Source organism: Ochotona curzoniae, unplaced genomic scaffold (assembly GCF_017591425.1).
Source record: "Ochotona curzoniae isolate NIBS_2020 unplaced genomic scaffold, NIBS_Ocur_1.0 scaffold_4701, whole genome shotgun sequence".
NCBI lineage: Eukaryota > Metazoa > Chordata > Mammalia > Lagomorpha > Ochotonidae > Ochotona > Ochotona curzoniae.
In genome coordinates this window covers 30,708,347-30,827,549 of record NW_024467122.1, presented here as the reverse complement: position 1 = coordinate 30,827,549, position 119,203 = coordinate 30,708,347, and the positions used below count along the sequence as shown (strand labels likewise).

The 119,203-nt window shown below is 41.8% G+C and overlaps 2 protein-coding genes and 1 pseudogene across 4 annotated transcripts; 1 reads left to right on the top strand and 2 right to left on the bottom strand.

Moving 5' to 3' along the window:
• Nucleotides 1-11,162: 11,162 nt before the first annotated feature.
• LOC121148878 lies at nucleotides 11,163-11,944 on the bottom strand (annotated as a pseudogene).
• A 22,762-nt stretch (nucleotides 11,945-34,706) lies between these two features.
• LOC121148876 lies at nucleotides 34,707-71,256 on the bottom strand. The gene is made up of 8 exons (XM_040969225.1): nucleotides 70,842-71,256; nucleotides 56,730-56,851; nucleotides 54,166-54,304; nucleotides 52,582-52,703; nucleotides 49,565-49,675; nucleotides 41,641-41,747; nucleotides 37,309-37,399; nucleotides 34,707-35,033 (listed from the first exon to the last, which is right to left on the bottom strand). Exons 1-8 carry the CDS (start codon nucleotides 70,936-70,938, stop codon nucleotides 34,917-34,919), a joined length of 906 nt encoding a protein of 301 aa, XP_040825159.1. The 5' UTR covers nucleotides 70,939-71,256; the 3' UTR covers nucleotides 34,707-34,916.
• Nucleotides 71,257-71,325: 69 nt separating this feature from the next.
• Nucleotides 71,326-116,049, top strand: SRP54 (signal recognition particle 54). Of its 3 annotated transcripts, XM_040969221.1 has the most exons (17): nucleotides 71,326-71,578; nucleotides 79,982-79,987; nucleotides 81,205-81,308; nucleotides 84,318-84,409; nucleotides 85,272-85,356; nucleotides 96,963-97,067; nucleotides 98,582-98,648; nucleotides 98,730-98,787; nucleotides 101,469-101,619; nucleotides 103,231-103,379; nucleotides 103,614-103,714; nucleotides 104,186-104,272; nucleotides 107,593-107,666; nucleotides 108,238-108,346; nucleotides 111,472-111,642; nucleotides 114,530-114,625; nucleotides 115,543-116,049. In XM_040969221.1, exons 3-17 carry the CDS (start codon nucleotides 81,231-81,233, stop codon nucleotides 115,632-115,634), a joined length of 1,515 nt encoding a protein of 504 aa, XP_040825155.1. In that variant the 5' UTR covers nucleotides 71,326-71,578; nucleotides 79,982-79,987; nucleotides 81,205-81,230; the 3' UTR covers nucleotides 115,635-116,049. The 3 variants fall into 3 exon arrangements, with proteins under 3 accessions (XP_040825155.1, XP_040825156.1, XP_040825157.1); XM_040969222.1 differs by lacking the exon at nucleotides 79,982-79,987 and having other exon boundaries at nucleotides 71,342-71,578; nucleotides 81,203-81,308; XM_040969223.1 differs by lacking the exon at nucleotides 84,318-84,409 and having other exon boundaries at nucleotides 71,343-71,578.
• Nucleotides 116,050-119,203: the final 3,154 nt, after the last annotated feature.

Genomic DNA, 119,203 nt, shown 5'->3' with positions numbered 1-119,203 from the left:
GATGTTAACCTGGTGCGGCACCTGGCGCCTGGCTAGGAAAAAGTTCTCAATAGATGGTGCATATCAATCACTAACACATTCCTACCACAATTACTCTACAGCTTGGTCTTGAGACAGTCAAGGAAGGAAGGGACCTAAAAGATCAAAGAAAGAGGGAAAGAATAGATTCCCACTACACCTGAAGACAGAACACCCTTGATTAGCATAGGATCAAAAGGGGAGTTAGCACCCTTGATTAGCATATTGCCACAGGATGCAGCCACAACAGCAATAACAGCTTTTTGGCTAAAAAACGGCAACAGCAACATCAGCTTCTAAGCTCCCATTGATATTAAACAGTAACTCTGCAGAGGCAGACAATGCCTAAATAGATTACAGAAATCTCAATGGGGTTGTCCGGTGTCCATGCAAAGGGAGGCAGAGCTGCATTCAGGTGTTGTAGAGACATCCACCGGGCCTTGCCACACAGCGGGACATTCCTTGCTGCCTTGCCTGCAAAGGAACGATACTCTTCACACCTTCCTGTCTTCCACATCCATCACACGGACCCCAGCACCCACTGATTCACTCTCCAAATGGTCGCAAGGCCAGAGCTGCAATGATCCAGAGCCAGGAACCTAGAGCCTCTCCCGGGTTTGCCATGCAAGTGCAGGGTCCTGAGGCTTTGGGCCGTACTTTTCCAAGCCACAAGCAGGGAGCTGGATGGGAAGCAGGACTGTCGAGATTAGAACTGGTGCCCATATGGGATGCTGGTACATAGAAGACGAGGACTTTAATCACTAGGCTACTGTGCAAGGCCCAGAAAATCAGATTTACAGAGAGAAGAAAAAACAGAAAGATCTTCTGTCTGCTGATTCACTGCCCAAGTGGCCATAACAGCCAGAGCTGAGCTGATCTGAAGCCAAGAGCCAGGACTCCCTTACAGGTGCAGGATCTCAAGGCTTTGGGCCGTCCTCCACTGTTTTCCCAGGCCACAAGCAGGGAGTTAGATGAGAAGTGGGGCAGCCAGTACATGAACTGACACCCATATGAGATCTCAGCATATTAAAGGCAAGGATTTAGTCACTGAATCATTGTACCGGGCCCTATAAATATGTTTGACTCAAGCCTACCTTTAACACTGTATCGTGACATACATTGTGCTCATTTTCCAGTTACAAATTCTGCTTAGGAATTTATGGGAAGAATAATTCCAAAAAGAAATAGACCTACTCTATGATGGAAATAGTAAAATTCTAATAGACAAAAAAAAAAAAAGTGATTTGGGCTATTTGACTACTATATATTTTCCATATTTTAATCAAAAAGTAAGAAAAAACAAAAATATTAATAACATCCCCAAGACAAAATATAACATTGTTCTGTCACTGCAACAGTTTAATTTTTTAAAATTCATTTTTATTTGAAGGCAGACTTATAGAGCTCAGGAAAGACAGAGAAAGATCTTCCATCCACTGGTTCATTCCCATATGGCCGCAATGGCAAGAGCTGAGCCAATCTGAAACCAGGAGTCAGGAGCCTCTTCTGGGTTTCCCACATGAGTACAGGAGCCCAAGGACTTGGGTTATACTCATCATACTTCCCAAGTGATAAGCAGGGAGCTGGACGGGAAGCGGAACAGTCGGATACCAGTGCTTGCAGGTGGTTTAGCATATAAGCCACTGTGATATTATATTTTGCATGAAGCTTGCCTTATCTCAGAGAGATCAGGGGCTTATTTCACTTTTTGGGATTGGCTTATTTCACTAAGCATGATGCTCTCCAGTTGGGACCATTTGGTTGCAAATGGTAGAATTTCATTCTTTTTTCCTGGCTGAGTAGTATTCCTTGATTACTTTCTTTTAAGATTTATTTATTTATTTATTTATTTATTTTGCAAAGTCAGATTTACAGAGTGAAGGAGAGACAGAGAGAAAGATCTTCCATCCACTGGTTCAGTTCTCAAGTACTCACAACAGCTGTAGGTCGGGTGATCTAAAGCCAAGAGCCAGGAGCTTCTTCTGGATCTCCCACACAGGTGCAAGGTCCGAAGTTCTTGGTCTGGTCTCTACTGCTTTCCCAGGCCACAAGCAAGGATCTGGATGGGAAGTGGGGCAGCTGTCAGAAGAAATGGCACCATTATGGGATCCTGGCTCATGCAAGGAAAGGACTTTCGCCACTAGGCTAGTGCACCAGGTCCATGTCAGTTTTTTTTTCTTCATTCCTCTTTTGATGGACATCTATGTTGTTTCCATATCTTTGCTATTGTAGAATCTGCTGCTGTAAATATAGGCATACAGATCCCTTTCTCATATGCAAACTTCATTTCCTTTGGATGTATTCCCAGAAGTGGGATGGCTGGATCATATGGCAGGATCAATCCTGTCATTTTAGTACTCTCCATACTGACTTCTACAGTGGTTGTACTAGCCTAAACTCCCAGCAGTAGATAAGGAGGGTACCTTTCTTCCCATATTCACACCAGCAGTGTTATTAGTGGAGTTCTGAGTATAGTCCAATTTCACTGGAATTAGGTGGAACTTCAATATGGTTTTCATTTGTGTTTCCCTGATAGCTAAGGAGCCTTAGCATTTTTTTTCATATGTTTGTTAGCCATTTGAATTTGTTCTTTTGAAAAATGTCTGTTCATTTTCTTCTCCCATTTCTTCACAGGGTTGCTTATTTTGCAGTTGATGCTTTGTATGTCCTGGATATTAGTCCTCTATTGGTTGTGTAGTTTTCAAAGATTTTCTCCCATTCTGTTGATTGCTTTTTCACTTCATTGATTGTTTCATTTGCTGGGCAAAAGCTTTTTAGTTTGATGTAGTCCCATTTGTTTATTTTGGGCTTGGTTGCCTGTGCTTTTGGTGACTTTTCTAAGAACTTTTTTCTATGTTTTCCTCTAGTGGTGTGATGGTTTCTGGGTGCAGATTTAGGTCCTTGATCCATTTAGACCTGAGGAATCCTCATTTTTACTCCTTTGATTTGGGGCCTTTAGCCCTACCTAATCCAACTCTACAACCTCCAAAAACCTAGAATTTGGAAGATGCAGTTTCAGTTTCTCATTGGTTTAGTGAACTCTGGGTTGAGCACATATGTCAGTTACTTGAGTGAGACTACGCCAAAATATTCTATTAAGTATTAAATTAATATTCAAATGAGAAGAACCATTCTATTACTCTAAGAGAACAGAATAATCAAAGCTGTTGCTGTGGTATAGCAATTTAACCCTTTGCCTGCAATATCAACATCCCATTAAGGCAGTGGTTCAATTCCTGGCTTCTCTGCTTCCCATCCAGGATCCTGCTAATGGTTGGGAAAGCAGCATAGCATGGCCCAGGCCATGGGCTCCTGTACCCATGTGGGAGACTCTCAAGAAGCCTTGAGTTCCTGGATTCAGACCAGTACAGCTGTGGCCATTGTGGATATTTGGGGAGTGAACCAGCAGATGGAAGAGTGCTGTCTCTCTTCTCTGTAACTCTGCCTTTCAAATAAAAATAAACTAATAAATCTAAAAAAAAAAATAGAATAATACAAATGGTGTAGTGAATTAAGCCGCCACCTCCTGCGACAACAGCATTTAATGTGGCACCTGTTCAAGTGTTAGCTGTGCTACTTTCAATCCAGCTCCTGACTCCTGGTTTCAATCTAGCCTAGTCCTGGCTGTTAAGGACATTTTGGGAAGAGAGCCAGTGGATGGAGAATCTTTGTTTCTCCCTCTCTAATTCTGCCTTTCAAATAGTAATCAAAAAGCCTTCAAATATATATATGTAAATGTGTGTGTGTGTGTGTGTGTGTGTGTGTGTGGAATATCCAAGAAAGAAAAACATGACTATGATTCATAAATAACTAGTATTTGGCAACTTTATCAAACAATATTAATGATGATGTAGTTTAATTTCATGACAAGGACACTAAGTGTAGTAAGTCTTTACAACCTGTTTTATTGTTATGAAACAAATTTCTCTTCACCAAGTGCAAAGACACTTTTGTGTTGAATCAGGGTACTATCCTACAAATAAGCTCTAGTGTATGTCAATACACACCAGGAACAAATTATTCTTTTTTATACAAAGTCTTAAAAACATTTCAAGCCAACCCTGAAGGAGTTCACAACAGTAGTTATCTATGAATAATCCGCCACAGGGACATCACTCTGTCACCTTTGTCTTTCAGCTACTCTCTAGGTTAGAAGGGGAAGGAAGTTATTTGTAGCATCACTAGCAATTTCTTTTATACCTTCATCTATAATATTCAAGGCTCAGTATATTCAAGAAAAGAAGAAAACATCCTGACTCATCTAGGAAATCTGTCAGAGAAGATTCACTTCCAATGAAGACAAAATAACCATGGTTACACACCCACTTCCTCGTCTAACCTCACATCTGTACCTGCTGTGCCCAGGCCAAAGTGGCATACTTCTCCATCCTGACGTAGGAAGGAAGAAGTCACAAAGGCTTTCAAGAATAAAGTTAAGGTCTGCTATTTCATATGTTTTTGAAATCTTTTTTTTTTTTTAATTGTGGCAAAACATAGATGATGTTAAACTTGACCATTTGGGGGGCATGGCGTTGGCCTCTCAGTTATGACTCTGATGAGGACACCTATATCCCTCACCGGAGTGCCCAGGTACCCTGCCAGGCACAGCTTCTGCTTCCAGACTTCTGCTAATGCAGCAGCCCCTCGGGGGCATTGGTGGTGGCTTCAGTAGCTGGGTCCCTGTCACTCATGTGCGAGAGCTGAGTTGAGTCCTTGTCTTTGGGCTTCCAGCTTTGGCTCTGGCCACTGCAGACATTTGGGGAGTGCACTAACAAGATGCTCTCTGCTCCCAAATAAAAACATTTTAACTGAATCATTGCAACCTTTTGAAAGTTAGAAAGAAGTTTATTTAGGCCACAGGTTGGGGGATGGGTAATGGTTGGGTGGTCTGGAAGTCCAAGGGCTTTAAGGCAGCCCCTGACAAGGGCGTTTGTGCTGCACCATGATCATGGTGGAAGGTAAAAAAAGGGCAAGTAACCAAATGGAAACAAATCCATTTTAATTTACACTTCAGTAAGTGTCATCACTCCTGTGCATTCCTGATTTTTTCATCATCCCAGATGGAATTCTAAATTACACTTTTAAAAAAAGATTTATTTATTTTTATTACAAAGTCAGATTTACAGAGAGGAGGAGAGTAGGACACAAAGATCGTCCATCCAGTGGTTCACTCCCCAAGTGGCCACAACAACCAGAATTCAGCAGATTTGAAGTCAGGAGCCAGGAGCTTCTTCCAGGTTTCCCATGCCAGTGCAGGGTCCCAAGGCTTTTGGCCGTCCTCGATTGCTTTCCCAGGCCACAAGCAGGGAACTAGATGGGAAATGAAACAGCTGGGACCTAAACCAGTGCCCGTATGGGAACCTGGAGCAGTAAGATGAAGACTTTAGCCTCCAGGCTACTGCACTGGGCCCCCCTAGATGGAATTCTGTACCCTTTAAACAACTCTTCTCCCTTGCCCATGCTTCCCCAGTCCTTGGTGACCTCTATTCTTATTTTTGTTGTTGTTTGCTTTGCCCCTATGAAGTTGTTTATTTTAGGTACCACATGCAAGTAGAAGCATACACTATTTATCCTTTTAGGTCTGCCTTTTTTCATTTAGCATGCTGTTTTCTAAGTTCCTCCATGTTGTAACATGTATCAGAACTTCACTCCCTTTGAAGTCTGAGTAATCTTTCCATGGCATAGATCTATCACATTTTTAAAAATCTGTGGGTGGACATGACGTACAATACGTTGGAGTTCCTGTTTTCTACTCTTTAGGGCCCATATATCCAGGAGAGGAATTGCTAGATCAAACAGGAATGCCAAGCGTAATGTTTTGAGGAACTAGCATACTGCTTGCTGCAACGGCTGCATCATTTTCTGTTTCCACCAGCCAGGCACGAGGCTTCTCGTTTGTGCATGTGCTCACCAGTGCTGGCGATTTTCCTGTTGTTGTTTTTATAATAGCCATCCAAACGTGTGTGAGGTTGCCTCCCATGCCGGTTTGGGTTTGCATTTTCCTAGTAAGGAGAGATGATAACCATCTTTTCATGGGCATATTGATCGTTGGCCATTATAATCGAGAGTGTAGGATTTAGGCAAGAGGGAACAGAGAATCGAATTCTCCCAAGCTACTTTTTTCTTTCCTTTTCTTTCTTTTTTTTTTTTCCAGAAATGTTCCAGAAGAGCTTATCTTGCAACACTGTCCTGGGGAGACCCAGACCACCACAAACAAGAAACAGTTAAAGTTGCAGGAAACCACTTTGAGTCAGTCCTTTGTGACCTTAGCTGAACTTTCCTCATTATACTAGCAAATTATTTGGGCTGGGCAAGGAGACTGCTGTAATTTTCTGAACATACATTGTATGAAGAAGCATGCAGAATTGTGGCTTACATGATATTAGAAGGAGAGTCCTTGGCTCTCTTTTTTTTAAATTATTATATCACATACACCCCCATTAACTCCTGTTCTGAGAGCCCTGGCTAAGTACTTCTTGAAGAAGCAATTTCTTCTGTGAATTGCACCATCCTACTGTTTCCTTGACCTGTTACAAGTAAACAAAACTTTCCTCTGAGCAGCTCCTATTGGAAGAAGACTAATCTGGTGATACCAGAAGTGAATGAACATCATTAGTACAGCTTTTCATTTGAATGGTTTTAGTTTGGTTGTTTGTAGAATTCTTTACCTATTTTGTCTATTAATTCCTCATCAGACACATGAGTTGCAATATATTTTCTGGTATGTTTTTGGGGATGTATTTAACTTAATTTAAAAGACAGATCTACAGAGAGAAGGAAAAACAGAAAGAGATCTTCAATCCGTTGGCTCACTCCTCAAATGGTCACAACAGCCGGAGCTGAGTGGATCTGAAGCCAGGAGCCAGGAGCCAGGAGCCAGGAGCCAGGAGCCTGGAACTTCTTCTGGAACTCCCTCACAGGTGCAGGGTCCCAAGGCTTTGGGCCGTCCTGACTACTTTTCCAGGCCATAAGCAAGGAGCTGGATGGGAAGCGGGGCCACCAGAACTAGAACTGGTGTCCATATGGGATGCCCATGCTTGCAGGCAGAGGATTAGCCTGTTGACCACTGTGCTGTCCCAATGATTTGCAATTTTCTTCATTCTGTGAGCTGTTACTTTGATGGATCTTGATGTACAACACAAATTTAAGTTTTATGAAGTTCAATTATATATAAAAATTTTTCTTTAGTTGTCTGTACTTCTAGTGTCATAGTCAAGAAATTCTCACCTAATCCAGTCATAAACATTTTTGGGTTCTTTAAAGATTTATCATTATTGTTATTATCAAAATGCAGATCTATAGAGCAAAGGAAAGACAGAGAAAAAAAATCCTCCATTTGAATCACTCCCTAAATGGCTACAATGGCCGCAGCTCAACTGATCCAGAGCTGAGTTGATCTGAAGCTAGGAGCCAGGAGCTTCTTCCGGGTCTCCTATGCAGGTGCAGGGTCCCAAGACTTTGGGCCATCCTCTACTGCTTTCCCAGGTCACAGGCAGGAGCTGGATGGGAAGTGGAGCAGTTGGGACACAAACTGGCTCGCTGCAGCATCCCAGCACTTGAAGGGGGAAAGATTAGCCAATCGAACCACTACACCAAGCCCCTCTTGTTATAGTTTTATGCTTTAGTCCACACATTTATATCTTTAATTCATTTTGAATTAGCTTTTGTATATGGTATAAGTTAAGGTTCCAGCATCATTCCTTTGTGTATGACTTTGCATATGCTGTTTAATTATTTTTCTTTGTTTTTTTTTGTTCCATTATTTTTTCTTATTTATTAGTTTAGGATTATAATAGTTCTATCCTGTATTATCCCAAAACTTCTGTAATATTGTTAATAAAATGAATGAATCATGAGAAATAAAGCAACTTTTAAGTCAACAAGACATGTTTTGTTAATTACATTGCAAATGTTGACTATCACCACACCATAGTGTCTTAGGAACTTACAAAAGCATCTTATGTGAAAGAGAATGGGACCTGACACAGCTTTTAAAAGACAGAAAAAGAAAATGACAGCAAAAGTCCAGGAAAAGTAGACACTGAATCTCCGAGGATCCACTTGCTTCTATGAAATAAAGGCATTTCTGGGGAGTTTACACATCAGTTTTGTCTTCTGCTCTAAGAGTTTGAGGAGCAGCCTGAGGAAGCCTGCACAGCTGCTCTTGCCTGTGATAGGTGGCCTCGTGCAAGGCCCAGGCTTCCTGGCCTCTCCTGTGCCAGCCTTGCAGTCCTTCTGGCCTGGTACCGAGTCCCACCCTCCTCTTAAACTCAAGCATCCCCAGGATACCAAGTGGGTCTCAAGGTACTCCCCAAACTCCCATGTGCTGCCTAGGGTGGCCTGAAGGATCTGGCCTCTGCGAGGCTGTCTCCTACTCATAAAGAGGAAACGCAGAGCACAGACCATGGAAGTCAACATGTGCACATCACAAACCTAACTGAGAAGTAGTGAATAGTCACTGAAAATGCAGGGGCCAGTGCAGTAGCCCAGCATAGTCAGCTAAACCACTAAGCGCAGGGCTGGCAGCCCATATGAGCACCAGTTAGTTTCCTAGTTGTTTCTCTTCTGATCCAGCTCTCTGTTAATGGCATGGAAAAGCAGCAGAGGATATCCCAAAGCCTTGAGACCCTGTGCCCATGTGGGAGACCCAGAAGGAGCTCCTGGGTCCTGGCTCCAGAATGGCTCATCCCTGGCTATTGCAGCTGTTTGGGGATTGAACCATCATATGCAAGATCTCTGGCTGTTGTGGCTATCTGGGAAATGAATCAACAGATGGAAAATCTCTCCTTCTCTCCCTCCTATTTTCTGTCTCTTTCTCTCTTAGTAACTCTGATATTTAAATAAATTGATCAATCTTAAAAAAATTTTCCCTACAAATTATGTACATGTTATACAAAGTTTACCCCTTCTGTGGCTACTTATGATAATTTATTTCTTTTTGCCTCTTTATTTACTTATTGTTTACAAAAGATGCATTTATTTTATTTGAAAGGCAGAGTTACAGAGACAGAGAGGGAGATCTTCCATTTGCTGGTTCACTCCGCAAATGGATGCCAATAGAGCTCAACCAATCTGAGGCCAGGAGCAAGGACTTTCTTTTGGGTTTCCCACATACCAACAGGGGCCCAAGGGATCAAGCTATCCTGTATTGCTTTCCCAGGACATAAGCAGGGAGCTGGATCAGAAGTTGAGCAGCTGGGACATGAACTGGAGTCCATGCAGGATTCTGGCACTTGAAGGTGGATGATTAGCCTGCTGAGTCATGGTGCCAGACCTTCCTTACTGTTTTGCTTTTACAATCAACCGTAGCATTCCCTGCGAACCATGGAGTCTCACAATCCTGTTGAGCTTGGGCACTCTCAGCTATTTTTCTTCATTCTACTTCATTGTTTTGCCCCCAGGCAATAATTTGAAACGGTATGTTGTTCAGGGTGGTCTTAGGAAATTTATTATTTTTTTGTGAGCCAATATATTTACAATTCAGATAGCAGTCACTGAATGAATGGTGGTTTCTGGTTTATTGGTTCTGTGGAACTTCTGTTAGTTTATTCTCTGATTTTGGGTAACAATTAAGATGTATCTGTAACCTAGTATTTTTTCCCTTTTTTTTTTTTTTTAATAATACTAGTACGGCCTTAGTTGGCATATGTTGGGCAGCATGTTCAGTAAGAGTTAAAGAGGCACAAACTCTTACATTTAAAGCTCCTCACTCAATTTCAACTCTTTTTCATAACTCCTTAGAACGAGTGAATAGCTGCAGGCAAGAGAGAACTACCGGGGTTTGCATCCCCGAAAGGCCTGAAGAACAGGCAGGTCCAGTTGGCAACGTAGAACATGCAGGGCAGGAACAAGAGGGAAGTTAGGAGGTGCTGATAGTCCTGGGATGTCAGGGAGAATGCTGACATCCAGTCAGGATCTAAATGAGTCAGAAATTAGGAAATCAAAAAGATGGCTTAACCGGTCAGAAAATAGGGCCTTAAGTGAGTCAGGTTGCCATTGTATCCTGGGGTTAAATCTTGAATGCAAACAAAAGCCTTCTGTAAACTTAACCTTTGGGTCAGGAGCTTTTGACAGTCACATTCATATTTCTTTATTATATTTACTGATATTTATTGAGCACTTGCTACGTGGCATCACCATTCTAAGTACCTTCTTTACCTTTTTTTTTTTTTGAGAGATTGTTCAGAGATTATTTTTATTCCTAATTAAAGTAGTATACTCTCAGGTTTTCTACAGATCAGAAACAAGATAGTTTGGGGTTAAAAATATTAACACTGAGGCAGGATAAAGTTGAAAATTTTGCTCAAGTCCTTTTATAACAATAACCAAAAAATACCATTTTGATATCTTGTTTTTCAAAGTAGTATGAGATCATATTTAATGTTCCATCTTTGGAAACAGACAAGTCCCAGTCACTGCTCGCTGATCTGAATTCTACACTTGCTGCAAAAAAACAAAACAAAATAAAACAAAATAAAACAAAACAAAACTATGGTGAGAAACTCAGAAGCAGAGTTTTTGCACATGGTGTCTGAATCTATTTATTATCCCCCTCTCATCTCCTTTCCCACTGAAACGTTTACTACATAATTCGAGCTTTTTGCTCCAAGCTTGTAAACCTCGATTCCTATCAACAATCCTAAACTCTTTGCGCATCGGAAGCTTTATTTCAGTGTGCTGTCACAGCACCTGAGGTTTATATACAGCATGAACAAACAAGCATTGTTTTGTGAAGAAAGTCCACCTATTCTTGCATTCCTCTGTCCTTGGTTTACAGACTAACCACAGCGGGAGCTATACATTCAAATCTGGCTCTGGTTGGAAAAAAAAAAGACAATAAATTCTCTCCTTAGCTCTGTTTAGGATGAAATATTGGCTAACTGTGCTAAAATTCAATACTCTCCCATCAACTATGTAAAGCCTTTTCAATTATTTGGCCTCCGAACCAAAGTGTTTTTCAACATGAATCCTCTCTCCAGCTAGACACAGCTAAACACAGAGTTGAGCAGCTTCCGCAATAGGCCCCATCTCTAACCACCAGCTGTGCTCCAACAACGCCCACTGGGCTTGAAGCAGCCTCCATGCTTGGGGATTTAAGAAAATCATGCAGTTCCTGTGCTACTACATTTCCTCTGTGACAATACTTATACATTGGTTTTAAATTTCTGTGCTGTGGGTACTGGGTTTCTGGCTTGCATTTCCAGCACTTCCCTGTAATGATGCTTCCTCTGAGTCTGCTACTAAAGACCGTCAAGTTCTTGGTCATTGTGTTTGCTTCGGAGGAGTGTTCACCTTGGTCTGAAATTGTGATCCTTTGTAACTTGTCAAGAAACAGACTATCAAGGCTACTGGAAGCATCTTCCGCTTGACTTGAAGCGCTCCGCGGGAAGAAACGCTCTCCGGCTTCAGAGGAGGACAGCACCCTGGCCCTGGGGCTGGCAGCTGGGCACCTGTTCACGGGAGGGGGGGGGGCGGTGGGGAGGGACGGCTCAGCCTTTCGACTCTCTTCATCACCTGCGTGAGGAGGTACAAGTCCGTGCTTGGGTGAGGTGGTCAGAGAGGAGTTGATGTTATCTACAGAAGAAGAGCCAGGAGCCAGGGACGAAGGATCAAGTATTTCGTCAGGACCCTGGGTCTTGTCTGCGTCCACACCAACACCTGCATTTGATTAGTGTACAGTCTAAACTAACAGCGTGAAAGAGTTCAGTTACTCCTCTAACCTCCTCACGTCCTGCAATGGCAACTTTCAGTTTGGCAACACCGTCTAACACTTTTTTTTTTTTACCTTTGTCCGGCAATCTGCAAACGAATTTTTCATTGCATAAAAGTCTCTCCTGGCGCTTCAACATCTCCTGCAGCTCCACCAAACTTCACTGCCCCAGTCCTCGGGAATTTGAGGCTCGAAGCTGCGGGGCAGCAAGGACATTCTACAGGCTGGGGAGGCGGTGGGAACTGGGCTTCCTCGGCAGACTCTGCCACTGGTGCAGGATCCCAAGCCGGTCCCCGGAAGAACAGCCTTCTTTACCTTTTAATTTTTTCAACAACCTACATTTTCTACATGAAGGAACTTAGGCAAAGAAACGTAAGCTGCATGTCCACACTTACTTATTCAGTAAATGCTAGCTAGACTTGTGACTCCTGTCCTGTTTCCACAGCTTGCACTCTGAACCACTTATCTCCATAGATCCCTGCAGTAATGTCAGTAATGTATATCCTTGCAGTAACAAATATATATGTATAAAATAATATATAAAAAAATATATATATTTTTCTTATTTATTTGAAAGGCAGGGAGACAGAGAGAAGGCCGAGAGATCTTTTTCCATCCAGAGTCATACCCTAAATGCCTGCAACAGCCGGGGGTGGGCCCAAAGTGAAACCAGAAAACTAGAACTTAACCTGGGTTTTCCTCATGTGCAGCAGGGACCTGTGGCCTCGCAGGGAGCGCATTAGGAGGAAGTGGGATTGGAAGCAGGGCCAGGACTCAAACTTAGATATTTCAATATGAGGTATGGATGTTCCAAGTGGTGTTTTAATTGCTGTGCCAAATATCCACCTTTCCCCCATTTTAATTCATGATTATCATTTCATTGGGCTCAAGCTAATCTTGACAGAGATGGAAGGAGACACGTGCAGGTATTAATTAGACATGACTGGAGCAGGCACCATGGTAGAGTAGGCTAAGTATCAGCCTGTAGTGCCGGCATCCCACATGGGTACTGGTTCATGTCCCAGCTGCTCCAGTTCTCATCTAGCTCCCTGCTTATGATCTGGGAAAGAAGCAGAGGATGGCTAAAGCCCTTGGGTCTCTACACTCAAGGGGAGAGCTGGGGAAGCACCTGGCTCCTGGCTTCAGATCAGTTCAGCTCTGGCAGTTGTGGCCATTTGGGAAGTAAGCTAGCTGACAGAAGACCTCTCTCTCTCTGTAGCTCTGTAACTTTGCCTTCTAGACAAAAAAAAAATAAATAAATTTTTTAAAAATACATGACTAATATGAACATGGGGACATGTTTAGATATGATGCTCAGATACAGGTTAATCTAATTTTTCTTCTAAAGGATACTATCTAAGAAAGATTTGAAATATAATTTAAGAGAACAAAAACTTTCATTTTATCGTTTTTATATTTAAAAGAGCTCCATGTAGTGAGTTGAACAAATGCACTTACAGTTTTGTCATCAGAATTCTTCATGGTTGATGTTGCTTTGTTTCATTGATTTATAGAAATGCAACTTTATCTCGTTGCCTTTAAACTCCTAACACGTGCATCTTTCTTCCATGGAGGTATACTGGATGCCAAAGGATTGCAGGATGTCCAAATCAGGACGTTATCTTGGATCTGTGGAATTAGAATTCCAGACAGATTAGGCAACGAGGCATGATTTTGAATGCTTTCCTAGAAGCTAGACTTAAAGCTATGAGAAATACGTTAATGTTTCAGAAAAAATGTTCAATAAAACGGAAAAAGAATGCAGACAGAGAAGACATCATGGATCATTCACATACATCTCAACCTTCTCAAACAAAAGCAAGCAATTTTTACTTCTCCAGTGATGGTAAGAGAAGCTCTGCCCTCAGGAATGGATTCATGCCATTATCAAGACTGGGTTCTTTTTTTTTAAAAAAAAAAAGATTTATTTATTTTTATTGGAAAGGCAGATTTACAGAGAGAAAAGACAGAGAGGAAGATCTTCCATCTGCTGGTTCACTCCCCATGTGGCTGCAACAGACAGGGCTGAGTTGATCCGAAGCCAGGAGCTGGAAACCTCTTCCAGGTCTTCCAAGCAGATGCACAGTCCCAAGGCTTGGGCCGTCCTTCAATGCTTTTCCAGGCCACAGGCAGGGAGCTGGATGGAAGTGGAGCATCTGGGACATGAAACGGCACCCATACGGGATCCCAACACGATCAAGGAAGGGCTTTACCCAGTAGGCTATCATGTGGGGCCCCCAGGAGTGGGTTCTTATAGAAGAATATGTTTGTTCCCCTCCTGTCTCCCCCTCCCTTTTTTTTTTTTTAATTTTTTAAATTTATTTTTTATTTTTCCCCCTCCCTTTCTTCTCTGTCCCTCTTGCCTTCCCTCTATACTTCCACCTCTGCCATGGGATGACAGCAAGAAGGTCTTCTCCAGATGACCCTTGATCCAGCACTTCTTAGTCTCCAGAAGCTTGAGTAATAGATTCTGGTCATTTCTAAAATTACCCAGTCTGTGTATTTTGTTACAGTAGCACAAAACAAAGATAGGATCTTTATTTCTGTCTTGGACTAGTTTCCAGTGTCCATCTTTTTAGGGACCCTTGTGATGACATTAGGCCCATCTGAATAAATCAAGATAACCTACTTCAGGATGCCTAAATTAGTCCTATCTACAAAGTGTCTTTTGATTAAGATAAACATCTTTGAGGGGATATTAGCCTAGCACATCCCTCAAAAAAGTCTACAATCCTATGGCTTAAGAGTTCTTCCTGGGGCAGGTCCAGTGGCATAAGAGGTTAAGCTTCCGACTGCGGCGCTGGCATCCCGTATGAACACCCATTCGAGTTCTGCCTGCCCCACCTCCGATGCAACTCCTTGCGTATGGCCTGGGAAAGCAGTCCGGATTTGGGAGATCTGAAAGAAGTTCCAGGCTCCTGGTTTGGGGTCGGTCCAGTTCTGACTGTTGTGATTTGGGGAGTGAATCAGAGGAGAGAAGATTTGCTCTTTCCCTGTAAAACTGCTTGTCAAATAAAAACTTTTTTTTTTTTTTCTTAAAAGACTCTTCCTGAGTGACTGGCACTGTGGCATGGTGGGTTAAGAAATAATAAGTAGGGTCTGGCCTGGTAGGCTAGTGGCTAAAGTCCTCACCTTATATTTGCTAGGATCCCCTATCAACACTGGTTCATATCCCAGCAGCCCTGCTCCCCATCCAGCTCTCTGCCTGTTGCCTGGGAAGTAGTGGAGGACAGCCCACAGTCTTGAGTCTCTGCAACTGCGTGGGAGAGCCTGAAGAGTCTCCAGGTTCCTGGCTTCGGATTGGCGCAGCTCCGGCCATTGCGGTCACTTGGGCAGTGAATCAGTGGATGGAAGATCTTCCTCTCTGTCTCTCTTCGTCTCTATATATCTGACTTTCCAATAAAAATAAAATAAATCTTAAAAAAAAAAGTGAACCAGTGAGTTATAGATCTCTTGTCTTTATGATTTTAAATACACTGGAAATAAATAATAAATAAAAGAATTTTTACTGGGTTGAACTTTATCCATACATGCTTTCTGAATATTGTTTCCAGAGGTTTTGTCCTCTGAAGAGACAAACAGTAGGTTTAATATCTGACATGTTACTCTCCTTAAGACATGTGAAAACATGACCTTATCTCCCCTAGCATTCCATTTGTGCACCAAACTTCAGCAGTAATTTCATAAGGCACAGCTCCAAATCTCCGTCAGCAAGCCTGATCACCTGTCGTTATCTTTGGCTTATCAATATTTCTTCACAAGTATAGTATGGTCCTTACCATACAAGGAGAGGCCCAATTTTTGTGTTTGGAAACCTGAGTTCTGATCAGTGGAGCCATGATTATAATCTGCTAAAATCGCTGTCTTTGCAAGAACTGCAAAAGGGCATGTTTACCGGAATACACGTGTACTTCTCTACCCAAATGCTGCATTTTATAGTTTGATTTACCAAATAATTATTTAGTGTCACTGAATACATAACTATTTAACCATCACATATGAACTAAAAATTTAATTAGATGTGAGTTTCTATCTAAATCAGGGCTCAGAAGGGCTAAGTGCAGCAGAATATGCTCTAGAGCCTGGAACTTTAACCAAAAGCATCAGTTTAATGGGACACAGATCTGCCTTCCCGGATCACAGCTATGCAAGAACAAACTTCATTACATTCTGGTCCAGAGTTCTTATCTTGTCCACAAAGAGGGCAATGTTTTAATACTCCCTGGATAGAACTCTCATTGGGAACTAACATATCAATCTTCCTGGAGAAAAAATCAAGAGAACGTGGTTTAACCTGCTCTTGGTAGTTTCTGCAAAGCTCCAAGTGATTGCATCTTGTCCTTCAGTCCCCTCAAGTCACCTGCGATGATCCTTTCTAGACTTGCTCCTGCACTAATGCCACATTTCCAGCATACAGTATACGGACTATATCTTCCTTTCTTTGGTAGAATCATGTTCATATTTTATAGTCATTTGACCCCTCTCTTTTGACAGTTCCTCCACTCTGAATCATTTTGATGACATAAGGCAGGAGACCGCCTCATCTGAAAATTCTCTTGGTCCAACGTTGGTTGCAGAGCAGGTTCAACCCCGCCAGGGATTGATGGAGTTGTTCCAAAGGAACACGAAAAGCAGGTTCAGCAGGTAGGAGGAATGGGGCAGGGATAAACATGGGAGCTCCATCAGAATTCACCTGAAAGATACAAAATAAAATCTCATTGCTTTCAATGATTGTTTATTTACTTAAGAGATCCTGACAAGCTAAAAAAAAAAAAAAATTGGAAAATGACCAAAGGAGAGAGAGGAGTGTGTTTGATCTAAAACAGAGATCTTTGATAGGGTATTTATTGGCACTAGATATATCAACATATAATATGAAATGTATCTGGGTCCAGTGCGATATAAACTAGTGACTAAAATCCTTGACTTGTATGCACCAGGATCCCCTGGGGGTGCCAGTTCATGTGCTGGCTGTTCCATTTTCCACTCAGCTCCCTGCTTGTTGCCTGGGAAAGCAGGAGAGGACAGTCCAAGGTCTTGGGACCCTGCACCCACATGGGACACCTAGAAGAGCATCCTGGCTCCTGGCTGTGGACTGGCTCCAGTTGTTGTGGTTACTTAGGGAGTGAACCAGTAGATGGAAGATCTTCCTGTCTCTCCTCCTCTCTGTAAATCTGACTTTCCAGTAAAAATAACCAACAAATGTTAAGTAGATTTTTAAAATGCTTTTTTAAAAAAATAAATTATTTGAAGGCCAGCATGGCAGCATAGCACACTATTCCTCTGCCTGTAGCGCTGGCACCCTAAATGAGTGCAGGTTGTATTTCAAGCTGCTCCACTTCAGATCCAGCTTCCTACACATGGCCTAGAAAAAAATCTGTTTGAGAGACAAAGACATAGAGAAAAATAGGAGAAGACAGAAGCAGCACTCATCTTCACTGACTGACTGACTCCTAGGATGCCCTCAGGGCCAGGAGAGCAGGCTGGGAGGCAAGAACCGAACCCCAGCCTCCCATGTGGCTCGGCGGGCACTAACTCCCAGAGGCATCGCAGCAGGGTGTTCACCCGCAGCTAGTGGGAGTTGTGGGCCGGAGCAGGGATCAAACCTGGATCCTCTGATGTGGTACACGGGACTCCGAAAGGGCATCTCAGGCTCTAGGCCAACTGCCTACAGCTTAACAAAGAAAAATGCAAAAAAAAAAAAAATCCCTGGTATGTATAACGCTATGCTTTTAACAAACACATAAAGATGATTTACCATTTTACAGCGGTGAGTGGATGCGTCTATCAGAACACAAGCCCTTTCAGCTGTTTGTCTTTGAATCCTCAGTACTTGGGGCAGGAGCTGTTCAGTCAATGTTTGTTGATGGATACGTTATCTTTGAGATCGCTGAGATGAAGAGGGCACAGGGGAAGCAGGACGAGTGGAGGTTTTCACTTCCTTCCTTTATTTATTTGCACAAACACAAATAAATAAACCCCTTTGATTGGCTCTTCAGCTTTGGTCAGACTTCATATAACCCTTGCACAATGGCTAAGCAAGCTAAGTAAGGTTACTGAGCAGTTTTGAAGGCTATGTGAAAGAATGAACATGAAGAACTGTACATTATAACAATTACACAGAAACCATGCACACTTGACAAATACAATGCTAAACGACACAAGGAGAGAAATTACTACTGTCCCTATAGTTTTCGAGTTGTATCTTTTAGTGACTCCAGAGATAGGGTCCAGACTGTGCACACATACATGCACATTTGTGTGCAAACTTTGGTTTGGCTTTTGTGTCATGACTTCTTGTTTGTCTCTAGAAGTTGCAGATAATATTACTTGACAGAACCTCTTGATGAAGCGGTTTAGCCTAACCGCTCAGGCTTATGAGCTTTTAAATTTAGACTTTGAAAACAGAGCATATGTAACAGAAACCATTTCTCATTAATATTAAGTATTGTTTATTTCAATCTTCCATAAAGGATTCAGAAGCCAGAATTGATCTAACATGTTCACTTTTCTGGTTTAATTTTCTAGTTTAAAAAATTCATCCTATATATATATATTTGTTAAAGAATATTTTATTTTTATTAGAAATTCAGATACACAGAGAGGAAGATCTTCCATCCACTGATTCACTCCCCAAGTAGCTGCAATGGCCGGAGCTTGCACCAGGAGCCAGGAGCCTCTTCCAGCTCTCCCACGCAGGTGCAAGATCCCAAGGTTCGGCTGCTTTCCCAAGCCACAAGCAGGGAACTGGAAACAAGGAAGGGCTGCCAGGATTAGAACCAGTGCCCATATAGGATCTTGGAGTGTGCAAGGCAAGGATTTTTAGCCACTAGGCTACTGTGCCGGGACCCCAAAATTTCATCCTTTATTTTATGGAAATAGCTGCATTCATTATCTTGGTTATAATGTTTAAATGCACTGAAACAATGTATTACATGTCATATACTTCAATAAAACTAAGAAAAAAATTTAAACTTATGGAAGAATGAGTAAATTATAATGATACAGAACAACAAAGATTAATCATACAAATGTAATGTTAAACAAAGCAAGGCAGATACAAAAAGAGATCTGAGCGTGTGATTCACGCTTAAGGGAGGGTAGGAAGTGAAGAACAGCTGAAGACAGTCCTCTGGAGTAGCCCCGGTTTCCCGCTTCTTGCCCTGGGTTAGGGCACCTGAGCACATCCCCTCACAGACACTCACTGACCCGTGTGCTTAGGATTTGAGCATTTTTTGGTGTGTCTGTTATTTCTCAGTAAAACACTTAGGAAAAATAATGAGGAATGTGCATTTTAACAGGTAGAGAATGTGAAGTTCATCTTAAAAATTAGGAAAATTTTGTATCTCACTCATCATGTAACAAACTTGTCAGTATAAAAGTAATGTCTTGAATTGCTATTGAAATAGATAATTGCAAAGAAAAAAAAGACATAAGTATACCTTTTACCAAGAGAGCATACAGATGGCAAATAAGCATATGAAAAGACTTTCAGCATAACTATTAGGGAAATGCAAATTAAAATCACAATGAGGGTGCTGGCATGTGGCACAGCCAGTTAAGGCATTACCTGTGATGCTGCCATCCTATGAGCCACTCCACTTTGGACCCAGCTCCCAGCTCCCTGCTAACATGTCTGGGAAAGCAGCACAAGTTAGCCCAAGTGTTTCCTTCTAATGTGTCCCACCAAGTGTTGTGGCCATTTAGAAGATGAAAAATCTCTGTCTCTCTCCCTCTCTTTTGGTGTAACCCTGTCTTTCAACTAAATAAATGAATACTTTAAAAATCCCAATGCATTACAGTATCAGAACATTTAAAATGAATTATAGGGCATGTGTAATGACATAGCAGGTTCAGCTGCCAGTTGTATTGTCTGCATCCCATTTCAGAGCACCTGAGATCAAGTCCCAGCTACTGCTTCCGGCCTAGCTTCTTGCTCAAGTACCTGGGAGTCAATGGAAGATGATCTAAGCATGATCTGCCCAGGTGGAAGAGCCAGATGGAGTCTGGGCTCCTGGGCTTTGGTTTGGCCAAGACTTCGGCGTTTCTGTCTGCCTTTCAAACAAGTAAATCTTTTTTTTCTTTTTTCAATAAAAATCTTTTTTTCTTTTTTTTTGAAAGGCAGAGTGACACAGAGGAAAAGACTCAGAAGATCTTCCTTCCTCTGGTTCACTTCCCAGACGGCCACAACAGGAAGGCCTGGAATTGTAAACTTCACATGAATCTCCTACATGGGTGTCAAGGGCCCAAGTATACTTTGCTCGTTTTCCACCACCTCTGTGGGTACATTAGTAGGAAGCTAGACTAAGCAGAACAGACACGACTCAGGTCAACAGCCTGACATGGAATGCTGGCATCATGGGGGCAGCTTAACTCACTGTGCCACAACACCAGCTCTTGAGAGTTTTAAAAGCTGAGCATGGGAGCTGACATCATGGAGTCGCAGGTTAAGTTGTTGCCTGTGATACCAGCATTCCCCTGCTGCTCCGTTATCCAGCTCTCTGCTAATGCACCTGGGAAAGCAGCTGAGAATGGAGCAGGTGCTCAGTCCGCTGCATCCACTTTGGAAACTCCAAGAAGCTTCTGGCTTTCTCCTGGCAGAGCTCTGGCTGTTGAGGTCATTTGAGGAATGACCCAGCAAATAAAAGACCAACCTCTCCTCCAACCCGTGTTAACTGACTTAAAAATTAATAAAATAAAAATCTAAAAAACAAAAAAGCCCAACATGAGCATACTCTTATTATATACAACTTAACAATGACTCTCCTTGGTACTTATCTCAAAGAAATGAACAATTATATTCACACAGAAATATTTACATAAAAGTTTACAGAAGCTCTGTTTGTAATAGCCCCAAATTGGAAATAATCCAGATGTATTTCACAAGGCGAACACTTAAACAAATATATATAGCTATAGATACAGCCATACCAAGGGTGTTAGTCTACAATTAGGAGGTCTAAACTGATTCATACAACAACAAAAAGGTCGGTTTCAAAAGGTTACATATGGTATTAGCCCATTTATATAATTTTCTTGGAATGACAAATAAATGAAGGTGCTTCAAGAAATTCATGGGAAAAAAGTGGTTTTAAAAGTTTGTTGCAGGGCCCGGCGCGGTGGCGCAAGTGGTTAAAGGTCCTCACCTTGCACGCCCGGGATCCCATATGGGCGCCTGTTCTAATCCCGGCAGCCCCGCTTCCCTTCCAGCTCCCTACCTGCAGCCTGGGAAAGCAGTCGAGGACGGCCCAAAGCTTTGGGAACCTGCACCCGCGTGGGAGACCCGGAAGAGGATCCTGGCTTCGGATCGGCATAGTATCGGCCTGTTGCGCTCACTTGGGGAGTGAATCATCGGACGGAAGATCTTCCTCTCTGTCTCTCCTCTCTGTATATCCGCCTTTCCAATGAAAAAAATAATAAAAATAAATCTTTAAAAAAAAAAAAGTTTGTTGCAAACTGCTTATTTACTTATTGATTGGTTTTGAAGACACTATCATATGCCTGATTTTCCAATTTTTTTAAAATGGAAACAAAATATCTTGCAATTCCCCCCTTTCATGAGCTTTTTTAAAGTGCCCTAGAATGGAGCACAAGTTCCTGAGTGCCAGGTGATTAGGATGAAAGATGGGAAATGGATGTGAAGATGAAGGAGCGCCCTGAGGGGTCCTTGTGCTGATGGAACCATTCTGTACCCTGATCATGGTGGTGGTTGCAGAAATCTGTACCTGTGCTAAAACTGCACAGAACTTTATGCACAAATTAATGCATGTGGGATGGGCAAAATTCAGATAACATCTGTGAATTGTACCAATATCAAGCTTGTAGTTGATGTTGTACTACAAACACGAGACATCATCATTTGGGGAAACCTGATAAAGACTCCATGGAACTTTTCTGTACTGTCAACTTCCTGTACATCTATAGTTATAAAAAAAAAATCCCCACACTATTCAGCAACAGCAATTTTAGTGTGTGAACATCTACTGGATTTCCTACTTACACCCTCTTTCCAGAAATTTCTCTACTTCCCCATCCCAGGATTTTAATGAAAGCTGTCATGTTCAATCTATGTCATTCCAAATCTTGATAACAGTTAATGAGTTCAAGAGTGGGCATCTGCCCTGAATGGGCCAGCTGGAGTCTTTTCCTGGGGAACAAGGCACTTGCTTTAGAGAAGTCCGTCTCTGAGTGTGTCTGGACTTTAATTTGTAAATTTACAAGCTGCCAGAGTATCCTGCCTGCCACCATGTGGTTAGGGGTAGCAGAAGAACCTGTTCAGCAGAAAAAGGTGGAAAGCAGATACTCAAAGGAGGAAACGACCAGAGAGGAAGAGCCCTTAAGACATTCACCTTCTTAGCTTCTTTACGTCTAGTCTAATTTCTTCCTTAGGTCCATTGGAGCTTTATAATAAATTCATTTTAATGAAGCAAGAAGCATTTGATTTCTCTTTACTTGTAGCCATAAAGAAGACTATCCAGAATAGTAGGTGTGTGGCCCAGAGGCTAACTTCTCTCGGGAAACACACACGTTCTATTGGAATGTTTGGATTTGTGACCCAGGTTTGCCTCTGATGTAGTTTAGGGACGTAACAGGTGATGACTCAGGCACTTGGGTCCCTGCTGCCTGTGCAGGAGGCCCATTTTGCGTTCTGCACGCCTGATTTGGCTGTGGCCTAGTTTTTGTTGTATTTCAAATAATTATGAGAACAAGTAAATAAATAAAAGTAAACAAGCACAAAGAATTCTAATCAACACATTTAGGAAGATCTACCATATTTACTTTGTGGCTTATCCTTAGAATGTATCTTTTTAAAAAATTTAACAAGTGCGAACTACAGAATCTGAGATAAAGGTTGGCTTTGCCTCACTATACAATCACACAGGATGTGCTAAAGATCATTTAATCTACTTCTCATTTGCAGGACATACAACTGCAGGTTAAGGCGCATAGTCAAAGCTATACAGCACTGCATCACCTCCTTCATGTCAACATTATGTGGCAAGTCCCAGAAGAAAACATCTGGTTGCTCTATTGTGAGTTTTATTTGTTTGTTTTTCGTGTACTGGCTGCATAATTAATGAATCAGAACATGGGCCAATTAGGACCTGCTTGAGACATAAAGTGAATAAAGAATGGAAAATAGAGAATTAAAAAGTTATAATTGCAGACATTTTATTTTGCAAAATTCTTGGGAGGGGCTGGGTACAGTTGGCATAGCAGGTAAAATCACTGGCTATAACCCTAGCATCCTCTATAGACACTGATTCAAGTCCTGGCTGTGCCATTGCTAATGCAGTCCCCTGCTAATGGCCTGGGAAAAGCAGTGGAAGATGGTCCAAGTGTTGGGACTCTTACTCCCCACATTTCTTACATGGGCTCCTGGCTCTGACCACTAGATGGAAGATCTCTGTCTCTTCCTCTCTCTCTGTAACTCTTTAATACAAATAAATAATTCTTTAAAATAAATGCATCTTCATAATTTTTATCATTACTAGTCATGGAGTTACTACATTTTCCACTTAGAATACATATACATAATTTATTGAAAGGAAAAAGAAATAATTTCAGGTCAGAATACTCAAATTGTTAATTCATATAATATCTAGAACTGGGAAAAAAATTAAGACTTTATTCAACAGGATGTAAATAGTAAGTTTGACGTTAACTTCCTGAGAGGTGGAGGCTTGCTTGGAAACTTCCTGCTTGGTCATAACGGAGAGTGTGGCAACTGGAACACATTAGTCTACTTCTCTCAGGTCCTACAGAGGTGATCAAAAATGCTAATCTGGGACTCTCCTTAACCAAAGGAGCCAACACACAGCCTTGTGTTGACTGCAATTTAGAAGACACTTGTAAGGTGGGAAAGTATTATCCAGCTTTTACACAGAAAGAAGCCTACTAAACAAGCGATTTATTGGAAAGCAAAACAGAGAATGCAAACAAAAATTACCTGACAACTTTCATTTTTGTGTTTCTTCAACTGATGGAGCTGCTGCTATGACTGCCAGCCCACTGGCGCCTAACATGTCTTTCTGCTCTTTGATGGAAATCACCTGCCATTGTGCCTTGTGCCCCAACTCTTTCTGCCAGGGTGGCATGTGACAACACAGCTCTGTGTTCTGAGCACATGTAATCCTGCTCTCAAGTTGGCAGGGTGTCCTACTGTTTTAGTAATGCCCTCCAAAGAAGGGCATTTTAATATTCCATTTTCCTATAGTAGGGCTCCCTACTCTACCATCACATCCAGTGAACACACATAGTCCTTGGCCTGGATTTTTTTTGGAATTGTGCTCTCTGGGAAAGTTGCCCACTGATTCACATGCTTGAGACCTCAAGATGTCCAGTTTTCCGACAAGGTGCATCCTGTGAGGTGGTAGGTGATAGTGCAAGTAGTTAGTGTCTGCTCTCCATGGGGGGGACTTGGGCTGAGCTCCTAACTCCTGGCTTCAGAGTTAGTGAATTAACAGCTGGAGTAAACTGTTTCTCAATCAATTGATTGATCAATCAATCAATAATGCTTGAAAACTTCACTGAGACAATTACTACTAACATTTTGGCATATACACTTTTCACATTTTTCTAACATTTTGATTTTAATGTATATTTACATACATATCAAGACCTTACTCTGTGTAACATTTCCTAATATCATTTGTTAGCCTAACAGTGTGTTGTGAACATTTGCTCAGATCCTCAAATATTCTGCTTCTGATTGCTATCTATGGTATATGAGGATGTTTTGTATTCGGTCCCCTGCTATGAGACATTTAGTAGCTTCCACTTTTCCACCATTATAAACCACTCTGTGAACTATTATCTATAAACAATTTTGCAAATATTATTTTCTTTTTTAAAGATGTATTTATTTTATTGGAAAGACAGAGAGGGACAGAGAGGAAAATCCTCCGTCTGCTGATGCACTCACTCCCCAAGCGGCCACAATGGCCGAAACTGAACCAATCCGAAGCCAGGAACCAGGAACCTCTTCTGGGTCTCCCATGCAGGTACAGGATCCCAAGGCTTTGGGCCATCCTCCACTACTTTCCCAGGCCCCAAGAAGGGAGCTGGATGGGAAGTGGAGCATCTGGGACACAAATCAGCACCCATAAAGGATTCTGGTTTGTGCAAGATGAGGATTTAGCCACTGAGTCATTGTGTCGAGCCCAGTAAATATTATTTTTGTAAGTTTTGGGAAATCAAAATGTCTTGTCAAGGTACTTAAACATTTTTAAGGTTTTTATGATATTCCCATCAGAGGCAGGTAATGCTTTATCTTCTGATGGGGTAGAACCTTTTTAGAGTGTCGTTATCTCTTACTTAAAGGTTTCTGTAGGTCCTGGTATGTTAGCCTAGTGGCTAGAGTCCTTGCCTTGCATGCACCAGGATCCCATATGGGTTCCTGGATGTTCTACTTCCCATCCAGCTCCCTGCTTGTGGCCAGAGAAAGTAGTCGAGGATGGCTTGGGAACCTGCATCCACATGGGAGACCCAGAGGAGGCTCCTGGCTTTGAATTTGCTTGGCTCTCGCCACTGTGGTCACTTGGGGAGTGAACCAGCAGATGGAAGATCTTTCTCTGTCTCTCCTTCTCTCTGTAAATCTGCTTTTCAAAAAAAAAAAAAAAAAAAACCAAAAAGAAAGAAAAATGAAATGTACTACACATACCAAAGTGTATATATCACAAATACACCCAAAGCTTTTAAAGAATGGTATCAGAAGTCAGCTCTGCACCTGTCAACTTAAGAATAATTTCCTATGGGCCTGGTGCGATAGCCTAGTGGTTAAAGTCCTCACCTTGCATGCCTGGGATCCCATATGGTAGCCAGTTCTAATCCCGGCAGCCCCACTTCCCATCCAGCTCCCTGCTTGTGGCCTGGGAAAGCACTTGAGTACGGCCCAAAGCCGTGGGACCCTGCACCCACATGGGAGACCCGGAAGAGCTCCTGGCTCCTGGCTTCGGATTGGCTCAGCTCCAGTCATTGCGGTCACTTGGGAAGTGAACTATCAGATGGAAGATCTTCCTCTCTGTCTCTCCTCCTCTCTGTATATCCGCCTTTAATTAAAAATAAATAAATCTTTAAAAAAAGAATAATTTCCTAAATTAACTTTTTATAAGAACCGTGAAGTTGATTTCCTGTTTTCTAATTGAGCCCCCACAAAGTGGTAGCTGCCTGATTAAAAGATAGTTATATTGAAATCTACTGTGATAGTTTGTACCAGAGCACTTGTTTCCAAAATAAACGATGGTTACTTCTGAACTGGGACTGCATTATTTTCCAGAAGATTGGAGAAATAGCTGGGTACCTGCAACTTGTAAAACTAAAACCTCAAAGCATTTAAATGGAAAAGTATGACTGGAAATTCTTTAAGATTAATTTCTAAACTCTGAAGTGAGAAGATGACACAATCATTTGGTAAATACCTAAGATTTTTTTACTGGCAACAATTACCTTGGCTGGGAAATTATTCTCACATTCATATTAACTTATTTGCCTGAGTAAAATTTGAATTAGGTGTAAGTCAACATCTGCCTAACAGAATTTGTATTAGTTTTCTATTGCTGGGTAACGAGTTCTGTTTAAGACCTAGTGGCTCGAAGCAATGAACGATGAAGACCTCCCAGTCTATGAGTCAGGAAGCTGGACTCAGCTCAGCTGGGTCTTTTGCCTCTGAATTTCTCACAAGGCTGTACTCAAGGTGCTGGCTGGTGCTGCAGTTAAGGCATAACTAGGAGCAGGCAATGGCAGAAGTTACAGTTAGTTCTTTTCAGGACAGGCTGCCCTCCCTCCCACTCTCCTATCCGTTGGAGCGTTTGCAATGTGCCGATGCGCTTCAACAGAATGAACATGAGATGGCAAGAGAGATTGAGCAGAAGATGGGAATCACAGTCTTTCGTAATAAAATCTCAGATATTCTATTTTTTTCTACTTATTTGAAATAAGTCACAGATCCAGCCCACAACAAGAAATCACACAAGAATGTGAAAATCACCTACGGATTTGTATTATAAAATTAAAAAAAAGAAAAAAGAAAAAGAAAAAAAAGTGAAAATCGGGAGGTGAGGTCCCTTGGAGTCATTTTCACATTTATTAAATTTTTAAAGATTTATTTAAAAATGAAAGAAAGGCAAAGCAAGATAGCAAAAGAGAGACAGAGAGAAAGAAACCTCTTCCACCTGCTGGTTTACTCCCCAGATTGCCACAACAGCAAAGTGTGGACTAGGATGAAGTTTGGAGCCTGGAACTCCATCCTGGTCTCCCATGTGGATGGAGAGACCTAAGTACTTAAGCCTACCAATGCCACCCCCTAGAGTCCACATTAGCAAGAAGCTGGAGTCTAGGGCCAGAGGCAGGTAATGAATCCATGTACTCTGATGTGGGGCACAACAGCCTTAACCATCATCTGCTAGACCAAATGATCCTCCCTAAACAACTGTTTCCAGAGCCCCTTTAGATGTTAAGCTAAACTGGGGTCAGTGCCAAGGCCTCGCTGGTTAATTCTCTATCCTGTGGTGCTGGGGTATCCCATAAGGGTGCTGGTTTGTGTCCCAGCTGCTCCACTTCCAATCCAACTCCCTGTATATGGCCTGGGAAAGCAGCAAAGGATGGCTCAAGTCCTCGGGACCCTGCACACATGTGGGAGAAATGAAAGAAGCTCCAGGATCCTGATTTCCCATCAGCCCAGCTCTGGCGTTGCATTTGGGGAGTGAACTAGTAGATGGAAGATCTCTCTTCTTCTCTCTGCCTTTCAAATAAAAAAAAATTTTTTTTAAATTATTTTAAAAGATAAATTATAATTACGATGATTTCTGCAATTAGTTTACATGGTCAAAATATTATTACGTTGTGTTAGGAAACCACATCCTCCCATTTACTAACCATCACTCTTATTTCCAAGAAGGAAAGGAAGATGCTTTGTTCCTAGGCAGTCAGTGGATGACAACCCCACCCCTACAGCTGGCACTCTTACATAACATTTTAGGCAGGGCAGCCTTCTGGGCTGCTTTCATGGTTCATCAGGATTGCTGGCAGGAAGCTATTAGGCAGTCAGGCACTAAGAAGCCGCCTGGAGAAGTGGTTGTATCAGCACCTCGTTTCTCTTGTTCCTTCTTTGCCCAAAGTGTTTGAAACTTTCCACAGCTTCTGGTAGTCCAAAGGTGATTACGGTTTGTTTAACCAGGGGTGGTTCTTTTTTGACATACACAGAGGAAGATGTACTTAACTTTGAAAATAACTTCATTTTGGGATGGGTGTTTCTCCCAGTTGCTTCAACACCTGTTAGGATGGCTGCATCCTACACCAGAGTACCTGCACACAACTCCTGCCCCTGGCTAGTGATTCCAATTTCCTACTGCTCAGAGGAAGGCACTGCTAATGACTTGGTTGGGTTTCTGAAACCCACATGGCAGACCTAGATTAAGTACCCAACTCCCAGCTTTGGGGAGTTGGACCCCAGCTCAGTGCCCGCTGTTGTGGGCATACGGGGAGTGAAGAAGATAGAAATTCTTTCTCTCTGAATAAGAAAAAGAAAAATCTAAGTTGTCTTCTCTGTCACACTACAATTTGAACTTGTGCTGGAAAATGGTTCATTAGTGATCACTTGATGTTAATTAATCTCCCCCATACTCATAAGGAAATTTCCCAAACTTTGATTAAGATCAAATTGCAACTGAAATGTGGGTTTTTAAAATGCTATTAACTTTGAAATGTGTCTGTGACTTAAAACTATAGAGATGTGATAAGCAATTAAAATATTTTTTACATGACTTCTAAAAATCTTTGCAGTATTACCTAAGTGCTTAATTATTAGCTAGTACTATATCTTGGCAAAGTACCATGAGTTTTATTTTTTTAACCTCAATTATTCATTTTAGACTTATTTTTTCCTGGTTTTTAAACCTTCCCCATTTTGTACAACGACTTAAAAAACATAAATGCAGAATATCTACTTATGCAACAATCAGATTATCCACTTAACCAAGAAAATATGAAATTAAAAATTGAGGAGAGGAGTTGGGACTATGTACAGTGGGTTAAACTGCCGGCATCCTAGAGGAGAGCTGGTTTTAGCCCCGGCTATCCCACTTTTACACTTGATCTTAGCCAAAAGGCCGAGAAGCGATTGGCTATCCCACTTCTAATTCTGTTCCTTGCTAATGCCCCTGGGAAGGCAGTGCAGGATGGTTTAAGTGCTTGAGCTCCCATACCATGTGGGAGACATGGATGAAGCTCCTGTTTCAACCTGGTCTTGGTTGATGTAGCTATCTGTTGGAGTGAACCAACAGGTGGAAAATCCCTCTGTGTTTCTTCTACTCTCTGTAACTCTGCCTTTCAATAAACACATAAATCTTTTTTTAAGAATTCAGGAAGGTGTTGAGGTTAAGCTATTGGTGGGATCATCTGCATCCCATATCAGATGCCAGTTTGTATTCCAACTGCTTATTAGTGTGGTGGGTAGCCAATAGAAGAAGGTCCAAGAGCTTGGGTTCCAGCTATCTGTGACATAGACCTTGGTTGAGTTCTATGTTCCTGGCTTAGGCCTGGTCTAGCCCTGGCTGTCATGGGAATTTGGGGAATGGACCAGTCAATAGAAGATCACTCTGCCACTCTTTCAAATAAGCAGAAAACTTATAAATAAAAATTATTATGTGACTTCTGCTACAGCCTGATATAACAGGAACCACAAAATATAAAAAAAACCTGCACAAAATATATCATATATCAGAAAAATGAACAAGATCGGTCTTATAATTGCTGCTGATCTTAGAATTTCCAGGCTGTAGCCCAGAGAGCAGGAATCTAAACAAAGCTTAGTGTCTTCTTTGAGGAAACAGACTCTGAATACCTGTGAGATGAATGTATTGTAATTTGCAACATAAAATGCAGAGGCCAGTGGTATGGTGTAGTACCTAAAGCCTCCTACCAGTGGTGTCAGCATCCCATCTGGGCACCAGTTGGAGTCTTGGCTGCTCCAGTTCTGATCCAGCTCCCTGCTAGTGTGTCTGAGAAAGCATCAGAAGATATCCCTGGTGTGTGGACTCCTGCATCTATATGCTGGAGACCCTGGCTTCTGACTTTGGCCCTTAGCTCTGGCAGTTTGTGGTCATTTAGGGAATGAATCAATGAACGGAATATTCTCTCTCTGTCTTTCCTCCCTCCCCCTGCAACTCTGCCTTTCAAAGGTGTAAATATATCTTTAAAAAAGTCAGAGGCAAGAGCTACATAAATGAGCTATGAAGGTTTCTTGTCTTCAGCTGAGTTACTGCAGCTGATCGGTACACATAGGTAAGAAAAACGAACATGGGTAGAGAAAGCATCACCAGAAAAGAGCAAGCTGAATAGTATTTGAGGTTCTCCAGGACCAAAGACAGCGTATGTTTCAATCAGATAGAAAAGAAACACAAACACCAAGCAGAATCTCTGGAAGGTACTGGTTCAGTGGTTGAACTGAGTGAATCCCAGACTAATGGCATTTTTGGATCTTCCTGACACAGCTAAAAATTAAACCTTGAAGTAATCAGATTGTTTCTGAGGAATCCAACTGCATCCTAGAACAATCCTCCGTCCAACACACACCCAAACATTTAAAGCGACACAAAGATCTTTGGCACAGTAACATACAATTGAAGATTGGAAGGCACTGGAAGAAGCAAAAACCGATCAATAGAAACAGTACTGGGCCCAGCGCGGTGGCGCAAGTGGTTAAGGTCCTTGCCTTGCATGCCCGGGATCCCATATGGGCGCAGGTTCTATCCCGGCAGCCCCGCTTCCCTTCCAGCTCCCTGCCTGTGGCCTGGGAAAGCAGTCAAGGACGGCCCAAAGCTTTGGGAACCTGCACCTGCGTGGGAGACCCGGAAGAGGCTCCTGGCTTCAGATCGGCATAGTATCGGCCATTGCGCTCACTTGGGGAGTGAATCATGGGATGGAAGATCTTCCTCTCTGTCTCTCCTCTCTGTATATCCGCCTTTCCAATAAAAAAATAATAATAAAAGAAGAAACAGTACCTATTCATGCTAAAACTCGCAGCAAACTAGGAAATACAAGAAAACTTCATTTACCTACTAAAGAGTAAAAAAAAAAAAAAAAAAAGTAGAAAATCTGTAGGTAACAACACATTCAAAGGGAAAAGAAAAAATGCTTTTCCACCAAGATTAGAAACAAAACAAGGTTTGTCCTTAATATATCTTTTCTGGAAATCACAGCCACTGTAGTAGGACAAGTACAAGCAGTAACATTTTTCAAATTGTCAAAGAAGATGTAATATAAACCAATACAATGTGAAATGAGCCCAGAAATGTAACACTATAGAGTCCAGAAAAATTCACACACATAGTTGGCCAACTGATTTTTAAAATATATATATTTATTTGCAAGAGTGACAGAGAGGGAGAGACACATACACGGAGAGAGAGAAACGGGGAAGGGGATCTTCCATTTGCTATTCACGGCCCCCCAAATGCCCAGGACAGCTGGAACTAGGCCAGGCGGAGTTGAGGAGCACTGAACTCCACCTACTTGTCCCACATGGGGTCAGACACCGGAACTAGTCAGCATCTGTTGCCTCCCAGGTGTGTCAGCAGGGAGCTGGTTGAGGAGACTTGATGCCAGAGTGCCCCAATGGTTCTACCTGCTGTGTGTGCAACAACGTTTTCCCTGACAAAGAGCCAACGTAAAATGAAAGAATAATCCATGTATTTACAAATTGGTGTTGGACTAATTGGATACTAATTTTGGATATACAAAATTAGATATTTATGTTATGCAAAATTAGATATTTATATATATGTGATTTTTTTTAAATTGGAAACTCAAATTATTTATACAGAGAGGAGAAACAGAGAGAAAGATCTTCTGTCCACTGGTTCACTCCCTAAGTTGGCTGCAATGGCTGGAGCTAAGCTGATTTGAAGCCAGGAGCCAGGAAGTTTTTCCAGGTCTCCCACATGGGTGCAGCGTCCCAAGACTTTGGGCCATCCTTCACTGCTTTCCCAGAAAGCCCCTTTATGTTGTAAATTTTTAGGAGCTAAAAACAAGAAACAAACAAACAAAAACCTTATAGAAAGTAGTAATATGTAAGCCATGATAGTAAAATCACCGATTTTAGAAAAAAATTGTATATGGTACAACTTTTTTAGGTTTTATTTATTTTTATTGGAAAGTCAGATTTACAGAGAGAAGGAAACTCAGAGCAAAAGATCTTCCACCTGCTGGTTCACTCCCCAAGTGACCATAATGGCTGGAACTAAGGTGATCTGAAGCCAGGAGCAAGGAGCTTCTTCTGGGTCTTCTGTGCAGGCGCGGAGTCCACTGACTGACATGTTCTCTTCATGGTTGTGGTTGTGGTTCTGAGATCATATGCTCTGAGATTCTTGCTCAGGTGGTTTTGATAGTTCACCAATTATGAATCACTGCCAGTCTCACCACTCCAAGCACGATGAGGTTGTTGCTGAAGAATCCACTGATTGACATAGGCCATCTTAAGAGTCTCCGTTTGCCCATTATTTTGCTGCCAACATATGGCTGAGGTGGTTGATTCGCTTCCCATCCAGCTCCCTGCTCGTGGTCTGGGAAAGCAGTTGAGGACGGCCCAATGCTTTGGGACCCTGCACCTGTGTGGGAGACCCTGAAGAGGCTCCTGGCTTCGGATCGGCATAGCATTGGCCGTTGAGCTCATTTAGGGAGTGAATTATTGAACGGAAGATCTTCCTGTCTCTCCTCTCTGTATATCCGGCTTTCCAATAAAAAAAAATAATAAAAATAAATCTTTAAAAAAAAAAAAAGAATGGGGGCCCGGCGCGATGGCGTAGTGGTTAAGGTCCTCACCTTGCATGCCTGGGGTCCCATATGGGCGCAGGTTCTATCCCGGCAGCCCCGCTTCCCTTCCAGCTCCCTGCCTGTGGCCTGGGAAAGCAGTTGAGGACGGCACAAAGCTTTGGGACCCTGCACCCGTGTGGGAGACCCAGAAGAGGCTCCTGGCTTCGGATCGGCATAGGATTGGCCGTTGCAGCTCACTTGGGGAGTGAATCATCGGACGGAAGATCTTCCTCTCTGTCTCTCCTCTCTGTATATCCGTCTTTCCAATAAAAAAATAATTAAAAAAAAATCTTAAAAAAAGAATGGGCAAATGCCGGCATTTACGAGCATTCCTTAAAAGGGGAGCAGAGAGAGAGGAAAAGAGGGGTTTAAGTGAGAGGGAGAGAATCTTCCCTCTGCTCGTTCATTCCCTAAATGTTTGCTATGGATAAAGCTGGCCCAGGTTAATACACAAGCTAGAAGCTTCATTTGGGTCTCCTATGTGGGTGCAGGGGCCTAAGGAGTTGAGCTGTTTTGTGCCAACATTCCATATGAGAACACCGATTTGGGTTCTAGTTGCTCTGCTTCCGGTACAGCTCCCTGTTAAAGCAGCGTAGAAAAGCCCAAGAACTCAGGCCCTGCTCCCCACGTGGGCGACCTGGACGGAGTTCCTGGCTCCCAGCTTTGAGCCATGACCACTGTAGCCATTTGGAAAGTGAAATGGAAGATCTCTTTATCTGTTTCTCTCCCTCTTTTCTTTTTCAAATAAATTATACAAATATTTAAGAAAATAGGCATAGCAGTGAGTACTGTTTATTTAATAACTATGGGTCATACTACTATTTAATTCATGTTTAGGTTTGCATCTTAGAGAATGCTCTCTATATAATCTTATATAATCTACATGTGATACTATTTGTGTTGAAAATTTAAGTGCCTAAATATAATTAGTATTAAATCCATTTCATGATTATGAGAAAGTCATAATACAAGCCACAAGCAATTTAAAATTTTTACTTCTCAACAAAGAATCTCAGAATACCTGCACAGCTTCATGTTATTGAGTCACCAGCATCAGCAGTGACCTCCTACCTCTGCTTTCCCTTTTTTCTTGGCAACTGGCATGGTGGTCTGCAAGAATGAGTAATAATGACTGTATGAATAAGAAATTATTGATTTTTGGCATTTATTCAGATAATCAGTGTTATATGAAATCCTCAATATTACTTATTAGCACTAATAATAGTAAATGGGGTTGCAAACCTTTATTTTTTGCTTCTGGTATTTTATTAGTGATCCATACTGTGTCTGTTTAGAGGTTAAAAGTGACTGCCACTACAAACTTCTCTTCATGAGCACATGATGATGGGATTGCCTGAGTCCCTCTCAAAAACCAGATACAGCAATCTCCAAATATGGGGTTAGTTTAGTATAGGAAAAAATATAGTACTAAATACAAGTATACTGAATACACTTTCAAGTTCTAAATTAAAGTATTGGCTTTTTCTGATTTCAAAAGAAATACTGTTAAACAGGTCAGCATAAAAAGAGAAAAAAACAAAAGCACTAGCAAACACTCCCCCTAGATACACCTCCTTTATACATTTCGGAGGTTAGCTTTCTAGTTTTATTTTTTCCTAAAACCTACATTTTTCCCCCAGAATAATGCTAACTTCCTCAAAGCTGAAGTAAGATATAAAAATACAATACAGTATAATGTGCCCTACCCTTCTCTCTCTCTAATTTTAAAGATTTATTTTATTGGAAAGGCGGATATACAGAGAGGAGAGACAGAGAGGAAGATCTTCTGTGCGATGGTTCACTTCCCAGGTGGCTGCAACGGATGGAGCTGAGCCAATCTGAAGCCAGGAGCCTCTTCCGGGTCTCCCGCACAGGTGCAGGGTCCCAAAGCTTTGTGCTGTCCTCAACTGCTTTCCCAGGCCACAGGCAGGGAGCTGGAAGGGAAGCGGGGCTGCCAGGATTAGAACTGGCACCCATATGGGATTCCGGGCGTGCAAGGTGAGGACCTTAACCACTACGCCACCGCACCGGGCCCACCCTTGTCTTTTGATAGACACTATTTCTAATTCATTTTTTAGATGTCAGATTTGGACTTGGCATTCCAAATTCGTAACTAAAGGAACACATTTACATTTTCATTAAAAGAGAAATGAGAAAACAAAAGAACTTCAGATGAATATTTTAATTATATAACACAAAACAGTTGCATGTGTACCTGTATATACACACATATACACAATTTTATATACACATACAACTATTTACAAATATGTAATCACACTGGAAGAGATGTATTAGAATACTGGTGTACGTTTCTTTCTCATTGTTCTGTAACATACTCAATGACACCTTATACTGAGGTAGGACTATTTTAGTGCTATAAAATCTTATATAAGTGAATTTGCTCAAGAGCTTCTCTGTCAATATCCATTTGTGGGTATACATCATAGTTCAGTGGTATCTCTTCAACCCAGGAGGATAACTGTACATTAGTCTAGGAAAAGAAAAGATAAGCAAACATAAAAATTACAGAATAATCCTACTCTTGGAAATTTCATGAAATCATGACTCAAAGTAAAACAACAGATTTTTGTCATAGCGAGTACGATTTAGTCTACACAGTGTCACATCAGTAAATTTCAGAAAAAAATTCATTTGAAAGACTGCATGACAAGAGAGAGAAATGGAGACAGAACTATATATAGGGAGATTTTTTTTCATCCACTGGATCATTCCTAAATGGCCAACAGCCAGGTCTGGGCAAGGCTGAAGCCAGGACATAATATGGGATGCTACTATTGTTAAGTAGTGATTTAATACACTGTGCCACAACACCAGTCCCTGGATATTTTTGTTTCTTTCAACTGGAAGGTCTATGTATTTAGGAATTCAATTTACTCTGATTTTAGAACTTAGGAGGATAAAGAAAACACAGAATAATTTTATCAGAACTAGTTTAATAACTATCATTAGGCTTACACAATAGTGCAACAATAGGAATACATGGAAAACAAAGAAAAACAGTTCATATATCCACAGTGACAGTGCTAAAGATTTGCGTAAGGTATTTGTAGTGGGGTGGGAAAAGGAAGGTAAATCTTCCTGCATTGTTTTCATCAAATCTCTTTCCCTTTGACTGTCACAGAATCCTAAACCACTACAACTACTGAACAGATCTCTTTAAAGAAGCTTGCTTAATGGGCAGGCAGTAGCAATTGCAGTGCCAGCATCCCATATGGGCACTAGTTTGTACCCTAGCTGCTCCACTTCCCATCAAGCTTTTGGCCTGGGAAAGCAATGGAGGATGGCCCAAGTCCTTGGGACTCTGTCACATGGGAATGAAATAGGAAACCGGAGAATTTAACAGTTTCTTAAAAAAAAAAAATCTGGGGCTGTGCATATGGGTACCAGTTTGAGTCCCAGTTTCTCCATTACCAATGCAGCTCCCTGTAGCGTGCATGGGAAAGCAGTGGAGATGATCCAAATCCTTGGGTTGCCCCCTCACAGGGAGACCTGGAATGATGGCCATAGGCCAGCACAGCTCCAGTCACTGCAGCCATTTTGGGAGTGAAGATCTCTCTCTCTCTGTATCTGCTCTTTTTCCCTGTAAATCTGCCTTTCAAATAAATAATTCTCTTAAAAAAACCCCTGTATGGGTCTGGAACAATGGCTCACCTGCAAATGCCAGGATTTCATACAGAGACCAGTTTGTGTCCTGGCTGCAACAATTCCCTTCCAGCTCCCTGCTGTGGCCTGGGAAAGCAGTCGAGGATGGCCCAAAGCCTTGGGACCCTGTATCCACTTGGGAGACCCAGAGGAAGTCCTGGCCCCTGGTTTTGGACTGGCTCAGCTCTGGCCATTGTGGCCATTTGGGGAGTGAACCAGAGGACAGATCTTTCTCTGTCTCTCCTTCTTAGTAAATCAGATCTGCTTATTCAATAAAAATTAAAATTTCTGAAAGATTTTATTTGGAAAGTCAGATTTACAGAGAAAAAAGAGACAAAGATCTTTCATCCACTGGATCACTCTCCCAAATGGCTACAACAGCTGGAACTGAGTTGCTCCAAAGCCAGAAGGAGCCTCTTCTGGGTCTCCCACATGGGTTTAGGGTCTTAATCTTTGGGCCGTCCTTGACTGCCTTCCCAGGTACAAGCAGGGAACTAGATGAGAACTGGAGCAGCCCGGACATGAACCGGTGTTCATATGGAGTACTGATGCATCCTAGGCAAGGATTTTAGCTACTAGGCTACCGCACTGGGCCCAATAAAAATAAATCTTAAGAACAAAAAAATCCCCAAAACAAAAAACAAAACGCTGTGACCAATTTTGCCTGTTTTTAGAGGCATGAAATATTTTTGATATTTAGATTAATAGTTTTTAAAAGATGAGATTGCTGATTGTTTAGTTCTTGAAGAAACAGGTTCTTAGATTATTTGTACATACCTGATTCCAGAAGCTTTGAATAATTCCTTTTCTCTTGTTACAGGGATCAAAATTTTTGAAACATTCCATGGTGTATGTTAAGCTAAAACTATACCCTCAAAAAATTGTGTAAGAAATCAAAGGAATGATTAGTAAAATAAAAACTGCAACTTCAAAGATTTTTAGGCCAATAAACCATCAGCAGGCACTTGAGCTGCAAGGTGTTGGCATTCCATCATCTGTCCGTATTTTCAGATAGAACCTTTCTAGAATATCCCAACAACTAATAGAAAACAGCTGAAAGAGAGGTTCTAACAGAAAAAACGCTAAGAGAGAGGTCAACATACCTGCAGACCTGAGAGAGACTCCTCAAGACTCGGCACCGTCACTAATAAGGATCCTCGCTTCCTTACGTTATGGCTGATGCATTCCCAGGCTCTACAACACATTGAGAACAGCTCTGTCAAACAAGAGGATGCCACCACATACCTTTTAGAATGGCCCAGATCCGGGACACTGATGACACGGAGGATATGGAAACATGTCGGCAGTCGTTCCATGTAGGTGTGAATAGAAAACCATGCAGTCACTTTGCTGGTTCCTCATAAAACTAAACTTGCTCTTACCATACAATCCAGCAATTGTGCTCCTTGGTATTTACCAACAGGGTGGAAGATATACGTCCACAAAACCCTGCATACAGATGTTTAAAGCAGCTTTCTTCATTGCTGCCAAAACTTGGAAACAACTAAGATGCTCTTCGCTAGGTGAGTGGATCTAGTGGTACATCTAGACAATGGAACAGTATTCAGCACCAAAGAGAAATGAACTTCCTAGGCAGGAAAAGGCATGGATGGACCATAAACGCACATCACTAAAGTGAAAGGAGCCAATCAGAAAAAGCCTATGTTGTCTGATTTCAACTGTGACTATATGACTATCTGGAAAATGCAAAAACAATTCATTTCCAAAGCAGAGTGAGGGACAGAAAGCAAGCTGTTCCATCTGCTGGTTTACTTCCAGATGGCCACAATAGACAAGGCAGGGTCAGGCCAAACCTGGGAACCAAGAACTCCAGTGAGGTCTCCCACACTGGGGGCTGAGCTGCACGTACTTGACTATCTTGTTATGCTTTTCGAGATGGATTGAAAATGGTTCAGCAGGAGGTGGCTAAATCTGCTATGCTATATAACTATGTCCAAATTACTATTTTAAAAAATAATTTATTATTTGTTTTGAAAGGCAGAGGGAGAGAGAAGGAGGGAGGGAGACAGTACACACTTCTACTCACTAATTTATCTCCCAAACACAAAGGCTGAATTGAGTGTAGAATAAGCTAAGAGCCGAGAAATCAATGCAGGCCTCTCACTTGGATGGTAGGAATCTGGTTACTCGAGCCATAACCACGGACTCCCATGGTCTACATTGGCAGGAAGCTGTAATCACAAGTTAGGAGCCAGAGCTGGGAATTCAACCCAGGTACTTCAACGTGGGATGTAGGCATCCAAGCTACGAGGCTAAACACTTGCTCTCCAAGCCCCGAGAAGGCTCCAGGTCAGAACTGGTTCCACATACTGGCAAAGGGCTAAACATGGTAGAAGTGAGGGCACAGAAGAAGCATGGAGGAACTAAGGGCACAGAAGCTAGCAGAAGATTAACAAGATAAACAAGAAACGTGTACTTCAAAAATCAAGTAATCAATAATATTTAATGGTTTTCTGGCACAACAAGACATTTGAGAAGTTTAGTGGGATCTGCCAGCTTGAATGCATGCTGGAATGTCATGTGTATATATCAGGGGCAGTGCTTATCTGATCCAGTGCAGACATGAGCTGTATTTTTACACTGTGCATCTGGATAGTGGACCACACAGCCAGGTGTAATGATCAAGATACTGGGGTGCGCATCTTTTGCCGGGGCCCAAGCAGATAGTAGTACCATTTACACTCACTGTAGTTAAAGCAACTGCTATTAGGTTAAGTAAGTTCTGACGCTATGAGGCAAACATGTTAGAAATGCTCTTGTTTTCAGGCTAGATAAAACACCATGTATCAATTTCATTTTAATATTGTGTTTTGGCTAGAGCTGTTTTGATGTGATTTCTAAGAATGGCATGGTTATGTTCCTGGTGACAGTCACCAAGTTAGCTGAATTTATTAAACAAAAAAGCTACAGAGCTGGGTTGTTGCCCTGTAGAAAGATCTCACCTATTCTGGAAGCTTGGCCTTTCCGGAGTACACATTTCCTGTGGGCCTTTATACTCTGTATTGCCTTGAGTTTATGACACATTATTGAATCATGTTCCTAATCTATTACATGAATATAAGAGAGGTCTTAAGACTATTATCTTGGAAAACAGGCAGATGGTTTTCTCTTGCAAACTAACTCCCACATTGTATCATGTCCTCTGCCTTTGCCTTGGGTGGTAAATGCTGTGCCATCTGTTATGATTCATGTGCTTCCAAACAGGGTTACTACAAATGGTCACCTCAGTCAGAACAATTCCAGTATCAGATGCTTTACTGTACCTTCTAAACTGCCACAGTTTAAGGTATTTTTCAGAAATTTAAAAAAAAAAAGTATTTATTTTTATTTACTATTGGAATTATAGAGAGGGCGAGACAGAGTTGCTGCTTTACTCCCCAAATGGCTATGACGGCTAAGTCAAGGCCAGGCCAAAGCCTGAAGCCAGGAGCTTCACCCTGATCTACACGGATGCAGGGGCCTAAGGATCTGGGTGACCTGCTGCTGCTTCCCCAGGCACATTAGCAAGGAGCTGGATCAGAAGTGGAGTGAACTAGCATCTATATGAGATGTTGGCACTGCAGTTGGCAGCTCAACCTGTTATATGCCACAGCATCAGCCCCATTTTTCAATATTTCATACAACAAAAATATTGTTATATCACTGTAGCTTCCTGTTATTAACTTTAAAAGACAAAAAGCTAACCATAATTTTTACATTGGAAATTAGGCTTCAAGAGGGCAATATGACCAAAAATTATCACCTAATCTTGCTGAAATTTGACTATGCAACTAGCTTTCTGTGGCGCGAGCTTCTTTGTAAATTACATAAATTATTAATTTCATAGTGACCATAACCCAGTAGAAACTGGTATGTGAATGTGTTTGTGGGTATAATAAAGTGTCAGAGATGGAGAACATATAAAAGATGAAAATACAGAGTCTTAGTCATTCAGGATTCCACCTAGTATGAACTACTTACGAATTATAAGTACATATAATTTTACTTCTCTGCAGTGGAAACCTTACTGTCGACTAATTTAAACATAATGAGCATAATTCTCTTTCATTTACATTTCAAATAAATAAACATTTGTGCTGTTATGGAAAGCAGTAAATTAGCCAGCTATAACACTGTGTACCAGACAACACATAATCTACAATAATTCTTACATCAGAAGATCCTTCACAAAGCAGCAATTATGACAGGAAGTCAAAAAAAAGATGGTATATTTTCTGGCTTTTCCATACTGGAATAACAGAATAAACTCAAGGGACCTACTATTATTACCTTAGGAAAATTTTAAAGTTTGCTCATTAATCACTGCTTTCCAGGTTAATATTCTTTTTTTTTTTTTAATTTGAAAAACTCACTCTGGTATTTATTAACATTTCCCTTCAACATTTTAATGTGAACTAGTCAGAAAAACTGAGTTAAATATTTTGAGAAGAAAAAAACAACAATGTTGCTATTAATAGATGATTCTCATTTTTTTAAAAATGAATTACATTGCACTTTGTGACACAGTTTCATAGGCTCTGGGATTCCCCCAACTCCTCCCTGTGCCCTCCCTGCATGGTGGATTCCTCCACCTTGTTGCAGTATTGCAGTTCAAATTCAGTCAAGATTCTTTCATTGCAAGCATATACCAAGCATAGAGTCCAGCATCTTATTGTCCAGATAAATTCAACGGTTTCTTGGGGAGACCATCTCTGGTCTGAAGGCAGAGCTGGCAGAATATCATCCCCATCAATTAAAAGCCACAAGTTAATATCAACAACAATTTACAACATTATGGAATTAATTGACATAGTATTGAGTAACAAATATGTTAAAAAATGCAAGTTCTTAACCACATCCTGTGACTACTTCATTGACATTTCAATTTTAGAATTTATACAACCGGATTCTACACACCTTAAAATGGCTATAGGGTACTATTCAGCTGTCTTGTGTCTATTTTCATTTTAGTATTTAGCAGTTTATAGTGTTGAAGCATAATTTTGCTGAACTTGGCAGATTTTAGGATAGTCTAAACTGACTCGTAACTCTAACAAGGCTGTTCATGTTCGTTTGTAAGCTTCAGTTACTTCTTATTATGTTACAACAGGATGAGAATATGACACAATAGTTCACTGAAAAGAAAACTAGGGTAGACAAGATAAAATTTAAAGGCCCACTGGAAGCCTATCTCTTCCTGCGTCCCTGACTGCCAAGGGAATGTGCAGGTTAACCAAACATTTTCTGTCAATAGAGTCAGATGCCATATTTCATTAGACAACTGAAGTTTGTTTACACACACAACACATACACACACACACACTCCCTTAATAACACTGATGAAACTCTTAAAAATTTTCTAGCATGAAAACATTTTTATGACATTATCTCTTAACTATGAAGTAACAGCTTTCTCCCTTGAATAAAGCACCTACCTGGCCTGTTCTGCCTCATTAAGAAAGTATTCGAAGACATTATTCATTATAATGACATCGGCATTTTGCAGAAGTGAACCCTGGGTACAGATGTCTGCGTGAAGCACCTAAATAAGAACAAGTCCACCTAAGAGATCAAGGACACCATGACATACAGCTACATAAGACCAATGCATCAGGGGACTGGCGCCGTGACACAACAGGGAAAGCCACCACTTGTGAGGCAGGCATCCCATGTGGGTGTCAGCTCATGACGCTGCAGCTTCACTTTTAACCCAGTTCCCTACTTAATGGCCTGGACAAGCAGCGGAAGGTGGTCCGAGTGCTTGGGTCCCTGAACCCACGTGGGAGACCAGGAAGAAGCTTCTGGCTCCTGGCCTAGCCCTGTCCATGGCACACATTTGTAGACAGAAACAGTGAATGATCTTTCTCTTTTCTCTCGCCCTCTTGCTGTAATTAATTTTCTTTTCTTTTTTTCTTAAGGTTTGTTTGAAAATTAATGTTACAGGGCCTAGCAGCTAAAGTCCTTGCCTTGCATGTGCTGGGATTCCATCTGGGCGCCGGTTCTAATCCCAGTGGCCTTGCTTCCCACCCAGCTCCCTGCTTATGACCTGGGAAAGCAGTTGAGGACAACCCAAAGCCTTGGGTCCCTGTACCTGTGTGGGAGACTCAGAAGAAGCTTTGGGCTCCTGGCTTCAGACTGGCTCAGCTCTGGCCATTGCAGCCACTATAGTGGAGTAAAAAAATGGATGGAAGATCTTCCTCTCTGTCTCTCCTCCTTTCTGTATATCTGACTTTTCAATTAAAAAAAAAAACTTTTTCTAAAAATAAAAAAACCAAATTATTTATTTAGTCGTAATTATACTGCTGAGTTCTAATTCAGTTCTTTCCTGCAACATCAAAGGACCTACACTCAAATCCTGACTCAATCACCAACCAAAATTTGTACTTCTAGGTAATCAGTTTCTTCATTAAGGAAATGGAACAATATCTGTATTGAATAGGAGAGGGACAATTATGCAATGATAAAAGTAGGGTTGTAAAATGGAAGGTATTAATGAAGTATGGTAACTGGCCTTATTTGACTCCTCATCTAAATTTCACTTGGGTGAATTATCTACCCTAAACAGTAAGCAAAATAATTATTTTAAACACAATCTGCCTAAAAAAAACTGCCTTAAACCACAGTTACTAAGTTTTGCAGACCACAGGCAAGAGAAAATACTTGCTTGAGCAAAACGAACACTTCTATTTTAAAAAGAATAAAGTTTGCGTCTGATGTGGTGGCTCAGTAAGCTAACCATGTCCCTGTGACACCAGCATCCCACATGGGCACTGGTTCATGTCTTGGTTGCACCACTTGTGACCCAGCTCTCTACTTGTGACCTGGGAAAGCAATGAAGATGTTATAAGACCTTGGGACCATGCACCTGTGCTGGAGACCCAGAGGAAGCTCCGGGATCATGGCTTCGGACTGGCTCACCTCCAGCTGTTGTGGCCATTTTGGGAGTGAACCCACAGATGGAAGATCTTTTTCTCTGTCTCTCAAAAGAACTTCAGAATTCCCTCTTGGACTATTGCAACTTGTGACTCTACCAACACATTTCAGAGTGCTGGTTTGGATACTGCCTGCCTGGTTTTTGATCCAGCTCCCTACTAATGGGCCTGAGAAAGCCTCAGAGTATAACCTGAGATTGTGGGACACTGCCATTCATGTAAAAACAAGGAGGGACTCTCTTGCTGTGAGCCTGACCCAGCCTTGGCTGTTTTCGGGCATTCTGGGGAGCAGGATAGAAGATCTCTCCAATGCTGTACCTTTCAAATAAGTAAATAGTGGTTTTTGTTAATATTTGTTTGAAAGACAGTATTACAGAGAGAGAAGGGGAGATATACAAGGAAAGACACAGATCTTCCACCCTGTGGTTCACACCCCAAATGGCAGAAATGGCTGCAGCTGGGCCAGGCTGAAGCCAGGAGCCAGAAGCTTTGGTTTCCGGCCCAAAGGACTTGGGCCATCTTCCATTTCTCATCCAGGATAATGAGCCAGGAACTGGATCAGCGGTGGATGAGCTGGGACTTGAACTGGCAAGCCTGTGGAATGCAATGCTGGTATGGCAGGTGGTAATCCTCTATGCTAAATGGCAGTCCCATGAATCGATGTTTTTAAAAAAATCTCTTTCTGTTCATTTTAAGGCCCCATCATTGCCAGTCTGTAGCTTCAATGAAGGAAACCTGATTTCCAGCAGACATAAGATGGTACCAAAAACCAAATCAAAACAAAACAAACAAACAATAACTTAAAAAATTACTTTCTACCATAGAATCAGTTACTACAGCTATAAAAAGTATATTGTTTTCTTTTGAAAAGATACGCTTCTCTTTTTTACACTGCATTTAAAAACTAAGATTCTTAAAATGTTCTAATTTCGGGGCCGGTGCAGCAAGTTAAGCCAGCATCTCAAATGAGAGTATTGCTTTGAGTCCTGACATTTTCACTTCAGAACCAATTTCCTGCTAATGTGCCCGGGAAAGCAGAAGATGGTCAAAATACTTGGGTCCCTGCCAGCGATGTGGGAGATGAATGGAGTTCCAGGCTTTCCGCTTCAGCCTGGTCTAGCCTCATCTGTGCAGTGACCCACAGGTGCCAAGTTCTCTCTGTCTCTCTGCCTCTCCTTTCCTTTGTCACTGCCTTTCAAATAAATGAAATAGGGTGTCTCTTTTCAAGAGGCACCTCATCTCCCATCTGTTTCCTGGGAGATGCTGTCCCCTGAGTTTACCTTTTTACTGCACAAATAAAACTTCTCTGAAAACCAACCAACAGCAAACAAAATAAAATAAATCTTCAAAAAAAAAAAAAAAGGTCCCAATTTCTAAATCTCAACTTTTCAAGTAAATTAATATTCCCGGTATGTATATCTAAAAAGTAAGAGCACTGTATTACTGTTCAGTGTATACAAGATAGTGAGAAGAGTCCATGAATTTCTACTGGACAACGAATTAATGATCATTTGCTCCTTTTTAAAAGATGAGTGAAAGATACATAATTTCCTTCTGTAAAAAAAGACTAAGGTCCGGTGCAATAGCCTAGTGGCTAAGTCCTTGCCTTGCACGCACCAGCATCCCATATGGGCACCAGATCTAATCCTGGCAGTCCTGTTTCCCGTCCAGCTCCCTGCTTGTGGCCTGGGAAAGCAGTAGAGGCCAGCCCAAAGCCTTGGGACCCTGGACCTGTGTGGGAGACCCGGAGGAGACCCTGGGCTCCTGGCTTCAGAATGGCACAGCTTTGGCCATTGCGGCAGCTTGGAGAGTGAATCAGCGGACAGAATATCCTCCTTTCGGTGCACCTGACTTGCCAATTAAAATAAATAAATGTTTAAGGAAAAAAAAAAGATGACAACTAGGTCTTTAATTCTACTGGGACAAATTATTCAATATTAGACTGTTTTTAACATCAGAGAAGCTCATCATCTACGTAATGCCATGAGAAGTATAATTATTGGGAATGGCACTGTGGCTCAACAGGCAAATCCTGCACCTATGGCACTGGCAATCCATATGGATTCTGGGTCTAGTCCTGGTTGCTCTGTTTCTGATCCAGCTCTGAAGGATGGAAGCTCCTTGGGCCCCAGTACCCATATGGAAGATCCAGAAAAAGTTTGTGACTCTTTGCTCCACTCTGGATGGGCTTAGCTCCAGCTGCTGTGGGCATTTGAGAAGCAAATTGGCAGATGGGAGATAATCTCTTTTCTCTGTCTTTCTGTAAATCTGCCTTTCAAATCAAAAGAAATAAATCCTGTTTTTATTTTCAAAGTATGATTATTAGTGAGATGATAAGGCTTACTATATTGTTTTTTTTTTTAATTTTTCACCTTTAATATTGGGTAAAAAAGGAAACTTCTGCTCCCGGCTGCTGGTGGGTCTCAGGACGGGGCGTCTCATGCCTGGATCCCAGACAACAGCCACCATGTGCACGTGGTGAGCTGTCCCCGGGCGGCCAGTGTGCCATTTGGTGCCAGGCTCCGCCTGCTGGCTGCCCAGCCAGGGAGCTCTAGGGTTTTTGTTTTTTGAATCGCTGCTTAGGTAGCTCCAGGTTGAACCCACTGTGCTTCTAGGACGTGAAGCAATCATAAAGATTCCCAATGACAGTAACTCTTCCTTTGAAAAACTTGTAACCATAACACGGGGTAAATTCTGTGAGGGTTGTGTGGGCCAAACCCTGTGGAAATTCTAGCCCCACTGGATAGTTCAACAGTTGGGGTGGTGATGGACTAAGCTAGGTGAAACCAAGGAGCCTGCCATCAATCACAGGTAAAGGAACCCCCAACAATCTGGACTGGTCAGTGCAGCAGCACCCAAATGTGCATCCTAAACAGGGTGTGGGGTGGGCAGGGCTGCAATGTTCACCAGCTCATACAAGGCCAAATGGAAGGCCAGACTTCGCTGGAACCTTGCCTAAACCCAAGGGCATGTATGAGAACTGGGTCTGGGAGTGGATTAAGTGGAGGAACTTGGGAAACTCTCTGGATGAGTCACAGCTCCCGCTGGTGAACATGTGGTCCAGTCCTGGGGGTTGGACAAGCTGGGTAAAGTAGCTCCGACAGCTGGCTAATGTGTCAACTGGTAATGGAACAGGGTAGATCAGGCAGGACTGAGCAAACCTTAGCCCACAAGCGAAACTAGAGACCAGGAGGGAGCACAGGTCATGCCGAGCTATGATCTTGCACCTACAGGCCTGCATGAGCCAGGAACGCCAAGCCACAGTGTCTAAGGCAGAGGTTGGGACAGGTGAGGGGCTGAGCCAAGCTGAGTCAGAGCAACCACTGGCATGTGTGTGATCTATGGCTGGGAACAGGCCTGGTTGGGGAGCTAAGGGAATAACCCTAGCTGGGTTGAAGTTCCCACCAAGGGGCACGTGGCCTGAAATGGGGGCTGTGTTCTGAACAGGAAACGGTTGTAGTCTCCCTTGGCACAAGTGTGGACTGGAAGAGGATGCACCAAGCCGGACCAGACTCCAACACTCTCTGGTGTCCTGGAGGATCGGGATAGATGTGCGATGGACTAGGCAAGGTCTCAAACCCCTACTGAGCCATGTGTGAGCTGTATGTGGGTATGGACAAACAATGGCTGGGCTAAAACATGCAACAGCAAGGACCAGTTTGAGTTGAAGGCCAGTCAGGAAAAGCCACTGTTCCTGCTATGACAGGAGGTGGACGGAGTAGGGCTGGCTCATGGAACCACTGGTAAGCGTGAAAACTGGCATTGGGAAAGGTTCCGATGGAGGAGCCTGGGCAACTCTTCTGGTAGGACACAGACCCGGCAGGTAAGCGCAAGAAACATGATAGGAAACAGCCCAGAACAGGCCATGGAAAGTTACCCACTGGGGCCCGGCGCGGTGGCGCAAGTGGTTAAGGTCCTCACCTAGCACGCCCGGGATCCCATATGGGCGCCGGTTCTAATCCCGGCAGCCCCGCTTCCCTTCCAGCTCCCTGCCTGTGGCCTGGGAAAGCAGTCGAGGATGGCCCAAAGCTTTGGGACCCTGTACCCGCGTGGGAGACCCGGAAGAGGCTCCTGGCTTCGGACCGGCATAGTATCGGCCCGTCGCGCTCACTTGGGGAGTGAATCATCGGACGGAAGATCTTCCTCTCTGTCTCTCCTCTCTGTATATCCGCCTTTCCAATACAAAAATAATAAAAATAAATCTTTAAAAAAAAAAAATAATAAAGAAAGTTACCCACTGGCATACATTTGGCATGGGTCAGGGGCAGACCAGGCTGAATCTGACCACATCATCCACTGGCAAATCCAAGAACCAAAACAGTGTGAGTCAAGCTGGGTTCAGTCGTGACAAAAACTAGTGCACAATACGGAATGCCAAGGTGAGGTTGCCTGTACTGGATGTGACCTCAGTGCCCAACCAGCATGCATGAGAACCAGAAAGGGAGGGGGCAGAGCCAGCAGGGGAATAACGGGTGGTTCCTTTGCTGGACAGCTACTCCCATTGGAGAGCGTGAGCTGGGATGGGGGCAGACCAGACTAAGCAGGGCTACAACGCCTGTACGCCTCATGTGGACTAGATCAGGGAAAAGCCAGGCTGGGCTGATTATTCCTAATGGTACAAACAAAATTAGAGTGGGTGAGGGTTGATTGGGCTTAGCCACAGCTGGCAGAAGCTGACACTGGGGCCTAGTTCTGTCAAGTCAAACCACAGAACTACCTGGAGAGTGCATAATCCGGGAGTGGGGATGGCCTGGGAGGGAAAGTGGGCTCCTCACTCTTGGGTTACCACTTCCTCAGGAGGGCACGAAAACCAGGACAGGGGCTGGGGTTGAATGGGGTGTGGGACAGACTGGACTACTGCTACTCATACTTGCAAACCAGGGTAGGGGGTGGGCCTGGTGGGGGTTATTATGGGTCACTACAACTAGGCTGCAGCTCCCACTTGTTTATGCGAGGGCTGAGTATGTGCTGGGCAGAACCAGGCTGGACTACAACACCCATTGGTACCAGTGGAAGTCGGGCTGAAAACAGAACCAATCCAACGATCGCAACCACCAGCTGATGAGGGCGATGGACTGTGCTAGTACATGAAAGAATCTGATCTGAGAACACCTCAGACAAAGTTTCTTTGGAGATCTCCCCAATCAAAATGCTGGACTCAGAACCCTAACTAAGAAAATATAGAAGACAGAACAGGTCAATCAACCTTCTCAGCTATATGTTGGCAGCGAAATACGGGGCAAACAGAGACTGTATGATGGACTATGTCAATCAGTGGATTCTTCAAAGACCTCATAGTGCTTGGAGTGGCAGGATTGGCAATGATTTATTTATAACTGGTGAACTATCAAAACCACTGGAGCAAGAACCCTGGAGCATACCCTACATCCAGGACCTGGGAAATTGGGTGGGCCTTCTCCTTTAATACCCCCCTTTAAACATGAACGAAACAATGTGGAAATAATAGTCTTACCCACTTTCCTATAAGCCCTTGAACATTTTTACCCTAATTAACTATGCAAAGATTGTAAAAAATATAATAAAAAAAAGTTATATTTTAAATATTCTGTCTACTAAAACAATGACAAACATGTGTAATGCTACATGTTAATTACTTTAAGTTGGCCATTCCATGTATCTAAAAATCGTGCTGTATGCCATTCCCACCAAGTTAAAAAAAAAGAAAAAAAGGAAACTTCTGGTGTAGCCTAACCAACCCAGAAGATCTGCTATAGAAGTATGAACTGCTATTCCTGGCATCCACAAGACCTCCAAAAAAGCTAAGAAGGCAAAGAATTGTGCAGATTAAAAAATGCTTTAACATTCTGGGCTTAGGGCCCGGTGTTATAGTGCAGTGGTTAAAAGTCCTCGCCTTGAGTGCACTGGGATCCCATATAAGCGCCGGTTCTAATCCCAGCAGCTCCACATCCCATCCAGCTCCCTGCTTGTGGCCTGGGAAAGCAGTCAAGGATGGCCCAAAGCCTTGGGACCCTGCACCTATGTGGGAGACCCGGAAGAAGTTCCTGGCTCCGGGTTTCAGACTGGCTCAGCTCCAACAGTTGTGGCTGCCTGAGGAGTGAATCATCAGATGGAAGATCTTCCTCTCTGTCTCTCCTCCCCTCTGCATATCTGCCTTTCCAATTAAAATAAAAAAAAAGGTCTTAAAAATTCTGGGTTTAAATAAATGTATTTGTAATCAATATCTAGAGATCCAAAAATGTAGGTACCAAGACAATACCTAACATTAAAAAAATAAAATTAGAAAGAGAAATACGTGAAAGGGTCATACTTACAATTCATCTCTACCGTACTAACTACTGAAGTCATTCATTTCTATGCAATGGCAACCAAGTTTCGATAGGCAATAAGGCAGAAGACATAAGTTTAAGCAAAAAATGGATGAAAGAAAATACAATTTAAAAGATACCTTTATTCTGTCACTGAACTGGTATTTCTGTATGACCATTTCCTGCAACTGGCAAAAATCTCCATTCAGTTCCACTCCACAGAGTTGTGCTGCTGAACTGTACAGATAACCCTAAAATAAAAAGACACATAGTGGTGTAAAAGGATTCATATTTAACTATGAGTTTATTTCCACTTAAAGCTTCAAAATCCAAACTAAAAAATATTCAATAAAGTAAGATAAAAAGCATCTTGTAGTTTTTGTAAAGGAACTTCAAAAGTTAACAATGACTGACCAAGGCTTTGTACCATTTTAATTCGCATTATGTGATTATATTTTATCTTTTAAAAAATGTCTCCTTAACCTCTTTAAAAGGCAATGACACACACACTGAGCAAGAGTGAGAGCAAGATAGAGACAGCTTCCACATGCTCCCTCAATCCACAAATGTTCCTAACAGCCAGAGCTGGCCAGATACAGCCAGGAGCCAGAAGTTCACCTGGGTCCCCCACGTTGGTGGGAGGGGCCCATTTTAACCCTAACTTACTGGCCCCCCAGGACACATTAGAGAAAACCAAACTGGAAGCAGAGCAGCTGAGAATTTAACTGGCACCAGGATGTGGGATGCAAGCGGCATTTTGAAAACTGATTTATTATTATTATTATTTTTGTAACAATTAGGTATTCAATAAAGCTGGAAATTTGAAAGTGATTACATATAGATTCTCTAATACACAACTTCTGCAATTTCTTGGAAATTTACAGTAAGAGAAAGCAACAAAGGAGTTAAATTGTGGGAAATATAATGAAAAATTACATGCTGTCTGTTGCTAAGCAAGGCTTGAGGTGTACACCATCTGGCATGGGGAAGTAGTCTATTGCCTGGCAACTGGCCAAAGATAAGCAAAGAAATAGCTGATAAAGAATTAACTATATGCTTATTTTTAGTAGCAAGAAAAAAATAATTTGTTGGTTAAGATTTATTTTTATTTGAAAGGAAGATTTACACAGAAAGGAGGAGAGGGAGAGAGAGATCTTTCATCCACTGGTTCACTCCCCAAAAGGCTGCAATGGCTACAATGGTTGTAGCTAGGCTGGTCTGAAGCCAGGAGCCAGGAGCCAGGAGGTGCTTCATGGTCTCCTAAGTGGGTGAAAGGGTCCAAACACTTGGGCCATCTTCTGTTGCTTTCCCAGGCCTTTTGCATGGAGCCAGAATGGAAGCAGAGTTGCTGGGACTTGAACTGAATGTTGGCACTACAGGCAAGGGCTTAACTTGCTAAGCTACAATGCTAGCTCTGAAACAATGACTTATAATTGAAGGTCAAATCATTTTCTGAAGATAATTTTGTATCAATTTATGTGAAAATCAAACTGTATCTATAGGACCTGGCACAATAGCCTTGTGGCTAAAGTCCTTGCCTTGCATCCACCAGGATCCCATGTGGGCACTGGTTTTTATCCTGGCTGCTCCAATTCCCTTCCAGCTCCCTGCTTGTGGCCTGGGAAAGCAGTAGAGGCCAGCCCAAAGCATTGGGACCCTGCACCCACATGGGAGACCCAGAGGAAGCTCCTGGCTCCTGGCTTCAGATCAGCTCAGGTCTGGTCGTTAAGGACACTTGAGGAGTGAACCAGCAGATGGAAGATATCTCTCTGTAAATATGCCTTTCCAATAAAAATTAATAAATCTTAAAAAACAAAAAAAAAAAAAAGGAAGAAAAAAACCTTCAAATTGCATCAATAGGGATTAGCATTGTTATGCAGTGGGTAAAGTCACCATCCTCTACAGTGTTCCTGCTATTCCTTCTCATCTACCTGTTTGCTAATGGCATGGGAAAAACAGTGGAAGATGGCCCAAGTACTTTGGCTTCTGCTACCCAAGTGGGAGACCTGGAAGAAACTCTTGGTTTTGGTCTGACCCAACCCTGGCCATTGCAGCCATTTGGGGAGTGATCCAATAGATGAAAGATCTTGCTATAATTCTGACTTTATTAAAAAATATAATAAATTAATAGCCTATCATGGATCTACAGAATATATCTACCAATGCATATATAGTTATTTAAAAAATCTAGTGATCCAGTCACTGACATGATAGGGCAAACGAAGAGGTTATTTGGGTTTATCAACACTGACACTATATGTGTATATCCAGTTTAGCTAATTCAATCTTATACTTTTTGAAAAAGTCAGAAAATTGACAGCAAATAGTTATTTTCCAAACAAAAGCTATCTGACAAATTATATTTTCTTTTATGGCTATTTTTTTTCTAATTACAAAATAAAAGTTTTAATAGTGAAAATGAAGCATCAAAGAGTTAACAGTTTCTGTCTAAAGCAGGAAAGATGCTGGGAAATGATAGTGCCTATTTCTGGCATGAACTTCTCTCTCGGCTGTTCGCCACATGTTCGAATGAGTCTACTAATGACAACCAGAGTCCACATTCCAGCTTTTGATAAAACTGTCTGAAAACATTAGAAATCCTCATGATTTAAATAAAAAGAAAAAAAAAAACATCAAAAGGCTACACTGAGGTGAGATGGCTCTGAAACAAGCATCTGTAAGTCTTCAACAGTAGAAAAATCAAAGCAGGAGCCCCTGGAGACAGAATTTGCAGACCAGAGGTGTTAAAAGACCTGCTGATGGCCACATCGCTACTTCTGTGGTCAAGTAAATGTGTCAGTTTTCTAAAGCTTAGCATACTATTTTAGGTCAGTACAAAGAAAAAGAGGAGTGGTTGACAAAATAGTGAAGTGCTATGAAAGTGACATGCTTCTGTTTGGTTTGCTTCTATTCGTTCATTTGTATTGCCAGAGACAGATTAGTAAAAGAAATCAGGCACTCCTTCTCAAACTGCAAATTCAATTACCATCAAATTGAATGTATATGCCCATCTATGTTGTATTATTTCAACCTTGTTATTTTATTATGTTCATACATAAAGCCATGCTGTCACCTTGCATGGTGGCAGGCAAAGCTACTGCTAGCAGAGTAGAAAGTAGTTTCCATGTGTTGAATATGTCTGCATGCTGCACTTTACCCCATAAAGAACTGTGCCAAGCCTGGAGCCGACATCCACCAAAATCTTTCCGGACAGATCAGGGAGTACATGATGATAAATGAACTTCAATTCCATGAGGGAGAAGGAGTGAGAAATAAATCCTGGAGAATCAGAATAAGAATGAACATCAAACTGTGCTGGAATACTAACCCAAGTCAGCTTTCTTTAAGAAAAATCCACGAGTGCCCAGCCCAGTACAGTAGCCCACTGGCTAAAATCTTTGCCTTGCATGCGCTGGGATCCCACATGGACACTGGTTCATATCTTGGTTCCTCTACTTCCCTTCCAGCTCCCTGCTTGTGACCTGGGAAGGCTGCAGAGGATGGTCCAAAGCCTTGGGACCCTGCACCCGTGGAGGCTCAGAAGAAAACCCTGGCTTCTGGTTTTGGATTGGCTCAGCTCTGGCCGTTGTAGCCACTTTGGGAGTAATCAGTGGATGAAATATCTTCCTCTTTGTAAATGATTTTCCAAGAAAAAAGAAATAAGTCCCCCCACCCCCAAAGCCATGAAATATACTTTATAAATATAGGTGGAAGAATGTACTGTTATAATTTTTACTCCCTTCTGTCTTGTTCTGGCCAAGCTTTTTTTCATTGTATGAATTTCAACTACCTCAACAGAAATTGTAAGTTTTATTTGAACACAGATTCCTAGACCAAGCAAGTTTAATCCCAATCTGTAACACAGGCACGGTATATTTGTGTTAACATATTCCAAATTTAGAAGCAGTTAACCTTGGAGAACTATATTAATGAAGATCAGTAATGTAAGCAAGAGAGTACGACTCAGCTGGAAGACCAGCCCACTCTAAATATCAACTCTATATCTAAACAAGCAGGGAAATTAATGTTAAAGCAACAGCTTGCACAATCATGTCCAAATTGAACAATGACTATTTTAACAGGAGAACTAACGCGTTCACAGCATGGAGTCACTAGTGTTGTCCCTGCAGTGATGCTGTTAGGTATCACCGACGCTTCACTGATCAAAACGTGGTCTGAATAAACTCTTTTTCAAGATTTTCTGTCTCTGTCCTCTTAGGTTAGCCAGGCCTGCCTAACATTATCTGATCACTCTATAACTTTTATTTTTTTATTTTAGATTTAATCTATTTTTTTTTAAATAAGTCAGATATACAGAGAGAGGAGAAAAAGAAAGATCTTCCACCTGCTGGTTCACTCCACAAGGTAGAACAGTTGGCCTCCTTGGAAGTTATATTCTCACTATTTACTGAATCAACATATGTGGAATATGATTAAATCTCCTATATTTAATGAGTCCTAATTAGTTTCTGAACCTGAAGCGTCACCTCTGATTGAATCGTTTCTAGATAGGAAAAACTGTTCAGAGCTGTGTCCTCTGTGTCCCAGGGCACAGTAAGTGGCTTAGCTTCCCTGGATTATTTATTTCATCTTCCTAACTGCAATACTTAGTAACGGTCATGCTGCAGGCTGGCCTTCTGCTTTCTAAAACCAACGAATGGCTTGCTCAAAAATTCACACTGTCATGACATTTAAGAAAAGTACACACAAAGCCGTTGGGTTTGCACACCTGAGAGCCTACCTAAAGGTGCTGTCTGGTGTGAGCCACATACTGTACAGTAGTTTCTGCTCATTTTTCCTTTTTCACATAATGAATCAATAAAATCTTCATCATAAAGAAATGCATCAACGTGAACTGTAGGTTCTGGCTGCTCCTGCAACTGGTGGAGAGAGAGGAAAAAAAAAACATCAAAAGAAATGAAGTACAAAGAGATCTCTCTCTACTGCTAAAAAAGGCAGAACATCAGGGTTCATATGCCAGAATTCTGGGGGCAAGAACAAGGCATGAAGTTTGAACTATTTTAAGCTGACAATTCTGCTCTTGTATTTCAGTTGAGATACTACCAACCTTTTGTATGACTTGGCATGATAACAAAACAGTAGGAAAAAATGTAAAAAAGTGGCAGTTACAAGGAACATTAGAGAACACCTTGTTCATCTTAAGTAGTATACAAAGAAATGGACACACAGAATTCTAACATTACTAGGAAGGGCTGCTAAAGTCGAAACTAAGGCTAGGTCTTTTGAGTTCCATGTGTTAGTCTTACCATCAAAGCATCTAGAAGTAGGGCCCAGCACAGTAGCCTAGCAGCTAAGGTCCTCGCCTTGCACATGCAGGGATTCCATACAGGTATCAGTTTTAATCCTAGTGGTCCCGCTTCCCATTCCCTGCTTGTGGCCTTGTAAGCCAGTCAAGAATGGCGCAAAGTCTTGGGACCCTGTACCAGTGTGGGAGATCTGGAGGAACCTCCAGGCTCCTGGCTTTGGATTCGCTCAGCACCGACCCTTGTAGCTGCTTGGGCAGTAAATCAACTGATGGAAGATTTTCCTTTCTGTCTCTCCTCCTCTCTATATATCTGCCTTTCCAATAAAAATAAATAAATCTTTAAAAAAAAAACAGTACCATGCACATTATAAACACTTAACAAATCTTAGTAAACACCCTCACATTCACAGCGATTTTTCAAAGGAGGAAAATAATGGGAGAATAAAAAAAAGAAATATTAATAATGTGCTTAACGCTCTCAGTAAAATAGTTTTATGAACGTCATATCCCAATATGTAAAATAAAAGAAAAGGTACTAATGATATGTTAATGATTCGTCCACAATCTCTTTTCATCCTAAGTTAAACTTTTTTTTAATCTTCCTTGATTTCTTTATTATTCTCGTGTATGTTCACACCTTATTTTTGGTGAATTTTTATGTGTAAACAAGAATTTTTAGGTATTTGAGCAGGATTTTGTATTACGGTTAGTAAAATAAATCAGACCGTTTTTTCTTTGTAGCCTCTTACTATTACATTGAAACCTCAAATATTAGCAGAGAGTTCTAATAACAATTTTGCTGTTGGGAAACAGCAGAAAGAAAACCAGGACAGCGATATAAGCAGAGCCAGACTGTTGGCATTTGTCAGATCAAGATTATTTCTAAGACTTAAAAACAAAAATAAAAACAACAATGAAAAATCTGAGACAGAGAGAGAAAACAGAAAGGATGTATTCCTACCCACTGATTCAATCACCAAATGTAACAGATGGGACCTGATCAGGAACTAGGAGCCAGGAACTTAATTCAGGTCTCCTGGGTGGGGGGTAGGAATCTAATTACTTAAGCCACCACCTGCCACTATCCAGGGTCCATGATAGCAGGAAATCGGAATAGGGAGCAGGAGCTAGGTCCCAGCTGCAGACACTCTGATACAACACATGGGCATACTGAAAAGGTAGACTTTACAGAGAGTAGGAGAAACAGAGAGAGATCTTTCATCTGCTGGTTCACTCCCCAAATGGCTGCAAGGCCAGAGCTGAGATGATTATAAGCCAGGAGCTTCTTCTGGGTCTCCCATGTGGATGCAAAGACCCAAGGCTTTGGCCCATTCTCTAATGCTTTCTCAGGCCACAAGCCGGGAGCTGGGTCAGAAGTGGAACAGCTTGGGCCTGGCGGCATGGTCTAGCAGTTAAAGTCCTCGTCTTGAACGCACCAGGATCCCATATGAGCACCGGTTCTAATCCCGGCAGCTCCACTTCCCATCCAGCTCCCTGCTTGTGGCCTGGGAAAGCAGCCAAGGACGGCCCAAAGCTTTGGGACCCTGCACCCGTGTGGGATACCCAGAAGAGGTTCCTGGTTCCCAGCTTCATCGGCGAAGCGCTGGCTGTTGCGGATACATGGGGAGTGAATCATTGGACAGAAGATCTTCCTCTCTGTATATCTGACTTTGTAATAAAAATAAATAAATCTTAAAAAAAAAAAAAAAAGTGGAGCAGCAGAACATATATCAGTGCCCATATGGGATACTGATGCTTGCAGATAGAGCACTGAGCCATCATGCCAGCCTTTAATTAGTGTATATGGGCATTTTAGCTCGTGTCTTAATCACTTGGTCTAATGTCCACTTTTAATTTTGGAGTAACAAATAGGATCTTTAATTAAAAAAAAATGCTAAACGACTAATACTGAGGGACCAAAGGGATTGAGGACTCCAAAGATTCAGGCTCAGGGCTGAACCACTAAAGGAGCTGAAGTTGGAATTTGACAGGAGATGCAGAACAGGTGTATGAAGAATGATGTAACTGAATGCATTTACTTTTCGAATGGCCAGATGTTCTGAGGAGAGCATGGTTTCTAGAGGCAAGCAGCTACGAAGGTCTTCTGCGATGCTTTTCAATATGACATCATTATTCTCTTCAGTGAGCTCATCAAAATCTCCTGAAAAGGAACAGGAAGAAGTGACTCTTAGCATGGATGTATAAGTTGTCCTTATAATGGATGTATTTTTCATCAGGTAGCATCTATTTATAACAATAAACTAATGACAAACTCAAATCTTGACACACAAGTTTTATCTTAAAATATTGTTTTTTTTCTTTTTCCAAATTGTTAGTTATAGAAATGTAAAAGCTCTTTTAAAAAATTACAGCATCCATGGACCCGGTGCTATAGCGTAGTGGTTAGTCACCGCCTTGCACGCCCAGGATCCCATGTGGTCGCTGGTTCCAATCCCGGTGGCCCTGCTTCCCATCCAGCTCCCTGCTTCTGGCCTGGGAAGGCAGTTGAGGATGGCCCAATGCCTTGGGACCCTGCACCCGTGTGGGAGAACCGGAAGAGCTCTTGGCTCCTGAATTCGGATTGGCTAAGCTTCAGCCACTGTGGTCACTTGGGGAGTGAACCATCAGACAGAGGATCTTCCTCTCTGTCTCTCCTCCTCTCTGTATATCTGCTTTTCCAATAAAAATAAAACAAAAATTTTAAAAAAATATATAGCATCATAGGTATTTAAAAATTTTTAGGGACATCTAAGCATGGTAGGCTAAGCTACTGCCTGTGACACTGGCATCCCATATGGGTCTCGGTTTGTGTCTCAGCTGCATCATCTCTGATCCAGCTCTCTGCTAATGTGTCTGGGAAGTTAGCAGAAGATGGCTGAAGTACCTGCTACCTGCATGGAACTCCTGGCTTCTCCCTGGCCCAGTCTAAGCTGTAGTGACCCTCTAGGGAGCAAACCAGTGAATGGAAGATTTCCTTTTCTAACTGTAACTTTCAAAATAAATAATTAAAAACAACACTGTCAGTTTTTTTTTAAAGAAGTATTTATTTGTTTGAAAGGCAGAGTATTGTGAATAGGGGTGAGGAGACAGAGCGAGTGAGTTCTGCCATACGCTGCTTCACTCTCTAAATGGCTGCAACAGTTAGGGCTGAGCCAGATCAGAGCCAGGAGCCAGGAACTCCATCTGGGTCTTGCAGGAGGGTGGCAGGAGCCCATTCCCTTGGGTCAACATCTGCTGCCTTCCCTGGCGCATTAGCAGGGAGCAGACTGGAACTGGAATAACAGATTCAAACACACTGTGATATGGGATACTGGCATCACAAGTGGGGCCTTAACCTACCGTACCACACCTGTAACGGGATGGTGGTCCATATCCCACTGCTCCAATTATGATGTACCTCCTTACTAATGCACCTGGGAAAGCATCAAACGAATGCCTAAATCCTCAGGTCCCTTCACCAACATGGGAGACCTGGATGGAGCTCCTGTCTCCTGGCTTCATCCTGGCCCAATCCAGGTTGCTATGGTCATTTGGAGAGTCAACCAGCAGATGGAAGACACCTCTTTTTCTTTCTTCTATTGTACCTTTGAAATAAACAAAAGAATTTTAAATAAGGCAACCTTAATCTGAGTATTCTTAACTTTAATAAAATGTACCCGTGACTTCAAATGAGAAACACCAACATCCTAACAATCAGGTTGCTTTGCTGTACTAAAGCACATAAGGTAATAATTAAAATAGCATGTTTCGAGGGTTGACACCATGATTTGGTAAGAAGGCTCAGCTTTGGGCCCAGCGCGGTGGCGCAGTGGTTAAGGTCCTCGCCTTGCACGCCCAGGATCCCATATGGTCGCCGGTTCTAATCCCGGCAGCCCTGCTTCCCATCCAGCTCCCTGCCTGTAGCCCGGGAAAGCAGTCAAGGACGGCCCAAAGCTTTGGGACCCTGCACCTGCATGGGAGACCCAGAAGAGGCTCCTGGCTTCGGATCGGCATAGTATTGGCCATTGCGCTCACTTGGGGAGTGAATCTTCGGACGGAAGATCTTCCTCTCTGTATATCCGCCTTTCCAATTAAAAAAAAAAAAAAAAAAAAAAAAAAAAAGAAGGCTCAGCTTCCTCCTGTGGTGCTGGCATCTATAAGGGTGCTGGTTGGAGTCCCAGCTACTCCATTTCCAATTCAGTTCCTGCTTATGGCCTGGGAAAGCCTCATGCCCTTTTTAACCCTGCACCCATGTGGGAGATCGGAAAAGGTCCTGGCCCCTGGCTTTAGATCAGCTCAGCTCTGGCTGTTGTGGCTACTTTGACAGTAAACCAGCATTGAAAGCTCTGTTTCCTGTATCTATAACTGCCTTTCAAATAGAAAGTAAATAAAATAAATCGTAAAAATTATCATTTTAAGTAGTTTATGCACAACTTAAAATCTGACTCAGTTAACAAAATATCTTGAAGTCAGTTGCTGTCCAGGATGCCAAATGCAGTCTAGAGGGTTCTGAACAGTTGGACCTGGTCAGGAGCTAGGAACAAGGGCATGTTTCAGACATGGGTGGCAGGAACCTAACCAGTTAAGCTACCGTCTGCTGCTTCCCAAGGGTATTGGCAGACCACTGGAGTGAGGAGCCAGTGCTGGATGTTAAACCCAGGCGCTGTAATATGAGACGCTCCAAGCGGCATGGTTGTCACTACGCCAAATATCCATCCCGCCCTTGAAAGACTGTACCTTTCAGATGAAAATAATAAAAACTTAAAGTGAGAGAAAGTGCAAGAGCAAGAGAGATCTACTATCTGTTGGTTCACTTCTTTTCTCTTTTTTTAAAGATTTATTTATTTATTGGAAAGTCAGATATACAGAGAGGAGGAGAGACAGAGAGGAAGATCTTCCATCCCATGATTCACTCCCTAAGTGAGTGCAACGGTTGATGCTATGCTGATCTGAAGTCAGGAGCCAGGAACTTCCTCCAGGTCTGCCACGTGAGTGCAGGGTCCCAAGGCTTTGGGGCTGTCCTCAACTGCTTTCCCAGGCCCCAAGCAGGGAGCTGGATGGGAAGTGGAGCTGCTGGGATTAGAATTGGCACCCACACGGGATCCGGGTGCGTTCAAGGCGAGGACTTTAGCCGCTAGGCCATGCCGCCAGGCCCTGTTGGTTCACATCTTAAGTGTCAGCTAAAACCAGGCTAGAGCCAGGAGCCCGGGCCTGTATCTGGATCTCCTGTGAGTGAACAGAGACTGAAGCTCTGTTTTTTTTTTTTTTTTTTTAAGATTTATTTTATTCTTATCGGAAAGTCAGATATAAAAAGAGTAGGAAAGACAGAGAGGTAGATCTTCTGTCTGTTGATTCACTTCCCAAGCGGCCACAACTGAGCTGATCCAAAACCAGGAGCCAGGAGCCTTCTCTAGGTCTCCCACATGGGTCCCAAGGCTTTGGGCCCAAGGCTTTGGGCCATCCTCGACTGCTTTCCCAGGCCATGAGCAGGGAGCTGGATGGGAAGTGGGGCTGCCAGGATTAGAACTAGTGCCCATACTAGATCCCGGCACATGCAAGGTGAGGATTTTAGCCACTAGGTTATTGCGCCAGGCCCAAGATTGAAGCCTTTAACCAACATATGCAGCTTCCCAGGGTACACATTAACAGGAAGCAGAGTGGCTGGGACTCAAACCAGACACAGGATGCCGGTGCTACAAGAGCCAGCCAAGCCACCACGCCAGTCCCAAAACACATTTTTCCATTGACTTCTTACTAGGGCAAGAGAATCCCAGAGGAATTGTGTCTTTCTGCTTGTTTAAAAATAGCTATAAAAGGAAAGCCAGCACATCCTGATGGAAATGACATCCACTCCACATACCCTCAATTCTTAAGAAAGTTCTTGGTACTTCTTAAGCATACAATGATTTTTTGTTGTTGTTCATAAAGATGCCTTCATGTTACTAGTAACATCTGAAATTTTAACAATGCTTTACAGAAAAGAAATCATTTGAATACAACCACATGCTTGTGAGGAAGACAAAGCAGGATACGTTTACAGATTAGGAAACTGAGGCTTCTGAGGTTAAAGGAATTTCACAAGTTGCCAAGCAGGCTGCACAAGGACCTAATGATTGCCAGGAACACATACTCCCCTTTTTCACTGTACCAGCAGACCCACACTCGGAGATGACTTCTCTGCCTATCTGCTCCTGGAGCCAGAGCCGTTAAGACCAAGCTGTATTACTTGGCTCTCTTGGAACTCTGAACTGGGAAGTCCTGGCAACTGTTTTTTTTTTCTTTCTTCACACATTTAGTCTAATATTCTAAGCTAATGCGTCAGATAATTTTTTAAAAGGTTTATTTATTTTTAATAAATAAAAAGATCAGATCTATGGAGAGAAGGAGAGACAAAGAGAAAAATCTTCCATCTTCTGGTTCACTCCCCAGATGACTCCAGGCCCAAGCTGGAGCTGGGCCAATCTGAGGCCAGGAGCTAGGGTTTCTACATGGGTGCAGGGTCCTAAGATGTAGGGCCATCCTCCTCTGCTTTTGCAGGCCATAAGCAAGTAACTGGAAGGGATGTGGAGCAGCCAGGAAACAAACTGGTGCCCACATGGGATCCTGGCACTTTTGAGGTGAGGATTTAGACACTGAGCCACTGCATAGAGTCCAGCTTTAGATAATTTCTAGAACAAAATACAAATCAAAAAAAAGTAAAACTATCATTCATACACATTCTAAATTGTTTTAGGTGGAACTGAAATATCATCTTCAAGATGTTTCCCCACATCAACTGGGCTTTTCATCATACTTCTAAAATCTAATTAAAATTTCCCAAGGTGCTAATTCAAATCTAATGCCTGCTTAATTTCCTTCCACAGACAGGCTATATGGGAATTTCTATGCCTCAAATTCAATGCTAAAACACTATTCATACTAGTGGTTTTTGGCAAGTTCTCTCAATTTGTCAAGTGGTATAAAGGAGTCAATATGAATCTCATTAAAGCAAGCGCAAATATTTTAGGGTCTAACTCCTTTGGATTTAATCCTGTAACATAAACAGCCATGTCAAAACAAAAACAATATAATAATAATTTAAAAAACCACAAAAGCACAGCTTCCACATGGGCTTGAGTTATAAAATGAAAGACTTGAGTGGAAAAAGAACATGAGCTCAAATTGAATGGCAGAATACTGAATCTGAATCTGTTTCTAGGGTGTTAAGGCTTTAACACGCTTAGGACACACAGCATCCCTTCATCAGAGCCAGAAGCCACTCTCTACAACATTAACTTACCATTTTTTCCCCAATTTCAGCCCGAGAGGTATCACCAGCTTTAATGTTACACATTTCCTGAATGATCACTAAAGTATGCTCAACTTTGTGTAGCACTTTTCAAACTCAGAAATAAAAACAGTACCATCTTCCCCACCGTCCCTATAACTAAAGGAGAGTCTGAAGGACAGCTTGTCTGCCCAGGTCACTCTGGCCTACAGAATGGTAGTTGTGATTTGAATGCAGGTTTGATTGGTGAACTCTACCAGACAGCCTCTCAGAAGTCAGCTCCCACTGTCACTACTGGAGTCTTCTCCAGAGTTCTCATCCTGGTTCTTCATATAGTGTAATCATCTGATCGCAGCGACCTTCAGACTTCCTCAACAGTCCTCATAAATGTGGCCTTGAAACTAGACATGGGTGAGCAATTCTACTTATCCAATCTGTGTTACTTCAGCTTATTATTCTCTTCTGCTATCATTGTGTAGCTTTCCTCTGACTCTGACTGCTACAGCTACAGGGTTATTGATAAATATGGGAGGGATGGCAGTGGTACTGGAAGTCCAAATATCTTAATTATATGAAAAAATCTGGAGAGCCACAGCAATGCAGGATGGCAAGCCCATATGGGATCCTGGCATGTTCAAGTAAGTCACTTCTTAAGACAGCAAGACTGCTTATGTTCTAACAAAGGTTAAAAAAATGATCAGGTGGATGTGATACAATAAAACACTAATGGAGCATCTAAAATTAAAATTCACTTTAGTATTGACAGCAAAGCATTTATTCTATCAATAAAAATAACCCTGCTGAAACATTTTTACAGGATATATGATAATAACTCATCTAATATAATTCCTATTTAACAATTCACTCTGGCCTGCTGCCACAGTGTAGTACTAAGGCCTCTGCCTTTGGTGCCAGCATCCCACAAAGGTACTGGCTCTAGTCCCAGCTGCTCCATTCCTGATCTAGCTCCCTGCCAATGTGTCTGGAAAAGAAGCAAAAGATGGTCCAAATCCCTGAGCCCCTTCATCCATGTGGGAGATCCAGAAGAAGCTTCTGGCTCCTGGCTTTAGGAGTTCTGTATGCTGCAGCCATTTGGGGACTGAACTCAAAAGAAGAAAAATAAAATAAGCATCAGGTTTAACATATTTTCCCACTCATGCTTCACCTCAAAATATATATATATATATATGGGAAAAATCACCAAAGCTGACAATCCATGAATCAAATTCCATATTCTATATATCCACTCTAGCATTAAAGAGAAAGATGGAGAGGCAGATCTGCTAATTCCTAAGTGACTACAACTGCCCCTGCTGAGCTGGAGTGAAGCCACAAGTCTGGAACTCCATCCGGATTTTCTCTTACAGGTGCAGAGGCCCATAGGCTTGGGCCGTCTTCCACTACTTTTCTAGACGAACATCAGGAAGCTGAACAGAAGTGGAACAGTCAGAACTTGAATCAGTGACCATGTGGGGTGCCAGTATGGTGAGCTGCAGCTTAATCGCTGTGTCAAAACACTAATCCCACCACTTTTAGTTTTGAATCCTTCTTCTTCTGCACCTACTTGGACACTGAATCAGTTAGCACCCTACAATCAGACCATCACCATAAATTCAGTACTAGCCCCTTGACATAAATGTTAAACCACTGTTAAAAAAAAAAAAAAAAAAACCTTGGGCCCAACGTGGCGTGATGACTCAATGGCTAAACCCCCTTAGTTCCACTCACTGGGATACAGTGACTCTCAGATGGTCTGATTCTGACAGTCTATTTTATACATGTCTCAGAGAATAGAAGGGAACTGATTCTCAGCTTCAGATCCGAACCAAGGAGTTGAGGCACTGTTAGTTTAAATCCTTTTAAATTGAGGAGAGGGAATACCCCTGCCTCTCAGATCCAGTGTATTCTCACTGTGTTGCAATTCAGCTTCTGAGACCAATAGCTTAAGATGCAGCAAAATAAAATGCAGACTCTCATTTTTTCAAATTCTTCTTCAGCTTACATCAACCTGATCACGCACTTGGCTAGGGGTGACCATGTGGCTCAGCAGGCTAAACTGTGCTTGGGATGCCTGTATCCCACATGGAGGTACTGATTTTGCATGCCAGCTGCTCCACTTTCCACCCAGCTTTCTGCTAGTGTATAATGCCTTGGGTACTTGGATCCCTGCCACCCATTTAAGAGGCCCAGTTGAAGCTCATTGTTCCTGACTTTGGTCTGGCCCAGCCCTAACTGTTGGGTATCTGGGGAGTGACCCAACCAATGGAAAATCTCTGTGATTCATATGAATGAATGATCTCTAAAGTCAGAACAACAAAAACATGGGATTAGTTTCACTATATTTAGCTTCTGGATGCATAATCCCATCTTTGAAACCACTATCCTTCCAGAGATGAAGAACTTTATTTCTGGGTAGAGTGTCTGGTTAAGACACTGCCTTAATGTTGGAGTGTTTGGGCTCCAGTAACAGCTATGCTTCCAATGCCAGTTTCCTTCTGGTGCACACCCTAGGGGGCGGCACACTAATGGGGAGACACATTAACTTCCAAGCTCCTGGCTTTGGCTTGACTGTCATGGGCATCCGGGTGATTGGGGAGAGGTGGTCCAGTGGACACAAGATTTCCCTGTCACTGTCCTTCAAATAATAAAGCATGTTAAGGTGAAAAAGAATTTTATTTATTTCCATGTATTTAAAATTTCCTTGATTTCACCTGTTAGCAAAACCGTCTAGTTCTTCTTTTTCAATAATAAAAAAAAGTCGAAAGAAAGGACAGTGGGAGAGAAATAGCTGCCACCTGCTGCTTCCCAAGATGTACATTAGCAAGAAATGAGAATGGATAGTGGAGCTGGAACTCAAACCCAGGAATCCCAAAGAGCTTACTCCTCTGCCAAACACCCACCTGATCACAAACTTTCTGAGGATTCTTCATGTGCAGGGACTTTAAATATCTTAACACCTTAACAAATATACTTTAATTCCATTTTCCACCAGCTTTCTGAAGTATCCTGGTAACCAAGCATGCTAATACGCTATTTTTTCGATTTATTTAAGGAAATATATTCTTGTTTGAAACTACATGACATTCTCGCTTCTTAACAAACTTAACAAACACTCAGAAATCCAAATTCTTTTCTAAGTTAATAGGATGCTTTAGTTTCCTGACTACTGGGTTTGTTGGAGAATGACACAAAAAGTACCTTTTAAAAAGTAAAACGTATTCTGTAGTCAGTGATGTTGGGTCTTGTTCTGAAAACTATTGCCCTGAACACATTTAAAGTCTTCTCAGCTGATGTTGTTAAAATCAGAAATCTAGATCATAAACAGCTCTGCAAGACTGAAATCTTCTTGAAGGCAAGGATTTTTTACATACATGGTTTTCATTTGATAGGCAAAGTCGCATAGAGAGAAAAGTGAGAAAAAGGTCTTCCACTAGCTGGCTCATTGCCAAAATGACCTCAACAGCCAGAGCAGGGTCTGTCCAAAGCTATGAGGCATGGGCCAGGAGCTGCTAGTGGGTCTCCTATATGGGTGCAGGGGGCCTGCTGCTCTCCCAGGCCATTAGCAAAGATCTGCATTGAATGTGAAATAGTTGGACCCCAATTAGTACCCAAACGGATGCTGGCACTGCAAATGATAACTTTTATCTGCTACATCATGGCACCTGCACTAGAAAAGTATTTGAATAATTGTGCAATCATAAGAAGTAGGCAGCATTGACTTATTCGTAGGCATTCAGTATTTTTGGAATGAATGACTGTGCTGAGGGATGCAGAAGAAAAGGTAGGAGCTGGCACTGTGGCACAGCAAGTTAAACTGCCACCTGTGAACTTGTGTCCTGTATGAGCATCAATTTGAGGCTATGGGCTGCTCTACTTCTGACCCAGAACCATGCTAATGCTCCTGGGAAGGCAGCAGAGGAAGATCCAAAACCTTGGTTCCCTGTGCTCACATGGGAGTCCTTGATGAATCTCCTGGCTTCGGCCTGGCCTAGTTCCAGCCACTACGGTAGTGTATTATGATAGTGCTGATGCACTAAATGGGATGGGTAACTCTACCTTTCAAATAAAGACATTTTTTGTTGTAAAGATTATTTTATTGGGAAGGCATATTTACAGAGAGGAGGAGAGACAGAGAGGAAGATCTTTTGTCTGCTGGTTTACTCCTCAAATGGCTATAATGGCTAGAGCAGAGCTGATCTGAAGCCAGGAGCAAGGAGCTTCTTCCAGGTCTCCCACTGGGGTACAGGATCCCAAGACTATGGGCTATCCTTGATTGCTTTCCCAGGGACAAGAACGGAGCTGAACAGGAAGTAGAGCAGCTGGGATTAGAACCAGTGCCCACATGGGATCCTGACACATGCAAGATGAGGACTTTAGCTGCTAGGCTAACGTGCTGGGCACTCAAGCCCCAGCACAGTAGTCTAGTTGCTAGAGTCATTGCCTTGCACACTGTGGGATCTCATATGGGCACTGGTACTAATCCCAAGGCTTTGGCATATCCAGGCCACAAGCAAGGAGCTGGATAGGAAATGGATGGCTGGGATTAGAACCGGTGTCCAGATGGGATTCCAGCGCACGCAAAGCGAGGACTACTAGGCTACTGGGCTAGGCCCAAGACAAGCAATAGATGATATTTTAAAATCAGATACCACTTTACTGATAAATTTAGAAAAATAGAATATAAAGGAAGAAACTTATGTCCCTAAGTTTACCCACAATCCTCTAGTACCCCAGAGAGAAAGTAGAAATTGCATTCACTCTTTTCTTATGCATATTACATTTCCTCAAGAATCTAGAAGGAAAGCAAATAAGACCTCTCTGGAGTTGTGGCTCACAACTGGCAGTGAGGGAAGACAGAGCTGCTTAGCTCCAGAACTGCTTTCCTCAGTGTCTGCTTGCACCAACAGCTCCTAGCTCCTAGCACTGGGACAGGGGCAGCAAGGGTGCCTAACACAGTGCTGAAGGAGAGGGGTGTCTGGACAAGGCTTGGGAAGGCACAGGACGGGGCTAAGTTCCTGGGAGTGGAAAAGGGCAAGGTGTTCCTGTGGCCAGGAGGCCGAAGGGTGGGTGGGCAAGGGGATGAAGTGATCCCATGGTGCAGACGGCTGGGCAGGAAGATGAACAGGGATAACAGACACCGACAAGGCGAGCCACATACAGCTGCCACTGCCTTGAATGTTCCAGTTAGGGCTATAACACCTGCCCACACATGCTAGCGTGCATCCACAGCCTCACAATGCTCAATTCTCTCTGCCCAGTCGGCCCAGGGGCAGTCAGAGATGCCAAGCCCAAGCATTGCTCTCCATACAGTTCAGCTGCCTGCCAGGTCTGGTCCCCAACCAGAGTTCCACTCAGATCAGGGCCCTGCCATTGCTCCACACATGGCCCCTGTCCTGACTCCCCAGTCTTCCCATCCTGGGAAGGCCAACTGAACAGGAGGTTCCTGAGTTGACAGAGCTGAGTCATACAGGTGGAGAGAAACCTTTCTAATCCCCGCTGGCTGCCAACGGCTGTGACCTTTCCACTGTCCAGCCATGTGACATGGCCGGCACCCAGCACAGCAGAAGCCAGCAGCTGTACAGGGAAGTGACGGTCATGAGGCGAAGGCTGCCCATTCACCTTATGTGCCAACAGGACCTCAGCTGCAGGGTCCCCGGGCCTGGCCAGGGAGGGATGCTCCAGGCAATCCCAGTGGGACCTGCAATAAAGGATTGAAATGATAGGCTAGTTATTGTGCTTTGAAAATTCCTATCTTGATATTTTTATGGGGTATAAAGACAAAGCTGGGTCCTGTGCACTGGTATAGTAAACTAATCCTCTGCCTGCATTGCCAGCATCCTTTATGGGCACCTGTTGATGTTCTGGTTGCTCCACTTCTGACCCAGCTTCCTGCCCGTGGTCTGGGAAGGCAGCAGAAGATGGCTCAGATCCTTGGGCCCCTGCACTCAGGTGGGACATCTGGAATAAGCTCTAGGCTCCCAACTTTGGACCAGACCCAGCTCTGCCAGCCCTGGGTATATAATAGGGAGTAGACTAGCAGATAGAAGATCTCTCCCTCTCTAATTCTCTTTCCAGTGAAATAAATAAATCTTAAAAAAAAAAAAAAAGATGAAATTCTATCAGTATTTTTTCTATAAAAGTTCTTTCTAGGCCAAAAAAAAAAAAAAAATTCTTTTTAGGCCAAGCCTCACTATCACTTGCTGAGCCACTGAACCCGGCGTATTTTTTTTTTTTTTTTTTTAAGGATTCCCCAGGGCGTCTCTTTATTCATGCAGAGTTCCATTGTGATGCACATTTTCCAAGCAGGAATTTTATTTACTGTAGCCATATCCAGATTGTTGCCTGTCTCTTTTTTTTTTTTTTTTATTAATAAAATTAATTTTGACATTCTTCACATACTTAGTTAGAGTAAGAAGGTTCAAGGGCTACAGGAAAGTGGATAATACTAGTATGTTTTCCATATTGTTACCTTCATGTTAAAAAGGGGGGTATTAAGGGAGAAGGCCCACCCAATTTCCCACCCTCCCCAAGTCCCGGGTGTAGGGCATGCTCTGAGGTTCTTCCTCGAGTGGTTTTGATATTGCAACAGTTATGAATCGCTGTCAATCTTGCCACTCCAAGCACTATGAGGTCTTTGAAAAATCCACTGATTCACATAGTCCATCATAGCTGAGATGGTTGGTTGACCTGTTCTGTCTTCTCTCTTTTCTTCGTTAGGGTTCTGAGTCCAGCATTTAGATTAGGAAGATCTCCAAAGAAACTTCTCGTATGTGCTAACAAGTACAGGGCCAGGCACCGTCCATCGCTCCAATCAGCTGGTGGTTGTAATTGCTGGGTTGGTTCTGTTTTCACTCCCGACTTCCACTGGAACCAATGGGTGTTGCGGTCCAGCCTGGTTCTGCCCCGCACATATTTGGCCCTCACCTAAACCAGTGGGAGCTGCAGCCTAGTTGGAGCGACCCACAATAACCCCCACCAGGACCGCCCCTACCCTGGTTTGCCAGTAAGTGTAGCAGTAATCCAGTCTGTCCCACCCCCCATTCCACCCCAGCCACTGTTTAGTTTTATGTCCTCCCGTGGAAGTGGTAACCCAAGAGGGATGAGCCCACTATTACCCTCCCAGGCCTCTCCCACTCCCAGATTCCAGTTACTGCTGCCCAACTAAACCTCGCCCACTTTAATTCTGTTTGCACCAGTAGGAATAATCAGCCCAGCTCGGCTTTTCCCTGATCTAGTCCACATGAGGCACGCAGGTGTGGTAGCTCTGCCTAGTCTGGTCTGCCCCCATCCCAGCCCATGCTCTCCTGCGGAAGTAGCTATCCTGCAAAGGAACCCTCCCTTATTCCCCTGCTGGCTCTGCCTACTTCCTTTCTTGTTCTCAGGCTGGTTGGGCGCTGCGGTCCCCTCTGGTACAGGCAACCTCACCTCGGCATTCCATATTGTGCACTAGTCTTTGTTGCGACCGAACCTGGGTCAACCCACACTGGTGCCTGGATTTGCCAGTGGATGACGTGGACAGATTCAGCCTGGTCTTGCCCCCACGTCTGCCAAGTGTATGCCAGTGGGTAGCTTTCCATGGCCTTTTCTGGGCTGTTTCCTATCATGTTTCTTGCGCTGACCTGTCGGGTCTGTGTCCTGCCAGAGGAGTTGCCCAGGCTCCTCCATCAGAACCTCTCCCAATGCCAGGTTACACGCTTACCAGTGGGTCCATGAGCCAACCATACTCAGTCCACCTCCTGTCATAGCAGGAACTGTGGCTTTTCCTGACTGGCCTTCCACCCAATCTGGTTCTTGCTGTTGGATGTTCCGGCCCAGCCATGGTTTGTCCATACCTACGTATGGCTCACACATGGCTCAGTAGGGGTTTGAGACCTTGCCTAGTCTATCACACATCTGCCCTGGTCCTCCAGAACACCAGGGGGAGTCGGGGTCCAGCCCGGTTCGGTGCATCCAATCCCAGTCCACACTTGTGCCAAGGGAGACTACAACTGTATCCAGATCAGAACGCAGCCCCCCTTCCAGGCCATGCACCTCTTTGTGGGAACCTCAGCCCAGCTAGGGTTGTCCCCTTTGCTCCCCAACCGAGTCTGTTCCCAGCCATAGATCACACACATGCCAGTGGTTGCTCTGACTCAGCTTGGCACAGCTCCTCACCTGTCCCGACCTCTGCCTTAGACACTGTGGCTTCGTGTCCCTGGCTCCTGCAGACCAGTAGGTACAAGAGCCTAGGAACCCGGCGTATTTATCTACAAGGACCGCCAAATGTGAAAAAATTACAGTATTTAAACCTACTGATTGGCTCTAACATCACAAGGAGTTTCACAAAGATGCCAAGAGTGGAATCTAAGATGGGACATCATAATGAGATCTAATTACTGCACTTTCTCGATTCTGATTTGTGCTTACTCTTACTAATCCTGGTAACGGTTTATAATCACTTTTTTTTTCTCTCTTCTATGCAACTCCTGTTCGAAAGCCGTTTATTAAATGGTCCATTTCCCATGGGAAAATAAACGCACTGGCCCTCGGTGACTTTACGTGCAGGATCACCACGTCCTGCTCCACCCAGCACTCTCTTGTAAAGTGCTTTTCCAAGTGCTAACCCCTCAGTCCTCAAGTCTGTGGGAGTCACAGGAAGGAGAGCCAAACGTTCATATCTCCTTTCCTTTCCGAAAAGTAGTTAGGCACACGGGAGTCCCGTGAGGACGTCTGTCAAGAAAATCACAAACCACGCGCAGAACCAGACCCTCCAGCCTCGAATCCCCAGAGCGGTTCACTTAGCCCAGGGCAGACGCAGAACCCTGACTAGCAAGGGCTTTGGAGCTCCCACCGCCTCAGTCCCCAAGGTCAGCTCCTACCACCTACTCCCTGCCCCAACCGCCTGCCTCTGGCTGTGGTCGCTTACGGGTGGTTCGCATCCACTGGAGCAGCGCGGGCAGGTCGGCGGGAGCCACGGTCCGCAGGAGCTGGAGAACTGCATGCTGAGCCGACCGTAACTCCATGGTGCAGCCGATGCAACAGCGACGGCGGCGCGGTGCGCGTGCGCGGACCCACCCTCCGCCGGTTCCACCTGTCGCGGCGGCCGGAGCCCGAAGTCCCGCCCCGGGGCGAAGTTCTCACGTGCCGGTCTCTAGGAGCCTCCGAGCCGGCCGGGCTCTGTCACGCTAGTTCACGGGGCCGGCCTTCCTTCCCGAAATCGCCTCCCGTTTTTCTCGAACTCTGCTGACGCAAGTCACCCAACGGTGGCAAACCGAAAAGGCAAAAGCCCACTTGAAACAACAAAACGCCACCCTCCACCCCCCGCCAAGACCCTTCGGCAGAGTCCGAGAAAAAAACGCGGCTGCCGCGGTGCGCCCCGGAAGCGGAAGGGCTTCCTCGCCCTGCAAGGCAGGACTTCGCCGAGTGGTGACGTTTCCTCATTGGGCGGAAGGTTCGGTGGCATTCGTCGGTCTTCCAGCTGGTGGGAGTTGGCGTCGCGGTGCTGGGCGCTGTGGGCCCCTCGTTCGGATAGTTGGGGGAGTTAGGTTGTGGGCCGTTCTTGTCTGTCTACTCCGAGCTTTCCTGGTGTTCCTCCCACGGCAGGGGGCCGCTCGAAGGAATCCCCGGCCCCTTAGGGCCACGGCGTTATCGGTGCCTTGTGAGGTAAGTTGTCTGCTTTTTCTCGCCTCAGGCTTCGAGGGGCAGCCAGGGGCAGCCTCAACCCTGCCTGGGGGCCGGGAGGCTTGGGAGGGAGTTTTGGCTTTCCCGGCCGGGGGTTGTCATCTCCGAGGCTGCGATGCTCTGGCCCGTCTTTATCTCGTGTCTTCCATCCGAAGTTTTGGTTCAAGGATGTGCCGGGACCCTTTCAAGTTGTCTTCACATCGACGCGAGCCCAGTAAAGATGTACGCAGTTTCAGGCCCGAGTGTTTTGCTTTCCTGAATAGAAATTAACCCGGGACTACTTCCCAACAGCTTTTTGACGGGGCCCAGATGATAGTTTTCTTATGTATAATTTTCTTCGCACATCCTCCGGTGTGTAGTGGACGTTCAGTAAGTGATTCAGGAATGTTACTTCAGAACCAGGGGTGATATATGTATTGATGGTTCTTTCCCTGCCACTTGCACAACCTACTATTTGTTGCAACTTTTCTCTGTTGGCTTTCTGCATGCTGTCCTTAACCTAGTTGTTTAATACACTTAATTTAACGAAGTATTCACTTGTTCTTGGCTGTCGGGGATACAGGAATGAATGACACAAGTCCCGCCATTAAGAAGCTAAGCAGTATAGTGAGAGGCACATAAATATACATCATATTAAGATCAGTGCTAGAAGCTCTGATTAAAGCCATGGAGCTGTGGGAACACAGATGAGGGGTAGTTGTACTTCTTAAGATTGAGGGACCCGTGGGCAAGTTGCTGTTGTAGCCTAGCCTGTTTCCTTGTCCACCAGTGGGCTTATTATGAGGGTGAGAGGCGGTTAGGTAACATTTTGGTACAGTGCCTAATACATAGCAATGGTAGTGCCGAAGAGGAGGAAGGTATTTTCCTCTCACCCCTTCTCCCTCAATTTTTGATATAGACAATATTTTCTAACTGAATATGGAACATTGTGCAAAAGCATCTTCAAGCCCTTCTGAACAGATTATTCCATTTGTCTGGAAATTCTGAACCTGCCACTGGAATATAGTAAGATAACCATAAATGGTGTCTGCTTGCCTAGTAGTTGATTTTCTTTTATTTGCTTTTAGAGAAGTGGAGGGAATTAGTAAAAGCTTTTATGATTTTGGTTCTTTTCTGTCCTGGTTGCCACTTTCCTTTGAGATGGCCCTTGCTCACTGGCCTTCCATTTACCTCTGTGGCTTTCAGGTGCCATCTCTATGTGCCAGTCATTACCACGCCTTTTTCTTTAGCATCTGTCTTCATAAGAGAAGATACTGCAGTGCTGGCTGAGAACTCTTAAGTTCCAAAACCAAAATGCACCTCCTTTTTTCATTGTGAACTAACGCACGTGTCACAGCACTGATTGTCAGTCTATTTTTGAGTATTGATCCCGTGTGAATTTGGGGACACATGTAGGTTCAACTTAGAAAAGCAATACTTAGAACGTTCCAGATAACCACCAAGCCCCCTAAACATTTTTCTGTTAACTATAACTTTGAAACCAGCTTCTCTCTATGCCCATGCTCATTCATTCATTGGCCAGTGGCATCACTAGCCACTTGGTTAGTCACACCAGACATTGTAGTCATTTCATCTGGTTTCTCTTTCACTCTGTGAAACCCTTGGGCACGTATAGATTCTGCTTCCTAGGTTAAGTCTTCATTCTAGCCCGTTACATTTTTGTCTAAGTCAAGTCCACATCTTTCAGCAAGGGTTTTTTTAAGTATGGAAGAGGATTTTCATTGCTTTATTTGTTTTGAGGATTATGGCTTAATGTAGTGATTTTTAAAATATAGTCCATGATGCTTTCCAAATAATCATTCCTTATTTGCTCTCCTAATCGAGAAATCAGGGGTGGCTGCTGTCCCCAGAACCTCTTTACCTCACTGTCCTTGGATATTCTGACCAGGTATTTCATTTTTAGCTCATGACCGTTATTTAAATAGCAGTGGAATAATTGAGTGACTGAGTAAATGTCTCTCTTAAAAAAAAAAAAAGATTTATTTTATTTACTTGAAAAGCAGAGTTACAGAGAGAGGTAGGGAATGGGAAACCAATCTTATCTGCTCGTTCACTCCGCAAATGGCCACAACAGCCGGGGCTGCACCAGGAACTCCATCCATGCATCTCACATGGGTGGCAGGATCCCAAACGCTCAGTTCATCATCTGCTGCCTTCCTGGAGAATTAGCATGAACCTGGATCAAGAAGCTGAGTAGCTGCTATTCAGTCCTGCACCCTGGTGTAGGATGTGGGAGTCCCAAATGGCAACCTAGCGTGCTGTGCCACAGCCTTCCCTTGTAATGCTTAATTTACTTTCTGAAGCAGCCAGGAGTGTCTGCTTTTCTGTGTTGAACTGCCACAATTTACTGATTTGCAGTTAGAACTTTTTTTTTTTTTTTAATTCTGGGACAATTCTTGGAACACATGGTAGGTGTTTAATCAATGAATAAACAAATAGCAACTCTTTGCCTACCCCTAGCCCATTGACTAACAGCCCTTTAATTCTCATTGGAACACTTTGGAAAACAAATTTTATCCTTGAGTTAAGAATAATACTTTCTTGCTGTCTGCTGCTGTGTTGCATGCAAGAAAAAAGTGCCTATGCTTTCTGTCTGATTGTGGCAGCTAGCAAAGGTGGGGAAGTTAAGCCTTGCAAACAGTTACGAGCCTGCTATGCACCAAACAATCTGTAATTTTAGTTTATTGGAAAAGTGTTAGAAAATTATCTTAACTAGTGAATTGTACCTTTAATAATTTTACAGTTAAAAACTAATAAAAAGCCAGTGATGGTGGCTGACACCATGGTGTTGCATGTTAAGCCTCAACCTGTAGTTCTGGCATCCCATATAGGTACTAGTTTGAGTCCCAGCTGCTCCATTTCTGATCCAGCTCCCTGCTAAGGACCTGGGAAAGCAGCAAAGAGTGGCCTAGGTCCTTGGACCCCTGTACCCACAAGGGAGACTCAGAAGAAGCTTTGGCTCCTAACTCCAGACTGGTCCATCTCTAGCCATTGTGGCCATCTGGGGAGTGAATCAGCAGATGCAGTATGTTTTATCATCCCTCTGTAACTCTGCCTTTTAAATAAAAATAAATTTATTTTTAAAAGGCCAGTGCCTAGGGCCCAGTGCGATAGCGTAATGGTTAAAGTCCTTGCCTTGAACACACCGGGATCCCATATGGTCGCCGGGTCTAATCCTGGTAGCTCCACTTGCCATCCAGCTCCCTGCTTGGGGCCTGGGAAAACAATTGAGGACAGCGCAAAGCCTTGGGACCCTGCACCCGCTTGGAAAACCTGGAAAGAAGCTCCTGGCTCCTGGCTTCGGATCAGCGCAGTACCAGCCGTTGCAGTCACTTGGGGAGTGAATAATCAGATGGAAGATTTTTCTCTCTATCTCTCCTCTTCTCTGTACACCTGCCTTTCCAATAAAATAAATAAATCTTTTTTTTTTTTTTAAAGATTTATTTTTTTTATTATTTTTTCATTGGAAAGGCGGATATACAGAGAGGAGAGACAGAGAGGAAGATCCTCCGTCCGATGATTCACTCCCCAAGTGAGCGAAACGGGCCGATACTATGCCAATCCGAAGCCAGGAGCCTCTTCCGGGTCTCCCACGCGGGTGCAGGTTCCCAAAGCTTTGGGCTGTCCTCGACTGCTTTCCCAGGCCACAAGCAGGGAGCTGGAAGGGAAGCGGGGCTGCCGGGATTAGAACCGGCGCCCATATGGGATCCCGGGCATGCAAGGTGAGGACCTTTAACCACTTGCGCCACCGCGCCGGGCCCAAAATAAATAAATCTTAAAAAGTTTTTGGTTTTGTTATTTTTTAATTAGCTGTGGTACCATGTGGTGGGTAGATCTGTACAAAACTATCAGTAGGCAGTAGAAAGAAATGTACCTGACATACACTTCAACACACATCAGCCTTGGAATTACATTGGAAAGAAATCAGCCACAAAAAAAATCTTTGATTCTGTTTACACAGAATGACCAGAATAGGTTGCTCTATAGGGACAGGAAGGATTATGTACTCTCCAGGTGGTTTTAGAGTTTAACTTGACCGAACTAGTGTCCAGTGCCTGCTTCTTGCCATCTGATGCTGCGGCAAAGCCCAATCAACCCTCACCCACTCTAATTTAGCTATGGTACCATAGCTAATTAAAAAGTAACAAAACCAAAAACTTTTTTTTTGTTTCATTTAAAATACAAAAGGCAAAGAGACAAAAGTTCTGCCATCTGCTGGTTCATTCCTCAGATGCTTGCAATAGCTGAGTCTGGACAAGGCCAGAGCCAGGAGTCCAGGTCTCGGAGCAGGTCTCTGACGTGGGTGGCGGGGCCCAAGTACTTGAGCTATCTAACCTGCTCTCTTTCAGGATGTGCATTAGCAGGAAGCCAGGATAAGAAATGTACCCAAGACTTGAACCTAGGCATTCTAAGTGGAATCTTAAGCATTGTGCCAAACACCCATCTCATAATCACTTTAGAACATTTTCGTTATTCCACAAAGAAAGCTCAAACCCATTAGCAGTCAGTCCCATTTTACTTCATCTCCCGAACCCTTGGCAGTTATTAATTTCCTTCCTGTCTCTATAGATCGACCTATTCTGGTCATTCTGTGTAAATAAAATCAAAGATTTTTTTTTGTGGCTGATTTCTTTCCAGTGTAATTCCAAGGCTGATGTGTGCTGAAGCGTGTGTCAGGTACATTTCTTTCTATTGCCTACTGATATTGCTTTGTACAGATTTACCCACCACATTTTATTTACCTGTTTACTAGTTGAGATATTTAGGTTATTTGCGTTTTTGTCTATTATAAATAATGCTACTATGGCCTTTTGTTTGCCAAAGGGTTTTCTAAATAGCTATGCTGTTTCATCAGTAGAGTATAAAGGCGACAGTTTTTCCAGTTTTTCCGTAGCCTGACACTTTTTATTTTTTGTCTTTTTGATTGTAGCTATCATAGGAGTGATGTCTCATGATTTTGACTTAAACATTTCATGTCGCTGTTTGTTTTTTTAATGTTTGTTATAAGCTTGTGTTTGATAGACTGGATTTTATAGCATAGGTAGTTTTGTAGTTTGTCTTTTAATTTTTGATGTTTACATACTTGAATAGGTTGGGAAGGGTTAAGGGTTAGGAGAAAGTGGGTGGGACCATTGTTTCCACATTTTCTTTTTCTTTTTCTTGTGTCTGGGGAAGGGAGAAGCCAGACCCAGCCTCCCAACCACCTCAGTGCCCAGGTATGGGGAAACACCACCAGATGTCATACCATGGTCCCCAGTATGAAGCATGCTCTGAGGGCACTGCTTATGTGTGTGTGTGTGTTTTTTTAAAGATTTATTTTATTTTCATTACAAAATCAGATATACAGAGAGGAGGAGAGACAGAGAGGAAGATCTTCCGTCTATTTAATTATTCATTCCCCAAGTGACCGCAACAGCTGGTACTGTGCTGATCCAAAGCCAGGAACCAGGAACCTCTTCCACATTTCCTGCACTGGTGCAGAGTCCCAAAGCATTGGGCTGTCCTTGACTGTTTTCTCAGGCCACAAGCAGGGAGCTGGATGCTTCCGGGATTAGAACCGGCGACCATATGGAATCCCGGTGTGTTCAAGGCGAGGACTTTAGCTGCTAGGCCACCACGCTGGGCCCATGTGTTTTTGATAGCTCTGAAATGCTATCAGTCTTGCCACTCCAAGAGTGAGAAAATCCTTCCAAGGTCCATTGGCAGACATAATCCACCTCAGAGCCTCCATTTGCCCAGATATTTGCTGCCAATGCTTGACTGAGGTAGCTGATCAGTTTGTTCTACCCTCCCTCCTCTATTATTTTACCAGATGTCTTCTGCAGGTTCAGATGTACTACCATATCCTCCATGTGCATCTGGATATTCTGTCCACTGCTCTAAGCCACTGAGGAGTCCAAGTGGACACATGCACCCTATGGTCAGACCACCAATCCTGTAATTCTCCTCATGGTTGGAGTTCTGAGTCCAGTGGTTCAGTTGGGGAAATCCCTAAAGAAACCTCTTCTGAAGTGATCCCTGAGATGACTCTTGTGTGTGCTTGCCATTACAGGGTCCAGCTCTGTCCATTATCTGCATCAGCCAATGCACATGCTGGTAGTTGCAGTTGCTGGATCAATTCTGTTTCCACCCCAACCTTCTACACAAACCAATGGGTGTTACGGCCCAACCTGACCCTTCCCATCATACACTTGGCCCTCATGTACACCAGCAAGAGCTTCAACCTAGTCAAAATGACTCCCATTAGCCCCCACTAGGCCCGCTGCCAGACCTGGTTCCCATGCTTGCCAGTATGTGTAACAGACTGGTCTAGTCTGTCCTGCATCCAGTTCAGCTCTTGTACACATCAATGGATGTTGAAGCCTAGCTGAACCCAGTTAGTCCCACTATCCAGCTCACGCTTGTGCTGGCTGGAGTGGTACCGATCCGAAGCCAGGAACCAGCAGCTTCTTCTGGTTCACCCATGTGTATGCAGGGTTCCAAGGCTTTGAGCCATCTTTTACTGCTTTACCAGGCCCCAAGCAGAGAGCTGGATAGGAATTGGGGCTGTCAGGATTTGAACTGGTGCCCATGTGGGATCCCGGGCACTTTCGAAGGTGAGGACTTTAGCTGCTAAGCCACCACGCCGGGCCCATTTTTATTTTAAATCTTAAAGAGCCAGATGGGGCAGGCACAGTTACTTAACATGATAATCCTCTACCTGTAGTTCTGGCGTCCCATATGGGTATTTGTTTGAGTCCTGGCTACTCAACTTCTGATCCCACTCCCTACTCTTGACTTGCACAGGCAGCAGAGAATGGCTCGGCCCTGGCCATTGTGGCCATTGGGGGAGTGAACCACTGGATGGAAGATCTGTCTCTCTTCCCTCTGTAAATCTGCCTCTCAAATAAAAATAAATCTTAAAAAAAAAAAGAAACACAGAAGCAATCAGTGTGGAAAGTTAGGTTTATTTTTAAGAGCTAGCTAGTTTAACTTTTGTAAATTAAGCTTTTTAAAATATGTGTTTATAATATCTCTGAAAAAATTAATTGTGGTGTCATAAATGGGGTAATATCACTGGTGGTAATGTAATAAAGGAGATGAACTGAAACATATGAAACTTATTTCTTGTGTGAAGAGTTTCTGTGGAAGGACTAATAAGTGTAATGGGTACAGGATAAAAATTTAAAGTCCTGGATCTTCTTCATGAAGTCATCAGTGTTTTAGCTTAAGTAACCAAGTAATGGTAAAAATGTATGGTAAGCCATTTTTTTCCAATTTCCAAGTAATGGAAGTCAAATTTTTAAGCTCTAAATGACCAGATTCACTCTAGCGGAAGTGTAGTGTCTAATTTATAGCTCATTTGTATCTGTTCCTTTCTGGCCTCTAGTGTTCCCAGACCTCTGCCCTCCCTGTGGTGAATGAGTTGTCTAGTCTTCTGCTTCTCTTATTTTTCAACTCCTGTGTACTCTGCACGAGGAGCTAGTCTGGACTAGCTTGGAACAGTTTTGAACAATTAGCTTTACTGACAATATTGTGTGTTTCATATAATTTGTATTCCTAAAACTTGTTCTTTAGATCTCTGTACAATCTGATTTCCTTGTAACTATCCCTATCTTGACCAGAATATTTTGTTTAGCATTCTCCAGATAATGCTCAGTAATGTAATGTATATGCCCGGTCTAAGTGTGTCTCTGGCTTTTCCTTGTCTTCATTTCTTCTCATGTCATTTCAGTTTTCTCAAATTCCCTTTGTTCTCCAATCGTAAACCTTTGCTGCTAGCTTTGATCTATTTCTTCTCTGGTATTTAGAGTTTTCCAGAGGTGCAAATTGTGTGAGAGTGTGTGTGTGTGTGTGATGCAGAAGGTGAGAGAGAGAGACAGGGTTTAGGGGAGGAGGCATTGGACATTATGGAGGGTGACAGGTTCCAGGCTGTGCAGAGTGAGTGGGCGGAGCAGAGGCCTAACAGCTGATGGTGTAGTTGCTGTGGAGGCTGTCAGGCCTGATACCCGGAGGAACCAGGATGCAGTCTGTAGTTAGATAAGCATTTGAAAGATAGTGAAACTAGAATATTTTAGGCTGGAAAGGGTTTTGAGGTTATCTTACTTTGGATTTTAGGATTTAATAAAAGCTGTAAAATATGGAGGAGTAATAATAAACTGTGATTAAAACAATAAAATGCAATCACATAATGTATACGGAATCAGCACACTTCCAGTCACATAATTAGTAGCTCAGTGGTTGTTCCTTGTGCTAAAAATATTATTAATTCATTAAGACTTTATCTTTTATAGCAGCAAGTACCAAAATCATTTACCATGTCTTTTGCTATAGGAAATTAGGGCATATTCTTAGAGATTGTAGCTTCCCCACTCCTCTTTCCATTCAGTGATTCATATGCACAAGTGTTCTGTCTCAAACAGAATGTAGGGATCTGGGCTGTGTGTGGCCTGGAGCTCCAGCTACTTTTGAGTCTGGCTATTCTACTTCCAATCCAGGTCCCTGCTAATGTGCTTGGGAAAATAGCAGAGTTTGGCCAGAGCACTTGTTTTTTTTACTTTTTAAATAATTATTGGGCCCAGTGTGGTGGCGCAGTGGTTAAGGTCCTCGCCTTGCATGCCCGGGATCCCATATGGGCGCCTGTTCTAATCCCGGCAGCCCCGCTTCCCTTCCAGCTCCCTGCCTGTGGCCTGGGAAAGCAGTCGAGGATGGCCCAAAGCTTTGGGACCCTGCACCCGCGTGGGAGACCCGGAAGAGTCTCCTGGCTTTGGATCGGCATAGCATCGGCCGGAAGATCTTCCTCTCTGTCTCTCCTCTCTGTATATCCGCCTTTCCAATAAAAAAAAATAATGAAGATAAATCTTTTAAAAAAAATTTATTGTATTTTTATTGCAAAGTCAGATACACAGAGAGGAGGAGAGACAGAGAGGAAAATCTTCTGTCCGATGATTCACTCTCCAAGTCAGCGCAACGGCCATGGCTGAGCCGATCCCAAGCCAGGAACCAGGAGCTCTTCCAGGTCTCCCACACCGGTGCAGGGTCCCAAGGCCTTGGGCCATCCTCAACTGTTTTCCCAGGCCACAAGCAGAGAGCTGGATGGAAGTGGAGCTACCGGGATTAGAACTGGCGCCCATATGGGATCCTGGCATGGTCAAGGCGAGGACTTTAGCTAGTAGGCCACTGCGCCTGGCCCTGGCCCAAGTACTTGTGCGAGACATGGTTGAAGTTGAAATTCCTGACTTTGGCCTGTCTGAGCTGTTGTCTATTTGGAGAGTGAACAGATGAAAAATTTCTCTTTGGTTCTGTCTCCCTCCTCTCCCTGTCATTCTACCTTTCAAATACATATTTAAAAAAGAACATGCCTGAGATCATGTCATTCTTTCTTCAAAGGGTATTGATATGTTACAGTTCATGATTCATATACAAAATTCCAATTAGTTTTCAAACATAAGTGAGCAAAACCATGTGTCAATTTCACTTTTTTGGGCAGGACTATTGAAGCTGCAGATTGAGGCTGTTGAAGTTGGAATATGAGAGTACTTTAACTAGAACAAAACCAGTCTCATTTAGAAAATTTCAGTCATGGGAAATGAAATGATTGTTTTTTTTATGTTTTTCACTTTCTAGAGCAATAAGCCCACCTTAAAGCCTCAAGATGGTTCTGGCAGACCTTGGAAGAAAAATAACATCAGCATTACGCTCACTGAGCAATGCCACCATTATCAATGAAGAGGTATGTAAAATAGTATGTGAATTACATAAATTATTGTATATCTTTTCCAGTTATTGGCAAGGTGAAGTATTAGTAATCCCTGTGTGTACGTTTATTTGATGTAGACTTAATACTTTTAGATAAAACTTAATGCTAGATACAATAAGTCATATTCTTGATTGAGATAGTAACTCAGTAGCATTATTTCTTTTATGTAAGAATTTCTTTTAAAATGACCTTATCTTGCATGTAGAAAGTAATGTAACATCTGAAGCTGGTTTAAGTCTGGAATGGTGCTTAGGTTTTCTGTCTTGACATCAGCTTAGAACTTTTTTATTCTATGTCTTGGCTAGGCATATGCTTACCCGACCCTTCTGTGCTTACTTCTGTTTAACATTCTTTTTGTAAAAGGCAAGCACATATTTGAGGGCCACTTTGCTTAATCTTTTCTGAAATATACCTTTTTCCTTTGTTTTGAGATATTATGAGGTGGCTTCTTATATGAACTCTGAAATGTTTCTTGACTTTGTTATCATAACATGCTATATGCCTTTCTCCTGGTTCCCGCCACCCCCCCCCCCCGAGAATGAGTCTTAAGTTTTGTTGATTTAAAAAGAGATGATTATAGTTCACAAGGACATTTTATGTTTTTTAGTAACAATGGAAAATGTCCTGAATTTGGTTTTTTTTTTTTTTTTTTAAAGATTTATTTTTATTATTTTTTCATTGGAAAGGCGGATATACAGAGAGGAGAGACAGAGAGGAAGATCTTCCGTCCGATGATTCACTCCCCAAGTGAGCGCAACGGGTCGATACTATGCCGATCTGAAGCCAGGAGCCTCTTCCGGGTCTCCCACGCGGGTGCAGGTTCCCAAAGCCTTGGGCTGTCCTCGACTGCCTTCCCAGGCCACAGGCAGGGAGCTGGAAGGGAAGCGGGGCTGCCGGGATTAGAACCGGCGCCCATATGGGATCCCGGGCGTGCAAGGCGAGGACCTTTAACCACATGCGCCACCGCGCCGGGCCCCTGAATTTGGTTTTTGAAGACAGTCCTATTTGAGCCATTTAGTAGCTGCACAATGTAAATTCAGACAAGTCCACTTTTCTGATGTAAGTGGTAAAATAACTTGTGCCATAAAAATGACTTTAAAGATCAAATGAATTAATAAAATTAAAAATTATTTCTAAGCTTGGAGTCTTAGAAAAATTCAACTGTAGTATTTTATATCAACTTGTTCATTAAATTATGGAATGAAATAATCTGGAAGACCATCTTGGAGATCCAGGCTTTCGTGCAATAGAATATTTGTGTGTTCATTCATTGAAAGTACTGAGTTTAGAATCTTTGTCTCCTAATTCTTCATCTAGGATTTTTTAGTCATTCTTACCAAGGAATAAGCCATTTGTCTAACCTCCTAAGAGGATAAATAGCACGGCAGCTTTCTTGGTAGTTTTTTCAGTTATGTGGCCCCAATGCTTTCTGTTTAAAGAAAACTCGGAGAAGCAGACTTGGTGGAAAGTAGGCTGAGACAGGTGCTTCCTGAATTCATAGCCCTCTGTTCTTGGTACTGTTCTGCTAGTGAATTGACAAGGAGAAATGCTTCCAGTTATATCTGACCCCTGGAATAATGAGTGAGTAGAGAAGTCTGGGCCACCTCCAGGATGTGTATGAAGTGAGTTGAGGGAGAGATTTCATTCAAAAAAAGTATTGGAGGGCCTGTGTTTTTGAAGTTTTTTTTCCTGACCCAGTGATAAAACAGTGATTAAAGACTAAAATTCTTCCCCTCATGGAGATTATGTTCTAGTGTGTAAGCACATATACAAAGTTAGGCCAAAATCTAAACTTAAGACTTTATGGCATTTTAACCATAGTTCCTTGAAGCTCAGCAAACTTGTGACAGTGTGAGTTATAGTGAGAGATGCTTACTTTCTGACTGGAAAGCTAAGATTGGGTCATTGTCTCCTATCATATTTTTCTCTTTGGTATTCCAACTGAAAAAAGTAGGTGTACACTATGAATATATATACTGTGTATCAGTAACATAAAGCAGCAATGGCCGTATCCATTGTATAGTAACTTTTTAGCTTCCATATTATCTTTTGTTTTTAAAGATTTATTTAGGTTTTATTGGCAAGTCAGATATACAGAGAAGAGGAGACACAGAGAGGAAGATCTTTCTGCTGATTCACTCCCCAAGTGACTGCAGTGGCTGGAGCTGAGCCTGTTTGAAGCCAGCAACCCAGAGCTGCTTCTGGGTCTTCCATGCAGGTGCAGGGTCCCAAGGCTTTGGGCTGTCCTTGACTGCTTTCCCAGGCCACAAGCAGGGAGCTGGATGGCAAGCAGGGCTGCTGGGTTTAGAACTGACATCCATATGGAATCCTGGTGCATGTGAGGCGAGGACTTTAGCCACTAGGCTACCATGCTGGACCCGCATATTTTCTTTATTTTCATTTTCACATAAGGATAGAAGTGTAGAATAAAATTTATGTTTGAATATGTGAAACATATATTCACATATATATATTCCAAGGGGTGGAATGCATTGTGCCTCTGCAAGTTGAGCTGACACTTGGGGCACCCACATTCCATATCAGAGTGCCTGAGATCAAATCCACCTCCTCTTCCGGTTCATTTCTAATTTGTACCCTGGGAGACAGCAGGTGATGGTTCAGGTGTATGCGCTCCTGCCACCCACATGGGAGACCCAGAACAAGCTCCTAGCTTTTGCCTAGCTCACCCATGGCTATTGCAGGCATTTGAAGAACCAACAAAATGGAAAGATACATTCATTCTCTCTCTCTCTCTCCTTCTTTCTCTTTCTCTGTTATTCTTTCATATAAGAAAACCCAAAAAGCTAAATGGAATGTCTTATATTAACAAAATGGACATTATGTAAGATTTTTTTTCCTCTAAAGCTTTTCCCCCAGTATTGTGGTATTGTGTATCTTCATTAAGCTATGATATAATATGATGTGACCAATAATTGTTTTATGTAATTGAAGTGATACATTGAACACTTTATTTATTTTCAGGTGTTAAATGCTATGCTAAAGGAAGTATGTACAGCATTATTGGAAGCGGATGTTAACATTAAACTAGTGAAGCAACTAAGAGAAAATGTTAAGTAAGTTAAATAAGTCAGGTAAAAACCAAACATAGTTTAGTTTACTGGGATGAGGAACTAACTGTATCATGAAACATTTCTGCTATGTAACATTGGAACAGAATGGAACTCATACTGAAAATCTACATGTGTCGTATGTTTCTGAAATGATAGTTCAAAGAATAAACTGCATGTGGCTTTCATTTCATCCTGGAATTTTTAAAATTTTACTGCTTGTTTATTTGGATGGACTCAATCATATACTGTACAGTTTTTGATATAAAAGATTCTTCATAGAAAACTGGTGCCATTTTATCCTTTTCATGCTTAATGTGGTATTAATTAGCCTCATTCTTTACTGGAGAGTTATTTTCTCTTTTGTGCCCAGTTTGGTTTCTCTGTCCGTATCAGCAGGAAGGAGCAGTGTGTGTGGTCTCTGTTGCGTGCACCGGGAGAGGCGCTGGCTGCCTGAATGCCACCCCTTTCATACTTCCTGTAGCATCACCCTGAGCCTCACTGGCAAGGGATTATCATTTAAATAAACACTGACAACTGGAGAAAGCAGTCCTGTCTTGTGCTATTTTTAAAACATATAAGAAATCTGTAAGAAAAACTAATGAGATTAATACTTTGCAGTGTTGATGGAATAAATTTTTATGCTTTTAAATAAAAGCCTTGAAAACTTAATGAAAGTCTTACCTCTAACATTTCTTGGTAAAATTACTTATACTATGACTTGTAACTATAATGTTTGTTCCTGTTAATTAGAAGATTGTTAATATGAATAACTGAACATCCTTACTATTCTTTGGGACAAAACTTCTTTTTTAGAGTGTCTTAGTTGACTTTTCTCCTCTCTCCCCTAAATAACATCCTTGTGAAGGTCTGCTATTGATCTCGAAGAAATGGCATCTGGACTTAACAAAAGAAAAATGATTCAGCATGCTGTATTTAAAGAACTTGTGAAGGTAAGTGACTGTCAATATTGTGCAGTGATTCTGTACTCGAAGTGGACAAAAATAAACTAGCACTAGGATGTATGTTTCTACAGAATGGGTGTCTATATTAAAGTATTGGCTGAAAGACTAGTAAGTGGCATGTTTTTATTATGGATTTTAATTGGAACAGAACAAAAAAGCCAATACTTTTCCTGCCAGAAGGTAGAAATGTATTCAGCCTGATCAGCAGGCACTCTTCCCTGAGTTTTTTCTTTTAGAGTTGGGTATTGCCTACTGATGGTCCTACTTTCTACAGGAAGGTCAGGCTCAGCAAGTCATTTTTAGTGTTTATTGTATTAAAAAATGTTCTTTGAAAGGAACAAATATCCCAACTCTTGCTTGGATTTGAAGCGATTTTTGATTAGTGGAGTTTTCTTTTTCAAGTAGTAACTGTTGGTTATTTCCCTGCATCACCTTTGTACTGCCACTAATCTGCTTGTTTTGCAAATTAGCATAAACATCTTCAATCATTAAAATATATGTAGATAGATAGTCCTCTGGTGGTCTCTTATTATTTTTCTTACACTACACAAATATCTTTGTTTACTATTTTGGTGCTAATAACGCTGATAGGTGTTTTTGTTTTGTTTTTGTTTTTAGTTGGTTTTTGTTTTCGTGTTTTGAAAAGTATTAATTTATTTAAAACTGTTTCCAAGAGAGGAAGAGACATAGAAAGAAAAAGATCTTCCGTACTCTAATTCACTCCCCAAATGACTGCCATGGCTGAGGCTGAGTTGATCCAAAGCCAGAAGCCTGGAGATTCTTTAAGGTCATCTGTGTGGGTGCAGGGGCCCAAGGACCTGAGCCATCCTCCCGTGCTTTCCCAGGCCATCAGCATGTAGCTGGTTCAGAAGTGGAGAAGCCAAGACATGAACCTGTGCCAATATGAGATGCTGTTGCTACAAATGGAGTATTAGCTGGCTACACCACCACATTTACTCTTTTCAAATTAATTGTTTTAATTCCTTGTGTAGCCATAGCTATTAGCATTTGGAGAGTGAACAGTTGGATAGAAAGTCCCCCTTGTGTTTCCTTTCCTCTGTCTTTCACATTGAAAAGAGCATTTTGTTGAATCGCAGCTTTTGTGCAGCCAGTATGTTAAATGATTCTGGTAACAGATGAATTACTGGCTCTTATACTTAAGCTTATCATGTGAGACAGCAGTGTTTAAAGTAAGGTTGAAACTTTTCACAGTAATAGATTATTTGCCTTTTTTTTTTTTTTTTAAAGATTTATTTTTATTATTTTTTATTGGAAAGGCGGATATACAGAGAGGAGAGACAGAGAGGAAGATCTTCCGTCCGATGATTCACTCCCCAAGTGAGCGCAACGGGCCGATACTACGCCGATCCAAAGCCAGGAGCCTCTTCCGGGTCTCCCACGCGGGTGCAGGGTCCCAAAGCTTTGGGCCGTCCTCTGCTGCTTTCCCAGGCCACAGGCAGGGAGCTGGAAGGGAAGCGGGGCTGCCGGGATTAGAACCGGCGCCCATATGGGATCCCGGGCGTGCAAGGCGAGGACTTAACCACTTGCGCCACCGCGCCGGGCCCCTGCCTTTTTTTTTTTTAACTGCTGGCTAAACCTCTGTGTCTTGTACAAATTTAAGACAGTGATAGCAAACAATACTAATAATCTTTGTACTTTTTACTACCAAACAATTGCAGTTAAGAGGAAAAATGCATTATCATCTATTTTTGATGAAGCAGTAGAAATGATTCATTATGCCAGTCTTCACCCTCAATGTATACATCTTTTTAAGATTCTTTGTGATGAAATGGGAAGGATTCAGAAAGCCCTTCTGCTGTCTGCTGCAATCCCCTGATTGCCTTGAGGAAAGCACAGATGGGGTTATTCAGTTGCAAGCTACATGAGTTGCTTCTTAAATAGAACACCATTTTTACATGAAGGAGTTGCCGACCTATAATTTGTGATTATGCACTTTGACGTTTGGTACCTACCTTTTCTCCAAAGTAAATAAGGTGAACTTCTTACATAGTGTTAGGCCTAGTGATAGAATGCAAGGCTCCAAGTATAAACTAGAAACTTGGATCTCTACTGAGCTGGACAGTATCTCGGTACTTTTCTGATGAGGTCATTGTTGGTTTTAACATTATTTTTTGTTGTGTATATTGAAAGGGATCAAATCATGGGAAGTTTGCATAACTAAATGAGCTAGTGTTTTCTAAATGACTAATGAATATAGTTACGAAATCATGTACCAGTATAATATCTACTCGTTATACAAGATGGAATCAGGTTTTTATGCAAAAGAGGAGAAAGTCTTTTTTTTTTTTTTTTTTTTTGAGATTTTTTTTTTTTTTTTTTTTTTTTATTATTATTGTTGCTTACATTGTATTATGTAGTACAGCTCCATAGGCGCTGGGGATTCCCCCCACCCCTCCCACACCCCTCCCCCCATGGTGGATTCCTCCACCTTGTTGCATAACCATAGATCAAGTTCAGTTGAGATTCATTGCTTGCAAACACATGCCTAGCATAAAGTTCCGTGTCCTATTGTCCAGATAAGTTCAGTGGCCTCTTGGGGAGACCTTCTATGGTCTGAAGATAGGTCTAACAGAGTAAAGATCCGGTCAGTTAAAAGCCCCAACAAGGCCTCAGTATCATTATACAACATTATGGAATTAATTGACATAGTATTGGGTAAACAATATGTTAAAAATAATGCAAGTTCCATTCTTCGAGACATCTGGGTTGAGACAGTATCAATGACAGGTTCAAAAAATAACAAACAACCAAACAAAAATTACACGTTAAATCAAGGCAAACATGTGGTATCTAATCTTTTGGGATTCACTCATTTCCCTTAGCATTATAGTTTCCAGTTGTGCCCATTTAGCCACAAAGAACTGCATTTTGTTTTTTTTAATAGCTGAGTAGTATTCCATGGAGTAGATGAACCAAAGCTTTCTTATCCAATCTTCTGCTGATGGGCATTTTGGTTGCTTCCATGTTTTTGCAATTACTGATTGTGCTGCAATGAACATAGGGATGCATGTTGGTTTGTCGTAAAACAGGTGTTTTGGATATATTCCTAGGAGTGCTATTGCTGGGTCATATGGTATGCAGATTTTGAGTTGTTTGAGTGTTCTCCAGACTGATTTCCATAGAGGCTGTACCAATTTGCAGCTCCACCAGCAGTGGAGTAGGGTTCCCTTTTCCCCGCATCCTCGCCAGCAGGCGTCGTTGGTGTTCTTGTTTATGTGGGCCAATCTTGCTGGTGTTAGGTGGTACCTCATCGATGTTTTAATTTGGATTTCCCTTATTGCTAGGGAGCTGGAACATTTTTTCATATGTTTGTTTGCCATTTGGATTTGTTCCTTTGTGAAATGTTTGCCCATTTCCCGTGCCCATTTCTTGAGTGGCTTGTTCGTTTTGGTTTTTTGGTTGTTTTGAAGTTCTTTGTATATCCTGGAAATTAGCCCCCTATCGCCTATATCGTGTGCAAAGATCTTCTCCCACTCTGTGGGTTGCTTTTTTACTTTGTTGATTGTTTCCCTTGCTGTACAGAAGCTTCTTAGTTTGATGAGGTCCCATTTGTTTATTCTGTTCTCAACTGCTATTGCTTTTGGTGTCCTTCTTAGAAAGTTGGGACCTACTCCTAGGTCTTGCAGGGTATTTCCTACATTTTCTTGCAAGAGTTTGAAGGTTTCTGGATGTAGGTTTAGGTCTTTTATCCATGTAGATTGGATCTTGGTGTATGGTGATAGATGTGGGTCTATCTTTTTGTTTCTACAGGCTATCAGCCAGTTGTCCCAACAACATTTACTAAAGAGGCCTTCCCACTTGCTTGAGTTGTCATTGGTCTTTTTGTCAAAGATTAATTGGTTGTATTTGTGTGGGTTCCCTTTTGGAGCTTCTATTCTATTCCATTGATCTTCCTTTCTGTCTTTGTGCCAGTACCAGGCTGTTTTGATAACCACTGCTCTATAGTATGTCCAGAGGTCCGGGATTGTGATTCCCCCTGCTAACTTCTTATTTTTCAGGATGGTTCTAGCTATTCGTGGTTTTTTGTGTTTCCAGATGAACTTTTGAATCATTGTATCCAGTTCCGTGAAGAATGTTTTGGGCAATTTGATTGGAATTGCATTGAAAATGTATATTGCTTGTGGCAGTATAGACATTTTAATGATATTGATTTTGCCTATCCAGGAGCACGGGATGTTGTTCCATCTTTTGAGGTTTTGTTCAATTTCCTTTTTAAATAGTTTGTAGTTTTCTTCGAATAGGTCTCCTACGCTTTTGGTTAGATTTATTCCCAAATACTTCATACTTCTCTCAGCTATTTTGAATGGTATCCTGTTGGTTAGATTTTCTTCCATCTTGGTGTTATTTGCGTACACTATGGCTGTTGATTTTCGTTCGTTAATTTTGTACCCCGCCACTCTGCCAAACTCTCGTATAAGTTCTAGCAGTTTCTGTATTGAGTCTCCTGGTTTTTCTATGTATAGGATTATGTCATCTGCATATAGTGAAAGCTTGACTTCTTCGTTTCCTATACGTATGCCTTTGATTTCTTTTTCTTGTCTTATGGCCTCTGCAAGTACCTCTAGGACTATGTTGAATAGCAGTGGTGATAGCGGGCACCCTTGTCTTGTTCCAGATCGCAGTGGGAAGGGTTCTAGCTTTTCTCCATTCAGTATGATACTGGCGTTGGGTTTTTCATAAATTGCTTTGATTATGTTGTGGATTTTCCCGTCTATGCCTACTTTGGCTAGAGTTTTTAGCATGAAGAGGTGTTGGATTTTGTCGAAGGCTTTTTCTGCATCTATTGAAACTATTATGTGGTTCTTGTTTTGCAGTTTTTGGATATGGTTTATAACATTTATGGATTTCCGAATATTGAACCATCCCTGCATTCCAGGGATGAATCCTACTTGATCCGGATGAATGATCTGTCTGATGATTTTTTGAATTCTATTGGCTAGGATTTTGTTGAGAATTTTAGCATCAATGTTCATCAGAGAAATAGGTCTGTAGTTTTCCTTCTCTGATGGTTCTCTGTCCGGTTTTGGGATTAAGGTGATGTTGGCTTCATAGAATGAGTTTGGGAGGGTTGCTTCCTCCTCTATTGTTTTGAAGAGCTTGTAGAGGATTGGGGTTAGTTCTGTTCGGAATGTTTTGTAGAATTCTGTAGTGAAGCCGTCTGGGCCTGGGCTTTTTTTCGTTGGGAGATCCTTGATGACTGTTTCAATCTCTACCTCGGTTATGGGTTTATTTAATTCTGCAGTTGCCTCCGGACTGAGTTTTGGTAGGTGGTGGGAGTCCAAGAACTTTTCTATTTCTTGGTGGTCCTCAAATTTGTGGGAGTACAGTTCTTTGTAGTAATTTCTAATTATTTTCTTAATGATTGCAGTGTCTGTTGTTATGTTGCCTTTTTCATCTTTAATGCTATTGATTCTCACTTTCTCTTGTTTTTTTTTGGTCAATCGGGCCAGTGGAGTGTCTATTTTGTTTATTTTCTCAAAAAACCAACTTTTTGATTTGTTGATTTTATGTATAGTTTTTTTGATTTCTATTTGGTTTATCTCCTCCCTTGTTTTGATGATTTCTTGTTTCCTATTGTGCGTGGGACTCTTCTGCTGCTGTTTTTCCAGATCCTGGAGGTGTGAGGTTAGTTCCTGTATTTGGCGTCTTTCTTGGGCCTTGACATGCGCTCCGATTGCGATGAATCTACCTCGTAGCACTGCTTTGGCAGTGTCCCACAAGTTTTGGAATGTTGTATCAGAGTTTTCATTGGTTTCCATAAATTTTTTGATCTCATCTTTAATTTCTTCTCTGACCCATTGTTCGTTTAATAGCATATTGTTCAATTTCCAAGAGTGCCTATACTTCCTGGGGAGTTTTGAGTTGTTGATTTCCAGTTTCATCCCATGGTGGTCTGAGAGGGTACATGGTATGATACTAATGTTTTGGAAGTTGTTTAGATTCGCTTTATGTCCTATCATGTGGTCGATTCTGGAGAAGGTGCCATGCACCGCTGAGAAGAAGGTATAGTCTGTGGCCTTAGGATAAAAAGTTCTATATATGTCTACTAAGTCCAGTTGTTCTATTGTTTGTGTGAGCTCTGTTGTTTCTTTGTTGAGTTTTTGTTTCGTAGACCGGTCCATTGTTGTTAGAGGTGTGTTGAGATCGCCTACAAGAATTGTGCGGGTGTCTATGTCTTCCCTTAAGTCTGTAAGTAATTGCTTTACGTAAGTAGGTGCATTAAGATTCGGTGCATAAACATTAATGATGGTGATTGCTTCTTGATGGATCTTTCCTTTCACCAGTATAAAATGGCCTTCCCTGTCTCTTTTGATGTTAGTTAGAATGAAATCTATCTCGTCTGAAATTAGGATAGCTACCCCAGCTTTTTTTTCTCGTCTATTGGCGTGAAATATCTTTTTCCATCCCTTCACTTTCAGTTTCTTTGCATCCTTTCTGGTTAGATGCGTTTCTTGTAGGCAACAGATGGTTGGGTCTTGTTTGATGATCCATTCTATTAATCTCTGTCTTTTGATTGGTGAATTTAGACCATTTGTGTTGAGAGTTAAAATTGAGAGGTTGCAATTTTGTCCTGCCATGTGATTGTGTTGTGTGTGTGTTGTTGCCTATGTAATTGTCTTGTTCGTGTGGCCTTTAGTTTGGAGACCTTCTTATTTGCCAACTTTGTTTGTGATTTGCCTCCTTTTTGTCCGGGACTAGCGCATTTCTAAGGAGACTTTGCAGAGCTGGTTTTGTGTAGACATATTCTTCTAGTTTTTCTTTGCTATTGAAGTATCTGATTTCGTTCTCATATACAAATGAGATCTTTGCTGGGTAGATTATTTTTGGTTGACAGTTGTTTTGTTTCAGGACTTGGAAGATCTTTGTCCATTCTCTCCTTGCTTGTAGGGTCTCTTCGGAGAAGTCAGCAGTGATTCTGATGGGTTTTCCCCTGTATGTGATCTTTTCTCTACTTCGTACTTGTCTCAGGATTCCTTCTTTGTCTTCATTGGAGTAGAACTTGAGCACCGTGTGTCTGGGTGAAGATCTCTTTGGATCATATCTGTTGGGAGTTCTCTGTCCATCCTGTATGCGGGGTGGATTCGTGTTCCAAGTGTTTTGGAAGTTTTCCTGTATAATTTCATCAAGCACTGCTTGCATCCCAGATTCTCTTTCTACTCCCTCGGGGAGGCCGATGATCCGAATATTCAATTTTCTAAGGTAATCTTTCATCTCTTGCATCATTTTATTAGTTTTGCTGAGGTTTGTCTCCAGCTGTTTAATTCGCTGGGCACCTTCATTTTGTGTGTCTTCTGTGTCAGAGATCCTTTCCTCTGCCGCATTTATTCTGTTGATGAGGCTTTCAATCTTATTATCTTGGGCATCCAGTTTGGTTTTGATTTGTTGTATTTCGGTGATTATGCGGTTCTGGAAGTCTTCCAGCTTTGTGTCCACGTCTCTGAGAAATTTTAGCATTATTTTCATCAATTCCTTTGCTGGTAACACGTCCATGTCTTCATCTCGTATCGTCGATATTGATAATGGCTTTTGGCCCTTGTTTGGTGGGGTGCTGGCTCTTTCATCTGGAGCACAACTCTTTCTGGTGGTTTTTCCCATTGCGTTGGTGTATTCTGGTGGGGCAAATGGACCCGTGTGTTGAGGGGCCGTCAGGTGCTTTCCTGTAGAGATTGGAGCCTGCAGGCGTGGTGTTGCCAGGCGTGGTAGTTTTCAAGGCACCGTTGGTGCGTTCTCAGGGCCCGGGGCTGTAGAGCACCACCTTGGGGGCCCAGTGGATTCCAGGCACACTCTGGGCACCTCTTCTACAGGTGTGACACCCCAGGGCGTGGAGGGATGGAGGCGCTCTCTGGGTGTGCCCCCTGCACGGGAATCCACAGGGCTTAGAAGGTTTTATGTGCTTTCTCCCTGCGTTCTCCGTGTCAGGGACTGCAGGGTCTTTCAGAGCCCACCTGGTGCGTCTCCCACACACGGGACTGTGGGTGAGGCACTTTCCAGGCGTGGCTCTTGTGCAGTGAATCCACCACTCGTGGTGTGTGGGTGTTCAGAGCCCCTGCTCCCGTGTGGCTCCCCCACACAGGCCCTTAGCGGAGGAGTGGCCCAGGCGCCCTGTTATAATGACTTCACGGCAGGTTCGCACCGTGTGAGTATGGTGCTGGAGTTTTCAGAGCTCTCCTGGTGGGTCGCCCACACTCAGAACTGCGGGATGGTAGGCGAGGAGTGAGCAGTTCACTCTATGGGAGTGGTACCTGCGTGTCAGGGACACACAGCGCTACACTTCCCAAATCTCAGAGGTCTCCTGACACCTGACACCTGCGCTGCGGAGGCGGCTGCTGCAGGCGGGGCCGCCCAGTCCGCTCGGTGCAGCGTTCAGAGTCCTCCCGGTCCTCCACCAGGCGGGGTGTGGGGGACTCCAGACCCTTGCCAGCTGTCTCTGCGCACCGAGCCGCACTGGCCCCCTCAGCGCAAGAACAACCGAGGCGCCTTCCCAGGGCCCCTTCAGCCACCAACACCACTGAGCGTAGTTCCCAAGGCCAAGACCCGACAGTTTCAGGCTGCCTGCCCCGCGATCTCAGAGGCTGTAACCTCAGCAGGGGTCGAGGAATGCGAAGGCTGCCACGTCAACCCCCCCCCCCTCACCAAACGTCCGGCCGCTGCAGTCTGCCTCCGCCGCTGTTGAGGGCCTCCCGCCGGGGACGATCCCCCTGATCTCCCCGCCTCCGAGCTGGCCGCGTCTCCCGTCAGGCCGTTTTCAAAAGTGACTCAGCAGGTCTGGCGTGGGATGTCGGTTTCTCTGCCTTTGCCCTGCTCCGTTCTCGTTGTTCTTCCGAGTTGTGTGGATCTTTTTGGCTCCACACTGTCCCAGGGAGCTTCACGGACCTCTCCCTGCGGTTCCCTGCTGTTCCTCTTTGCTGCTTCTGTAGCGTTCTATCCCTCTCTCACTAGACGCTCACTCACAGCCTTCCTCCTACGTCGGCCATCTTCCTTCAGAAAGTCTTTATCATTTCAAATTTCACATTTCAGCTATCTTTCATAAACTACTATGATCACAGAGCAGCCCTCAGACCAAAAAAGTTGAGGACCCTTGGTCAAGGGGATAGGAAGAAGAAAAGATTTATAAAATAATTATATCGGGCCCGGCGCGGTGGCGCAAGTGGTTAAGGTCCTCGCCTTGCACGCCCGGGATCCCATATGGGCACCGGTTCTAATCCCGGCAGCCCCGCTTCCCTTCCAGCTCCCTGCCTGTGGCCTGGGAAAGCAGTCGAGGACGGCCCAAAGCTTTGGGACCCTGCACCTGCGTGGGAGACCCGGAAGAGTCTCCTGGCTTCGAATCGCCATAGGATCGGCCGTTGCGCTCACTTGGGGAGTGAATCATGGGACGGAAGATCTTCCTCTCTGTCTCTCCTCTCTGTATATCCGCCTTTCCAATAAAAAATAATAAAAATAAATCTAAAAAAAATAATTATATCATGGGTTCTAAATAAGAGGTGTGTGGAGAGTTGGGTGATTCTGCCATAAGATGTAGAAGATGGAGTTGGATTAGTATACTGAAAGTATCTAGGAAGAAGAGAGGTAAACTTTGGTTAAGAGCAGTTTTGCCGAGGTTAGTGCTGTGACATAGAGGGATGTTCTTGGTTCACTCCCAGGAGGCCAAAGCTAGGAGCATGGAGATTCTTTCAGGTCTCTATTTGGGTAGCAGGGGCCCAACCACTGGAGCCATCTTCTGCTGTTTTACTCACACTATTAGCAAGGAGCAGGATCAAAAGTGGAGTACTATGAAACTGTGTCACACAATACAGTGTAATTAATAGTAATAAAAAAAAAAGTGGGGGAGGGGGAGTAGTCTGGACATGACCGAGCATCTATTTGGAATGCTGGAGGCAACTTTGCCCTCTCTTTACCCTCTAAGCCACAATGTTGGCCCCTTAAGTGATCATTTCAAATGCATCAGACTTGTTCATTTGGGAACTGATTCTATAGTAAACTTAATTTTCTATTGACATGATAAAATTGGTGATTATCAGCATTGGAGAATTTAACATTTGACAAGTTTTCAACATATCATTTATACTTTGGCTTATACGTAAATGATGCTTGTCAAATTGAACATAAACAAAAGCACTGATTATGGTAGTTACACATGTATATTGAGTACTTATAATATAACTGGTCCATAAGAAGATGTACTTTACATATGAAACACAGAACACATTTTTTTTTTTAAGATTTATTTTTATTATTTTTTTATTGGAAAGGCAGATATACAGAGAGGAGAGACAGAGAGGAAGATCTTCCGTCCCATGATTCACTCCCCAAGTGAGCGCAACGGCTGATCCTATGGCGATTCGAAGCCAGGAGACTCTTCCGGGTCTCCCACGGGGGGGGGGGGGTGCAGGGTCCCAAAGCTTTGGGCTGTCCTCAATTGCTTTCCCAGGCCACAGGCAGGGAGCTAGAAGGGAAGCGGGGCTGCCGGGATAGAACCGGCACCCATATGGGATCCCGGGCGTGCAAGGCGAGAACCTTAACCACTTGCGCCACCGCGCTGGGTCCCACTTTTTTTTTTTTTAAAAGATTTATTCTATTTTTATTGGAAAGGCGGATATACAGAGAGGAAGATCTTCTGTCCGATGATTCACTCCCCAAGTGAGTGCAACGGCCGATGCTATGCGAATCTGAAGCCAGGAGCCTCTTCCGGGTCTCCCACGTGGGTGCAGGGTCCCAAAGCTTTGGGCCATCCTTGACTGCTTTCCTGGGCCACAGGCAGGGAGCTGGATGGGAAGCAGGTCCGCTGGAATTAGAACCAGCACCCACATGGGATCCCGGCCATGCAAGGCTAGGACCTTAACCACTGCACCACCGTGCTGGGTCCAACACAGACCACTTTTGAAGACATAGTATAGGACAGGAATATAAAATACCTCTTTAAAAGTTTTTATATAGGGCCTGATGTGGGAGACCAGGAAGAAGCTCCTGGGTCCTGGCTTCAGATTGGCTCAAACTCCAGCTGTTGCAGCCAGAGGATGTTGGGGATAAACCAGTAGATGGAAAATCATTCTGTCTGTCTGTCTGTAAATCTACCTTTTTGGTAAAAATAAATAAATATTATATAAAAAAGTTTTTATATAGGTTAAATGTCAAGGTAATGTTTTTTGATATATTGGGTTAAATAAAATATTAAAATTGACTTTGTTTTTTATGTGTTACTAGAAGTTTTTAAATTCACATGTGACCTACCACATACATTTTTGTATTTATATGGTGATATAGATTGTTCCTTTAGGTCAAACTTCATCTCACATTTTATTTCACACTTTGGCCCTATTGTAAAGAAAATGGTTTGAGAGCCTTACCTCCTAATTGTTTGATAATATATACTTGATTATGATTTCACAATGTATCATTTTGTATTCTTCAAAAAATCTACATGCACAAAGGACAGTAGAGTGGAATTGGAATGGCAGAGGTCTAAGGGCTTTCAGATAAAAATGTCTTTAAAGTGGTAAGGGAAGGGTTTTGTATGTAGGTGTACTTTAACCTGGCTTTGTTTTTATTTATTTATTTACTTTTTTTATATATAGCTTGTAGACCCTGGAGTTAAAGCATGGACACCTACCAAAGGAAAACAGAATGTGATCATGTTTGTTGGATTGCAAGGGAGTGGTAAAACTACAACATGTTCAAAGGTAAGTTAGCTTTATAAAAAAAAAAATATGTGTGAGGAAGAGTGTTGGTACAGTGGGTTAAGCTGTGGACATGCAATGCTGGAGCCCAAGTTTGAGTCCAGCTGCTCTGTTTCTAATCCTAATGTGCCTGGGAAAGCAGCAGAAGGTGGCCCAGATACTTGGGCCCCTGCCATCCATGTGGGAGAACCCAGGTGGAGTTCCAGGCTCCTGGTTCTTTGGCCTAGGCGCATTCTGGTTGTTAATGTCACTTGGGGAGTGAACCAGCAGATGAAAGATTCATTCTCCCTTTCTGTTGTTTTGTCTTTAAAGGAAATAAATTTAAAATCTTAAAAAGTCATAAAGAAAATATATTCGTATAGATTGTTTTATGTTAAAGGAAGATTTGCTTTGTGATTTTTTGTATTGCTTGTTGTATCTTCTGTGCTTTGTAATAGTTTTTGTATATACGAAAAGAGTATCCTGTATTCTCTTACAATTGCTTTTTTGTAAGAACTGTAGGCTTATATTTAAACATGATATTTCTTATACAAAAAGATATTTTTCCTTTAAGGATGTGAGAATTTAGAAGGTTAACCTTATCTCACATGGCTTAAAACTGACTTTTCAGTGTCCCACCCAGCAAAATACAGATTTTTATTTTGTATTTATGTTAGTTTAACCTATTATACCATCCCTTCCTCTCTAGAAGCCTCAACCATGTTAGTTTGAGGAAAAAGAAAGAAATATTTTGGGAAAGGGTTTTTGTTAGTAGCATTATTAGTACTATTAATATGTTTTACCTAATATGATTAGTAGTAGACAATGATCATTTGCTGCTTGATCACTGTCTTTTGAATGTGATTAAATGGCAATTTAGGATTTAAAGTATTTAGGAAATTTGCTACATTCAAAAATCTGTATTACTTTTAGGAGAATTATGTGCAGTTTTACTATATTCCTTAGATCAATGGTAGGGAATATTTTTTTTCTCCACGGGCCATTTGAATCTTTATAAAATCATTCGCAGGCCATACAAAATGATAATGGCACTCTACACAATGACTCATTGGCTAAATCCTCACCTTGAAAGTGCCGGGATCTCATATGGGTGCTGGTTCATGTCCCTCCTATTCTACTTCCCATCTCCTCTGATTTTGACTTGGGAAAGCAGTAGAGGAGGCCCAAAGCCTTGGGAAGAAGGTCCTGACTCATGGTTTCAGATCAGCTCATTTCCTGCTGTGTGGCCATTTGGGGAGTAGACTAGCAGATGGAAGATCTCTTTGTCTGTAAATGTGATCTGCCTTTCTAATAAAAATTATAATCTTTTAAAAGTTATCAACTTAAAAAATTAAACTGCTGTAGCATTTGAAGTCTTGCTTGTGGGTTGCCTTGGCTGAGTCAGACCAAATTGGTTTCATGGGCCTTAAACAGCTCATGGACCAGATGTTCCTCACCCTGCCTTATGTGAATAATAAGGATGAACTGTAGGGGTTTTATGAATAATAATATGTTTTTAAATAATCTTTCTTTCCTAGTTAGCATATTATTACCAGAGGAAAGGTTGGAAGACCTGTTTGATATGTGCGGATACATTCAGAGCAGGTACTGTGCTGAAATTTCCAAATTGTTTTTTGTAATTTTTATTTTCAAATTTGAGGATTGATTAACTCTTTATCTCCTTAGGGGCTTTTGACCAACTAAAACAGAATGCTACCAAAGCAAGAATTCCATTCTATGGAAGGTAAGTTGCTAGGTTTTCTTTTGATATTCACATGATCCATGTTATCTGAATTTTTTTTTTCATGTTATCTGAACGTACTTCATGTAGTCTGCTTATTTTTCGTTATATACTTTCTGAATATAATTCTTTCTGGAAAAAGTTGAAGTGTAATCGATAATTTAGGTTTTGTTATTAGGTTCTTTCGCTGCAGCCTGGTAGCTTAATGAGGGCATTGCTTAGTTTGTGGCTTTTGCCCATGCTTACCACTCTGCTGTGACATTCTGTCCTGCATGCTTCTACTTCTGTTGCTGCTGCTTGATTTCAGACTTCTTTGGAAGCATCTCTGTTAAATACACACTAGTGGGATTTGGCAGCATGGCCTAGCGGCTAAAGTCCTTGCCTTGAGCTTGCTGGGATCCCATATGGACACTGGTTCTAATCCCGGCAGCTCTGCTCCACTTCCCATCCACCTCCCTGCTTGTGGCCTGGAAAAGCAGTTGAGGACGGCCCAAAGCTTTGGGACCCTGCACCCGCGTGGGAGACCCAGAAGAAGTTCCTGATTCCCAGCTTTGGATTGGCGCAGCACTGGCTGTTGCGCTCACTTGGGGAGTGAAGCATCAGACGGAAGACCTTCCTCTCCTCTCTGTATATCTGACTTTGTAATAAAAATAAAATAAATCTTAAAAAAAAATACACATTAGTGAGCAAATGGTGCCAAAATTTTCTCAGAAAGTAGTTGTGATTATTGTTACTCCACGTTTGATACATTATTTTTCATCTCAATAGTGTAGCTTGTTAGAATTTATTTAAAAAAAATTTTTTTTTTGAGAAGAAGCAGACATAGTAGTATCTTTCATTTGCTGGTTCACTCTTCCAAATGGCACAACCAACAGCCTGAGCTGGCCAATCTGAAGCCAGGAGTTACCACCAGGTCTCCCATGTCAGTGGCAGAGGCCCAAGCACTTGTGGTCATCTTCCTCTGCTTTCTTAGGTACATTAGCAGGGAGCTGGATTGGAATTGGAGAAGCCAGGCCTCGAATTGGTGCTCCTATGATGTTACAGGCAGCAGCTTTACTCAGTGTAGCACAATGCTGACCCTATGTGTGTTAAAATCTGTATAATTCAATTTAGATTGGATGTAGCAGGATTTATTTGAGGGATTTCCTATTTAGGACTTTGACTTTTTTTCCTTAAAGGTTTATGTTTTTATTTAAAAGACAGAGTTACAGAGAGAGATGAGAGAGAAGACTAGGACTAGGCCAGTCTGTAGCTGGGATCTAGGAACTCAGTCCTGGTCTCCTACATGGGTGTAGGAAGCAAGCAGTTGGGCTGTCTTCTGCTGCTTCATTAGCAGGAAGCTAGATTGGAAGTGGTGCAGGTAGGATCTGAACTGACATTCATATGGGATGCCAACATTACAGGCAGCAGCTTAATTTGCTGCATCACAGTGCCAGACCCTGAAGAACTTTTCAGCTGGCAAAAAGAATCTTGTGAACTCTGGGTATGATTCTTGTGGTTACTTTTTTTTCCAGTTATTTTTATGTCATGGGTTTCTAGCATATGAATTAAAGAATGATATTAGGAGTTGAGATTGGGGGTGGTAATAAGAATCGTTTCTAGTATAGTTGAAAAATCAGAATAATATGAATGGGTAAAATTGGTGTGGGGATAAGCTGCTGCATTCCATGCCATAGCAAATATCCTGCTCTGTTCCTGGCTTTATCTTCCTGCTAGTGCATACCCTGAGAGACTGTAGCCAGGGCTCTGGCAATTGGGCTGCTGTTATCTGTATGGAAAACCTGTGTCGAGTTCCTCGCCTCTGGCTTTATTGAAGCTGAGAACTGCTGTGGGCATTTGGGGAGCAACCAAAAGATGACTGCTGTCTCCCTCCCTCTCTCCATTCCTTCTGCCTTCCCCCTCCTTCTTCCCCACTCTTCCTCCCCCTCACTCTTTCTCTCTCTCTGTGTTCCTATGCCTTTTAATTGAATAAAAATAAAATTTTAAATATCCCATACCTTTTATTTAATTAAAATTTTTATTTATTTACATTTTATTTGAAAGGCAGAGAGAGAAAGAGGCAGAGACAGATATCTTCCGTCCAGTAGTTGACTGCCTACAGTAGACAGGGCTGGGCCAGGTTGACGTGAAGAGTTGGAGTCTGGAACTCAGTTCATGTCTCCTTTCTGGGTGGCAGACACCCAAGTGCTCTGGCCATCATCTGCTGCTTCCCAAGATGCGTATTAGTAGTAAGGTAGAATTAGAAAGTGTTTCAAAGAAATGACATGGATTGTGCATATTAGCAAGAAACTGGAATGACCTTAAATGTTATCCAGTGACAATTGCATAGCCATTTGATGGCATGAAATGGCTTTTTATAAGATTGTTACTAAAAAAGGGTATTAAGTAGAAAAGCAATGAAATAGTGTCACAGAAATTCAGTTATTAAATAAGATGTATGAAAAAACTGAGTAAAACAAGTCATTCAGAAATGACATGCAGAAGAATTATAGAAAGTTCTGTCATTAAAAAGCTGGATATTCCTTCATGTGGTTCTAATTTGGTTCTTTAGTTAATACTTCCTAGCATTTTATCACAAATGATATGATCATTGGAATAATTCAAAAGGAGGCTAACTATCCACATTAATAATATTTGGAAGTTTTGGTGTGATGACTGTGAAATCATTTATTCATGTTACATAGCTATACAGAAATGGATCCTGTTATCATTGCTTCTGAAGGAGTAGAGAAATTCAAAAATGAAAATTTTGAAATTATAATTGTTGACACAAGTGGCCGCCACAAACAGGAAGACTCTTTGTTTGAAGAAATGCTTCAAGTTGCTAATGCTATAGTAAGTAGTTTTTAATATAACAGCACTATGAAGACTAGTTAATTCTAAAGCTGATAATCAGTATAAAATTCAGTTCGTCCTTATGTGTTAGGCAGATTCCAAATAATTGTTTCCATCTTGGGTACCTGCCAGTTATATGATAAGAAGATAATTTGTATCAAAACCTTTTTTCTTTTTTAGGATTACTTTGATGTTTTCTGTTTACTGCTTAACCTAATTGTGCTTATTTTAACATATTTATTTAATTGAACTTTCAGTTTTTTTACTTATGGAATAAAAAATTGTGCACCCTTCCCATATTTAACTTCCTTACTAAACTCTATAGATAAGTTTATACAAGGAAACATCAAATAATGATATGTCTTTAGAACTGTTTTAGCAATAAAAATAATTCTAATAATTAAAAAAAACCAAAAAAGATAATTTTATCTTTTTAGTCTGTAATTTGGTCTATAGAAAATAAATAACAAAATTGAAAAATTAGTGTATAGTATCTGGGATTGTAATTATTACACTAATCTATGGTATCTTGAATTTACTTTGTGTATGCTACTTTAGTGAGAAGCTTTTACTTTAGATGAATTTTGGGATTTTGAAGCATTAAAAATAGTAATTTAGTTTCTCATCCTTCAAATTATGAAAATTGAGAAAAAACAAATAGTACATGAAAGGCTTATGGAAAATGAAAATGAAATGTTTATTTTAATGTAAAAAACTTTTGAAATATCTGTATTGTTTTTCAAAATACATATTTTTCGTAAATTTTAAAAATTCCTTATATTGGGCCCAGTGCGATGGCCCAGTGGGTAAGTTCTCGCCTTGCAAGTGCTGGGAGCCGGTATGGGCACTGGTTTATATGTCCCCGCTGCTCCACTTCCCATCCAGCTGCTTGCTTGTGGCCTAGGAAAGTAGTGGAAGACGGCCTCAGGCCTCGGGACCCTGCACCTGTGTGGGAGACCTAAAGGAGGTGCCTGGCTCCTGGCTTTGGATTGGCTTAGTTCTGGCCATTGTGGCTCTTTGGGGAGTGAAGCAGCGGACAGAAGATATTTCTCTCTGTCTCTCCTCTGTAAAATCTGCCTATCCAATCAAAATACATAATTTTTTTTAATACATAAATCTTAAAAAGAAAAATTCCTTGTGTTAGAAACCCATATTTTGCCATTGATGTGTTGGCAGTAATTCTTAGGTTAGTGTTTAATGCTAATAATGTTTCTTTCAGTTATGCTGTCATTTTACCCAAGTTTCATTTTAACTTTATTATGTACTCTTTGTATTTTTTTTTCTGATTTTCTTTTACTGTTCCTTTGCCTAGAATGCAGTTCTTCCAGATCTCTGTAGCTTTCCTTTCTCTGTCCTGGCCTTAGCTCTAAAATTACCTCCAGAGAGGGCTTGTTCCTAAGCTACCTCCCCACCTCCCTTACCATCTGTGTTCCATGAGGGGGATAGGAGTTTTTTACTGACCTCTTTATCCTCAGGATTTGGATTGCTCCAGGAAATAGTACTCCCTCAACAAATACTTACTGGTTGTATATTTAAAATAAATATGTTCTGTAGCTTCTAATGATGAACTTTAAAGTAACAATATGCATCTTTTCTATTTAAACTTTCTAGCAACCTGATAACATTGTTTATGTGATGGATGCTTCCATTGGGCAGGCTTGTGAAGCCCAGGCTAAGGCTTTTAAAGATAAAGTAGATGTAGCATCAGTAATAGTAACAAAACTTGACGGTCATGCAAAAGGAGGTGGTGCACTCAGTGCGTAAGTATCAGTGGTGCTTTTGTCCTGTTCGTAGGTTATACGTGTGTTTATGGCTTTCTTGTTGATTTTTGCCAATAGTGGAGTTAATATGATTCATAAAGAAGTTTCTTAATTAATTTCTGCTTTAATTAGTAAAATTTAAATTAGATTATTAGCTTGGAAAGTCTCTTATTAGTTTTGGAAAAAGCTCAGGATTTTTCTCTTTTTTGAGTATATTTTATATTTTCTTCATAGAGTTGCTGCCACAAAAAGTCCAATTATTTTCATTGGTACAGGGGAACATATAGATGACTTTGAGCCTTTCAAAACACAACCTTTCATCAGCAAACTTCTCGGTATGTACAGTGTTGGGGATATTAAAAAAAACTCTGAGAAATAATACTGATCTCTGGAGCAGGTTAGGAGTTTAATCCTACCTTTAGTACCTCATTTAAAAGTTTTCCTTTCTTCCTATGATTTACCTTCCTCACTTGTAAAATAATGGTGATGCCAACCTGCTTCCTGTGCTTTGGCTGGTGAAATTAGATGGAACCTGCTTTGAAAAATTTTTGGCAAATGCAAATTTCTTTGGTTATACTAGTAACATTTATAAGGCAGTAAAACTTTCTCAGGGTGATATTGCTAGAAAACCTGGAATTTGAATTCCAACTGGAGCCCCTGCCTTTTTTTTTTCCCACCACTTAATTTCCCTCACTTATGATGTATAGTACCAACTTGCCTACCCCACAAGGTAATTATGCGAATGTGTATTGGTTAATGTAACATTGAGTATACTATTGTTAATTTTTCTTTTTGGGATTTTACAGGGATGGGTGATATTGAAGGACTGATAGATAAAGTCAATGAGTTGAAGTTGGATGACAATGAAGCACTGATAGAGAAGTTGAAACATGGTATGTAAATGGCAAAAAAATCTCAAATGTCTTAATTTCTTTTTGATAAAGCTACCATTACTTTATTTGAAGTGGTAATATTATAAGTAAATTCTTCAGATATTTAATATTTTAAATGATTATATATAAATTGTTTTTTCATCTGAGCAGTTACAGAATAATAAAACTATTTTTCTCTTTGATAATGTCACCTTAAGTTTAAAATTGAAATTTGCATTGGATTCCTTGAAAGAAAACAGATTGAGTTTGCGTACTCCTCTAATCTGTTTTTGGTTTATTTATTTATTTATTTACTTATTTAAGATTTATTTATTTTTATTACAAAGTCAGATAAATAGAGAGGAGGAAAGATAGAGAGGAAGATCTTCCATCCAATGATTCACTCCCCAAGTGAGCGCAACAGCTGGAGCTGAGCCAATCCAGAGCCAGGATCCAGGAACTTCTGGGTATCCCACATGAGTGCAGGGTCCCAAAGCTTTGGGCTGTCCTCAACTGCTTTTCCAGGCCACAAGCAGGGAGGTGGATGGGAAGTGGAGCTGCCGGGATTAAAATTGGCGCCCGTATGGGATCATGGCGTGTTTAACGTGAGGACTTTAGCCGCTAGGCCACCATGTTGCCAGGCCATTTTCAGTTTAATACACAAATTCACTCCACAGTGCAAATCTACTCCTGTGGTTAAGGCTTCAGGTTCTTAAATATACCTGGATTTGTACTTTTCATCTGTGTTTTATCTATGTAACTTTTCAAATTATTTACTCTCAAATTCCTCATCTATAAAAAGTCATGAATTAGTAAATATTGCATTAACTGAAACATCTGAAATGCCAAACATAAACAGCCAACATATGTTATTAACCATTTAAGCTTTTCTCAAAATGATCTGTCCCATTAATTGCTGTGGCTTCAGACTGTGCTACCTTTTTTCCTCCTTCTTTCTCATCTTGTGAGGTACTTATACTTTGGCTATCTTCTTTGCCTGCAGCTTCAGATTTCTGTGTTTTCTACACCATTCTTGGATGTTCATAAACACCTAACATCCTCATACCTCTATCTTCTCTTTCCAGGTTCCCACTCATTTTTATTCTCAATGTTACTATTTGTGTTATTGCTGCTGGAGTCAGAAACTTGGCTATCATTGTTAGTCTCGTTTCTTCCTCATTCTGCCTTCCTCTTTCCATATCAGCTAATCAGCCCTGGTGTTCTTGCCTTCTAAATGTTTCTATTCCATTCCATGTGCTGCCCTGAAATGATGCTACTTCATCTCTTTCCTAGATTGCTTATTGAAAATCTTTTTATAGATATCTTTTGGACTCTTATTTTTTTTTTTTGGACTCTAATCAGTTTTTTTTTATGATGTAATGAAAGTAATCATTCAGAAATGAGAGTGAATCCATTTTGTTCAAATCCTTTGGCAGCTCCTCATTGCCATTAGAATTTTTTTAAAAGATTGATTTTTATTGGAAAGTCAGATACACAGAGAGAAGGAGAGAAACAGTAATATTTCCATCTGTTGGTTCACTCCCCAAGTGGCCATAACAGCCAGAGCTGAGCCAGTCAGAAACCTAGAGGCAGGAGCTTTTCCCGGGTCTGCCATGTGGGTGCAGGGTACCAAGGCTTTGGGCCATCCTCGACTGCTTTCCCAGGCCATAGGCAGGAAGGGAAGTGGAGCAGCTGGGATATTAACCGGTGCCCATATGGGATCCCAGAGCATGCAAGGCAAGAACTTTAGCCACTAGGCTACTGCACCAGGACCAGCCATTAGGTTTTTTTAAATGATGCCACTATCTGGTGCCTAATTTCTATGACATGTTTTGGCACTGTTATTCTTGGCTTTCAGTGTACCAACCATGCTAAACTTCTTTCAATTTTTCAAAACCACACTACTGCCTAACTTCTGATCTGTTGCCTTTTAGCCACAGCCACTCTTCCTCCACCTTCCTCTTTCCTGGAAAAGGAAATGACTCCTTTTTGTGCTTGAGTTCCTTTCTTCAATCTCTTTGATCATGGATATTTTATCTGATCTCTAGAATGCATCAGAACTCTCCAATGTATATTTTTGTTTGCACCCAGTAATTTATTGTTGTACAGGAGCATTTCAAAAAGTTTGTGGAAAATGGAATTAAAAGAGAAGTTTATTTTGGTGCAGAAGTGTAAGTTTTACTTATTTGAAAGGCTGATGCACTGCTTAATTCTGCATTTAACTACCTGCTGTAACATTTCTTTTGAATGATGTACCATGACTTCAAATTCAGAATCCCTAAAAACAAATGCATTTTCTGCTTTTATGTTTAGCTACTAAATAGAAAATGCTCTTTGTTCTTTTTTAAAACTGAAGCTATTATACATACAGTAAAATGTTTGAATCCCAAGGATTCTGTTACTTTTTTTAATGTATAGAAATCCACACTCCCATCAAAAAGCAAAATAATTATGTGTGCCCTTCCTTAGTAATATTTCATGTTACAGAAATCTTAGGATATGTCTTTGACTCAGTATATTTTGTATATGCATCCATGTAGTTTTATATCGATAGTTTGTTCATTTTGTCTCTTAGTGCTTTATCCTGTTTATGGACAGACAGCTAAGCTATTTTAAGAAACGTCAAATAATCTTAAAAATTACTTTTGCTGGGCCCAGCGCGTTAGTGTAGTGGCTAAAGTCCTCACCTTACATGCGCCGTGATCTATAGGGATGCCTGTTCATATCCCGGTAACCCCACTTCCCATCCAGCTCTCTGCTTGTGGCCTGGGAAAGCAGTAGAGGATGGCCCAAATCCTTGGGACCCTGAACCCGCATGGGAGACCCAGAGAAATTCTTGGCTCCCAGCCTCAGATCGGCTCAGTGGCCGCTTGGAGAGTGAATCATTGGACAGAAGATCTTTCTCTCTCTCTCTCTCCTCTTTTCTCTGTGTCTGACTTTCCAACAAAAATGAGTAAATCCTTAAAAAAGAAAAGTTTCTGCTGTTTGACATTCTCTCCAGCATTGTATGGGGACTGTACTACCTTCCTATTTAATTTTTGGTGTTGTCAGTCTTTTTAATTTTGGTCATTCTGGTGAATAGAGTCTGTGTGCCTTCTTGAAATTTCTTCTGTGTGAATGTCCATCTTTGATAGAATGTTGGCATCTCACGGACGGAATTTACGTATCTGTATATTCTTCATGGTATTTATGCTGCCATGTCGTAAATACCGACTCCTCAGTGAATACTGATTGGATATTTTATGAGTATGCTTCAAAATGAATCATGAGATAAGGGAAAGATTAGTTTATTGTATGGAAAGGTGTGCTGCTTAATATAAGTAATTTATATTATATTTCAGGTCAGTTTACGTTACGAGACATGTATGAACAATTTCAAAACATCATGAAAATGGGCCCCTTCAGTCAGATCTTGGTAAGTTATCCTTAAATTTTTGTTTATGTCTTCATTTCCTATTAAACTTTCTAAGAAAAAGATAATATATTTGCTTCAATATTTGATATTCAGATAAAATATATATTGTAAGACTTACTGTTGTTATTGGAGCCAGTGGTTAAATGTGGACATTTTTGAGGATGGCATCATGGCATAGTATGTTAAGCCCACCTGCAGTGCCTGCATCCCATGTGGGCATCAGTTCAAATCCTGACTGCTCTACTTCTGATCCAGCTCTCTGATTGTGGGCTACAAAGCCAGTGGAGGATGGTCCAAGTCCTTGGGTTCCTGCACCCATTTGAAAGACCTGGAGGAAGCTCCTGGCACTTGGCTCCTGGCTTTGGATTGGCCAGAGTCAGCTCTGGGTGTTGTGGTCATTTGGGGAGTGAGCTAGCAGATGGAAGATTTTTATCTCCATCTCTGTGACTCCTTTCTGTGTTAAGTGCCCTTCAAATAGAAATCTCTTTTTAAAATGTGGACATTTTGTACGATTCATCCTAAAGTATTAATGGCTTTATATTTAAATCTGTTGTATTTAAATCTGCCTTAGGGGATGATCCCTGGTTTTGGAACAGATTTTATGAGCAAAGGAAATGAGCAGGAGTCAATGGCAAGGCTGAAGAAATTAATGACGATAATGGATAGTATGAATGATCAAGGTAGGATGGCTGTTAATACTGGGGGAATGGTATTCTGAATCCCCACAAATGAGTTTCACTGTTTTGTTGTTGAGAAAGGTGGGGGAACCTGAGATTGAAATCTTTTTACGTGGATTTATAGTACCTTCAAAGCCCTTGCTCTGAGAAGTAATGATTATTGCATTGATGGTATCATTTGGAGAAATGTCAGTAACAAAGCTTTTCCAAGAAAGTTCAAGGAAAGAACAGTAGTTCTGTCTAATGTTGGCAGCAATAGCTTAAGGGAAGGAATCTGTAGTCAAATTTTGGGGTAATAGAAGTAGATTTATCTTAATACTCTTCAGAGCTTTAATATGACAATATGTGTTGGGAAATCTATAAAAGTGAAACCACTTAAGCAATGTTTATAGACTTCTTTTGCTCAAAAACTATTTTATTTCTTCAGAATGCCCCCTGTGTGTCATCGTGTCTGGTTCCTCTTGTGTCTCCCATTCTTTCCAGGTCTTGACCTGGTGCTCAGCCTATCAGCATCTCTAGTCCCATGACTTTTTTTTTTTTTTTTACTAGTGTTTCAGTAGCTTTTCTCATCCCGCCCCAGTAAGTATAGTGAACGTTTGGCATCCCTTTTTCTTCTTCAACAGTTGCCCTGCTTGACCTATAACCTCTTTTTACAAAGAAAATTTAGTGATGAATTCCCTCAACTTTTGGCTAACTCACCTACAAAATTTGGCAACTATTAAGTGTGCTTCATACTGTTTTGTGACTTCTGTCAGTCAAACCCTTTCTTATAGCTTCAGTCATTTTTTCCAGCAGTATGTGAGCATTTTAAAGTTTCTAGGATTCTATTCTCATAGTATTCTTACTGTGCTCGTTTCTGTTGAATAACTCATCCATATTTGCGCTTTATCTAACCTGGGTTATTGGTTTTTTCAATATTTACCTTTTTACTGATCTGTTGACTTTCATAGTAGTCCTAATAATACCGCATCTTTTCTTGTTTCCATCTCCAGTGCTTGAAAAATGTTTACAATATTTAGAGTGTTTTCTCTGTGCCAGGCACTATGCTGAGCACTTTGCATGTAATCCTCACAACACCCTTTAATCATCACAGTAAATCTTAAAGCATAGTCCAGTCTGAGATACAGGACTGTTGAGTCATTTGCACAGTGTCCCTAGAGAGTGAAAAGACTTGCTTTAGATCTTGGCATTCTGTCTCAACAGTTCATGCTATTTCCTGATCTTTGCTTGGTACACATGCTGGTAGTGCTGGCTGCTTATACGTTTGAAAGTTTGGTGACACCCACGTGCTCCAAAACTAGCATTTCTTCCTAGATGAGTGACACTTCCCTCCATCTAAGCAGTCATCCAAGCCTGAATCTGGGATAAGTTTGTCTTTACTCATTTTCTGTGCAGTGGTTCTGTTGAGATAGAAATATGAAAATAACTTCTTTGACTTTTGTCATTTTTCTCTTGTGTATGTTTAAGTTCTTGTATTAGGTGCATATATATTTAGGATTATTTTCTTGATGAATTGTCCTTGTTATTGTGTAGTATCTCTGCTTCTGGTCTACAATATCTATTACTGTTAGAGCCACTGCATCTTTTTTCTACTTTTTTTTTTAATTGGAAAGTCAGTTATATACAGAGAGGAGAAGAGGCAGAGAGGAAGATCTTCCTACAGTTGATTCACTCTCTTAAGTGGCCACAATGGCTGGAGCTGCACCAGTCCAAAGCTAGGAACCCAGATCCTCTTCTGGGTCTCCCATGTGGGTGCAGAGTCCCAAGGCTTTGGGCCGTTCTCAACTGCTTTCCCAGGCCACAAGCAGGGAGCTGGATGGGCAGCGGGGCTGCAGGGATTAGAACCAGCGCCTATATATGTGATCCCATTGCATGCAAGGCGAGGACTTTAACCACTAGGCTACCATGCTGGTTCCTACATCTTTTAATTCCTTTTGTATTGTTTATCTTTTTTTTTTAAAGATTTGTTTTATTTTTATTGGAAAGGCAGATATATAGAGAGGAGAGACAGAGAGGACGATCTTCCGTCCGATGATTCACTCCCCAAGTGGGCCGCAACAGCTGGAGCTGAGCCAATCTGAAGCCAGAAGCCTCTTCCGGGTCTCCCACGTGGGTGCAGGGTCCCAAAGCATTGGGCCGTCCTCGACTGCTTTCCCAGGCCACAAGCAGGGAGCTGGATGGGAAGCGGGGCTTCCGGGATTAGAACCAGCGTCCATATGGGATCCCGGGCGTTCAAGGCGAGGACCTTAACCACTTGCGCCATCGCACCGGGCCCTTGTATTATTTATGTTTTCCCATCTTTTTTATTGTTAACCTAGGAAATTCCAAATCAGGATGCCAACAGCTTTAGTGTCTGGTTAGGACTCAGTCCCTGTTTATAGATGATACCTTTGTTTAGGACTTGCTCTAGGTAGTATGATACACATGCATGCTTGATTTATCAGTCTATATCTATCGGTACTCATTACTTCAATGGCAGAAACTTTAAAATCACTTTAGATTTAGCAAGTTGCATGTCTTAAATTGTCTCATTTCTTCCCTCTTTTCATTGACTCTGCATCCCCTGCATTAGTTTATACTCATAGCATTTCTTATCTGAATTACCTTGATAGCCTCCCTGTGTTTTCCTTTCTTCTTTGGCACTCTTTCAAGTCTGTCTTACTCAGTGCCACCAGGATGATATTTCTAATGATGACAGTCCTTTCAACAGATGCCTTTATTGCCTCTACAATGAATTCCAAACTCGTAAGTTTGACATACAAATTCTGTTACTATCTTGTCCTTGCTTGCTGCTAATGAAAGGTCTGGAAAGCAGCAGAGGATGGCTCAAGACTTGGGTCTGCACTCACTTGGGAGACCAGGAGCTCCCAGCTGTGTCCCGTTGTGGACATTTGCGGCGTAAACTAGCTGGAGGACAATCTCTCCCTCTGTCTGTCTCTTGTTCTGTCTCTGTAACTCTGCCTATCAAATAAAAATATCTTTTAAAAAATTTCATAATTAAAAAAGTTATAGTTGCCTTTTTAAAACAACATCTATTGTTATTATATATTGCCCATTTGCATATAACTGCTTTGATGATGATGAGCAGTAACTTTATATAAGTGAAATAATTGGACTCTTGCTTACAGAACTGGACAGTACAGATGGTGCCAAGGTTTTTAGTAAACAACCAGGAAGAATCCAAAGAGTTGCAAGAGGATCAGGTGTGTCAACAAGGGATGTTCAAGAACTTTTAACACAATATACCAAGTTTGCACAGATGGTAAAAAAGATGGGTGGTATCAAAGGACTTTTCAAAGGTAAGAAAAATTATCATCATTTGATAATGGACTTAAAAAAAATGGCAAATTGAATTTTAAGGTTGGGCCAGGGCCTGGTGTGGTGGCCTTGCATGCACTAGGATTCCATATGGTCTCTAGTTCTAGTGTTGCCAGACCCACTTCCCATCCAGCTCCCTGCTTGTGGCCTGGGAAAGCAGTCAAGGACGGCCCAGAGCCTTGGGACCCTGCACCCGCGTGGGAGACCCAGATGAGGCTCCTGGCTCCTGTCTTTGGACCGGTGCTTCTTCGGTCATTTGGGGAGTGAATCCTCTCTGTATTATCTGACTTTCTAAATAATAATAATAATAAATCTTAAAAAAAAAAGATGTTAGGGCTGCCATTTGTCTTAGTGCTTTAAAATAGCACTTGAGATGCCTGCATCCCTATGTAAATGCTTACACAAGGCCTAGGTCCTAGCTCTGCTCCTAGTTCCAGCTTCCTGCCAGTGTGCAGTGGGATAGGCAGTGGTGATGAGTTATGTACTTGGTCCTCTGTCATCCACATGAGCGAACTAATGTCTGTGTCTCTGCTTATCAAATAATAAATGCATTTTCATTTTAAAACTGCCTTCAAAAATTTTTTACTTATTTGAAAAGCAGAGTTACAGAAATTTCTGTCTACTGGTTCACTCCCCGAGTGACTATAGCAGCCAGAGCTGGGCCAAAGTGAAGGCAGGAGCAGGAACTTTATGCAACTGGCTCATGTGGGTACAGGTCCCAATTAGTTTAATCCCTGTTTTACCAGACAGATTAAGAGGATGCTGGATTGGAAGCGGAGCAGCTGGGATTAGAACCATCACCCATATGGGTTACTGACATTGTAGATGGTAGCTTAATCTATTATGGTACAATGCTACCTTTCCTCCCAGATTTTTAATTTTCAAAGATGTCTGTATAAATGAAAGTACTTAACTTTTTTGGTTTTGTTTTATTTTAAGGATTTATTTAATTTTAATGGAAAGGCAGATTTATAGACAGAAGGAAAGACAGAGAGAAAGGTCTTTTGCCCTTTGGTTCACTCCCCAAGTGGCCACAATGGCTGTAGCTTAGCCATGGATTTCTTGTGCAGATTTTTATCACATCTTATCATAAAAGTGTATCTTTTCTTTGATGAAGGTTTTTGTTTTTTTAACATTTTGATTTTATTTATTTGATAGAGTTAAAGAGAGAGAGATTTGCATTTGCTAATCCATTCTGCAAATTACTGCACTGGCTAGGACTGGGCCAGGCTAAAACCAGGAGCCTGAACTCCATTCAGGCCTCCCAGGTGGCCACAAGGACCCAAGCACTTGGGCCATCTTCCACTGTTTTCCCAGAACATGCAGTGAGCTGTATGTTTCCCCATCTTGAGCATAGAGCTATTCTTTAAAAGATGTTATACTTTGGCCCAGAATGCATCTCTTTCCCTGGCTTCCCTTTTTCCTTTGAAATTTTGACCTAACTGTGGGGAATGAAAATATTTAAAATTTATTTCAGGTACAAAGAGACAGAGTAAGTTCCTACCCATTGGTTAACTTCCCAGTTACCCAGAGCCGCTGAGTCTGGACCATAGATAGGAGCAGGGCACACAACCCATATCTCTCACATGGGAAGCAGGTATCCAATTACTTGAGCCATTCCTGCTGCCTCAGAGGGTTTGCACTGGTAGCAAGCTAGAATCACTAACTGGAATCTAACCCAGCATGTGTGCTGTGGGTACATTAGCCATTAGGCCAAATGCCTGTTCCAATGTGTACTTAAAAAAAAAAAAAAAGAAAAACTTCTTAGATATATACCATTATTCAAGTTCTGTCAGGCTCATTTTTCAGATTCCTTTACCAGTCATCTGGCCTCCCTTATTAACTCATAAAGTACGCTTTTTGTTTATCTCCCATATCAATATTGAGCCTGTGTTATTATTGCCTATTACTAATAATGCTGTATATAATTTTGCTGTTAGTGGCTCATTCACAGGTACATCTGAAACTATCAGCAAAAATCATAGCCTTAAGAAAGTTTTAGGGCCTGGTGCAATAGTCTAGTGGCTTAAATCCTTACCTTACATGCATCAGGATCCCATGTGGATATGCCAGTGGCCCTGCTTCCCTTCTAGCTCTCTGTGGCCTGGGAATGCCGTCAAGGACAGCCCAAGGTCTTAGAATCCTGCAGCCTTGTAAGAGACCCTAAAGAAACTCCTGTACCCTGGCTTCAGCTTGACTCAGTTCCAGCCATTGCGGCCATCTGGGGAGTGAACTAGTGGACAGAAGAGCTTCCTCTCCCTATCTCTTGTCTGTATAGCTGCCTTTCCAATAAAAATAATAAATCTTAAAAAAAAAAGAGAGAGAAAAGATTCTTTGTCCTCTTATCTAGATTCACTTATTCCTCAAAAAAAAAAAAATGTAACTGGTAAAAATATTATAAGGTTATGTGGGGGATAGAGCACTGTGGCCTAGCGGCTAGTGCGTGGCCTTGAGTGCGCTGGGATCCCATATGGATGCTGGTTCTAATCCCAACAGCCTCGATCGTTTCCCATCCAGCTCCCTGTTTGTGGCCTGGGAAAGCAGTCGAGGATGGCCCAAGGCCTTGGGACTCTGCACCTTCATGGGAGACCTGGAAGAGGATCTGGGCTCCTGGCTTCAGATCGTGCAGCTCTGGCTGTTGTGGTCACTTGGGGTGTGAACCATCGGACAGAAGATCTTTCTCTCCGTCTCTCCTCCTCTCTGTATATCTGACTCTGCAATACAAATAAATCTTTTTTTTAAAAAAAAAGAATATGTGCAATTAGAAATAGCAATGTAAGGTTGAATATTTTTTGTGCTTATTCAATTCCTCAAACTTTGTGTGATCTGATTTTTTATATCATACATTGATTTGAAAATTGTTTTCAGGTGGTGACATGTCTAAAAATGTAAGCCAGTCACAGATGGCAAAATTGAATCAACAAATGGCCAAAATGATGGATCCAAGAGTTCTTCATCACATGGGTAACTACGAAGTTGTTGCCTGTTGCTAATACAAGTTTAATTTATGATGGTTGGGTTTTAGTGATAAGCCTTCTTTGTGATATGAACATGTGATTTGAGGGCAGTGGCTGTCTAAATCCCTTCATAGCTACAATGGTGCAGTGTAAGCAGAGGCTTTAGTTTTTTCTGCTGCCACCTGTGTGATTTCTGAGCAAGCTTTGTAATCATCTTTTGCAGATGCTTGTTCTAGTGACCTTTTGTTCTATTTTGGAACCTAGATATTTTCAATGATGGGACTTTGAAATTGCTGAAGAATTTTATATCACTTGTACTGTGTAACATCAAAATACCGTAAACTTTCTGAACTTCACTTTTGTCCTCCTATAAAGTCATAAAGATAACAGAGATAATTATCTAGTGGATAATTATCATAGATAAATCTTATAAGGACATTGTGACAATGAAGTAAGGCAGTATATATGAAAGCATGTAATAGAGTTCTGGGTGTATAGTACATGTTTAATAAATGATTACTTTTCTTCCATAAGTCATTTGAAAAAAACTCTTCATTGAGTCCTTTTGTGTTCACTTCAGCAGCACATATACTAAAAAGTGGTTACTTTTGTATAACTGGATAGTATTTATGGCAGGATTCTGGGAACTGACAAAAAATTATGTTACGTTTAGATTTATTGACCATATAACAAGTATTATTCTATGATGTTTACTGAATTTGTCAGTGAAGTAGATTATTCGTCTTCTTTTAAGGATGAGGATACTATTGATAATAGGAATTTTTAGTTGACATGTTCCTTAAGACTAATGACTAAATTATTACCAGGATCCAGTATTTTGTAGAAGTTAATGAACCTGTTAGACAAAAGCTGTAAGTGTGTCAACTTATACTTAATTATGATCTGTTTTTCCTTTGTCTGCAGGTGGTATGGCAGGACTTCAGTCCATGATGAGGCAGTTTCAACAGGGTGCTGCTGGCAATATGAAAGGCATGATGGGATTCAATAATATGTAAAGATGCCTTACTATAAACTGACTGAGTTGATTGCATTATTTGCTGAGACCTCAGTTTCCCTTCTTTTTGCAAATGGGGGGAGAAAAAAGAGTATTTTTCTTAACTTTCTTTTTTGCCTTTATCTGTCCTCCTCTACTTTTTTCTTCCATTCTTCTTTCCCCTTGTTCCTCCCTCCCTTTCATATAAGGGAAGAATATATGGTTTTTGTGGAAATCATATTTTTGGTTTAGATTTTCTTCTTAGTTTTCACCATAATAATACTTCTTAAGTTAATCAAATCATGATGTAAAATTTTAGTACTTAAAGGTTTTTAATTGTCTGAGAAGACCAAGCATTACATTTGTAAACAGTCCTGGACAGTAGTTACATGATATCTAAATAAAAATGCTGTAAAATAAAAGTGGTTATAAGTTAAGGGCTTGTTAACTTTCTTTATGGTTTAAAATGGTTAGTATATCACACCTAAAGGTTGAAGAGCAAATAAGTACATGTCATTTAAAACTATGCCTGGAAATAAACCTTAAATAAGAAATATGGTGGAGCGACTTACCATGAGTATTAGTTTTATTTAAGTTAGAATAATTGAGATAATTTTGCCATAGAAAATCTTAGCTCTGTTGTTTCAATTGAGATTGGTAACTTGACTCCAATTTACAATGTATATTTGGTATATAACTTGTGTTTTTAACCTAGTTTTGAGCCTTAGTGGCAATCCTTGATTTTTTGAAGCTACTTTTATGTTTCTTACATACCAAAAATCTACTTGAAAAAATAGATATACTTTGATTATATGAGATAATGTATAGCCCAAGTGGGGAACATTGGAAATATTAGGCTATCATGATTATATATTAAAAACAATTAGACTTTGATAAGGTTGACTTGATTATTGGTACCCTTTGATTGATGCAAAATTTATTTAGAACAATGACTTTTAAATAAATTTTATGTAAAGAGCTGAAAATACTAGAATTACTATGCCTATTCATGACTGACATGAAGATAATAGGTTTGATGTAGCAATAAGTTTTTGAGCTAAGATAAAATGATCTGCAGCAGAGGATTGATTTGCAGTAGTTGTGAGTAAAATAAAAAGCTTAGTTTTAACATTAATATTTCATGACTCAAATGCTTCAAAAAAGTCTTATAAGCTAATGTATTTCTAAAAAATAATTTCAGAAAGAATATAACTTTTTCATATTCTACTAATTTTTTTTATTAGCTAAAAAATATACTATCCTTGTAGAACACGATATAAAATGATATATCTTATATTCTGTGGAAATGTCACACCAAGGTCTGGCCAGGGAAATGGGACAATGGAAATAATATTATTCTCTGACCCATTTTAATTGAAGTGATGCATATCTTTTGCTTTGTATTTTTATGTTTTTCATTCTTGGCATATAAAAGGAAAATGACCATAATAACCATAAGCTTTAGGCATTTTTTTAATACTTTGTGTCTGATATAAGCTCCTTTTTTGGCAAAAGTTAAGGATGTATGATTAAGCTTTCATTTTCTTTTCCATTAAAATGAGGGAATTGATGGGGCTGGCAAATCCAAATGATTTGAAACCTAGCAGCCCTACTTCTGATCCAGTTCTCTATTAATGTAAGTGTGTGTGTATGTGTGTGTGTGTGTGTGTGTGTGTGTGTGTGTGTGTGTGTGTGTGTAATGTGTACTCCAACAACAGCTCACAAGAGTATGGAGGAATTTTTGGAAAAAAATAAATTCCTGTTAACATGTGATAGGTATGTTACATAAGACCATTATCTTGTTAAAATGAATATATAGTACATTACAATTTAAGCAAAGTGAGAAGTTCCAAAATTCTGGTTTTTGGTAAGATTATACTAACCTTGAGTATAATATCTAACTAAAAAGAAAAAAAAATGTTGTGCATACTGACAAGCAGCAACAAAATCAGAAAATTTACCAGAACTGAATTCCCAGATTAGACATTAACACAAAGGTAAAAGTAATATTAATAGTTTATTTCAATGAATGTAGAATGTCTAAAAAGTAAACCATAATATAAATTCAAAAGAATGTCATTTTTATATAGCTCTAAAAAATGTAAACAAGTAATAAGTAGAATAAAGCATTTAAAATAAAAATGTGAGAAATTCAATTTGGTGCTTATATATAAGTTGGACATATTTTACTATCTAAATAAAGAGAGCTGCCAAAGACTGATCTCTAATAAAAACAACCATGGCAGTGAGCAGAAACCAATGCCAAATTGCAACTAAATTTAAATTATTGGTCAGTCTGACAATCTAGAGATAATCAGGCCAGAAGGTCTGAGACCAGAATCCTATCATCACATACTCAATCTAAATGATTCTCTATATCACTGACATTCGTTGCATTAAAAACAGTCATCCTTAAAATCCCCCAAATTCTAGTTACCATGTTCTGGACATTAAGGTATGCAGCACTAAAAACAAAACAAAACAAAAAGATCTGTAGCATTAAGTTTGAACCTAATGCCTTCTTTAATTATGAGCGTGAGTTATAGAAACAGTTGTATAGTTGTGTGTTATCGTTGTAAAATAGCTAATCTGATATGAAAGTTTGCTATGGTAGTTTTCCCTGCACTTTGCAAATAGTGTAAGTAATTTATTTGTGCTCAATGCTGAGTAGGTATTCACTTAAGACCCTCAGCACTATCTCTCATATTGATCTCTTATATGTAATATGAGCATTTTAAGTACAAAGTCATTTCCTGGTACTTTTAAATAAAAATACAACTTTAATCTGGTAATCATGTATATTGCTCTACGATGTGATTGCCACTGATTACTACATAAATTGAGTTTGGCATGCTTATCCTCCTTTTAGCAAGTCTCATTTTCTCTCCATGTAAAATCATTGACTATCTTTAAAGTTCTCTTGGCCTAACAGCATTTCTTTACTAGTTGGATCATAAACAGAATAACAGTCAAGAAATCACCTAGTCGTTCCCACTTGTAAAAGGTACAATTCACATGAGCCTGACACTGAGAAAGTCCCTTATCTGGGGTCTGAGAGCCTTTTCACACTACTGCGCAAAGCTTTTCCTCCTCTGGAGAAACAGAAGGGAATAAGTCTTATGAGCCTTTTTCCAGATGGAGATTCCATGCTTTCGTCAAGTGAGAAGAACAAACCTGCATATTTCTATGATGTAGGAATCATGCTTACTTGGTTTTCGCAAGCATTTATAAACAGAAGGGAAATTTGGTCTTCAGTGACCCAGGAGAGGTGGGAGTTGTATGATCATGGATGCATACTTTCTGACTTTGTACGATTTCAGTTCTTAGCAGTGTAAGCAATAGAACAAGGGTGTCTGTTTGGGCAAGACCCCAGTCCTGGGTCTGTGTTCTATGCTGGAGCACCTTCTCAGGATTGACTCTGGCTCCTGGGATGTGGCTGTGATGGTTCTAATAATTGGGTTACTTCTATCCCCTGAAAGACCTCAGTTGAAGTTGTGTTTAGTCTTACTATCTAGGCATTTGGGGTATGAACAAGTGGATGGGTGCTGTCTCATAAATAAATGATTGTTTATAATGTGTTTAACATTTTTT

Coding starts and splice junctions, on each gene's coding strand:
- SRP54 (XM_040969221.1), top strand. CDS start 81,231: ATGGTTCTGGCAGACCTTGGAAGAAAAATAACATCAGCATTACGCTCA. Junction 101,620..103,230: donor TTCAAGTTGCTAATGCTATA/GTAAGTAGTTTT, acceptor TAAACTTTCTAG/CAACCTGATAACATTGTTTA. Junction 104,273..107,592: donor GATAGAGAAGTTGAAACATG/GTATGTAAATGG, acceptor ATTATATTTCAG/GTCAGTTTACGTTACGAGAC.
- LOC121148876 (XM_040969225.1), bottom strand. CDS start 70,938: ATGGAGTTACGGTCGGCTCAGCATGCAGTTCTCCAGCTCCTGCGGACC. Junction 54,305..56,729: donor AACATCTGGCCATTCGAAAA/GTAAATGCATTC, acceptor TCTCTCCACCAG/TTGCAGGAGCAGCCAGAACC. Junction 35,034..37,308: donor AGTCTCTCTCAGGTCTGCAG/GTATGTTGACCT, acceptor TTCTTTTCCTAG/ACTAATGTACAGTTATCCTC.